The sequence below is a fragment of the Psittacula echo genome (genome assembly GCF_963264785.1).
Source record: "Psittacula echo genome assembly, chromosome: 16".
In the NCBI taxonomy this organism is placed as follows: Eukaryota; Metazoa; Chordata; class Aves; order Psittaciformes; family Psittacidae; genus Psittacula; species Psittacula echo.
The window spans coordinates 3,965,055-4,109,233 of record NC_137752.1 but is presented as its reverse complement, the minus strand read 5'-3'; the positions used below and the strand labels follow the sequence as shown (position 1 = coordinate 4,109,233).

The 144,179-nt window shown below is 45.7% G+C and overlaps 1 protein-coding gene across 2 annotated transcripts; it reads right to left on the bottom strand.

Moving 5' to 3' along the window:
* Positions 1-25,253: 25,253 nt before the first annotated feature.
* LMX1B (LIM homeobox transcription factor 1 beta) lies at positions 25,254-119,657 on the bottom strand (the record flags this gene model as incomplete). 2 transcript variants are annotated; one of them, XM_080630725.1, is made up of 8 exons in its annotated part: positions 25,254-25,411; positions 26,913-27,074; positions 27,865-27,931; positions 28,332-28,409; positions 29,173-29,351; positions 32,680-32,912; positions 118,996-119,182; positions 119,519-119,657. In XM_080630725.1, 8 exons carry the CDS (start codon positions 119,655-119,657, stop codon positions 25,254-25,256), a joined length of 1,203 nt encoding a protein of 400 aa, XP_080486851.1. The 2 variants fall into 2 exon arrangements, with proteins under 2 accessions (XP_080486851.1, XP_080486852.1); XM_080630726.1 differs by having other exon boundaries at positions 26,934-27,074.
* Positions 119,658-144,179: the final 24,522 nt, after the last annotated feature.

The window sequence follows — 144,179 nt, the reverse complement described above, 5'->3', positions numbered from 1 at the left end:
GTGGGTAGTAGGAGTTTTAAAGTGTTCAGAGTAGGGGCAGGCTGGTGACCAAGCAAGGTTTAAATCATATTAGGCTGTATTCCTCTACTCTCCAAGCTAATGAAAGTATTTCTTTGTGAAGAGAATTTCCCTGCACTCCCAAACAAGTGTTGCAAGAGAATATTTAAAATATTGCTGTTGCTGCCTTCTAGCACTAAACCTAATTAACTTTCTTTCATGTCTTGGAAGACTGCACATGCTTGTTTTCAGGAGGGTGGCAACACACTGGCACTGCCAGGAGATCTGTGTCAATGTGTGAGGTACCTCTGCAGTAAAAAGTAAATGACAGTCAGAAGTTGGTAGCTGGTGCTTATAATATAGACCCAAGAAGCTAAGATTGACGTTTGCTGGCAGCAGGTTTGTTGTGGTTAAATATCTTTTTTCTTTAGCCAAGGAAAAATACTCACACAAAAATTACTTGATCCACAGCAGAAGAATAGGATTAGCATCAGGAAGGGGTGTCTGGTGGCAGGCCTCCATGGCACAAGCCTCTGTCCCTGAATGGGATTCATTCTTCCCCAGCTGAGCCGGTGGGAAGGCCTTGCTCTTACAGGAAAGTGCACAGGCTGCTGCAGTGGTGTTGTTTTTGCTCTCATGTTATGCCCTTTTGCAGGGGTCAAGAGTTCTTCCATAAAACTCACTCCAGGCTATAGGTCCTAACATAAGTAGCCTATGTTGCCTGTCCTCCCAGAAGGGATTTTATAGACGGGGTGCTGGAGCCCTCATGAAATGCTTGTCAACCCAGCACTGTTTGCTTATTCCAGGTTCACTGGAAGGAGACCTCACTTCATTCTTCAGCCTGTCGTGGCACAGGTCTTTTTTCACACGTTTTCTCTATCCCTTTTTTTTTTTCCATAGCCATCTCCCAGTGAGATCTCTCCAGCATCCAGCACTGCCAACCAGCTCTTCCGAGCTGCGCAGTCTGGCACAGAAAGAGACAAAGCCAGACTGAGTCATTTACAGAAACAGGGTGCCGCCCATTATTTGAGCAGGCTGGAGTGGACTGCTGCTGGGAGATCTCGAGTGCCAAACAATAAATGAATCCTCTCCGGTTAATCGTCACCCTGCCAATGAGACGGAGGTTGGTTGCTCTTGCAATGAAGGACAAAAGTCTTTTCTTCTGCTCTTTGTTGCCTGTAACAAAGCTGGTTGGATGCAGCTGGGATCAGGCCCACAGCTGATCCTCCTCTCCCCCGCCCCTAGGCCATTCCTTTCAGCTCAGCTGGGGTAGCCCGGACAATAGGGAAGCTGTGTTTGCTGCATCTCAGGATGTTAGGTCTATAGTTTGGACAGCCCAAGAATATGTGTGTATTCTCCCCATTGATGTTCAGGGGCTTGATACCTCTTTGTTTAGTTTGCTTTATTGAAAGGTAAAACGGAAGAAGGGATAATGCCCCTGCTTAGAAATATAGATGCATGGTGACATAAAAGGGATGAGAAGGGAACATTTCAGAGATGAGACCTGCATCCACACTCCTTGGGAGTGGGGAGCAGTACAGGAGGGAAGCAGTTCTACCAGCTGTGCTGCCCTGCTGCAAGATTTCCTCAGGCAGGATCCTGGTCCATGTTCAGATAACAGGCTGCGCTAGTGGAAGATATCGAGATAATCTGCCAGTTCCTCCTGGCCCCTGGCAGGTAGCTCTCCATGCAAGAGTGAACAGGCCAGTCTGACTCAGCTGCAAACGCACAAGCCATCAGAAAATGATGATCAGAAAATAGTGCTCTCCATTTTCCGGTGTTGGAACCTTGCTTTCCCGATGTGTTTGATGTAGGTGCATTCAAAGTACAGGATAATTTTTTCCACTCTCTGTTTCTGTATTTTTGTGGTTATCTTTCTCCCAGCTTGGGAGCCAGCAGGCAGATCCTAGCACGTCCATTTTCTACCCACTAGTGCCTCAGCAAGAGATAGAGGTAGCTGGGCAAGCTATGCCTATCTCGTTAAGACCTAGCCTTGTTACCTGCTTCCCTACATTTCAACATGCTGGGCCTTACATGAAATCACCACACAGTAATTTATTTCCATAAAGCATACTACTACAAAAAGCATCCCATCATCTAGCTACCTTTCCCACAGTTTGTCATACATGGTGGCTAAACTTCATTTATTCTGCATACCAGTTGAAGAAACTGTCTGTGTTCACATGAACACTTAGGGAACAATGCCCAGTGCTGTGGGTTAAATAAAATATGCCCTTTTCCAGATCATACCCAGGTAGCTGAAGAAGGGTCAAACCTGCAGTGCTCTCCTTCCCCCTTCTCCCTGCTGCTGAATAACTGTTTTCATGCCTTCTGTGCAAAGCATAGCGGAGACTGATAAGCACCTCTAAAAAGATCGTTTAAGTTGTATTTACCTATGCACACAAATAAAACTTGAGACTACACTGGCAACATCACATTCTCTGGCATCTAATGTTAAACATATGAATGGCTCTTAGTCCATTTACTATTTTGGAAGAATGTATTTCCTGGTTTTCTGGGTGTCATTGGATTATTGATAGTGATTGTGTTCTATCTGCATATCAATGCTTGTACTCCCTCCTCAGAAGATGCTCACCTTGAAGCCTGCGGAAATCGAATACATATTCAGGACTCAAAACAATTCTTGCCTGATGTATTCAAACACAGCAGCAGAATTTCATCACCTACCTCACCACCAAATTCTTTTCAGATCTTATCTTTTCCAGTCATAAGCTAAAAAAGATGCATGATACAATATCCTACCAGTGCTGCAGGGGATGTGACTCCATAGGTAATTTGAGAGATAGATGTTGGGAGTGTCCCTAACTAAAATTGTTTGAGGATAAAATTACTGAGCACAGTGCTGAAACGGTGGATCACCCACTGGCCTGGTCTAGGGTTTCCAGAGGGCTTCTAGGGTCTATGTGCCAAACTACTACTGAATATCAATTAAAACCGTGTTCCTAATTCAGTTCTCTGAAACTCAACTAATCCTTCCCATAATATTTCTTCCAGCTTTTGGATGGTTGATTGCATTAAAAATCCTATAGACTTTGAATCATAACAGACAACTTTGCTTTAGCAACCGAAGTACAAAACACTGATAACTGGGCTGACCTGTTTGCCACCAGCAGTGGCAAACCTGCTGTGCAGAGGGTAACTAGATCCAGTGGAAAGTCTTGTGCCTCTGTGCCTAGTCAGCTCACACTATATGGATGCTCAGTAGAGAGCAGAAAAGGGAACATGTCAGGCCACAGGCAATTTTATTTCCCATATGGTGTTCTGTGGTTCTGCACTGAGGATTCTGAGTGGAAAGAGAGGAGGGGAGGTTTGGAGATAGAGCTTGTGGCTGTAATCTTAGTTTTCACTGGAGCACTGAACAGGCAGTTATTTTAAGAACCAATCTCTTCTTAGGGTGCGCTTTCTCACTGTCTGAATAATGCTAGTTCTCCCCTAGCTTTGCACTGAATTCACAGATAACTAGGACTGAAAACCTTTCAAAGTTTCCCCAGAATCCAGGGAAGAAAGAGTCCATGGAAGTATTACAAGAAAGGAAATATTTTCTGTATGGGAGGAAAAGGTTATGCTGGGCTTCACAGCAAGCTCGATTAAGTGCCACATTTGAAAGGTTCATTTATTTTGAGTTCAATGGAACATTATATTTTTTCAGATTCAAGGTGTTCCCGTGGCTCAGCTTCTTGCCTATATGTTGTCCCCTGTTTGTTTGCCAGCCATGTAGCAAAAGTGTTTTGAGCTCTTTATCCTCTTTAGTTTCCAAGTGAGATCACACACAAGAGCAGGATGTAGTTAGTACAATGGCAGCATGCTTTATTAGAATTCCGTACCTGCATAAAAAATTCACTGTGGTTGATTATAACATAGTGCTTTATAGTTCTTTATTGCAACTTAAAACTTTATTCAAAAGACAATTTTGAAAGGGAGAGAGATTATAGCTACTGTCTATGGCATCATCTAGTAACACTTTATTACTAGTGGATTATATACAATTCTTCATAGAAAGTTATTAAAGAATAAATTGCTCTTTAATAGGGAGTTATTAAACCACACAAACCAGAACCTTAATGGGATATTTTTGCAAATTCATATTTCAAATAAATATTTGAACTATATACTATATATATGCTACTGCACCTTTTTAAATGGAGGCAACATTTCTGAAGCTTAGACTCTTTTAAACCATTGAATTACTTGTTTACTATCTCAGTGCCATGTAAAATAACATGTTGCAGGATAGAGACTATTGCTCTGACTTCCTTAGGGATACTCCACTGTCCCTACGATTTCCCTTCAGCTTTGTGAGGTGTTGGAGGAGCCACATGGCTCAGCTTCATGGGCTTAGGTGCTGCTGGCAGCAGAGCCACTCCCGAGTGGAAGAGGGCACAGTCCAACTATGCCTTTAATAACCAGCTTCGTAAAGGGCATTGCAGTCCACACAGAGCCACAGGCACTGCTAGCACGTGTATCCAGGCAAACAACTAATAACAAATCAAGAGACAGAATACAAAAGTGTCATATTTGCAGATGTAAGTGATGGGGGAGAATACTGACATGGCAGTTTAGATGGTAGCCCAATACTTCCTGAAAAATCAGGTACTTCACATGTACTTAATTTTTAATGCAGATTGTTCATCTAAGAGCAGTCATCATAGATTAGATCACTAATGATATAATGTGAGTCTTTCTATTCCATCCTTAGAATGCCAAGAAACTCCTACACGCTATTACAGTGCACACCAAAAAAAAGTAGTGATGTCGCAGTACGACACTGCTGTAACACGGGACTTGAAGCCAGAGCTCCCAGATGGCAGCAGAGATATTATGTAGGGGTCTGGTATATCCCTGGCAAAGGCAATGGGTTAAAGTGAAATGTCACCTCAGTCACCTCCTTGAAACAACTTGTCCCTGTGTGTGACATGCCGCATCTCCTTCTGGCCTGGAGGATGCAACTCCTGAGTGCTTTTCAAAGCACGTGAGACTCCTGGGCATCCACACAGCATGGTGAGCCAGCTTGTGGGCATGGCTGCAGGCACCCCACAGGCATCATCCAAGAGCAAAAATGATGCCGTTAGCAGGTATAGCAGTTTGCTTGCTGCTACACATCCTGTAATCCTTTGGGAAGAAATGCAGTAAAAGTTATGATAGTGAGGGACTGGAGATTAACTTACCTGTTTACAAAAAAGGCTCCCTTCACTAATTGCAGCTGAGAGTATTCCTGACAGCCACACAAATACCCAGTCTCTTCTCAGATTTTGACGTGTTTTGGCCTTAACTGCATCACATTTTAATGATCCAAAGTTTGAAAGAAGAAAAAATATAATCTACTTTGATAATAGCATTATCTTCTTAGCACACGTGAAGAGGATGGGCAGGTAGTGTGTGTTTAGTCTCTATGCCAGTTTAGAATGAATAAATCTAAAATTTCTTGACAACAAACACTGCAGTGCAGCAGAAAATACAAATGTTTATGTGGGAACTTAGTGGAGAGAGTATGGACACTTAGACATGGACATTTCCCCGTTTTCCCCCATTTTACTCATGGAGACTGAGTATATGGAAACATAGAAATTTTATTCATGGCTCTGAGTGACACAAGGTGTTTGAAGCGAGTATGATGTGTTTGATATGGTTGAACAACAACTTTGTTTATGAGAACTGCATTTCTAGAGACATCACAGGCAGCAGCTGCTGAGGCAGGATGCATATTGGCCGACTGATGAGTGAATACAACAGATCCTGGAACAGCAGCAATCAATCAGCCGTGTTATGTGGTACTTGCACTTGCATTTCTGACTTCAGATCAAAAACTAATGCAATAGTGGATAAGCCGTGTGAAGAACATAGCTCAGATAGGGTCTGATCAGGGGTGGGATTTTGGAAGCCACCCTTTGTCAGAGGTACTCCATCCAGCAGAGAAGCCAAAGGCTGCTTTCTTACCAACAACATTGCAATACTAACATGACCAACTTCATGAGATGTTGCGAAGTATGTGGAGAGCTTAATGACCATACATACAGCAAGTCAGAACATCCATTTTGAGGCATGATTCTGATGCCCCCAAGATGAGTTATCCTGGAGACATGCTGTTTTTTAGTGTTTGAACAAGAGCCAGGCTTACCTGTGTTTGCTTTGATGTGTTAGAGCTTTGATACCCACATCAAGATGAACTCAAATTACAAGAAAAATCTGGAGATTCTTATCAGTTTATTATGGCAGCTATTCTTAAAATCTCTGATAGAAAGAAGTGCATATGTGATGTTTATAGACATTCATAGAAGCACAGGCGAGGGGATGACAAAGGTCTGATGCAAAATCGAGTTGTTGATGACAAAAAACCGAGCACTACCATACCTGCATATAGGAGTGATAGCAATTATGACACTTGTGAATCCCTGCTCCAGATCTGACTGCTGGTCTGGGAATTGCCATCTCTCTCTTGCCACCACAGATGACAATATGAGTCTTTTTAATAAAAAGGCAGGAAATGCCGCTTCGTTTCCTGACAGAGCATCGCCAACATTGATTGTGAGCTTGGGACCTATTCAGTTATGGTTGCTTAGAGGAGGACAAGATCTCTGGTACAGATTTACTTTCTGAGTGTAGGTATGCTGAGGGAACACCCAAGTCAAACCCTCTGGTTTCTTTGTGAACTGAGAAGAGGCAAGAGTTACTGTCTGAAATTACCTGCAGAAAGCATTTGCCTGAATTGGAGTTTTCCAGCATCAGTAAGGACAACAGAGCTGTTAGGCCAAGAACTGCTGAAGAGCAGATCAGTAATACCCCTTCTCCCAGAAGACACATGAAAGGAAAGCTAAAGAAGTGTGAAAGGAAAGGGAAAAGAGCCACTGAAGAAAGGCAAAGGATGTTCACAGAGTGATACCAGAAGTGACCATATGAAAGTGAGCTAATTGAGTCCAACAGTGGTGTCTCTACTACCAGCTTGGCTCTCCAAATATTGTTTTCCATGTAAAACAAAACCTTCCTTACAAATTCTCCCATTGTTGCTCCTCCTGTGCTTACTTCAGTGAGTGAGTCTGGACTGGAGAGACCATGCTTGCTAGAGAGGCAGCCTGCTTGCTGCCGTAAATATTCTTCTCATTGCTGCATCGGGAGGGAAAGGACTTGCCCTGAATTCTTCCAAGCTAATTATCTGGAGAATGAACTCACACAAAAGCCAAACTGTGCAAGAACAGGAATGTGCCAGTGATGCTTACTTTGCAGGGCTGAAGTGCTGGAGAGAAGACTGTGGAACACAGTCCTGCCCTCCATCAGCATCCACGGAATCGACCACAGGGTCTTTGAAGGCATTTTGCATAACTGGAGGGCAAGGTTTTCCTTCTGCTGGCCACAGTGTTTGTACAAGAAAGACCTGCATGTCTGATTGAGAAGAAGAGAATATTTGTACCTTGTATATTGGAGAGATTGTTCAAGAACAGTTAATCCTTGTGAAAATCTTGCTCTGAAATGCTGCCAAGAGCAGTGGCTGTGTTGTTATCTGCCATGTCAATGCCAGTCTGTGAGCAACAGCTTCCGGCCACATAGCATGTAACTTGGGCATCTGGCAAGAATAGCGGGAAGGTTTTATTCCAGAGGGACACAGCGGATTCTGCTGTTAGTGCTGCCTGTTCCCCGTTCATCTCCACCACAGGCATTCTCTGATATAGGCTGTGTAGCTGTGGACATGCTGGTTTCGTGGTGTCCTACAGGTGGAGCACATGTGGCACTGTTTTCAAGTCTGCCTTACCTGGAAAACCCTTTCACACTGGATCAGCATATGCATACCCTATGCATCTATTTTATCTCACTCATCATTTTGTTGATCGCAGTGTGCATCCTATATTCATAATCCACTGTATTCTACGTAGTTCCAAGCCAAGTCCTCCTCAGCCTGCTGCTATCAGATGGGATGCACTGGTAAACTCTGCACACCTCAGTGACTATGCTCATCACTTAACCTTTATGTTTCATTTGTCATGCTTTTAAAAGCCGTAACAGGTCTGAAAGGGTAAATGATGTGCAGGCTCAAGTATAGGTGGGAAGATGTTTGATTCTCCTGCAAAATTGGAATAGAAATGCCACAAACACCTTTTGATTTTCACATATATAAGGCATTGTTCACATCACAGCCATGCCAGGCTCAGAAAGATAAAACATGCTGTTTTCTTTCTAAACTGGTGCTTCCATTCGCCCCTCCACTAGCCACCCATACAGTCCGTACATATAAACTTCATTTCAACAAATGAATATTTTTAATTCATTAAACATTTCCCTGCCCTTTCTATCTGATTGGAATAATCATCTATGCTCTTTGGCAGCCTTTCTGAAAATAAATGCTGTTCCCTGAATCATGGTGCCTGTAAATGCCTCCTCTGATGGGAGCCCATCACACGTCCGGGCAGACAAGACTTCTCTGGCAGTTGCTGCAGGACTTAACTCCTTACAGAGGCTCAAAGGGAATATATTAAGGATTTTTTCTCTAGTTCTTTCTATACGTAACTTACAACAGAAGTCTAAATACTTTTGTATTTAGATTCAAGTTGTTGTACAGTGTATTAGATGGGTTGTTCATAGTTCCTATTTTTAGGGCCCATTTTAGGGTGCTATCCTCTTTGCCTGGGGCTTTGTGACTCAGCTCTGCTCTTCTCCTGGTCCTGAGCTGACTTCATCTTCTAGGAGGAAAAGCCTGGGCAGGGCACAGGGAGAGTGGCCTGGAACTACCCAGAACCATGTGCCTGGTACCAAGGGAAAGCTCGGGTACCACTGCCACAAGGGCATCATGTTAAAGACCATCACTGTGGCACCAGTGCGTCACTGAATAGCCAAATGAGTAAGGGAAAGCTGCCTCTTACTGTTTCCTGGGAAGCTCTATACTAGCTCCAGCCTCTGTGCTGCCCCAGATAATGATCTAGGTCAGACTTTGATTTGGCAGAATAAGAGATGGATATCTTTTCTTTTGGAGGAAATGAAGTATAAGAAATCCTCAGGTTGTCAGAGCGAAGCAAGGAGAGTGCTTTTTATATGGCTGCGAGGCAGGAAAGAGACAGGAAAATCAGGACAGGTATCTGGAACATACCACGGTTTGGCAAGAGCAGTTTTGGGGGAAAATAGGTCTTATTCACATATTCTTAATCTTATTTCAGAAATAATAAAATGATTACATAAAAATGTCATGTCAGGGAAAAATTAGATTTAATTTAAATTATATTAAAATATTAATGTTACCATTATATTTTTATTAGTAAAAGCTTTAATCACTCATATATGCATTGGGTTCAAAACTAACCATGTAAGACTTTTTTCCCAACCTTTGCAAAGTTAGCTTTGCATTCCAGTCTCTCAGGTTTTTCGCTAGAATAAGAAACCCGTTTTCCTCCAGTGTTATAAGATAAAGTTGGCAAATCAAAATAATGCTGATAGATAAAATATTATTCCATTGCTTTGAGTAAACCTGTTTGGTCTTTATCTACTTAGTCTGTGGAGGTTTGTTTTTCTTCCTGTGGTGTAACTGTTGCTTTTGGTAGAGAAACACAAATATTCCAGACTTGCACATACCAGCTCCAGCTTTCAGAAACTCCTGTCTGACAGCTAATTGAGGCATTGCCTTGTTAGTAGTACTAGCAGGAGTAGCACAGTCTTCCTCACCTCTGTGGAATGGTTCCTTTTGGAGCAGGTAAATAGATTAATGTAGGGAAAAGCAGTACTCAATGAAAACAAGGACTGAATCTAGATGGGTTTGTCACAGGGCATAGCAGTTCTGAACTGTTAAGTCCTGGCTGGCTGGAGGTGGGTTTGGATGTCCTGGCTCTTCAGTGGTGCCACTTCAAACATCTGAATGCTTCTGCATGTTTTGAGCAGATTATGAAAGGAAAATGTACAGCATTCTTTAATGGAAGCTGAAAATTGCTGAAAGCAGTAATAGGTTTGGTGTGCAAGATTGAATAATAGTTTGAGCATGTGAATTAAGGTCCAGAAATTTACTGTGATGCCCTCAGGGGCATGTCTTTGCAGTAGCTCTACGTAGAGATAAGCAAGGTACCATGAGAATGAATTCGTGCTTTTTGTAGGTATGGTAATTTGGGCTAATTAGGGCAGGCTCAGCACCACCCTGGTGCAGAACAGAAAGCTGTACAGAAATTCAAAGGAACTAAGCTGTCAACTTCAGTCAGTTCTTCATCCAAAAGACCTCACTCACAGTCAACCATGGAAAAAAGCTACTTGCACAGGCAGGCCATCCTGAAAGCATCCAGACCCAGGAGAAACTATTTCAGTTCTGAAGAAGGTGAGATGTTTAGAGCTTCCTGCCAGAACTCCCTGGTGATGCTTGCAGGGTATGCTGACTGCTGACAAGCCCCACAGTAGGAGAACTGCTGCCCAGTGGACACCCCAGAGCCTTGCAGTCCTCAGAATGGCTGTCTTGTCCCAATGGAGACAGAGAGAAATGGAGTTCACTTCTCATCTGTTCTGTCCAGCAGTGCTTGGCTGTGCTTCCAGCAGTACCTGAAAGATGAAAGGCGAAGATCTGCCCTTGGTTACGACACTTTTCTCCACCCCGGCCCAGCACAGACATCAGTAATGCCCCCTGGGGCTGCCTGAATCATCGCTGCAGCACCAGTATCTGACACTTTGCTTTGCAAAGCATTTGCTGTTTAATGCCTGTCTCTGCTCCAGTTCCCACTTTGTTGAAATGACGAAACCCTGCACAACATCAGCCTGACACGGCTCCTTTCTCCTGGAGAGGATTCATTTACTGTATTGACAAAGTTGCCAGGTATGTGGAAGGCGAAGGGCTAGGGCTGTGCTCACATGCTCCAAAAGCAGTTGGGAAACCTGAAAACACAGCACAATCTGATGTAAACAAACAAGTTCTGCATATTCTCCTTCCCCAAATATTCAGAAGTCTTAAAAGAATTGGGCGTGTAATTGAAAGTAGCCAAAGGCAGCTTTATCCTGTGCTACCAGCACTTACGCAGCCGATCACCCGAAGTTTCACTTGGCAGGTTGACAGGGTTATGCATTTTCACATGGGTGAACAGGTCTCTAACAAAGCATTGCAGCGCGAACGCCACAAAAAACCCACATTGTCTTGTTCCACTGATCCTTATTTCAACAGGCTGGGAGAGAGAATTTTGTTCTTTCTTTGCCTTGTCTTACCATCAAGCCCCTGATAAAACAGCCTTCCAGCACCAGAAACCTATTTTCATTTACCTCTTGCATCTCACATTTTCCTTGAGAGACAATAGGAATGGTCTTTCCTGTGTAAAGTCCCTTGTGCTATTTTCTATGTTCTTGATGTCATAGGATCCCAGTGCCAGGAAAGGATCCAGAACCGGCAGCATTTTGGAATTTGGAAGATAATTTATCCAAAACTTTGGCACTTGAAGGGGATGCAATGGTTCTGAGAAACGAGGAGCATTTCCTTGCAAACCAAAGCACTCTCAGAGCTACTGCTCCAGGGAATGGTGCTGGCACTGGTGCCAGAATACCAGGTCGGCTTCCCTGCATGCTAAGACCTGCACTATTTTCTCTTACGGGACAGAGAAGAAAATCGTTGCATGAAAGGAAAACTCAGTAGGCAACACATTACTGAACAAACCAATGAAGTAGAGGGTATGATGAACCTCTTCTAGCTCTGCATTAAGAGAGAAACTGGAACCCTTCTACCATGAAAATTCAAATTAGTGCATTTCCCATCCTTTGAGAAATATTCTCACTTCTGATTACTTTGTTCTATGCTAAAAGTAATTTTTTTTTAACTGATAGGCCACATCCTACACAATACTAAAATCTGACACATTTTTCCACCAGTGTCACCATTTTAATTCAGGTGTCTGCTATTTCCTTCCTATTCTGCATAACTTAGAAATACCTGAAAGTAAAAGGGTGGCTGAATGTCCTGAGAGCTACATCCTAGAGAAACCATGTGAGGTGCTGAGCTCAGGCAGGAAAAGTAATTCTCCTGATTAAATTCCTAATAAACCATCATTTTAAAAAAGAAAAAAAAAAAGAGTAAAAAAGAAAGAAAACAGAAATCACCTGTGGGAAAAGCCTTTTTATTTAGAGGGGAAAAAGGGGCTTTCTCTCAATCATTGCTCTTGTGAGAGACAGAGAAGTCCACCTACAATACAAATCATATCTCTTACCAACACCGGGAATGAGTGCATTTCTGGTTCCTTCTGCGGCAAGCTTTGACGTGGAGTGGCATTCCCAGCATGGAGACAAATTTATTTATTCATTAATTTAATATATTCAATAAACCAACCAGCACACAGACTTATTCTTTACAAGTAATTAGAATGTATTACAAGCATACAAATGTGCCTAAGATTGAGAACTTGGGTTATAATCTAATGAAAATATTGTCGCTGAATTAATTTCCTATGTGGTGCCAGAGCCATGGAATAAAAAGTATATTGAAAGTCTTCAGAGACCTACTGTCAACAGCCTAGCACTACCTCTATTTTAAGCTGGAGAAGATTAGATTTCAAAAGCCTGTTCTTTTTCATGCATGTTCAAGTTGTCTTACAGGAATCTTCCGTGCTTGAAAGGTTTCACCAGAGTTTCACAGATTAAGAAAGTGAAGAAACAGGCAATTTCTGCTACCAATGTCATTCAAATGCATTAGTCTCATAAAAATGCAGCTCAAATGCAGACTTACCAGGAACTTGAAGCAGTTAGTCCTCTGTTTGCCAAGCTGCAGTCTTGTGAGCTGCAGATTGCATCATTGCAGCAATGGAGAGCTGTACTACTTCCGACTGCAGCTCTGTGCTCCTTCTATCAGCTCTGCAGCAGCAGAGTGCACCAGCAGCATACAGGAGGTCACTGCTGCTTCAGTTCTGCTAAAGATAATCAGATTTCTTACTTTACTACCCTTTTCATTTCCAAAGCATTTTTCAAACTCAGTGAGAAAAGGAATATTTTAAAGAATGGAACATGTAATCATAATAACACATACCAAAACATTTGGAGAGAACTGGGGCACAGACACAGGCTACATTTGCCGGTGTTCTCAGGAGAATAGCTCCAAGCAGAAGGAAGAAGCATTCATGAAATACACCTGTTGAGACTCATTCTTTGACTTGCTGTTGGAAGTTAGACAGGCAGATGAACCATAACTAGGATATTGGTTCCATCATTCTGTTTCAGTCAGCTCATACAGAGGGTAAGAAACCAAGCAGAAATGCCCTGGCTGGTGCATGGTTTCAGACACAGGCATCATCACTGCATGTGCAGCCACATCTCTGGTGCCCCTGGAGCTGCCAGCCTATTAGCACCCTTCTTTCCCACATACTTCTTTCTTTCCACCTAGTGTACAGATCTTGGGACTTCTCTCTTTTTATAGTAATGCAAAAAAAGAGATTATGTTATCCAGGTCTTTTGGATTTTTATTTTTAGTCACGTATATTTTGCCTGCTTCACTAAGCAGCAGGTTTCCATTGCTTTATCCTGCATGAAAGACTACTGCCACCGGGAGTCTAATTACTTGGTTCCTCCTCTCAGTCCTAAAGCAAAAGGTTTTCACATAGCACTAAGGTGTAAAGAAAGATCAAGGGAATGCACTCAGCTCACTGGGAGCACTTCTAGAAACGCTTATCAGTAGCTCCTTATCGATGTTAATCTGACAACACAGGTGTGAGGGAATGCCCCAGCTGGGATAGATCACTGGTAATCTGATCAGGAGTAACCCATTGTGTTCTGCTGGACACCAGTTTACTTGTTACCAGTTGAACAAAGGAACAAATTAAGCAAGCCTGATTAAGTCGTGTTGGTAACGAGGGAGGTGTGGTGGAGAGAGCTGCATGTCTTGGCTGTCTGTGGGTGTGCAGCTAATAACCATTACACAACACCCACAGACACGCTCCCTCGGGGGGCGGGGGGGGAGGAGAGGGCATGGTAATTATAGAAAGGGTGTTCAGAAGGAAAAGGCATTTCATATTGCATGTTCCTCATTTTAATAATACAGATGGCTGCATTGGGAAACACCTTCCTTAGAAAACCATTAAATGCTGTGATCCACGTCCTCACTGCAGCAGCCAGCACAGCGCTGAGCCAGCACTGCAGTGAGCACCTTCACAACATCCCTTAGGGACAGTCCATCCTGCCTGGTGAGCAGGGCTCATCTCCAGGTCATGGCTACAAGCGTCATTATCTGGCTGGAGCCAGGGCAGCAAAGCAGAAGGGTGTTCTTCCTGAAACACCTTGTACAGAGGTGGACACTGATGCACCGTAGATATGCTTCTCTGCAGGCTCTGTCTCTGTCAGCCTCATCATCCTCATTTCAGCTCCTACGGGGGTCCTGCATGTGCTCCACAGGCCCCGCCACCTGAGGGAAAGGAGGATGTACACTGGGCATGTAAGAGATGCAAGCTCCATCCTCCTCCTGCTATGGTTCTGCCATCAGCAGGCAGCTGCCTGGGGTCTCCTTCACCCCTTGCTTTTTGTCAGAGCAGTTGCTGCCCAGCAGTCTGGGCTTCTGCTGGGCACCTGAAGGAATGCTGCTGCTCCACAGAGGCCTCGCTGGATGTAGGAAGGGGTGAACAGGCTACATGCACTGTCTCTTCAGTAATTACACAAAACTGAAGTGCATTTCTGACTGTGGGAAGGAGGGAACACAAAGCCCCTGAAGCCACTGTCAGTCCTGTCTCAGAGGACCAGAAGGCATCTTCACTGTGTGAAGAAAATAGCTTTAAAACTCCATCATCCTGATCACCGTCATCTTCCCTCTGACTCTGTGTCTTTTGGCCACTACCATTACCTAACTTCTCAGCTTCGTTTTGTCACCTCTGTCTCTTCACAGTTCCCAAAACAATGTTCTGAACACTGAACTAAAGCAGCAGAAGAGCTAAAAGTATTTTAGCGCAAGTATTTTTGGGTAGAGCTGTGTTGAGGTTGTCATAGTCCTGACGCTGCAAAAGGAAGTTAATTGTTTATGCAGGAAATAATATTTCAGGTAGAAAGCTGTAAGAAATCCTTCAGTGCCTTACCCTTTCCTACAGTAATTTGTATGGAAAAATGCCTCAGCTCTGACAAAAGCCCTTGAATTCTGAATAAGCCTTTTTAGAAGTAAAATATTGAAGAATATAGAAAGATTTTTTTGGGAAGGGGAGGGACAATGAGAAAAACCTGTGTGTCACTGACAAGACAACATGAGTGGTTTGAGCAATGGATCCAGGCTTCTGGGCTCTGCTCACAGCTCCAGCTTGTCATTCTTCGTGTCAACTATTAGATGCTTGTTGTAAAAGCACTGCTTTTATCTGCCTGCCTTTCAAAATCCTTTTTGCTTCGGACATCATCTATGCCAGGGCCTAAACAAACCTGCTGCTGCTAGGGAAGGATCACTACCAGCTGATCAGTGGGTAAGCTGGCACAAGTGGTGGGCAGGAAGGTTTCTGAGTGGGCATATGTTGTGTAAGTCCCCTGCATAGTTCCTTGTGGAAACACCAGCCCAAAGGCCCACAAAAATATCACTCTGTTTCCTGAAAAAGAATGCAGTGCCCTCTTACTAACTAAAGGTCAAAAGATTATGAGTTAATGTAAATCCAGGGGGTAGAGAAGAGCAAAAGGGTAAATCCGGAAGGTAGAGAAGAGCAAACACTCTACCAAGACTCAGTAAAATGTGCACAGCTCATTGTTCTAATTCATGTTGTGTTTTACATAATTCTCCACTCAGTATTATTTTCTTTCCTCTGTATTTTGGGGGGCAGCTTTGGTCATGTATAATATCATGTCTTGCTCAGAGTGTGATACTAAAGAGCCAGTGGTCTGCAGAAGCTACTCAGAGCCAAAGCTCTGAGCCCTGAGCAGTGAGTCCCACCCCAGCCACCATCCCACAGAGTGGGAACAGTCAGATGCAAGTGAGGAACTGTGGGCCAAGGAGATGAACATGTGCAGATCATTTCTGAATTTAAGGTCTTTCACATGTACGACTGACCCTGTGCTTTCACTTTGGAGTAATTCATATTTAGTTCTCAAAGTAAGAGAAAAACCAGCTTGAGAATGCAAATGGTGGCTGTTGCTTTGATAAATGCTACAAGCCAAATTCATTAGTGGGCTTTCAAAGAGAATTGTTTTGTTTTCCCATCATAAGTAAACAAAGAAATAGCATTCTCTATCACCGCTCTCATTTCAGAATGTACCTGCTGGTTCTAGTGCTAATTACCACGTTCCTTCTGTGATGGAAAATAGCCCCACAGCATCTTAACTGCAGAATTTGGTTTTCAGGAGAAGAACAGTTTTCTGAGCATGTAAAAATGTGTCTTAGAGAGTAATCAGTTTATATTTGAATATAAATGAGAGGCAAGTTTGCAATTTATTTATTTAATAGCATTTAATATACAATCGTTTATACAGTGGGGCCATACTTGTAGTGGTTTTTTATGTTATTAAAAATATTGATAAAACACTAGACATTCATTAGTTACACCATTTCCAAGTGCACAGAAGGATGAACAAATGTGTTTTCATTATAAGAGGTAATAATAATTAAGAGTGACAGCACCTTATCCTCGGGATCTGCCTCCCAGCAGCAGTTTGGCTGATAAAAAAACAGAAGTTAAGATAAGGCAGCAATTATTAAGACAAATCTTTTGAAGGGCTGTTTGAACTCCTGTGTCCAGCAGATAATCTGATTTTACAAGGTGCTCCAAGGGGGGGTAGACTGCATGGGAAGCAGTACCCAGGTGCAGGCCTTTAGCCCTTTGCACCGGCATTTTTACCTCTAGCCATTTCCCTGGTCGCTTCTTCTTTTGTTTGCTACAGCTGTGGCATATAAATCAGTCTTCATTCTGTCTCACTGACACCAAAGAGAAACACAGCACAAACAATGCAGAACACCAAGCCCCAAATGTATTAATCATCTTTTTTTCTTTTCTCTTTTTTTGCTGATCCCTTTCACCTATCTTTTTGGGGAGATTCAGAAATGGCTATGGGCAACTCAGTAATTCTTCCTTCATAAATATTAGATGCACACAGAGCATGAATATTTGAGTAGCTAACTCTGACTTAGGTGAAACCAATTGCTAATGGCAATTCATTTTTCCTCTGTGACACTCCACCAATAACAAGCATGAGGGGGGACAGGATGATGCAGTTCGGAGCTGGACAGCAGAAGGGAAAGAAGGTGCTAACTGGGAACAAAGATGTTTTATTGATCAGGCCTTCAAATGTATCCCCCCTTACCTTGGAGAGAGTTTTAGTAGAGAGGTCCCTGCTCAGCAGTTACGTGCTTTAGGAACTAAATGCTGGGAAAAAGTTTTAAACATAATTGATTTTGGTTATGTCACTTGACGTGCTGTGCTGGGTGTGATGTTGCACACATGATGTGCAAACTGCAGTGGGAAAAAGCAGCCATTTCTTTAAGATCCTCCACCCGGGGTGCCCCATGTTCCCACTGCTAAAACTGAGGCTTGCCATGGGAAAGGGCAGTTGAGATTCCTTCAGCCCAGGCTCAGCTCCCTGGTGCATGCCTTCTGTCGTTGACTCTTGCAGCCCTGTGCTTAGAGCACAAGTCAGATTAAGCAGCTCTTTCAGGGGAAAAATGCTCTCATTTTGGTCCTTAATGGAGTGTTTTTCAAGCCAGACGAACTCACCCTGCTGCACGAGGGCTGCAAAGGATGTGCTGAAATGGTGTGGCTGGAAGAAACAGGGCTTTCCCTTTTGGTGCTACCAGCTTAGCTGTAAAACTGCATGGTTTGATTTTTAATGAAAAATAGAAAATGTGAATTTATGCCTGAGGCACAGAAATGTAGTGTCTGGACCTCGGGGATGGCAATGAGTGAGTAATCAGATGTGACCAGATCAAACCTCAGCTGAAGTTCACGTTCATGTTTACATGGCCCAAGAGACACCAGCATGCATCTATCATTTTATATTGGTCTCAAATTTGCCATTACTAGATGAATACTTTATAATCTATTGGTAATACTTACACACATTTGTCTATTTTAGCACACAGTTCCCTTTGCATGTGTTTTTGCCTCAGGAAAGACCCTGTTAGGTCTCTGAAATCGCTTGAGCCTTTTTGCCAGGGCTTCTGCCACTTCAGGGCAGCACTGGTGATAGTTGGACAGAACAGATGCTCTGGGCTTGCAGCAAGGCCTGTGGCTGCCTGTGCTGCTCTGTGCTCCTGCTGTCCATCCTGGTGGACATGACCATCCATGCAGGGCAACCTGGGGACTCAGAGGGATGCGGTGCTTGGACAGGGCTGTAAGGCAGGACAGCTTGGTCCCTGTGTGCTGCCTGTACGTACCATAACAACTGCCAGCAGAGAGGACTTTCTGAGCCCAAGCACAGAGGATACTAGCACTCTGTTTTCCAGTATGAACCCTCTGTGGCAGGGACCAGCAGAGCAGCGCAGTTTCTCTGCCAAGGCAGGCTGTTTGGGTTGGCTCCCTGTCCCCAGGCACAGCTGCTGGAGGAGCCAGCCCAGCTCAGCAGCAGGACGGACCATTGGGCTTTCTCATTCCCCTGCAGCTCTGCGTGTCTCTTCTTGTGCTGCTGTTTCAAGTCAGCAATACCACTGGCTTTTCACTTAAGGATAAATAGCATTGGTTAAGGTAATAAAAGAATAGCCATGGCCACTTCTCTGTCACTTCAGCAGAGAAAAAAAGTGGTTAAACCCCTTGGCCCAGCTTATCTGGCTGCCTAGTCCTGGAGCTGATTCACTTTCCACACCTGCATTTGCTTTGCTTTGCTTTGCTTTGCTTTGCTTTGCTTCCCTTTAAAGAAAATCTTGCATAATGTGTTCTTTTCTCACTGTGTCTGTTGAAAACCTAGCAGGTTTTGGTTAGAAATTTTCCATTTGAGACATTTTACTTCTTTGAAAGAAATCAAAATTTTTGCTGGAAAACTAAGCATATGCTTTCTGTAGGTGAAAAGCAGCTTTTAGCTGGAAATCAGAATTCTCAGCTTAAAATAATTTAAATGGCAAATTTTCAAGGGAGCCTAATAACAGTGTCTAACTTGCCTTACCATGAAACTGGACCGATAGGACCAGTCCACGTCTCACACAGTGAGGAAAGGCTCAAGGCAGCCTTTCCTTGCCGGACCACTGAGTGCTGGCAAACAACAGGAATGTTGGAGGCTGCACCAGAGCACTGCTGTTAACAGCAGCAAACAGCCTTTAACTCTGCAAGCTCATCTGGCTCTTGGACATCACCGCTGCAGGTGGTGGCAATGAGCACTGTTGTCTTCCCCTAAAGCAGTTCATGCAGAAACACTGCTCATCCTCCAGACCTCTGCTACAGTGAGTTGTTGTGTTCATAGTATAAGCTGTTTTCTGTAATGAACAGGTATTTCCTTGGTTTCTTCTATAGCTGTGCCTATGCCCAGTGGCAGAGGAGTGGTGCACTCAGGCTTGTCATGGCCCCCGGTATGCCCAAAATGCCACTGGGCTTATTGCAGTTGACTAGTCACATCCACGTGCTTCCAGAATGAGCCTTCCTGGCACTGCCAGGAACAAGAAGTGCCTGCTCCACACGTATCTTGCCCCTGACAGAGCTCTGTCTGAGTGACTGGGCTGGTTGCACCACCTCTAATTCCTACAGACTTTTCCTGTCCTAAACTAGGCCATGCAAAAATGGCAGAGGATTGTGATAGCATGGTTTGGTTTGGAAGGGACCTTAAAGCTCATCCAGTTCCAACCCCTTGCCACAGGCAGGGGGTATAAGAGAACGCGCTTTCAGTCTGCAAAAGCAAAGAAAGAACTGCACACTGAAAGAAAATCCTGCTTTGTTTACAGGTTGCTTTTATTTACAAATATACTGAAGTGTCATCTCTCTCTTTTTTTTCTTTTTCTGGTTTTGTTTAGAGTGTGTGTGTGCGTGCACGCACGTGCACGTGGGAAGGAACATAATGTATGAGAAACTCATGTATCTTAGCTGCCAGGCAATGGTGGCAGGAAAAAAAAATGCAGTGAATTGAAATTTAAAAATGCTAATAAATAATTTAACAATGACAAGTAATTAAATTAAAAAAAAAAAAACATAATAAGAATCCGATCTACATACATTATGGTGGTTTGTTACCAGCACAGAGGGAAAGGAGCAGAGAGTCTATGGTGGAAGGCAGCTGGTTAAGTATGAGAGAGCATAGTCATATTTTTTTACAAGTTAAACAAATTGTAACAGACAGCTACAAAATACTACATTTCGATAACATAAATACAGAATATATAAATATACAAGTAATACAGCCATACACAGCTAAAAAATAGGGTGTTCACTTAAAAACAGAGTTCCCAATGCAAAGGAGCTGGCAGTCCCTTCACAGTCACTGCTGAGCAGAAACAGGGTGTGCAGAACCAAGGGGACCTGGCTGCATCCTTGTGGAGGGCAAATAGTTGTCAGTTTATTCAGATAGGCCTCAAATGAGCAAGACTGAGCTTAAATCCCATCAAAGCCAAAAGACTTCAGGTACCTGCCAAGAGGTAACAAGTCCCAGGTACCCCCCTAACCAAGAGAAGAGATGCCTGAAGCCCTCGCCATGCTGCTGTGGGTGCAGCACCCATTCTCCCATGCCACTGGGCTGGTGATGGACCCACACACAGGGAGCATTTGCTGTTCAGAAACACATGACGTGGTTTGGGCATGGGGCTGTGTAAAGCACTATCCTGAGCACTCAAGACTGTGTGTACTGTGGCTCCAGCTCCCATGGCTTTGATGTGCTTCAGTAGCCTCTCTGTCCTTTCATTGTTGTGACCAAGTTCCAGGCTTGTGAGAACCTTTCCCTTCCTCCTGGGTTCTGCTGTTAATTTCTAGTGGCTTTTAGGGACAACCAGAGTTATTATGACATGATTCAAAGAGGAGGTCTCACAAACCCCAGCTTGCAGCATCCCTAGCAGCATCACAGAGCCGGCTTCCCTGGGGCACCTGTGGTGGTGGCTTGGGATATACTTCTGATCCTTAAGGAAACTGGAAGGGAGTCCTGAGCACAGTAGGAAGAGGTAAGTGGGTTCACATCATCCCTGGAAGGTTTGCCAGCATGGAGGACCTTCCCCATGCAGTGACAGCACAGTGAGGTGACTGAGCTGCTGCTGACAATGACCTGTTCAAAAGACCTGGTAACACTCATCTGACTTGTGCAGGGTGGCTTTCAAAGATCCACTCAGCAGCCATCGTAAGGACTAACTGGAGTCACATCTCAAGCATGGTTAGCAGCAACTGAGCCAAGTGATTAGGATGTTATTCATGACAGAGTTTGAAGAAGAAAAGGAGATAAAAATGCCTAGAATAGTGTTTGAGTCATAGTGATTTCAACCACCATTCTTTAATTGCAGTAACCTAACTGTCTTCCATGTTGTGATTGTGAAACAGATTTACCACCAGCCCCTAACTGCTTATGATACAAGGTTTAATCTGCAGTGCTGTGGTAAACAGGGGCTGAGAACAGCAGTGCACGGTAGGAATTGTCCTCTCAACAGTCAGCTGTGCAATGGAAAGGTGCTGCTGGTCAGAGCCCAGTGGTGGTATCAAGGGCCACACTGCTCAGCAACCATTCCTGAATGCCAGCAGATCTCTCATGTGCCACTGTTACCACCTGGTAACCGCACACTAAGGACCTTTGAGGAAGCTGGTGCTTGGTAAATTCATTCTGATCTCACAACCATCTTTTTTAAACGTTACTGAGCAAATACTGAAACCTAATCAATCATCTTTTACTTAATTGCATCTTGTCATCACTTAAGCTTAACATGTATGCCTTGCTTAGCCGAAACAACATGATTGAAACACTGTCAAGAGCTCACTTGATGCATTTATATTAGAGAGGGGTTAATTTCCTAGGGAAAATGATCACTGTAAGGTGCATGTAATAAACTGCTGTCATGACCTCTAGCCTTCAAGCTCCCTTATGTGCAATCATTGTTTGTGGTTTCCGTGGAAGTGCCAGATGCTAAGAATTTTTGGCAAGAGTTTATCAATTTGACTCAGTGTAAGATATTACTGTGATATGGCCCATTAAACGTTTTACTTTCACCTGATCAGTGAAATTCCCTTGACAATAGAAGAGTAAAGCAGAAATCAAAAAGGTCAGAGGTTGCTCTATAATTTTTTACTGCAGGTCCCAGGTTAAAACCACAATGATCACACTCCAGTAGGGCAATTCATTCCACAAAAAAAAAAAGTGACATTTATTTTGCTTTAATGAACTTCGGCCTTTGCCAGATATAACGGGTCCATTGGAAATCATTGGCTATGCATTCCTTCCCTTGACCAGCAGCAACCCACAGTGGCATGGGAAATGTTACACATGCCAGAGAGCTCGACTGTGTCATGCATGTGGCACCAGAGATGGTAGAATATGGGGGAACAAACAGCTAAAGCATCATCATCCAACACAACAAGGGAAGCAGGGATGGTATGTGAAAGCAATGAAAAGAAAAAGAAAAAAAAGGTAGCAGTCATCCAAAATAATCAGCAAAAGAGTATGGTTACTTCAGATATAAAATGGAATATCTGATTCTTTCCTTGGAAATGGATTGTTATTTCAACATCCAGCCCACAAGCAGAGGTAGAGTTGGGACAAGGCAGTTCTCCAAACTGTAGGTCACATTATAGTTCTCATATAAGTCCCTGTAAACACTAAAAATGCCATTTTGATCCTGCCAGTAATGAGGGATGAAGTCAGGTTGTGCCTATGCATAGAGGCTATAAACCCAGTATGTTTGAGATGGTGAAGATGCTTTTCTATGATGCTAAAGTAGCACAGCAGAAGGGTGGGGAGGAAAACTTGATGAATCCATTGAGATTGGTAGTGACAAATGTTTAAAATGTGCTGTATGAAATCTGCTTGCCTTCTGCCCTGCAAGCAGTGAGGATCACCTGAGTTCTTTATAGACATCTGTGGTCATGCAGAGAGAAAGGAAGTTGTTATTTATTTTGATACACAGAGAAAGGGAGAAATAATTGAAGGGGACGGGTAAGAAAAGAAAATTCTTCCAATTTCAAAACATATCCAGAGGCTCACAACCTTCAACTGAAAATCCACATCCCTGTCAGAAAGCGAGCAATGGTCGCTAGCAAAAGCACAGGGGCGCAATGGCCCCTTTTCCCTGGGCATGGCAGCCTGCAGATAGGGCTGCTGCCACAGAGGGAGGAGATGGGAACCAACAGGGAGGGGAGTGTCACCCCAAATCCTCACTGAGACATTGGTTCCTTTGCTTGGGAAGAGCTGGGTGTGTGGCAGACAGCAGAGGGAGGGTTTGTCTGGGGTCTGCACTTGCCTGTCCTGCACTGCACACACAGTTTCCTCCCTGGTGCTTTCCTCACCTCCACACAGTGAAAACACATGCAGCTTTTGCTTTCGCAACCTCTAACATGCTTGGTCCATGTTTCCATGCTTGGGTAGGGAATGTGATCTTATTTACTCCCTTAGACTTATCATCTGATCCTTGCTATTCACCCCTCTGGGACACAAGGAGAACCTTCTTCCATAAATGAAGGGGTGGGCAACTCTCTGAGAGGCTCCCCAGCAGGACCCTGCCTCTGCCAAGGCCATAGGTTCTCTGTGCTCAGTGGATTTGCTTTCTTCTCAGTGGCACCCCCCACCCCAATGGGAGTCCCAGAGAATCCCTACAGAAGGCGCTGAGTCCCACGGGAGACGCTGCAGCGCTTTCCTGGTACCAGTCCTCAGTGTGGAGAAATCGGATTAGCCAATGCTTTGGACTTGTTTTCAGCTATTATGGTCAATATATTAAAGGTATTTATTTAAGAAAGTGCCTATCCTGCCAATCTTTCCCCATGAGCTCTATTTTGAACACACCCTATAATTACTGAGATTACCCTGGCAAATTTTCCCCATGAAGTTTTCTCCACTAAGAGCTATGACCGTACTTGTCTGCCTCTCCACATTATAATTATCACCAGGCAATATTTATAACTATACTATTATTATTTATGTTATTTTATGCCCTACGAAAACCTATATGACATACGTTCAAACTTCAGCATCTGAGACATTCAGACTTCAGCTGGGACATTGCCTTCAATTTGTGTACTTGTTCATCTTACGTTTGCACTAACAGGTTACTAGAGTATTTATTGTGAATACAGGAGTCCTGTCAGTGTGAAACCTGCAAGACTCAGCTTAGACTTCATCTCAACATACCTAAACCTCCCATTGGGATCTCTTTCATACTGTTTTTTCTCCAGTCAGAGCACGTTTCAGGACTTCTGATGGTTCAGGCTACAACTGTGTATCATAGATTCTTGCTGAGGCGAGATAATTAACTAAAGGAGTGCTTAATTATTCCAGATGGACAATGGAGCACATTTATGCCTCATGCAAAACATAAATAAACAGAACAGAATGAACAACACATGTTTGCCAGTCATGGTCTAGACTTGAATTTGGCACTGCAGTACTTCCAAACAAATGTAAATGGTTTATTCTCACACTTCAAAAAAAGAGAATTAAATAAAACTCTGTCTTGTAAGCACCTTTAGTTTTAATTATTTAAGATCAATACTAACCTAAATGCCTCTGTCCCTAACATGCATCTCCTCTCCAGGGTCATAGACCTTTCTTATTATGAAATCACTGGCTTTCTCCACAAATATTACTGTTAACCAGTTTCCTCAGTATCATATGCATAAGGGCTATAAACTAATGAGCAGATCTAGGTTATGTAGAAAAAGTGTAGAAAGGAAACAAATGTTGAACGTCACATTTACATTAACTTCTCACAGTTCAAATGGCAATTTATCCACAACATAGTATGAATCATGCAGTAAGAAAAGGGAGGAATCTCCAGTTTCCTTGATTTATTTGTCATATGGTCGACTGATGTCAGTATCAGTGGCTTTAAAAAAAAACCAAACAAAACAAACAAAGCTTAAACATCCAAAAGAAAGGAAGAGCGAAAGGAGGAAAAGGTCTAGCTTTCCGCAAAATCCATTTCCTGTACAACGATGAGCTCAAACCAAACCAAAGGCTTCTGACGAGCAGGGTCTTCTGTTCCTTCCGTGCTTGTCTCGTGGTCTGGTGCAAGCTGGGAATCAAGGGGATGGGACTGGTGGATGCGTTTTGTTTATATATATATATGTATGTATGTAGGTAGGTATTAATATATATATACATACATACACATATATGCACACAGATACAGTCTTCCTAAAAATGCTCTTTGCAGTCCAGAGGCAGCAGGAGTCACTGTGAAGGAAGAGCTGGGCAACATATGGCTGTAGAGTCTGCACTGGAAAAAGTCACTGGCTAAATATACGCCGGCTGTTTGTTTTCTTTTATTTTCATGAGGCGAAATAGGAGCTCTGCATAGAGTACAGCCTGTCAATGGGATTTCCTACCCTAGCCTGCATGGAGTTAACTTCAGAAGAGGCAAGAAAACAGTCGCTCAAGCTAGTTAAAGAGGTATCACTGTCGATATCATGAAAAATGGAGTCGTTTCCTGCAAATGAAACGTATATGTTAAGCTGGATTCTGTGCACAGAGGAGGACACAGTACACACGATGCTCACATGTTGCCCACTGCAGCAAAAGGGAACGCTCCTGGTTTTGTTTTTACACGTTACCCTGATTTCGCTCTAAGGGTCTGACCTACAAAGAGGAAGGCCAGCAACCAATTTGCAGAGTTCAGCTGGCAGCAGTGCCACTCGGAACTGCCAGGATTTAATTTATACTGCAGTCAGCAGCACAAAAGAGAGTCTTGGCTGATGACGGGAGCAAACAGTGCTGGGGAGGAGGAGCAAGTCCCCGGCTCCCTCTGAGTTGGGATCTGGCGTTTGCAGGGGCACCAAGGCCCCAAGGAAGGTGGGACCAGACATCGAATGCCCGTGATGGGAAAAGTGGTCTGAGAACCTTAACCAGTAATGATCTTCATTTACACACAAGGTAAAAGACAGAAATACAAATGCGATGGGACTCAGGAGGAGAGACCCAGCTTCCCTGGCCTCGAGTCAGCTACAGTTGTGAACATGCTTTCATTTAAGAAAATTCCACAATTCTGAGGCTGGTTTGGAACAGCGCCTTTTATTTCCCTTAGCAAATAAGATTTCAAATTACTTCAACTCTGAAGGTACCAAAAAGAGCTGTAGCTCAAGTCCTGTGAGCGCTAAGAAAGTGTTAGCCTGGCTCTTTTTCCTCATGCGCCCATTTGAAATGGCTTTGTGCTCTCCCCTCTATAGGGAAGTGAAGTGCTCCTGGTCAGCAGAAACAAGTCTGACACAACAGACCCTTGTGGGTTACAGCAAGGCCAATAACCACAGTCTGAGAAATCCTCTTAAATTTTATTTAAATGCCACACTGCAATTGTCCAGAATCAATTATTAGGCATTTAATGCTTGTAATGCTTTTAGGGTACCTATCCACTTGAAAGTGTGTGGTCAGGAAATCACGAAAGCAAACCATCATCTTGATTTTGGGCAGAGAATAAAACTACACAGGAAAAATGTGCTGTGGTGACACATCTCTTAGTAGCTTAAAGACCTGTTTTTAACAAATCCATACATCCAATCTGAGGGATCCTACAGAGGTGTTTATTCATTTTGGAATAGATTGTTTCTTTTTATTGAAGGCACTTTTCCCCCAAAGCTTCTATGAAAAAGGAAGAACTTGTGAGGGAGCTAGAATTTGGTACTGTTTATTTTTCAGTGTCTTGGATATTGGTTTAAAACAGTGGAGCTGGAGAGGTGATGTTGCTTGATTTATCATTTATCAGAATTACACTGTGAAATAGTTCTGAAGGGTGTCCAAAGCCTTGGATGAGCTCTCTTCTACCCCTTTATGTGTAAATGAAAATATACACATATACAAAACTGACTGGTACAAATTCCCTGGTACAAATCCAGAAAACAATATTATAAAAGCAAGTAATTCTACTGAACCTGTGGGGTGTAAACCAGCATACGAACCCTGCTATTTCTGATGCGGCAGAATGATGCATGCCTTACCATAAGGGTTCATGTGGTCGCCTGGCATTTGTGGAGGGGTAAGACCCTGCTGAAATGGGTCTGTGCCATAACTGCTTTGATCCATTGCTACAATCTGCTGCTGTGGTGGTGCAAGTGGCGTGTAAGATGTCATCATCCCTTCCATTCGGTTGGACATTACTTCTGCAAAGCAAACAGGAGGGCACAGTCACTACTTAGGAATAAAGAGGCAGCATCAGCAGCAATACAGAACCCGAGCACAGAGGGGATGCAGCTCAGTGTGTCCTGTCATTCAGAGGAGGCTTCCACATTTTGTCTAAGAGTACAACCCTGAGCAGTCAGTTAAAAGACTTGTAATTTCCAACTAAATAATTTCTGGAGTTATTATTTAATGCTAGTTGTGGAGTTAGATAATACTGCTGGACCGTATCTTCCCAAAGTCTGTTCTGTGTGTGACACAGCCCTATTATTCTCTAACTTCTGTTGGTACCAGTTTTTCTGGCTCTTTGTGGAGGAGGATTTGAGGCTGCAAGACCTTGGGAGCTGGAGATGCTCAAGAGCATCCATGGAGCAGCAGCGTAAGCCCTGGTGCCTCTGTGCAGCTCCCTCTGCCTTGGCTGTGGCAGCGATGTTGATGATACCCTTGCAAGCAGCCTGCAGGACTCCTTTCTCACTGTCTACCTGGAGTGAGCCTCCTGGAGGTTTCCTCCAATGAAAGCATCTCTGTACTGCAGATTTATTCTAGAAAGCAGGTAACAGCTTCTGTGTAAGCACCTCCAGGGTCTGGCCGCATGGAAGAACTCTGGGATAACCTGGGGTGGGCACTCGGATAGAGCGCTGATGGTGGCACACATTATCCACAGACTCATGCATGCTCTATGGGGTTGTACTTAAGGCATTATGTGGGAATGGCATTTCAAGAAATGTGGCAGATTCTTTATCCATTTCTTTGCCTTCATCACAGATGCCCTACCTTGCCCTAGTCGCTGCGAGTTTTGTTGCTCCTGCTGCTGCTGATGCCTTCGTGCTAGTTTTTTCATCTGATAAAAGAGAAAGAACAGAACAATCTCATGGCTCCAAATGCAACAATTTTGTTTCCTTACAAAACTCTCTACAAACATAAAATCTATTAAAGCAGACCATGTATATTCATGCTCACACCACTGGGTTCAGTTTAATTTCTAAGCTTAAACATTTTAGTTTCTATTTCATATTTGCATGCAAAATTTACCCCCAGCTTCATGTTGCTTTGAACACATGAACTTAATGTCTGTGTTTGAAAGTTGCCTTTCCTGTATGGATGCAGACAGCACTGCATGCAAAATATGTGCAGTTCAGTCCCTGGGATCCCTGTGGTATGTACTAAATCTAAGGGGAGGGGGAAACTTGTGTTGGAGGACAATTTGTGTTTTACTTTTGAGAACTTGACAAACAACCTACCTTTGCTCTTTGGTTTTGAAACCAGACCTGGACAACTCGCACGCTGAGTCCTGTTTCAGCTGCTAGTGTTTCTCTGACCTACAGGAGGAAAAGCTTAACAATGTCAATTTTAATATTTTTTAGAAAAACTAATCAGTTATGTATGGAGGATTATGCCTGTACTTACACTAAAAACTGCTTGTGCAGAATTACTTCTAAAAGTTCCTCATATTTTTGCATAGCTCATTCAAGTTCTGCCATTCATGTCACGACCAGTTTCATTAGTACTGAACAAATAGTCTGAGCTGTGTAAAATGACACAGTCAAACTTAGGAGGAAACAGTGAGCTGGGTTGCTTTTTGCCACCTTCATCAGTGAAGAAATACATTCTACCTTTCCCTAGCTGCTGTAAGCAAGATCAACAGAAGGGTTAAGTTTCATAGAAAAGCAAGACTGGAAGGACAATAGTTGATCCAAAGCTGAGCACTCTCTCACTAGATAGTGACTCCCTCTGTAGTGGGAAAAAGAAGGGCAAAACCCACTTGTTTACCTGGGCTCTGATAGTCAAGGCCTATTTCATGTTTTATAACAGACAAGTATTGTTGTTCAGCAGGACAGTCATAGAGCTGTTCTGCATGCTGTGAATACCAAGGGACAACAATGAGCTGGTTGGTCCTGAGCTGCTGGTTGCTCCAGGTGGAGATGGCATTTGGGTGAGTATTACCGTACGCTGGCATGGTCTCTGGAGTCACCTCAAGGTACCTGCTGCTGTCCCAAGAAAGGGCAGGGAGCTGTGGCCTGACCCTGTCACTCCTGTGGCCTGGTGTCAGAGCTGACTTTTGGTCCCTGATGAAGCACTTACCTTCCTACAGGGCTTGGAAGACACTTCAAAGGATGCTTTGAATGCTCGTCTCTGCTGCGTAGTAAGTATTGTCCTTGGTCGTTTAGGTCTTCTTGGGTCCTTCCCATCATCACTTCCTTTTCCTTGTGTTACTTGTCCTTTGGTGGGCTTAACATCTCCGTCTTCATCATCACTTTTAACTGGTGAAAAATAAACAGGATATGAAATCATACTTGTTCCACCAAGATAACAGGGTGTTTGAGAACTGCTCTTCAGCTGCCAAGCTAGTTAGCAGGTTCAACATTATCCCATGTTTCTCTGAATACCTAAAGCAACTGCAGGAAGGAAGAGACTGTCTTACATTTGTGTGCACTGCCTAAACCAAATGCCATAAAAACATAAAGATGTGTTTGATTTTTAATTCAGGGGTTCGAAATCCAGAATATGCCTCAATATTTCCAGGAATCAGGCACATGGAGACTTTGTGCCTTTCTGACATCGCTTGGTCCCCCATGTGCTCACCTGCTGCAACCACACCAACTAATGCACACCCTTTTCTTCACAGCAGAGCCACATCTTCTCCAGAAGCATTAGCTGCAGGTACCACTGCCTGCACCACTATGGCAGCAAAACAGTGTAAGTGCAAATATCACAAAAATATCTCAAGGTATATATAGTGTAGATTCCAGCTGTGGATTTGAACATTTTTAAGCTCTAGAGGTAATATTCAATATAATCTTTGCCATCTCATTCATGTTTCCCACAGAAAACATCAGAGTTCTTTCTCTATGTACTATAGTGTCTGTATGTGCATGCAGAAATCTCTCTTTCTTGGCAAATACATACAAGTAAGTATGTGCTTGTGTAGACCAAATGGATTATTTGTTAAACTCTGACTATTCATACAATCTGATGATACAATGTTTGTTAGTGTGTTGTAATAGAAAATACCAATTGCAGTGGCAAAGTGTGAAGAGTTAAGTACAAATTTCATTGTGAAAAACAACTTTTCAACTCAGCATATTTTATTTCACCAGATTACTGATTTTTCTTCCAGAAAATGTTAATATACTATTATAGGGACTTCAGCATGAAGAAACACTCTGCAGTTTTCATATACTCAAAGATCATGTTTGGGGAATTAACAAATTAGACTTTAATTCATTTTAGGGCCTGATTATTATGCACCTAGCAATCTAATCACCTTTTACTTTAATAAGCATCTTTGGCCTAATGATTAAAGAGAACTTCAGTCATTTTAATAACCATGACATTATTAACTTTCCAGCACGCCATTTCTAAGGAAAGGTTTGTGAGGATTAACATTGCTCATTGGAGAGTTACTTTTGTGTCCAGTGGATAAATATTTGATTGGAGAAGGACACATTCTCAGCCAGGGCTATGTGAAATCATTTGCTCTCACACAGGCATCTGGGAGATCTGCGTTTTCTATGTATTAGACAACGGGAGACAAAACATCCCTTTTAATTTGTCAACTTGTTTTTCAGGTTTGGTTTTGGCTAACAGAGAATAATGAGGGGGAAAAAAAAAGCATCTCCAGGAGTAAGAAACTACCCCTTGTGCCAAGGGGAAATGAAATTGAAACCAAGGTTGTTTTGTCCCACTGTGGTAACTTGCTGATCATCACAAAATAGAAAATGTGTCCTGAAGGAGAGCCCAAAGCACATCTCCAATGCAGGTACCAGTGCCAGCATGATGAGGGAGGAAGGCAAGGGAGGAGGATCCCCATCCCGTTGCTGCAGCATGGGGACAGCCCTGTACATGCAGCTTCTCAAAGGGGCTTTGTCTGGACACAGATAGGCTGACAGTGGGACTTTGAGGTTGGCGATGAGAATGACACGCTGAAGGACAAGTAGGAAACTCCCAGGCCTGGGGCAAATTCACAGACCTTGTGACGTGAGATTTACAGAGCAGAGCACTCAAGGCCCTGCAAATACAGTATGGCAATAAATAACATGCTCCTCCAAGAAAGACCGTGGTCCTGTGTGTCCTGCCGAGTTAGCGGTGACCTTTGTCCTGAAGCATTCCTGACATCAAAATACAAATTTTAGTAATGTGGAGAATATGGCCCTCAGATTAGAGATTAAGATAATTACTGCTTTTACCTAAATTAGAATAATGCATTTTCCCATCAACCAGAGGCAAACATTCATGTCATTTGTTCACTTAATGGAATGGTAATTGTTGATTTTCTTAGACATTTTCTTGGGAAACAAGTGCACAGTTACGATGGCTGGCAGCAATTTGTGTACATACTGTCTCTAGTTTGGGGATCAGCCAGGGCACACTGGCAGCAGTTTTCCAATCTCTTTGAGCATATATGGCCCGGCAAGGAGGCATCCCATGTCTCCTGGAACTGGTTGTGATCTGAAAGCCCGTCCTCACTGTAACCCCTGCTAAGTCCCTGGGATTTGGACTGGAGAACTTGAGTCCAGTGTGTGAACTATCTGTCCTGTGCTCTACTGTGTTCTTAACCCTGGATAGACAGCAAACGGATTTTGCTCACTCTCTTTTAAAACTTTCCCTAGGAAACAGGTGGAGGAAAGGAAGCATCTGTCCCTCCATCACTGCGAAGGACTTGGGGAAGACACCCATCATCTGCTATCAGGTATGAGGGCTCTGCTGTCTTTTTTAGGAGAAGGTAAAAGCTCTGGTCACAGTATGGTGAGGCTTGCCTTAGCCAGGTGTGCAGACTCTTGCCATCGCACCGTTCAAAGCCCATGTCCCTCTTAAGAGAATGATCACTCTACAGACTCGTAGTAGACCATTTTGCTAAGATATCAAGCCTGACATTCCTTACAGTTTGCATTCATCAGGAACAGTGCAGGACTTCCAGGAAGCTCTGGAGATCTGTAGCAGACAAGCTTTTTTTTATTACTGCTTTTATTTCTCTTCTAGGTAAGCCCACTTGTCTGCCTTAACAGGAGCACATTTGCAGGCAGCCTCACCAAGCAGGCAGCTGCCCCGGCTTCCTGCACTACACATACTATAGCTGCAGCACAAACCCACTCCTCAGTTTCTTTCAGATTCTCCTGGTACATCTGTGTTGTACTTATAGTGTCTCTTAAAGTTACTGTCTGTGATTAGCAGAAAGAATACACTTGAAAATTCTATTACTACTTTGCCCACTTTCCTAGCTCAGTGCTGAAAGTGTATGTGCAGAAGATCCCCTGAAAAATATGTTAAGTGGATAGAAGGATGCCTGTGGAAAACAGCACATTTGAATGAGGCCTGGGGTAGCTAAAGTCAGGCTGATTCACGTTTTGGGATCTTACAGAAAAATACATTGACAAAACCTAAATGCTTTTGTCCTTTACTAAGCAGCAAGTTCAGGGAGAGAATCAAGCTAGGAAGAGCAGACTGCAAGTAGGGATTTCTTTTAGCTGTGCTGCTAATTTGCATGTGTATATAAATAAAGTAGATGTGCAAATGGATATATGTTTCTATACGAAAGCTCTACAAACCCTTGTGGCTTTTCCAGTTGGAGCAGGTGTGGGAAAAGCTCACCTGAGTCTGAGTCGTCTGGGCTGACCGAGCTCAACAAGTCTTTCTCTTTTTCATAGTCACTTTTGCAGAGCAATTGCCCTTCCTTAAGAACAAACTCGTCGCCTTTCCTCAGCTGTCGTTCGCAGACGCAACAGCAGAAGCAGCTTAAGTGGTAAACACACTCCAGGGCTCTCATCACGAATTCTGTTGGGGCGATCTTTTCCATGCAGCCACTGCACTTAGCAGCAAACAGCCTGTAATAAAGAGAGGCAGCAAAGTCAAAGGGAACGTCAGAGCATACACTGCATGAATTCAAACACAGCAAATTCTCTAATTTAACTGCAGATCTGTTTGGCTCATGCTTTTTCACACTGCAAGACTTGCATCCTTAGACTTAGAAACATCACAGGCACACAATTTATTCAAATCCCAATCCCTCTGGTCTCAAGATTCCCAGATCATCTTTGCTGGAAAAAAAAACCTAAGATTTGTCCTTATCTCACTGTTTTGTTCCTCTTCAAAATGAGAAACAAAAAGCAGCTCTCAGAGTATAGATACCTTGTTCAAAACCAAATTTACTTTAATTCACCTGATAGAGGAAGGGCCAATTCACACTGTTCTTTACACAGGCTCTCTGGTTTCAGCACTTAAACCCTATTCTGAGCAGATTTCATGACTTTCCATTTTTGGTATTATCTGTCTCGGAGGAGGCTGATAAATGAACACAGAAACAAGCACAAAACCTCAGTGCAATCACTGAGAAGACAACGCGCACACATGTGCGATCACACACATGCAGTTGATAAAGTCAGGAGTGAAATAACATGGCTTTTCCTTGGATGTTGAGTTATTCCAGAACAACCTGTCTCTGAAGGGAGTACTGTGCATTTTAAATGGTGTGAAACATCCTTTGGCAGAGATAGGCAGTGATACAATCTGCTAAATTACCACGATAATCACAGGCTCTAGAATATACACTACTCAAAACTAGTTCTTATTAAACCTTTAAAAATCCCCTTTCCTCCATCATTAATTTTCTAAGATAAAGTTAGGATGATTCAGATTAATTTTATTTTGCTTTTCTAATGGCAACTGGGAATCTCCCTAAGTGAGCTTTTAGGAAGAGAGCTGCTTCAAATAAAGATGAACAGCCAAGTTGCATCCCTGTATCACGCAGTGGGCTTGGTGATTTGAAATTCAGTGTCTTTTATAGCAATTTATCAAAGTGCAAGGTGCATTAACATTTACATTTTGGCAATGAAATTAACACAACTGCACCCATGTGCTCACAGGGAAAAAAAAGGAGATCCTGCCTTTTGGGATGGGGTATGCTGATGGTTTTTTCATCCTCAAAATTATCACCTTTTATAAGAAAAGGCAATTATTTTCAATTTTAGAAGGCACACGCTGTGGTAGTTCCTGATTCCTCCAAAGCCTCCATTTTGTTTGAGCTCAGTAGTACAGCAAAATGGCAGTCACTAGCACCTCAGCAAGCGATGGAGTCACAGAACGGGCAGGAGGGAAAGGAAAATGTAAATCCATTTACACATAGCATCTAAAGGAAGGCTCAGAGCCCAGTAACTTGTGGCATTTCCCCATCTGTATCTTCTGATCTAATAAAAGAGATCTACACTATTAACCTTGCAGGCTCCGTGCGTACCTCTGCATGGCCACAGCCACGAGGTAACAGCTGAGCACTGTACGAGCCACGCAAGGTGGACTGAGCAGCTCTTATTTGGCTACATAATGAATTAAATCTATTAAAGGGACACTGATGCTACACAGGGCCCACGGGCACTGCTAGTAAATAGGCCATCTTATTTCATACGGGCTTGTCTGCAAGGTTTTCCTTACAATGCTTTAGCTAGCAAATTCCTAAGCAGGAAATATTTTTATCTATACACAGTAACATATCTGAAAGGATTAAAGGACAAAGGAGAAGGGGGAAAAAAGAGCAAACAGATTTTAAGCACTTTAAAAAGTTGTTTCTATTTAACTGCTTAAAGCGATTTGACTCAGTTTAATTAAGCTTGTATCTTTTGTCTGAAGCCTGTTGTTATGATGGAGCGCGCTTAAGCACTCCGCAGATTAGCAGATCTGATGCGAAGGCACCGGCTCACTCACACCTCTGCGCCGGGTGACACCCGCTCGCTGCCGGCACGGACGGGACGGACCCGACGTGCGGGTCCCGCTTCGGGGGCCGCGGCCGGCGCAAGCGGCGGCGCTTCAGATCGGTGCTGCTCGTCTGAGCCACCGGGAAAAGGAAACTGCGGATTCTGTCGCGACAGCGCTGCGATCGGGCCAAACCGCTGCGCGCCGGAGTCTGCCTCCAGAGGGGATACCGCGGCGCACAGGGCACCGGGGGCGCACCGGAGACCCGCTCCCCCAGGCTGGCAGAGGGCAGGTTCCCACCTCCCCACCGCAGAGAGGAGAGAACGGGGGGGCATTCCCAGGGGTGAGACTGGCGCCTGAGGGGCCGATGCGCGGCCCGAAGCGAGCGGGAGCGGCGCTGCGGTGATGGGCGCATCCCCTTGCGCAGGGCTGCGGCGGCCGCCGGGCTTCTTCCAAGCAAACCGCAAACTGTATGCAGTGAAAGTGAAAACACGAACGTCACACGGGTTACACTTAATTCCAAATAGGAAAGCATATCCACCCTTCACATTCCTCCTAACTGGGACACAAACCCAACCTCCTCTCTTCTCAGCCTTGTGCTGCGGAGCATGTTGCTCACCTGAGGAGCCCTCTCACTGTCACACTGCTTTACCGAGTGGGGGTTTTCCCCCCTTTTTTCTTCAAAATAAGATGTCTAAAGCATAAATAGAAATTTTTGGTGTTATTTATTTGCAGTTGACTATTGCCACGAAGATGGGGCTTTCAGCACCGTTTCCAAAGGCAGTCTTTTAGTTATAACGAATTACATTGTTGTCAATGTAGTATTTTTTTAACTCGTTCAAATTACCATTAAATTGGCCTGACAATACTGCGCGAACTTTCTATCTTTAACTTGTCTGTTGTCAGTGTAAGAAAATGCCTTGCTCTGTATTCAGATGATACTCCCTGCATTATAACACACAAATACACTGCACCGCATTGGGTTGGATTCTAAGATTATAAAATCTTCATTAAATTTATCTTATAAAGTGTTTATGGGCACTTTTTCAGCTCCCAGAGAGTAACCCAAGGTTATGCACTTTTTTTTTTGCACGAGGCAATCTCACAACAGGAAACTAATCTTGACAAATGACCAGACTTTGATATCTGTGATCTAAAACACTGCTCATTAGACTGTTCATTTTATAAACGAATGGTAATAAACCTGTTGAGAAGTGTAGGATAGCAGGAATACTTTACAGATCACCCTTTTACAGGTTTCAATCGCAGCCATAAATTTGAAGGAGAGCATGCAGATATTCTGTGCTGAGACAAAGGCTCTGTCTCACACCAACCACAGTTAAAGAAATAGTTCTTTTGCTTTCTATACATTTTACAAATAATTTGCATAACTCTGGCTTTTTACCCCCATGGCTGATTATCTCCAGCTCTCTTAAGTTAATGTCAAACCTCAAAATCCTTGGACTTGTTAAAGTATGTGGAGAGTGGAAATCAAATGCCTTTATTAGAAGCCCCAGGAAATCTCCAACTCCTAAGCACAACGAAAACATTCCAAAGAAAATTGTTCAAAGAGGACAAAGGAGAAAAGCAGAACAAGAAAACCTTGTTTTGAGTCAACGATTGCAAGAGTTTTATAAATAAATTCTGTTGCCTGGACAATTCTGAAAGACAACTCAATAGGTTTAGGAGTTTTTAAGTATGTTTGCCTCTATGCCTGGAACACTTGGGGATTCAGCTGAGCTAAAGCTTGGAACAATGGCCTGCCTGTCCATCTGAGTATTTGTAATAAATGCTGTAAAGCAACTTTACAGTACTAGAGAGTCAGAAACTCTTCACCAGCTAAAACTGGGTGAACTCAACAAATTAATTTTGCATAGATATCAGGGGCAATGAAAACACTAAGACATGTGGTCCCGTCTTTAAACAGTAGATGAAAATGTTCACCAGCGGAAGAGGCCATAAAGATTTTATTTGTTAGGATATCCCTGTGAAGTCAGGCTGAATCAGTAATCCTTAGAAACAACCACAGTTACATGATCCACCGTGCCTTCCTGCATGGGCACAACCATCTGGTCTTTAATACGTACTACTGATTTATTATCTCTCGCGTAGTTATCTTGCAGCAAGTTTGACCCTGCTCTGCTCCAGAGAATCACGGCTCTGCTGTTTACTCTTCTGATGTCCTGACAACCCACCCTTACCTTCCTATTGCTCACCCAGGTCCTTCATTTCCTCCTGTCTGTGGGCAAATAGATTTTAATTGTTTTATTATAACTAATTTAATCTGTGCTGAGAGATCTCCATGTGCAGTGCGAAATTTGCTGTTCATATTAAGTGTGGTTCAAGAGGTTTGTTATACAGGACTGAGGTATAAAAATAGACTAATTCAGTCAGGTTGTTTATTTACTGGACCTCTGCTGTGAAGCAGTAAATAGGAAGTTATTAAGCAGTGTTTGATATATGCACAAGGACAGATGCTGCTGTCTACCTATCAGAGACATTAAATCATTTTCCCTTCTGTGTTATCCTGACGTTACGTTTTGCAAGAAACTGCAGCAGATACCTGGCTCTTCTTTATTTAATAAATGTGCAAAGATGGTGGTCACAATCTTTTGTAAATACTGTAGGTATAGTCTGCAGCTCTGATGCTTTTCTTCCTGATAATGCCCTGCATATAACATCCCTATCATCCTTACATAGCCAGCTGGGAGTTCACTTTGTACTTGTAGAGTACAAAATATGTCAGAGCTGAAGTAAAACGTATTATGCTTTTCAAACTACTGAGTGTTATTAAAAGAAGAAATTAAATTATTAATGAATGACTCTTTCTTAGGGAGAATTTTCTATATTTCTCTCTCTTTAGCTGCCATAGAAGGGGAAAAACACTATGCACAGGGTTTAGTCAGCACAGGACTTGGACATTTTTGTAGTGTCATACAGCTCATGGGTGCTCATAAAAAAGAAAAACTGTTGCTTGGTTACACTGAATTCTGAACATTCAAAACATCTCGAGTGCACTAAAGCAAAACAGAAATATTATAATTTTATGATTTGAAAAAAAAAAAAAAAAAAAAAGAACCCTAAAAAAAGAAACAATCCATTTCAAATATTTTCCCTGCAGAAAAAATAATTACATAGTTTATTAAAGCTGATTTCACCGCTGAAACTTCAGCAAAAGAAAGCTAATTCCCTTTCACTGAGTGGTAATAAAACATGTGCAAAAATTAAAAGTTTCTAGAAAAAAAATCTAATATTTGGAGAGAAACTAAAACAAAGAAACCTTTTTCTTCTTCAGGGAGAACTGAAGAAAGTATTTATTAACCCTCTATCCACAGGTGCTGTGGTAAGAACACCAACTACTGGTGAAAGCTTGTGTTTAAAACTGTGCTTCACAATGTGGATCTGGATTTGCAGGTTAAAACATAGCTTATCTGGGTACTGAGATACTTTTTCTGCCTGTGAACATTTCACCTGTATTTTCACAAGTGCCATGCAAAGGCAACCTGATGGATAAAGTGATGATCGAGACCACGTTATCCCATGCTAAGTGAAGTCTTGCTCTGAGACTGGTAGGAATTTGACCATAGACATAGAGCCACAAGCTCACATAACTGCTCTGCACACCAAAGATGGACCCACCACACGTGAGGCCCAGGCAGTGTCACAGGATTGCCATACCCAGATGATGGCTTGAATCACAACCACATCCATAAAAATACTACCCTTCATTTGAATTTCTTCCCAACGGAGTAAGAGGGAAAAGTCCCATTTGCCTCAATAGGAGCAGGATTTAGTTCATTAATTTTAGACCCTGTAGCAGGGACAGCAGTGCTGTGTGTACCTCTGTGCCACCATCACCAGCCTCTACTGCAACAGCCAAATGACAACTGCCAAAAGCCTCCTGCCCTGTGTTCATCTTCTCTCTTTAACAAAGGAAAGAAGCAGTTTGTGGTCAGCGAGCTGATGTCCCCTCATTGAGCAGAGCTCAGGACCCTGCAAGGGCTGCTCCAGAAGGAACCTCGTGCAGACCAGCCATTCCCAGCTCCCTCCCAGCACAGCAGGACAGGTCTCAGATGCTGCCTGCTCTAATGGGGAATCTTCAGCAAGGGAATGGACTGGCACAGCTGCCCCTCACATGGTTATGACATGTCACCTTCTTGAGAGGTCCTCAGGCCATCAGGCACAGGACTCCCACTGCCCAGTCCCAGCTCCTGCAACTGAGGCATCCCAAAATCCCTTCCAAGGGTGGGCCAAGCATTCACTGGCCACACCAAAGCTCTGCACAATGGCGGTTCTGGGGTCAGGACAGTGATGCCGAGACAAATGGGAAAGACCCACAAATGGATTCACCAACATGCATTCAGACACACGGAGTTCAAAGCTGCCATCCTAACCTAACTTGCTCAAGTAGGGCCAGAATGACCTGAAAAGTTACATCTTCCTTAACTATAAAGTAAAACATAAAATGTAAAGTGCAGAAGAGTTTCTTGCTTCAAGCAAAATGTGACAGAACGGATTCTTCTCTTTGCTTAATTTTCATCCCCTAATTGACCCTTTTGTTCAACTGTCTTCCATCACTGCCATGCAATTCTATTTTATAGCATTTTTCCTTACAACACTTTGATGGAAAAATTTATGAAGAATCGAATTATTGCTGTTAGAAGGGAATTAAAACAATTTTTCATTTACAAAGTCACTGATATTGCTCTACTGTGCTCCACCTTTGGGAATCCAATTGCTCTTCTCAGCTACTCCCATTCCTCTTTATAGCACAGCAATTGCACTGTACAGATTATGGCTGCAATTTTCTCCTAATCTGTTCTGTAGAATAGAAACTGTTATAAAAGTTAAGGGCGCCAATTGAATTGATAAAGCCAGGGCTGCAATTAAGAAGCCTAATGGATTAACAAAATATGAAGATTTCATCAGAATTATATTTTTAGGCAGGGCAAACATTTGGGAAACAATGTTATTTTTGTCTACAAGTTTAAGCTGAAGAGGCTTCTGCTGTTGTGCTTTTTGTACTGCTTCAAATGATACTGAATGCTATAAAAGCACAGTACGTGTTGGGGAGTTTGTACTTCTGCTGCAGCTCTGCTGAGCGAGGTCATTACCAAAAACCAATGTTTTCTGCTTTTTTCTTCCTGGAGTTTTATTCAGTATTTTACACATATTCAACCAAATCCATCTTTATTTCCTACCTGTACAACCTAACTGACTTCCATTGGGTGAAATGGCTTGTGCCCTGTGTGGAGCTGGGCCTTACTTCATCACCCTGCTCTGTGCAAGGACCTCCTGTCTCCAGCGTGCTGGATATGCACTGGTCTGGTGAGATGTCTTATCCTTCTTGTTCACTAAGTGGCACAATGAATTTACAGTTGCCTTTGAATTTACATCACCAACAACACAGGGAAATTCTTCTAATATAATTTTTATATGAAAATTCACCCTGAAGGCCCTCTAAAGCAGGGAAATTGTACTGTCGGTGATTCACTGCCCCGGCCTTCACTTTTACAGGAAAAAATAATCGTGTGTCAAAGCCATTCAAATGTAATTTCTAAGTTATTTCTCGGCTGGCAAGAATGACTTAAGGAAAGAACTTACACAGGGCCTTTCCTCTCAACTAAGAACATTAAGAGGAAGAAACGTTATTTGCCAGTATAAAACAAAATAACTTCCTGTGCCTGCTGCACTGATGCTGTAGAAGAGCTTGTGCCCAAACCCATCAGCACAGCCAATTTAGCAACTGATTTGCAAGGGAAAGATACCTTAGTCCTGTGGTGTTAATGTCTTTACAGTGGGGGGTCTATTGCCAGCTTCTCCAAACTCATCAACACAATCTATTATTAATACCCAGAAAGGCTTTATAGTATCTTTATAGCACAAGGCAATGAAAGCTCTGTGGTGTAATCTGTTATCTATATTGCAAAAACATGTGAAATAAAACAAAACATAGACACTTCATAAACAAAATGTTTCATCTGTTACATCTCTCTGCCTCTCCTATATATAAAGCAGTAGGGTGCAGGAAAGGCATTCAGAAAGATTTGCTGTTAGATGTGGGACTGGGTTCTTTTTAGATTTTATTTGTAATGTGACAAATTTAAACAATGAAAATTTCTGCTTCTTTCAGAGATGAAAATGCTCAAGATCTTTGCAAAATCAGGCTGCGTTTGAACAGCAGAGAGAAGGGCTCTCTAAGCAAAATACAGCATCTAAACATCCTAAAGGTGCACAATGAGCTGGTCGACACAGCCCCTGCTCCCAGAGCACCCAGGCAAAGGCAGGTACTTACAGCAGGGGCATTGCCATGGTAAGAGCTCAAGAATTTGTCTCCAGTAAGCAGCAGCAAAACCAAGAGCCCACTGGCATCGTCCTGGAAGCAGTTATTTGTTTGGAAAACATTTAAGAACAGAATTTGAGCAGCTGCATTTTTTCTTCTGTTATTGATCTACATGTCAATATTTTGTATGAAAAGCCCAGAATTGCCCTAGACTTAGTCCCTAGGAACAGACACAATCAGAAATATCATTTAGCAGCGAGTAAGTACACACACAGTTTAAAACCCAATAAGATTTTGTTTGGAATAAACAGACTGTGGCAAACTTGGAAGTGAGAAGGGGGTATGGAGGAAGTTTTGTATACTTCGTGCATATATGTTTGCAATACAGTAAAGAACCAAAAAAGCCCTCAACACAGGCCTGCGTCTTATTTCCCAGATGCCCTTTTATGTTCTTTGCCTGCTGAAAATAAATTGTTCTTTTGTAGTGTTTCTCTTTTCAGTCCGACTGTCAGCTATTATTTTTCTATTTCCTCTTTTTGTCACTTCGCATTATTTTTGGTGCTGTAATTCCCATTTGTTCCCACTCCTATCTTCCTGTCTCCCATTGTTCCATTTTTTAATCCCCAGTTTTACTCTTCTTCGGCTCTTTTTTGGCCCATTCTCAGTAGGGTTTGAGAGAATACCCAGGCGTGACTCCCTGCTATAGCAACCACACCTCCCCAGGAAAGCCACAACAATCTCTTCGGGAGGAGGAAAGTCTTTCACAAGCTGGCAGCAAAAGTAAATCCTTCTTCAAGGAACAAGAAGGATTAGCAGAGAGCAGTGGGCTGCAGACTTAACCCTACCCCTCATTTCTTTAGAGCACCAGTCACTCAGAACCCTGCTGGGGTGTACAATTAAATAGAACCCAAAAAAATCCTGAATGACACAAGAGCCGGATTGTGTAAAGGTTTAATTCCACTTTAATACCTTTCCAAGTTCAGAACTCAAAGATAGCAATTTAACCCAAGAATCCCCATTTGAGCATGAAAAGTTGCTGCTTGTCTTACAAAAGTCCCACTATATTCTGCTCTAAATCATGCTCTATTAGCCTGACCTTTAATGGATGATTTTTTTCCCCCCTATCATCTCACATAGCTTCTCTTTACTGTCCTTCTTTCACAAACTTTGTTCTTCTGACAAGACACTGGGAGAAACTGTAAAAGGTACCACTGGAAAAGGAAAAGGTACACTACAGAAGGAAAAAAGTCCCAAAACTCAGGCAACTAAAGGTGTGTCCTGCAACCTCTGAGGGTAATTTATTCTTGTAATGTCAAGTCACTCTTATTAACATCATGTCAATTACTTATTATTATTAATACTATGATGGAAAATAAATAGCTGTCTTAATACAGGCTTTTTTTAAAACTCCAAACATCTGATTCATCTTTTACAGTAATGAACAGACCAGCCTGGTTATTCTAGTAGGGACAGTTACTGTAGTTGCTCTATGAACTGAATTTTTAGATTAACAGAAAACTACCAAAATTCCCTAGCTTCTCTAAGGCCAAATACGGTTGTTGGAGTGTTAAATACTTAGCTATCAGCATCTGTGTTTGTATTCAGGCTTTGGTAAACTAGACCCTCTAAACCCATACAAAAAGATTTAGCAACAGGCAAGGCCCTATAGCATGTCCAGACCCTCCTTTTCCTGAACGTTAGCACAGGTTTTAAGTTATTCCAGCAGTTAAGCATATATCATGCAGGACACTTCCACATGTGTGAAAATGAAATCCCATTAAACACCAACAACATTATTAGGCATGCAAAGAGGATTATTTCCTTCAGCTCACAGGACTGAAAGGTTTGTCTAAACATTTTATTAACTTTTTCAGGACTTTTTTCTTTTTAATTAAATGAAAACTTGTAAGTCAGTCAAAGCTGGAAAATACTTAACTTTTGTAGATGTATATTATGCACACACATGCATACAGCGAGGCAAAACCAGGGATGCCTGTTAGAAAGTGTACAAAATCCCCGCTATGTCGTATCAGCACAGCATTCTTTTCTTCTGGTGAGAAAATTTGTACGGCTTAGAACTGTTCTCTTAAAGCACAGAAATATCCCATGGTATTCCTGAGGGTTCCATAAATCGCTCCAAAAATTAGGTGCTTTGCTGAACACCAGGCTGGGAAAAAATCCTGCTCTGACTGTCCTGTCCTTTGTACAAAGTTGACAAAGCACGTTTCAACCAGAATATGTGCTGAAATGGACTGCTGTTTCCTCACCCCTAATGCTGAGGTTCTTAAGATCATCTGCTAAAGATAAACAGGAGGAGAAGCTGTGTCATTTTTTGCTTCAAGTCAGTGATATGAAGAACTTCAGTGACACCATCAGGTCCTCATTTACAGGCAAGAGACTTCAAAAACACTCAGCTCCATTGAGAGTTTGGTCCTAAATCTATCTTCCACTACGCCCTTACAGAACCCCCAGCTTTGGCATTAAAGTTGTTAGCAGTGTCTCAATTTGCTGTTGGAAGGAAAATGATTCCTTTTTCTGGATCTCACATCAGCATATCACACTTCACCAAACAGCTTGCGCTGGAAATCCTGGGAATGCCATAAGCGACACTGCAGCACAGGCTCCTATGTGCTACCTGCCAATTGCGAGGGACACGTCAGATGGCCACAACCAGCCTGCACATTCCTCTTATTCTCATTTCACTGACAATAGGCATTAAAATATTTAAGATTTGCTTCTAGCGCTGCACGAAGCAGGCAGGAAATGTAGAAGCTTGGGCGTACAAGTTAATGAAATATGGTTGGGTGAACATAAGCTCTTCATTTAGACAATAACAGTTACTGCTGCAGTTTCTTTGTACCCGCTTTATGAAAGTCATAAACTCTCCAAAGAAAAGCATGAGCTATTTTACCCTGATGGTCTTTGACTCCCTCTCACTACCTGCTGGCGCAGTTAGAAAGTATGAACTGCCTTTGAACAGATTAGGACCAAGTTAAAGTGTGACAACATCTTAAGCTTTCTCCACATGTTGCCAATGATTTCCAACTAAAGATGTTACCCTCATCACTTCTGCCACAATGATAAGAATCTATAGCCCACTCACTTGAGGAGATAAAAGCAGTTTAGCTGGAAGTATAAAGTACTCTGACTTGCTAAGCCAGTGGCTGGCTGTCCCAACCGAGCTGATTTTTTTCCTCTACAAAGCACAAAATCCTTATCATTAGGGACTTAAGCTGCTTTTTATTTTGAGACAAAAAGAATACTGTTTATTGGCATCCAACTCAAACCAGCTGTAAACAGTTGCTTTGATGAAGAAGCAGCTACAACTTCACTATGCCTGAAGGCACATAGCCACTGAGTGTCAATCATTAAAGGAAGAATGTAAGGTGTATGCAGGGTCAAAACAAGGCCAAGGGACATTTAAGACCTCAGGGATCCTGGATAGCCCAGCTTGCCTTTAGAACCAAAAGAGGATTTTAAGCTATTCTGCTGCATGACCTTTATCTCTAGAGGCAGCTCTGTGGCTGGGCTCAGCCCTGAGTTTACTCAAGGGAGAAGACTTGCAAAGTCAGGCTTCTCTTCCCAATGTACTGTGGAAGCAACAAGGTGAATTTTGATTTGACAGAGCCTAAATGGCTCCAGATTGCACATCATGACGAGCCCAGAAGACTTGGACAGCAGAATCCTGCTGGTGTCTATAGAGGTTTGGAGTCACAGATGTGCAAGGCACTCTAAGTAATTTCAGTTCTTATACTGACCCTTTTGTAACCTATTTCTTTCATCAAAAAATCACTTTACCGACTGCAACAATTATTTAAGTTAGAGATGCCCATCGACCATTTTGGTGTGAGAAGTATAAAGGTTTTTACAGAATTAAAGATGAAATGGAAGGAAGATGAGAAATTTGAGTTTGAGAACCAACAGCAATAGCTCTGTCACGAAATGTGGCTCTGCACTTATAAATACTCTTGTAATCAGATACACACCAGCAAAAACCTAAACCTCAGGACAAAAGTCTCAAAGAGTGCCCAAGCAATTCACAGATTCTGCTTGGAGAACAGTTGTTCTTGGATGTGGAATTGGAAAGAGTTCATAGTCATCAGAAGAAAGCAAAATAGTCCCATTGTTATCATACAGTTCACTCTGAAAGTGCCAGCTCTTCTCTGTGTCCTGCAGTGGATCAGCTCAGTTACTACTGTTGTCAGACTTAAGTTAGGTCTCAAGCAAATAAACGTACAAATGGTGTGGGTTTCTTACACTTGTTGTTCACGTTACACCTGAACACCTTTATTTGGATGGTAGTACCTACTAAACACTTTTTAAACAGGGAAAAATGCAAATCCTGGCCCCATAAATGTAAATTTCAGAGAGAGAAGATCATGGTTAGAGAGGTGAAATGGCTCAGTTGTTGCCAGGCCCCTGATTTCTCAGTTGCAAAGTGCAGCACTAGCAGGGGAATAAAGTCCCATTTCTTGCAGATCTCCTGTACTGAAGTTCATGCTGTCTCCATTCACACCATTCCCTGATACAGACAATTAAAAGAGGCTAATTGAGGGGGCAGATCCATTCCCTGGCATCCCTCAGGCTCAACCTCCTCAGCAAGGCACCACTCACGAGAAGCACATCCCATTCCAGCAGGGAATAAAGGACTGAAGAAATGTGCAGGTGATGCTGATGAAGGGCATACGGCAGCATCACTGAGTGGTGACTCTGCAGAGTCCTGGGGACTGGTCTCTTGAAGGACTCCAAATCAGGGGGATCTTGAGCACAGACAAACCCAGCACACCCAGTGCAGGGCTGCTGCTCAGCTCTGTGCTCTTGGCACCGTGGCAGGGCATAGGTGGGACAGAAGGCACTTCAGGCAGCGGGTGCCTCATTCCTGCATCCCTGCATCACCCAGGTCCCCTGATGTGGCTCCATTTGCAACACTGCTCATCTTGTGCTGCTGCCTGCAGCCTTCAGTGCTCATCAGCTCCTCCCTGCAGGAGCTACATACACATCTGCAGCCTGTACAGTTGCAAGAGACCCAGCCCATGGCCCACATCTGCACACACAAGGGGCACGGCCAAGACTTAGCTCCCATAGCTAAAAAATAGAGACCCCAAGGCCAGTTTTAAGCTCCACCATCGGTCTTCTGCCGGTGGAAAGAAAGCAAAGCGCCTGCCCTGTGGCGTGCTGAAGAGAACAGGCCCTGGAAACACCAGGGGCATGGATGTAGATGCTCCCTTGTCAGGGGAGCAAAGACATTCTGAGGAAGCTACAGCTTTGTGCTGCACCCAGACTGGTGGAGACCCTTGAGGGAGGCCCCTCTGGTCACCTTTCCTCCTCATCACACCTTCTGCCTGGTGGATGCTGATGTCTGAGAGTTGGCCCAGGCTTTCTCCACTCCCCATCCCCAGCACAGCAAAATGAGCAGCAATACAAAGGGCTTCAGCACTGAACTGCAGTGCTTGGTCATTGGGTTGCAGAGTTTATGCTCTCTTAAAAGGCCAGAGCGACAGTGTGAATTGACTTAGCTATGAGGTGGGCCAGGCTAACCAGATCTTATTCATGCCACATGAGCTGGAATAACTACGTATTTTATAGGAAAGCATTATTTCTATATAGAAGGTCCTGGTGCCACTAGAGATGTGGCTCCTCCAGGCACAGACTCAGCACCTCCTCCTCTCACAGCTGGGAAGACACACACCAGTTTCACCAGTTCTTGTGGCAGATACCGGGTGCATCTCTCTGCCCACATCCTCACAGACACCACACACAGATACCTTTGTTTTGGGGCTTCAGCTCAAAATCGCTTCCCCAGGCTCAGAGCCCTCTCCTGGGCTCTTGCCAACCTCACAGCCTCTCCCTGACCATACTGGTACCCACAGCAGCATCCTCCCACTGCCCACACCAAACTGGGAGCCAGGGTCCCACTGCTGCTCACCACCATCCCTTCACAGACCACATGCACAGAAACATCCCCAGCCCCTGCTGCGCTGATACCTGCCTTCCATTCAGCTTCTACTGTCATTCCACACAGCCATTCCCTCCCAGGTACACCTCACATGGCTGGAATTGCATCTACTATTTTGGGTTCGCATGACAGGCAAAAGACAGTAGGAAGTTTGTGGCCCTGTTAGATTGTACAGCATCACCTACACGGTATAAAGAAAAATCAGTCTTTGCAATTTATTCTGTTAAGAAATTTTCCTGCAGAAAACCTCATAAAATCTGTTTTAAAAGGGACAGTAGCTCATCTTTATTGTCACATTGATATCTTTATAAACTTACTCCAGTGATCTATAGGAAAAGCAAACCAGGCAGCTCGGTATTTATGAGCATATTTTAAAAGGCTCTTATATTTAACAACTGCATTTAGCTGCGTTAACTGCAAGTTGCAGTAATAAAGGCTCTGTGCACTCCAATGCTAAATTAAAAAAAGTTCTGCTCTTCAATAATACATAGATGCTGCTTTTTTCATTACTCTTTAATATAATTTCCATTTAGTTTATAAATAATTGTAGCTAGCTAATGAAACGAAATAAAACCTGCCTCCAACCCATTCCCTAGAGCAAAGTAAACTCCTCTTTTTAAAGCTTCTTAATCACCGCCCAGTTCTTACAAAATTAGCATAGTAATGGGCTTTAAATTGAGCCTCTTTGTTTTTTAATTAAGCTCCCAGCAGGTAAAAATAAAACAGATTATTGAAGAATATGCCAACTCTAATAGCCTGAAACTCTTTTGACAATTAAAAAGATCCCATGTTAACCCTTTTGAGGAATCCTGCATGCTAATTAGTCACTCTGAGGCCGAAATCCATCAATATTCCATCTAGATACCTTGTAAAGTTGAGACAGCGAAGCCTGTGTCAATACCAGATAACATTTCCAAAAGGAAGGTGAGGCCCAAGCTCCCTGTGGCAGCAGAACTGTGCAGTTATGGATCCACATGCCATTGCCACAGTGGCTGGTGCTGGACACATGCAGGGCAGCAGCCACAGGGGCTGGGACTGGAAATGATGCGTGTTTTGATGGCGTTCACTGGATGCCGATGGCTGGCTGGGCTTGCCGATGGGCAGTAGCAGAATAGAGCAAGGGGACACACACAGTGGCCACAGATGAGGGGAGGATGGCACAGGTACCGCTGGAGCTGCTCCTCTCAGGACCAGGCTCCAGGTCCACTCTGACTCCCAGCTCCATACCAGCAGCATGCCAGCCCCGGGGCCTCTGCTTCCAGCTCCTGGCTGCCTTACAGCTCACTCTGGTGCCCCAAGAGCCCCTCTCCACTCTTCACTCACTGTTTGGCGATGCCTCCTTGGAGCCTCTGCTGCATTTTGTACAAAAACATTAACTGGATGCCAGAGGTAGCAGCAGCCCTGGTCGGCATTTCAGCCCCGGAGGCTTATTTGAAGTGTCTGCCTAGCAGCGAGTGCCCCAAACATGCCGGAGACACAACCGCTCTTCCTTTGCTTAGCAACATCAGGCTGTCCCAGAGGCAAAGGTAAATCTTGAGCGGAACAACGGGGGGGTTAAGAAAGAGCAATGTTGAAGCCATGTCGTGGACAGCAGTGATTCTCTGGGAAAATTTAGTAGATATTGCTGGCAGCCAAGAGAAAGGAGCAGCACAAAGTTCCACTGGTAGCTCTCTGTCAAATATTTGGAAAGCTCTTTCTGAGTCCCACGCTTTATTTTCAGTGTCTGATTCAAGCGTCAGAGTGTGAAGTGCTGGCTGCACTCTGCTCGCATCCAGCCAGGACTATTAATCCCTCGCTTTCAGGAGTGCTTGTGTCCATCCCCAGAAATGAAATCAACCACATGAAAAGCCCATTCATTCCCAAGAACGCTGATCACTCTGCATCCTTCAGAGACTCGCAATAAATGGTACCGAATGCTCTTGTGTACTCAGTAAAACCCTGTCAGGTCTTAGGCAGCTGCAGTAACTACTGTCAGTCGCTGCTTTATATTATACCGTATACCGCAAGGGTCACCGTGATGGAATTAGGGGCCGACAGAGAATGTGATCAGATTTAAGGGCAGACTCCAGCCATGAATATACGCTGCCTTCTTTCACTGAAGCATTTGGGAGCTGCTGACACATGTCCTAACGTTTCATTTTCAAAGACAAATGACATTTCTTGTGTCTCTTAACTGATACCAGATAATTTGGAGAAAGAAGGATGCATTTGGCTTATAATGGAATATAAATTCATTAGGTTAAGACCTTCATTTACCTTCTGCGCAGGGACAAGCATTACAGACTTCACTGGACATCTCAGGACTATGCCCTGTCACAAATAAATATCACCAGCAGAATCATTTAAAACAACGTAAATCCATCACAACTGAATTAACTTCCCCTGAACTACCCTGGGGTAGATCACATAACTCATATAAGAGCCAGAGAGGCTGGACTGATGACTTAGAGTTTCTTAGATAGGATCCTCAGTCCTACAACCCCAGCTCCTCACTGCCTCTGCTGGACCTGATGAAGAGACAGCTTGAGTGTACAGAAATGCTAATTCCTCCTGGGAGCATTTCAATTACAGGGACCTTTCCAGGAGTATATTTTCTTTAAAGCAAAAAGCTGCAACGTTGAGAATAAGCTTGCAATGTTTTCAGCACATCTGGTTGAGAACAGCTGGAGAGGCAATATTCTGTACTAATGTCTATATCCTTGTGCTTGGGGTTTGTCAGCTATTGGTGGTGCTCCAGGGTGGATGGAAAAGAGAGCAGCAACTTGTAAGTGAGGTATACCTCATATTCCCACAGAACCCACTGCAGCAAACAACTCAACTCCAACCATTTCACACTGAAAACTTCCCAGCAAACTGAGGGTAACAATTCCCTGTGCCTACCAAGCTGGAAAGCGTGCATATGCACATTTTGCATTACATACCTTGTGCCATGTCACATTAAACAAGCTCTTGTATGAAACTGTGCTGGCATAACCATTTTGAAGACATGCATTCATCCCTACGCATTTCAAGAACATGGAAATACAAAAGGAGCTCAGCACAATGGTGCATTAAAAAACACTTCTGCCTTCTTTTGACAGTTTTACCAGGCCCAGAGACATTCCTGACTGTATGAATAATCCCTCTCCCACCACAGAATCAGCCAAAATGGAAGAAACTTTCTTTCCATGTCTAATCCCAATTGGTTTTCAGCTGCGGCTGCAGATGGAACTACCAAGAACCTACCAACTTCTGCTCTGTGTGCACAGGCTGTTATCTCCACCAGCGTCTGACCTTTTGCAAATGTGATCCAAGGTGACCTTTTACTATTATTGCAGCAGTAAATGCAGTTTTTCAGAGAATTCTCACTGGAGCATGTTTTACATTAGTAGTTGGTATGCATCAGAAAATCCAACTTCTCTGCTATGTCGGGTTTATTAACACAGCTATCTCTGTAGAGGAGTACAATTTTATATGAACCTTATATGAAACCAGCATTATTATCACCGCACCAGTATCAAGCAGCACCTTTCAATGGGCATTGCAGCTGTCCAAACAGTGCCTGTGGTACCTGGCAGCATATAGGTACTTGTTTACTCTCCTCCAGCAGAATACACAGAGGTAATTCTTCTGGATTTCATCACTGTCCCTTGTTTTATGCTTTATATTCAACCTCTCAGGAAATCAGAGAAAGGTATTATTTCCCAACAAATATATCTGTCATCTGATCGTGGCTGGCAGCTTCAGCCTCCCCCCAGCCCCCCAGATGAGTGCTTTTGTTTAATGTCTCCTTGGTGGGAGTGTGTTTTATACTGCAAAGTGTAATACAGTTTCTTTCGGATAAAGAATATCCAGCCATTGCTTGGTGAAAGCTCACACCATCCTTTGTCTCAGAATGAAGCTGGACTTACAGGCTGCTCAATAGGAAGAAAAAGAGGCTATGCAGGGTTTTTTTGGTTGAAATTAAGACTCTCAACAGATCTGAATGTCAGCCCAGAACCAATTCTGCTGATCAAGCAAAAGGCTCTCTCATAACTCAGAAGCATATTCAGAAGCCACCAAACCCAAATAACAACAATAAAATGTTCAGAACGGTGTTTGGTTCCTAATGGTCTAAGAGCTCAGGTATGGGGTAAAACATATCTGCAAGAGACCAGGCTCAGAAATGGACAGCAGCGCCACAGACTTCAACTGTTCTCTCACCCTCCTCTCTGCACCCATCTGGTTCACTAGAACAATCACACAGCCCCGTCCATGCTAATCAGAAATGGGCAGAGAGTTTATTCCTTCATGGCAACGTTTTGATCACTTCCAAACAGCGCCTGTGAAGCCTGTGGGACCCCAGAAGTCCTCGCACAGCTTTGCTCCACTCCTGCTCCACCAATGTACAGAGCTCCCAGGTCCTCAGCACCCTGCAAAACCTCTGATTCTGCAGTGGTGCCCGTGGGCTCACCTGGGCTCTGCAGATCTGTTGTTGGTGAGCAGGGATGACCCCAGTCCTGCGCCTCTGTCATTAACTGTTCACAGAGGACATTTAAGGATCATCTGGCACACCCGCAAAGGGGGGACTTCAATTACCTGCTGTTTAACTCTATTCAGAAGAAATCTTTAACTCCTTTATCACCGCATCACACTTTCTCATCCCACCATTGCATTCCCTCCACCTGTGCCCACCCCACAAGACACTGGGACTCTAATGCCATATTCACCTCCCATTTACTGCACGCTCTTTGCCTGGCTTTTCCATGTATTCTCTTAAGTTCTCCATGACAGCAGCCTTCCTGTGCTGTACGGTGCTGAGCACAGCCAGCAAGGATCACTTCTGTAATAACCGTGACTGACAGCTCTGATGTAACCCAGCAGTGAGTATGGGAAAGCCAGGGCTGGAGGAGCCTGTCGTGGGGCACAGGGCCAGCTCCTTCCTCCTGCTGATCCACATTGTGTCCCGATGGCAGAGGGTTATGGCTCCTGTATTCCTCTTGCTTATAATATAAGCTGACTTTGGTCATCAGCTGCCAAATGGCAGAAAAGGAATAGGATAAATGTACCTGGAGCTGAGCACCAACCCCACAAGTACCATTTAGCCCCATGGTTGCTTTTGCTCCCACGCACACTTTAGTATTTGACATTTCGCAGAATGTATCAGTCAAAGCTATCACCTAATTGCAGTAATGATCTCTTGGTTAAGAGCGAACTCTTGGCAAAGCTTCAAGCCCTAATCATTTCAACTGAACCCAACTGCAAGAAAACAACTACCTTTAAAGCTGTCACGTCTTATAGCACGACCGTTCCTGCCACCCCATGAAGCATACATGCCACATCCTCTAAGTCCATCCTCTAGCTGACCCACGTCAGCCCACAGAATTCCAGTGCGTTTGTGATTCCCATTAAAAAGACCAAACTCTGGACAGTTTCATGCATAAGGCAGACTTTTACCTGGCAGTAACTCAGCAAACAATTTTGTAAGTCTGAAAAAATAGAATTAAATAAAAAGCAGGAAAATCTCTCTCTGCACTCAGGGCATCATCTTCAAGTTTTCTCTCCTATTTTTGGAGCAATATTTTCCAATGTATTTTTGCCTATCTTAAATTACCTGAAAGCGAGATAAACAACCCATGAATATTTTATTAGACTTGACATTATGCGAATTAAAGAAGTTTGGATTTAACCATAAATTAGCTCTCAGCCCCCCCAAAGGACTCGTCGTGATTTCCCACCTACTAAACACTGACCCTCAGCATTCTTCTGCTCTGGAGGAGCTGAATGCAATTCCTGACTTGACCGTGCAGACACAGAGAGACTGAGATAGGTTGGGGCTTTAGAAGGCAGCCTGGCAAGCAGACCTCCTCTGGCTGTCGATGGAAGTGTAATTGTTTTTATAAACCTTTCAATGTGAGTGACATACAGAACAGAGGCATGAACCCTCCATGATTTCCACACCGAAACAGTGATTTTGATTGGGCTCATAGCACTGCAGTGGTTTCCTTCAGCAATTCTGCCCACTCATCTCACAAAATAACAGGGAAATACATAATTAAAGGCAGATTGCAATGCTGAACTCCAAGCCTTCTGACTTGGCTGTTCCTCCCATGCAATGTACGAGCAGGAATTAGAGCACCTAAGTGCAAATACAGCCCTGCAGGAACTATCTACATACGGCTCCTGATCCAAAAGGGAAAGAAACAGAGAGGTATTTCTTAGGGAACAATTTTTTAAATGACTGCTACTTACAGCACAGTTTATTTGCAACCTCCAAACTCTACAGGCTGGATGAATCTCCAAGCTCTTCTTTTTGTTACCCACCAGAATTAGAAGTATGATATATGCTTAATTTAAACCATGTTTCTCAGACCCCTAAGTGGTTTAGCAGAGCTGAAAAGCTTGTCACCCTGTAGAAACGATTTTATGCCATTTTCCTATCAAAAATTCACAAAAGCTGCTATCACACTGAAAATATAAATTACAAATGTGCTCTTCCCAACACATGTATTCTCCCTTTAACACACGTTTTCTTGAGCTCATGGCAGACTTTCTGTACAAGCACGTTACAGCATAGCAAGATGCATTTGCTACAGGTATGTAACTTAAAACTGTTTGTAAGAAACATCCTAAACATGTCCCTTGCTATAAATGTGACATCTTTACAGCATATGCTTAGTAAATGAAAGCCCTGGGAAAAGGAGGAAAGTCAGGATACCTCCCATATAACTGATTGTAAATTCTTGGGCACCAGGTTTATATTCTTAATAACCTACTAGTTAGACTTAGTGTGTCTGTTCCATCTAAGTCAATTTAAATGAGGTGTACCAGATACAGTACATAAAGTGTTTCATACTTGTGGAGATATGTTTAACTATTGTTTCTTTAGGAAAATCTAATAGCTAGCTCCATTTAATCACTGTCAGATGTTCTACATGTTGCAAGTGGTAACTTCCTTGACACAAACTGCTTTTAATCAGGAATCTCCAACATATCTTGCATACATCTCAGACTGACTTTTGTAATACATTAAAAAGTTTTTATAGTATGTATTTTTTGGTTTACTTTTTGCTTTACTGGGTACTTAGGAAAAACCCTACAAGGGAACTTCTTCTTTCTCTGGAAAAGGCCATGAATTCCGTGGGGTTTCGTAAAAATTAAACCACAAATGCAACACCCCCCAGCTCCCTCTCCCACAAGCTCTCATTGCACTTACATGGAGCCTGGGTTAATACAATCAGTTCTGTCAAACCCAGCCTGGGCCCAGTGCAGCATTACTGTTCTCCCTGATCTCAACCGCTGTTTGTAAACACATCTTGGGCTGAGAGCACGCGGATGGAGCACCGATAATAAGAGCCTTCAAACTATGTTCTTTAACTTCTCTGACTCCAAAAAGGCAATCAAAGCCACCCCCCAATCTGTGATTAAATATACGCAGGGGATAATCTCGCCTCCGAAAAGCTGGAGAAAAGGTGGTGTCGAGACGGGTTTGAAGTGGCCTCCTTAAGAGAAAAGGACGGTCCCTTTCTGTGTACATCATGATTTGCTTTGGGATTTCTGTTGTGCCCCGTAAGCCTACAGGATATTACAGCAGCTTTTGTGTCGCTGGTGACCCAGCTGTTCATTATTGAAAAATTCCACTGCTTGATGCTGAGGGCAGGAAGGCTGACCCCTCATCTTATGGACGTTACTATCTTTCAAAAGATACAGGATTAAAGGGCCGAGCAAAATCTGGAGGAAAGCTATGTCTGGTTTTCTGTGTTTTCATTGTCTTTCACTATATTGGCCCAGAGAGGGATGTTTGTACAGGATTTAATTAGTTGGAATCAGGCTGAGATTATTGTTGAGACTATTTACTCAGCAAATCTCCAGTCTGAGCCGGAGCTCGAAATGAGTCTGAATAAGAAAATGCAGGAGTGCTCAGTCTTACCGCTCATATTCTGTAACAGGCAGCAAGACACGGATGTGAACAGTCTGATCATGTGAGGTGCTGAGTGCCCTTCGTTCCCACTGGGATCAATATAGCATGAGGGGAGCTATCATTATACCACATGATTAAGCCTTAATCAGCTATAAATAGCAAGTGAGAAGATCACAAAAGCCCCTGAGGTTCAAGGAGAGCTTTTAGTGCATTCTCTCAGGGAGCATGGCTATAATACTAGCGTGTGATACAGCACAAGAAGCAATAAAAGGCATGTTATCACTCCTGCAGTGGAGGGGATCCAGTCATTCCATACAGTTCAACTTCCTATAATAAAAAATGTTAGTAATATATATTTAACATATTTTTTTCTAAATTAAAGTATCAAGATTTGGATATGAGACCCTGGACATGTCAGCTTCAATGGGAAAGAATACACAGCATCTTCTAGATACAAGGTAGGCAGCTGGAAGTAGAAGCTGGAGGGGAAATGAACATGGGAGAAAGCAAGGAATGTTGTTCTGCAGCAGGAGATGAACATCTCTGAGAACACAGCACATTCACTGTTGGGCCTCCCCTGGTTCAGGGAGGGAGGAGATTCTGGCAGGAGATTCCCTGGGAGTCACATATTAAACTCCTCAATAATTCAAGGCTCTGAGCTATCTGCATTTCAAGGGGAGGGTAGTCACTGTTAGGAAAGGTTTGTAAAGATCAGTGAGCTGCTGTTCATACCGGGTACAATAACATGGGTGATTCAGTCACCATGTGCAAACACAGAGATACTGGAGGGAGCAGAAGCAGTCCCTCCATCCACCCTTCCAACAGGGCTCCACAGTGCAAGCATTCAGGTGGAAAGCCACTGCAATACACAGTTATTGGACTACATTTCCTTGTAGGATGACCTCTACCAAAATGAATAGCTGTTTGTAGATGCAACTGGTCATTATCCAGTGTATTAGACAAGGTATTAAGATTGCCAGAGGTGAGAAAAACATGTGGACTCAGCTCCCTTTAGCCAGGCATAATCCTCATCAAGAAGTCACTCACTGTGATTTATTAGGCTTTGATGATGACCCAGGCCTAGCTGCCAGGACCTCATGTCTTGAGCACTAAGCAAGCCCAACAGTATTACTGCAGCAGCATCCCATCATGAGAGTGCACAGAAACCAAGGGACTGGTTTGACCACACAGACGGATGTTTAAGGTAAGGAGGCTGTTGCTTTGGTTGCACTGGTTACTATAGCATGAACCTGGTCGTGCCTGTGAGGGCACAGGGAGCTCTGCAGGCACATTGGTCTGCAGATGTTCCTGTTCATGGAGCTGCTCTCCACAGAGGGGACAAACCCTTCCTGGAGGCACAAGGCCCCTTGTTGCCTGGCTGCATCAGTTCAGTCCCAATAATATTGTTCTAAAGTCACGCTTGCCAGACTGAAGAGTAACAGACACCAAGAAAGCAAACACAGGAACTCCAGCAGATCCTCACCCAGTCAGACACCAGTGACCGCCTGCTTCAAAAGACAAAGGCAAGCTCTGACTCACGCCTCAAAGCAGAAGGCAGCAGGCACACTGAGCATCTCCTCAACTACTGGAACACTGAAATAAAGCAAGGAAGTAGAGGAAAACTCAGTGCTGCTCTCAGATTCCAGCTCTGACTTCTTACCAGTTTTGAGTAAATTCTTGGCGCTGGCTCAAAAGGCTTTTTGTGAGCAAGCATGTTGTCAGCATTTTTCCTTTAAAGACATATAACCTAAAGTAAAAGAATAAAGCCAGACTGAGATTTATGTTGCAGCTTTCTTTCACTACTCCCCTCTACCCCCTTTTGGTAAAGTACTGATGTTGATGTATTAGTGAGCTCTGCAAGCTGTGGGCATGTGACTTCAAAGGCAGAGGTTTAGCCTGCCAGGAAAGACGACAGGATGGACCTCTCCAGTGCTGGGGGTGTGGATCCTGCAGCTGAGCGAGGCAGAAAGGCATCTTATCTGTAGCTGCTGTGTAGCACCGGGAACTTCCCCAGACCTTTGCCAACTGTTCTCAACATGCCTGACGGATCACAGGGCCTAAGGAAATTATTGCCATGTTTATATTACATGGTTATATTATCTGCTTGCAGAAACCATAGCCCCCTTGTGCACTCCGACTCTTCTCCTTAAAGAAAGGGAGAGAATCTGAATAGAACAGAGTCTGAGCTGAAGTAAGATGCAACAGACAACAAACAGAAAAACCGCTTTCAAATACTCTTGCCAGTGATGCTGTATGAAATGGCAGGTATGCCTTCCTCCCTGAAATGCACTGTGAGCTTCCAGAAACAAAGATCTTTCTGAAAGTTAAGATTTTATATAGATCAGAGTACGGAGGAAGAGCTGCATGGCTCAGCTCAGCTCACAGACACAAACCCCAGGGCACCACGCAGAGCTCTGTGGTTGGAGCGGGTCATGCTGCTGCTCAGGCTTCAGGGGAGAGATGGCTTGGCTGAATGGCTTCCCATTCTCAGCCATTCCTGGACATGTTCTATGTCTTGTAAAACTGGGTAAACTGTTTATCTCCTCCCAGGAAAACGGCATCCATTTGCTGAATTATTAGTTAAGAAATTAAACATGAATGTTTCTTTTTATAAGTAGTCAGGAAAAAATGATAATTCTAAACAAAGTAAAGGACTGGCTCATTTAAAATAGCCGTGCCACAGAGGTTTACTGTGTCCAAGCTGCAGTGAGACTCAAAGCCTTCTGTTTTAAAACACTGAAGCACAAAGGAACACTGCAGTAACACAGCATGGAGCGTGAGCGTGTCAGTTCCACTGTGAATGAACTGAAAGCAGGTTTGGGACTGGAATATATGTGGGACATGGGGTTTTGGTGTGCTGTGGCAGATACAGATAGATGGTGGACACACAGCAGCACCCCAAGGGCAAACCATTTGAATCCTTTACTACTGATGTAAACAAAGACACCACTGAGTATCCATGATGTAGCTCATGTCCACGTCATCCACATCTCCAGCTACAGGCCAATGGGGCATCAGACCTTCACAGCCTTTCTGACAGGCAAATCACTGCACGGCACTGGCAGCATCAGGACCCTTGGTAGTTTCAGGACCTCCTGCCCTGAAAAGATGGGTTCCCTGTGCACACCAGCACCAAATAAAGGGGCATGGGCAGGAGGGACCCTACACAGTACCATCACCCACATTTGGCGCAGCATCCACCCAGGATGCTGCAGCAGTGTGGATGCAGTGGTGGAAAGCACAGGCTGCAAATTCAGCGCTGTGGCTGCATGGTTATTCATCAGATGACCAGGAAAACACTGCAGCAAACGCTCATTTGTCTGGCTGTGAAGCCACACTTGCTCCTTTGTTGAGCTGAGACACACAGGAACAGGGCATAAAATGACAGCGCTCAGGCTGCCAGTGCCACGCACCGTGTGCTGCGGTCACCAGGAGAAAACCCTTCCCCATCTTTTTTCCTCCCTCTCTCCCCTTTCTCCCCCTTTTCACAAAGAGCAAATGGATGTTTAAAAACCCCTGATCTGATCGCTCCATCCAAGCTGCGTTGCACCTTGAGAGAATCGACATCCAAGCTGTTGACAGCGTGATTTCCCTTATCGGCTCATCCTCCCATGGAGAGCGACCAGGGCCAACGCTCCTGGTGATTTATAAAGAAAACTGTTTTCACAGACAGCACATGAAAGACACAAGCTCTAGATTAGCCCCGAGATTAGCATGCAAAAATGTATTTGAATTTCTGATCAGCAGGAGGCTTCAAAGGGGACCAAGTGCAGATTAGCAGGTGTTACGTGAAAAAAGGAGAGAGGGCTTTTGTGCTACAAAGTTGCACGAGCAAAACAAATATGTCTTTCACTTTGAAGAGCTGGGGAGGAATTTGTTGGCCATTGCCATGGAAACTCAACAGGCCTTAACGCTGTAAAGCCAGATTTTGGAGACAGAACTGCTGTTATGGCTCTATGCTGCTGAATACAGCGTGTCTTTATCAGAAGACTGGTGGGGAAAGTTAAATGACGATGTGACACCATTATGACACCTTTGTTTGCATCAGCTGAGTTTCCATTATCTGAAAAGAGAAAGGGCACAGCAGGCACTTGCTTTCGATAACGGACACCCGGAAATTACACTGATTTGGAGAAAAATATAAAGGGCCTTGATTATCATAGAATCATAGAAAGCCTTGGGTTGGAAAGGACCTTAAGATAATCTAGCTCCAACCCCCCTGCCATAGGCAGGGATGCCTCCCCCTAAACCATGTCCCTTATCATTAACATCTAGTTAAGTTTTCTGGGCCAGTATGGTCCTACCCAAACATTGTGTAGGGTTGGTCTTTGGCTGCATGTTTTTTAATTCTTTTTCCACTTCTCTTCGCAGTCATCCCATCTCTGCATCATAACTGACCGACACGCATGTGAATCACTGAGTCCTGATTAGTTTGCAATGGTCTCCAACCAAACCAGTTGTCTGGAGAGCACCATGATGCTGTTTTCAATCAATGACCATGCTTGAGCTGTTGCAAGTCCACATCCTTAGGCCTTGCAAACAGTGCTTTGCTGTGGTGCGGTCTGCTGCAGCCTATTGAGGGTATCCCTATGCACCCACTGAGGGTGCAGCAACAGTAGGACAGCAGGCTCAAGCTGCAGAGCTTCTGCCTGCATGCCTCTGCCTTCGGCTGCCCAGCGTACCCAGCCCTGGTTACGGGTATTGTTTTATAAACAGAACACATCCACAAGTAACCAGTTAGTCCACCACCAACTCATCACCATCAGCACTCTTGAAACACACAATTAATTAACTGATGCCAAGATATTAAGCTTAAAGGTCACCGTATCTCACAGCTTCCTCTACACTGTTCAGTCTGTGCTTACCAAGCAGCCCAGCAGGACTGATCACAGGTTTTGTGACTGGGGAGCCTGCAAATCCTTGCTGCTGGGGGCAAGACCAGTTCTGAGGCCAGACCTCCACCAATATGATCCCTCCATGCAGAGCCACTGCAGACACCAGACACCACTATGCAAGGTCTCCTGCTTGCTCCCACCAAGGTCTGGCTGGGCACTGCTTCCCAGAGGGAGCAACACGGACACACTGGATGCAGGGCATTGGGGCACCTCCCCAGAGAGGCTGGGGGTCATGCAGGCAGCAGGAAGGAGGCATGGGCAAGGGACAATAGCTGGCATTAGGCTAGTGCCCATGAGAAAGGTGCTGTGCCTCCTGCCAGCCACCCCCAGCCCTGGCAAGGGGCACTGTGCCAAAGAGGCCAGTGCTCTGCTGTGGATCCTGTATATAAATAAGACCATTTTCCCGGTCAAAACATGCCCCTCAGTGTGGCTGAGGTCCATTGTGGATGGCAGCAGAGCCATCGGCACTGGGGCCATAGGGCCTCCTTCCCCAGAGGGCACTCAGCTGTAATCCCTGCAACCACAGAGCAGGTCACTTCATGCACATTGGAAAATAAGGCAGCAGTAAAGGCAGAAGCTGTTGATTTTCCACTGGTTTGGATCCCTCCCCGGGGAGGCTGCTGACGCTGCTGCCTGTAACCACCCTCACCAGTGAGGAACGAGTGCTCAGGGCATCCGGGAGCACCTCACATGGGGTACAAAGTACAAAGGAAACAAAACTCATGCAAGACTTGAAAAGGCAGGATTCAGAAAGCCCTCCAGGGCCAGGGGTCAGCAGGGGACCATGCAGCGCTCTGCAGTGCTTGTGTTTCCACAGGCAGGATCCTGCCTCCAGGCACCTCTCTGAAGTGTGTTCAAGATTCTGTGCAATCCTTCCGGAGGACATCGCACTTCACAGGTTCCCTGGGGAGCCTCTGGCTCTTGGGGGCTTGAGGAGAAGTGGGTTAAAAGCAATAATCAGTTTCGCTTCACTTACAACTGGCCTTGTAAGAAAACCATGGGAAGAGGGACCCGGCACCACGTCAGACACGAGGCCAGTTTGGAATGCCCTGGTAACAGAGGGAATCTGCTTTCCTAGTTCTCAGATAGGAGCATCAGAAGACACTTCTTAGGCACACTGGGGTTTGGTTAGTTTGTTCCTGTTTAAGATCTGAATTGTTATTTAAGACAACATGATCTACTGGTGCTTGAGTGAGACCGAGCCTCACAAAACACCTTAAGATGCCCTGTAATGTAATGCACTACATTAAGGGCCTATTCTGTATGAGGCAGAAGCAGCAGCACTGTCCAGACATTAGATATCAACTACCCGTGAAAAGAAATGAGCGCACCAATAGTCAGTGGGTGCGCTCAAAACCCAGTATACTTGCTCGAACATGTATCCCCTGCCTTAGATCTCATTTTTAACTTCCACAACTACTTGCATAAGAATACTGACTTCCTTTCCAGCTTGACTAACCTTAGCCTACTTCATTCATATTTGCAAGTATGCATTTTGCCCCCGAGAAATCTGGCAGAAAACGAAAGTGCTGTCCTCTTCTACTCGTTGGCTACTTATGAAAAGGCTTACAGTATTAAAAGCTAAAGAACTGGTTCCACGGAATTCCACAGAGATAAAGCACACAATTTGTTGCAGATACTGACTGAATTTCAGTAGCATTTACATTCAAGCTAAGAGGGAGCAGAAACCTTTGTTTTTAATCACTAACGAGTCACACGCCTGTTCACACGAAGTAAAGGGCAAATAACACTTGCATGTGAAAAAAAGAAGCATGCTTTAAAATAATAATCCTTGAAGCATATTTCATATGGGACAGGCACTTTTAAACTAATTATTTACATCCAGATATTTTTGGAAAGCTTGGAAGGGAATATTTAGATCTTACTCCATGCCATGGGTTTCTGAAAAACTACTCCTTCGAGTGTAAGCACACAAGAAATACGCAAACGCGTCATTTATCTAAGAAATAGAAAATGTAGTCCTTGCATTTATAGCTTGTTCACATTTCTAGTAAAAAAATATTCAAATTCATACGTAATTCTAAGATAGATGTGACACAATGATGGATTCAAACCAAACGAGCATCATTGCAAAGTACGGGTTGGAAATACCCAAAGATTATTCTGAACAAATGAAGCAAGAAAGAGATTTTATGATATGGATCTAAAAAGTTGCAAGAATAACTTACAGTCCAATGCCAAGGTTTTACACTGTCAGTTATGTAAAACAGCATAAGACAAGGCAGCTGAATTTGTACCTCACAAAGCCCTGACAAGTGTGGTCAACCTCCTGAAAGCAATAATTTATTATCAGAAATGTCACGCCTACACAATAGCCTTATTGTTGATTCATTAGGTAATTTCCCTTGAAGACCAGCTGTTTCTAGTGTGGTAGGATGAATAATGAGGAAGATATTCAATGTTCAGGGTACAAATGACAGACATAAGGAGGTTCTAACACCACCAGCGTCCCACCGCCTACGGCACCGGCTCTGTTCCAGGGGGTAAAGGTCCTACACCTCCCACTTGCACAGAAAACCTCCCAGGTGTCAGATTTGCTCAGAGGGCAGGTTGCTGTGCAATACCTTCAATAGAATCAGGAGACCCATGTGATATGGCCAAGCAGGCCTTGGGCTCATTGTCACCTTCTATTTCCATTGACGTGCCCTGAGGGTAGATACTTTCTCCTCCCAGCAGACTCAATTTATTCCCAGGTGCTCTAGTGAATGTCTCACCACCAGTATAGCTTGCAAAAGACAGTCCCGATGGCTGCGCTCCAGGCAAGCCTTTATCCTATTTTCCAGAAGTGCCTCTTTTTTAACCTTAAGCCAAATGCTATCTAGATAATAATTATTAAACTATAATTTACTACAGCTACTAGTACTACCCGCTACTTGTTCGTTTTGTGGTTGGTTGGTTCTGTGTATTTTTTTTCTCTTAATTTTACACAAATACATTATTCGCCCCTCAAATGATCCCTCTGAGGGCTACATCTCCATCACATTAAGTAACACTGCAATTAAAGTGAGTTAAATTCACCAATAAGCAGACAAGCACCATGTGCTGTATGGTTGGTGTTCATTATGCTCAGTACATTAATGCTAACAGTTTGTCAAGTCTTTTCATGCTACAGCCACCTAAACTACATTCACCAGAAAAGAAAAAAGGGAAAAAGAAAAACTTGTCTAAAGCCCCTTAAAGTGAACCTGGAATACAAAACTCAGGTGGACCCATTTCTTTGCCTTTCAGAATGTATTTATTTGGAAACACAAATGCATGCTGAGCAGCATGTGGAAACACAAATGCATGCTACAGGCAGAAGCACGAACACAAGCTGCACAGAGCAGGATCTGATTAGAATCGCCCCTGCTTTTGTTGTGCTCCTGAAGGCTGCAGCAGGATGGAAGTCTGGATGTTGACAGTCACCTCTACAGCAGATTCAATGAATATATCCAGTGTGTTGACAGAATGCACACAATTTTAGGTGAAACTTAAAAAGAAAAGGAAAATGAACCCTCTCTCTACCTTGCCTAGTGACAGCTTAAGCTTTGAGACGATGGAAGAATAATTCAATTTCTAAAGGCCTGTCATTTGCAAGTGTCCCCATTCCTGCTACATTTTCCTTTGAGTTGCAATTATATTAACGCTTTCAATTAGACATGGCTTTACTAAAGCCAAAAGGAACCCCAGACAGTAAGCGTTACTTAAGTATTTTTCTGGTTTGATTCGCACCTACATGGCGCTGTACTAATGGTACATAAAACACAATTGCTTCTCAGTGGAAGTGTTGTATAGGATAAATAACTTAGTAAATATCTTTGTCTGAAATCTTACTTGTGCTGCAGCCAAGATCAAAATCAAGCTATTGTCCTTACCTACCGGGCAAAGGGATGTAATAAAACCCTGGATTTACTGTTAGTCAGATCTGCTGACTTTGTGACTTCTGTGTGTGTTTTAGTACTGCACCATAGGTGCATAACTGCATCCTTAGTCACCAAAATAGACCCTTTCACCACAACTACACTGTAGTCATTTTGTTTGCTTTTAAAACTGTACCTTTTTATGTTTCAACTGAATACAAACAGAGTATTTTTAATATCAGAAGAAAATGTGTGAGAAAATATATGTGAAGACTTTGTCCCCCCCCTCAACAAGGGGGAACACTAGTCCCTGTTGCAAGCTCCCCACTCTCGAGCTCTCCATCCCATCCCATGGAAAGGCAGCCCATCACTTTGGGTGTTCTGGCCTCACTTGGCAAGCTTTAAGAAACCTCCCTACACATTTGAAGCCTCCAGATTTTAAGAGTTTCCAATGGTCAGTAAAACATTTGCCTAATTCATGGCCTGATCCTATTCTCCATAGCAGGATTTTCAATTTGAAGTGATTCCTGGTCTACATGTAAGTAGAGCTGAGAGAGTTGTTTGGAGTTTATATTTAAAACACAAATTTAAATCCTCATTTACTGAAGTCATAGGGAAAAATCACAGCTACTGGGGTGGCACCACAGCTCCCGTGTGCCCCTCAGGCTTGTACCCTCCATAACCTTACCCTGGGGAAGGTGGGAACATGGTCCTCCAGAAACATCCTGCAGCAAGAGCTGCAGACATCAGCTGAAGCTGCTGCCAAAGTAAAACCTCACTGCAATTAGGATTTAACCATATCCTCCTTTCTATCAGCACAAGCACAGCACTGACAATTGTGACTATCAAAAATCCAACCTTAGGAACTGTTTGCACTTCTCAAAAGCCTCCCACAGTAGGAGCATCTCTTCTATCTTGTTACAAGACTCCTTTCCATGAATTACAGAGTATATTGCATTAGTATTAGTAGACTTTAAGTACAACCAAGACCTGGAGAACTCCTCCCTGGTCACACAGCTCAGCAGTCTACTGGCACAGGAGCAGTGCCACTGACTCCTGTGAGACTTCACAGTGTTTCGGAAGGAGGGAATCTCTTTTCCTATTGTTTTTGCCTATTCAAGTCAAAACGTGGAGATGTGCTCAGGATGATTTCTCCATGCAGAATTTCAGACACTGTGCCCCACTACAGAGAGTTCTGTCAGCAGAAGTGGTTTTGCAATTAACAAAATCTTGTCCATAGCTCAGTTTTAGAATCTGATTATTGTTGTACATTTATCTTAAGCAAAGTGGCTGACAAATAACTGCAAAATAATGTGATAAAAACCATTTATAATGCCAGCTTATTCCAGGTCTTTCTCCCTAACTAGTTATGACAAGGTAATAATGCTGGTTATGCATTTGTCTGACTTTAAATTGGTTACTTATAGCCATGATGGATGAGGGGAAAGATCGCCTTATTCTGAGAAGCAGCTCTTGATTTCTGATCTCATTTCTGCAGGTAATGAATTATATCTAATTAGTAGGTTCCAAATCTAATCAAGACATTGAGATGTTGACCCAGAGACAGCAAAAGAGGGTGAGGAGGCCTCCTTTTATGTTTTTTTGCTTATCTTAAATAAAGAGTGCTCTATATATAGTTTTCAGGAGAGCACTGACTACACTGGCTAAAGATGGAATCGATTTTAAAAGTCACTGTTTCAGTTAACAGTTTAATGAAACTCACCTCCACAGATGTATTCTTTCCATTGGGGTAAACTCCTTATTCACCATTATGGTCTATTTATTTTATTATTTAGGAAATGAACGAGAAATTGTTGTTGTCGTTGTAAGCAAATCGGGCTCTGAAGGAAAGAAGTTACTTTTGATGAAAGAATTTTGTGAGTTAAGAAAAATTTCCATCAGAAATAAACAATTAAAAAAAATATCAAGGACCTGAAGTGGAAAAAATAGCACAAGCGATGGGTGGATGGATGGATGAATGGATGGATAGATAGATAGGAAAATGTTTACAGTTTTACATCATAGTAGCCATAAAACAAAAACCCAATTTCTAATAACATTTCGCTCTTATAAGTGCAATTTTCCCCACCAGAGCCAGCAAAGTGAACTGAATGTATCAGTACAAAACCTACCCCAAAAGACAGTCAATTGTCTACTCATGTTTGTTATTCTTTGGCTTTTACACTTGACTCAAACCCATTGTTTTACACCTGAAAAGACTCAAACGTATCTTTGCAATGTTCATACATGTGCACCAGTGAATCATCTCCCTCTAAGACTGTCCTGCACCTCCTACAATTAGACTGCTGGAGGTTTGACAACCACTGTATTAAGCCCTGAAACACCAGTGTACAGCATGTAGAACTTTCTTCACAGCTTCCCTCCTACTTTCCCTTCATGATTATTTCTAAATCTATGTTAAGATCTTTTAAGGAGAATGAGCTATTAAAATAAAAAGGGCATTTAAAAGACAAATATCTTATGAATTAATAATGAGGACCTACGCCACAAAGTTTATGTTCATAAAAAAAGACAATATATTATACAAGTTCTTCAGATACTGTTGCTAAAGCTCAAATAAATCCCTTTAACTGAAGTCCTACATAGACCTAAATTTCTCCTAAATATTCCTAAAATATTGATCATCTGTCTACCTAAAATTTACACAGTTCCTAAGTCCAGCAAAATAGCTTAGTTTGTAAAAGACAAAATCCTAATCCCTTATTTATAACTTGTGGATCTATCCCTGCCAGAAAGCTCTATATGAACATAGTTACAGAGCACCAAGCTCTGCAAACAAGAGTTCTGCCCCTCGCAGCCCATCGGGCACAGAGGCAAAGGCATTTGCCAATGAAGTCTGCAAGGGGGAAAGTGAACAAAGGAGGGGGGAAGTCAATTCCAGAAAGCGCAATGCCATCAGGAAAACTGGGAAGATCAGGAAAAACACCACTGAGTGTTCAGCTGAGCCTGATGCTTTAACACTATCTGTTCTGTAGGGAAGGTGCAATATCTGAGCTCAGGCTGGGCATCCCTTGCCTTGCTCTCAGGACATGTCGGTACCAGCATCCCAGAGAAAACCTGACTTCGGCTTGGTCAAGACTTTCTTGCTTCTCCAAGTGCCTTTTGCTGGATAAAACTCTTCCCCAGAGATGGATTTTGAGTGCAGCAGCTACAGTTCCCCAAGTCAGAGGCGAGGTGAGAGAGATAAAAAGGGCTAAACACAAATTGCAACTCAAACACACACAGGTTGTGCTGTACCTGCAGTGAATGCTTTGGGGTAATAAGCCATCAGCGTTCAGAGCTTGCAGGGATCAGAGGATGCGAGACTAGAAAGCTGAGGCAATATACTTCTGATTCATTACAGCTAAACTTTTCCACAGCAGAACACAGATGTACTTGGAGGCCTTAAAGTATACTGGGGCGATCTAAATTCCTGCTTTTGTGTGGTGACACTGTGGGCATGTGGAAGCTCAGAGGACACAGACTCCCTGCGTGATCTGTGCAGACTGCATGCACCAGCCTGAAAACTGCTGACCCATCTCTGCTTTCCCAGGAGCAAGCAGAATTTTATGTGATCTATTAAAAGTCAAATAATCATCAGTCTTCTGCTACTTTCTACCTGCCAAAGTCTCTACATAACCCTTATTTCTTCTTTTGATCATAATTTGAGAGTCTCTTCAGTGCTTGGCACACAGCTTCCAGACCACCTCCCTTTCCAAGATTGTTCTGACAAGCCACAATCCAGCTTCATGCAGTTAAACTCAACACGAGACAATCAAAACCCCTAATGACCGCAGAGGGAGTGCTGGACTGAATAAACTGGAGCCATCCAGTGTTCTGCTTATGCTTAACATTGCTAAGATGATGCTATCTCTTGATTAGTATATTACTGAAAGGAACAGAACTTCGGTTTTCATATTGGAGCACCCTGAAAACTCCTGGTACTTTGCTTGGATTTGCCAAGTGTAAAAAGAGAGAACATGCTGTTCTGAAATACATTGGTAAGACATCTGGATAAGGAGGTCCAGGGGCCACGTAATTACTGAAAGGGAGACATTATTCCATGTTGTACTCACTTGTACTCACTTCATTACATGCCTGTCCTGCTCTTAAGCTCTTCCTGATCCTGCTGTCAAGCACTTTAGATCCTACAGCAGAAAAATGTAATGAAGGAACACTGTTATAATTTATAAGCACATATTGTACAGCAATAGCAGCCAAGGTGTTGCTCAGTGTAATTCCTTAACTAAAGGAATGGCTTAACAGACCATTACATTGTTACAGATAAAGCAACAGCAGCTCTCCTGTTATGAACCTTAATTTTACATGATTTATAACTGGGCTGCAAAGCTATTATTGATTTAAATCCACCTATGCAAAGTCTCAGCATGGAAACTTTATCAGACATCTGAGGAATATGGCAAGATAGCCATAACAAGCTCTGTTAGGTTAAACTGGACATTTAAAATGAGGATTCAGTCATCCTTTCAGTTCTGTTTCTGACACCAGGTTTATTCTGTTTCGAAAGAAAAACCTTTTTCTAGGAAAGTCTGCTTCCTTCTCCTGCCTTAACGTGTTAAACTGTGCTTAAGAGCCCTGTGCAAGAGTGGCAGTTTTGGTCTCAAAGCTTCTGCAGGTAGGCAGATTTCATCTCTATGTGCTCCAGGCAGCTTGCTACCCCAGTGCCCAGAGGTGTCCTGCACAGGCTGTGATGTGCACACTCATCTGCCCGACAAAAGTCTCCTAATCCTTAGCTTTTGTAGCCTGAAGTCAGTTCTAAGAGAAGTATTTGATCTACTGAAACAAGCGAATAAGAGAAGGATAATCTTAGGGGATGCACTGCTGCTTCCTGACTCACTGCCTGGAGCCTACGGGGCTGCTTTGGTATGAGCCAAGGCACAGCTCTTCCCTGGACCCCCTGACCAGCAATGCTCCTGGCCATCAATCCAAATACTGCTGCTTCAAAGAAACCTGCTCGTCTCTGAGCACGTCCACTTAGAGTGAAACTCTGTACTACCTCCTGCTGTTTTGTGATGGCCAAAGACAGGCTTGTAAACTGTGTGGGTAATAGCAGTGGAGTCTTTAGGCAACAAGCAGGAAGATTCTGAGCTCCCTGACTTTACATGGGTAAATGAATGTGTGTAAAAGGCATTCAGCACTGTCTCTGCAAAGGATTTTAAAAGAATCAAAATGAAGAAGCATCGAGACAAAGGAATTCCCACTATACTGTAGGGAACACTCAGGATTTTTATTTTAAAGGAAAAGAGTTATGCTTTAAAAATCTGTCAAACTATTCATGCTTATTTTCCAGAAATACTCATCAAAGTTCCCAATATTTAACTCCTGGAACCCAACCACCATGAAAGGGCTGGCCCTGTGCTCCTAGGTATTAAGTTTGCACAGCTCACCTTGTTACAGGGCACTGCAAACCTGCACTGTGCAATACCTGTTTAGGAAGAGTAGCATTTGCTTGCCAGGCAGACTAGTAAAATGATGGATTTATAGAACTATGTCTTTCATCTAAAGAGGCTAAGTGACCAGTTCCAACTACGCCTGTTTCTCAGGCAATACCAGTTTTAAGAGCTCATTTTTAAAGCCAGACAACTCTATTTTGTGTATTTATCTACTTATTTATGCATTTCCAAAGATCACCACAATATTTACTCTGTTATTAAACTCCATGTGTCAGGCACTAATGGCCTGTAATTATCTCTGAAACTGGATTTGATGTTGCAAAGTTACATAGTGTAGACAAGTGTCTTAATGATGAATGTCAGTGTCAGGGCTGCTGTTAGGGTTTCATCATGAAAAACACTGTTCTGCTTCTGCAATTTACTTAGAAAACACACCTGCCATGCAGAGAGTATGAAAACAGATCAACAAGAAGCCTTGCTTAAAAACTAAAACCGAATCTCAAACACCCTAAACCTGTATGTCAATCAATTTCAGAATAGCATAGAAAAGAAAACCTACAGTTACCAATGCTCGTAGCCTGCAGCTCATACTCAACTGCACAGACTAACATAATACTAATTTTCTTATTCAACGGAATAGTTCACAACATAATTCCACAAAATTAGCATAAAATCAAATGTTTGTGAGCAGTATTTCCTTTGTTCCCCCTCGAGTTTGGCCAAACCAGCATGTTCTGTGTCATTCTTTTTGTGAACAAATGGCTGAGAGCTATCCCTGCCAATTCCCCATTATGTCCCTTTGCCCTCACTCATTCTGTCTTCATAGAGAACAGAAACCCCCCAGCAGCAGGAACACGCTGCCATTAATTCAGTTACCCAGGGAATTTCACACCTTTGCCAGGCCCTTTACGGTTCTCATTTTAGTGCAACCTAATCTCAAATGGATGCAGAAAGCTGTGAAGAAGGGCAGCTCAAGCTGAAGGCAGCAATTAAATGATAATTAGGGCTTTACTTCATCTTGTGATTGATAGAGGCTTACTGGGCCCAAACTGCATCTTGTCATCTACTAATAGGCTAGGCAAGATACTCCACTAGAGTCTGAAGGATTTTGTCTTATCTCAAGAGAGATAATCTACTCAACAAGTAATCTCCTGCCTGTGGTAAAGTGCCACTGTATATTTACCAGGCCAGTATTCTTCACGGTTCAGCTCTAAACAAGCCTTAGGACTTCCTTAGGAGCAAGAAAGCTGGGGCTTTTCTTCCCCATATTCAGGCTTTTGCGTGTCTCCCAGCTCAACTGGGAAATGGGAACTGGCTGCTCCACCTCCCCTCCAGCCCAGACCCTTGCAAGAGCCACCACCCTGGAATCTCAGCAATGGAAAGCTTTCAAACTGGTTTTAATCTTCACTATTCCTGAAAAAGTGAACTGCATTGCAAAGATCAGCCCCAGCACCAGCTCCAAGCCAAACACAAGCTGGGCAGTTGGGAAGCAGGAGCCAAAGCACACGATCTGGGGCATCTGAAGTTCCTGTGCCTCTGCGCTTGTGTACTCATCTGTGTCATTTGGGCCTTAGTAGACCCAATTACTTATTATAAACAATTCAGTTTATCTTTATCAGAATCATTATCTAAATTGGCTACATGACACATACTGTTTTCCTAACTGCACTCCTGGGAAAATCTGCTATAAAATCTGTGATTTTGTACTTTGTAATTATCCCTCTATGGGCTATAAAACATTACACTTGTGTTTAAAATAGGTATAAGCTAGCATTTTCCACTGCTCAAAATGGAACATTCATTCTACCTCAGAAAATAAAATGCAGCAACATACTTGGTGCAATGAACACACACACACACACAGAGTTTCTGCAGCAGCCATGTTGTGGCTGCCGATCTGATTCCAAAGGCACAGGAGTTTCTCGTGATGCACTCCATTTTTATTATAGAGTTTCGATCTACCGCTTGATGTTTCTTTTTCTTTGGGCAAGGTAAAGATGACCTAAGTTAGTGTCAAGTGAAACGTGGCCTTAGCTGGCATTTTAGACTGGAAATGATGAGGTGTCAACAATAACAGCTAACAGGATCATACTCCCAGTGTCATTAATTTTTCTCTTTTCAGTATCCTCCACATTTCCTGTTGTAAAAACGCTGGCCAATTCTTCCCTGTTGCTGACTTTTGTTTTCCTTACTGTTTTGAGAAATTCCTCCTTCCTCAGGGTTTAGAAATCCATTTCACACAGTGCCAAGCCAGCAGCTCTCCCCATGATTAAAACAAAACACTTCAGTTCTAAAGAGCAAAGACCTAACCTCCCATCTCGCACAACATGAGGTGTCCCCAGCCTCCCTTTTTAGCTGATTCTGCTTGCTTGACGTACTTTCAGAAGTTCAGTAACTGGCAGTGGAGGGGTCATGTTTGCCCTCAAGTTGCTGCTTTTCATGCTTGACATGTTTTTCTACTGTCCGGTCCCTTAGCTGCAGCAGGGTCAGGAGGATGGAGAAAAGGGTGGGGGTTACAGAAAGAGTATTGTATTACACAAACCCCAAAAGGTTTCGGTTACAAAATGTATATTGTCCATGCCTATTGGGTTTGTGGAGAAGTATCAAGTTCACCACATTCTCATTTGAGGACTTTGATCCTTTCGGTTAAAAAGAAGCTGCTTAGAATTACTCTGCAGAGCAAAGAAATGAATCAGTTGTACTCACTCACCCAGCACTGAGGAATGCCAATATTTCTGTTAGCCAGCCCAATCCTAGGGAGATTTACCCAGCTGCAGAGAGGCTGGAAGGGGCTTAAGTCTATCAGCACAACCACAGGCTCCCCCCTCCTTTCAGAAAGGCCCAAGCACCTTTTATGTTGCCTGACTTTCAATGATGTGGAGCCTTTTTACACTTCTAGAGGAGTGTGTGTAGTGTCACACTGGGTTTGAGCATTTTCATGTTCCTTTCAAACTGGAGTATTGTTATGCTCCTTCTGTAGCCAAAGCACCAATGTGAACTACAGCCATGCATCTTACCTCCTCTCCTCTTTCTCTAGGTTATCCATGATCTACCATGTATTCCTGCTTAGGTAGTGTATCAGATAAAAATACATACGGTTAATGTGATAGTGCAGTCAGCTCCCAATCTAAAGGACACTGATTTTGCTAACCCAACATAAACCTACATCATCTACCATGAAGTGTATTTCTGCTTCAGCTACGGATTCTTCTCTTACTGCTGTAGCTCAGGTGATTCCCTTAGCACCAACTAAATGGCCAAATAACACCTGCATGGAGGACATGCTGATGACCCGCTCTCAGCCCCCATGCATTCCTCCTTCAGTAGCAGCAGGCAAGGGGAACAAAAGCAATACCAAAGATCTCTCAGTTCTCTGGCTTCCCCCTGACCACGACACTAGACTGAGCTTTGCTGGAGAGTTGCAATCCCCAATGTGATGCTTTGTTGAGTGACTGGAAGAGGAAAAAAGCACATAACACCAGGGAGGGAGCAGCAGCAGCAGACACCCAAGCAGCTCCTCTGATCTGCAACTGTTCTGAGGGAAGCAATGCTTTTGTGAACGGGGTCAAGAGGGACCCAGAAAAGCATAATGAAGCGTTAGCTGATTTTTCAAGGGGCTCTGTTTTGTTGCATTAGCAATTTTCTACAGCATTAAGCAGTTTCATGGTACATTGTACTGTGTTGCCTGAAATGGCACACAGACTATTTTCAGCCCAGAAGCTGGAGAATATGAGGCTTGAATGTGGTACTAACATCACAAGGAGACTAAGAACAGCAGCAACACACCAAAGCTTTCTACTGCAACAAAACCGATCCTCTTTCCAGCAGTCCCATCAGGAGTCCTGCTCCAGCCTTCCAACGAACCACAGCAGTGCCTGAAGGACATGCATCTTTATTAATCACTACCTATGTGTAACCTGTACTCTCTCTTTGCTCCAATCCTCCATCCTTTCCCTCTTTCTTCCTTTCTCACCTTTTCTCCTTAAACAGTCTTCCTTCTTATTTTTCTCAAGGAAATTGTCCAGAGATACAAGTAAAAGAACAGCTTCACTATGGGGCCAAGAACTCTTTATATAACAAATGCAGTATATAACCTTCAATCACTATTTTCAGTTAAATTCGGATCTATACTTGTCCATTCTAGTTACACAAGGAAAACAGCAAGTTATTGGCATGTCCACGGGGAGACGAGCTGCCACACAAGTGTCTTGGGATGATCACACTGATATTCATAAAGAAGTCTGGACTCAGAGCAAAAAGCAAGGTTTCAGAAGGGCTAGAAGATATATCACCTATAGGCCGTAAGCAGCACTTTTGACTGAGAAACAACCTGGACCACATCAGTTGTGGCATTTCAAAACCAGCACACTCAAGAACAGAAAGTGGTATCAAGTGACACGATACAATATGCACAACATGTCTGTACTCCCCTAAATGGTCTCTCACAAAGGGTCACGTCAGCGCACAGGAGCTGCACTGCTCCTGGCTGAGTCTCTTCGTATAGGACATGGAGAAGAATTTGGGAGTATCTGCAGCATGAAGGGAGATGAGGAATCCATGTGGCTATTGGGGTCTTTAAGATCTTGCCTTTTAGACTCACACAACACTTCTAGTAACAGTAATATTTTTTATTGCTGCTTAATTTGCAGTATTTGAATCAGGTTGGAATCAATGTCTTTGGCAAGGAAGAATTCCATACATGTTTCTCCAATCTCTCCTTTTTATTTACAACTATAATCCTAAAATCACAGTCACCTCACATTGAAAAAGTAAAGGAGCAAAATGCTCTAAACACAGCCTGGTAAAAGGAGAGCTCTCATCTATTACAGGGAGTTCTTAAAATTCCATGAACATTATTAGAAATTATGATGTTATATTTGTCACTAGAATATTTCTCAACTATTAAACTTCATAGATCAAACTACATGTAGTTTTTCAAAACAAACCCCAAAAATAGAGCCTCACCAAGGTGCTCAGCACCCTTTGCACATGCTGCTGAGGGATCTGCCCCGTGCCCTCCCTGTCAGCCAAAATCAGACCGGCTTCAGCTCAGGGAGACCTACCTGGTAACCACAGGATACATCCCTTTGGATTACAGTAAGAGAGAGAGGGATCTCTTTGTGGAGCACTCAATGGTCACAGCCAGAATGGCTGCTGTATGGGCAAGTCACTTCATGAGCCTCAAAACATACAGACACCACCATAGGGTCTCCAGGACCCCATCCTGCCTGACATCCTTGCTGAGATGCTCCTTCACACAGAAGTATCTCTTTAACCTTACGGATAACATGCGTTCTGATGCTACCCTGCCACAAATTTGGAACCATGAAACAGAAATGACCTGGAGGTCTGGATTGATTTCCAAGGTTTCTCACTAACCTTGTGCCTCCCCCCAGAGCCGGGACTCCTGGTTCCCAGTGCTGGTGGAGCAATGCTTGTGGAGAGAAGGTCACTGCATGGGTCCAACTGCACAGATCACAGATGGAAGGGAGGCTGGGAGGAGAGCAGAGCAGGACCCGGGTGACTCCTGCCTCTCCTCCTCAGACATGCACTCAAGAAATACATTAACCATTTGAAGAATGAGACTGTGCATGCCAGAGAACCAGAGTAACATCTGTGCTCCAGTGCAGTGGAGGAGAGGGAGGAACCATGTCACAGTGTCAGTGAACTGCTGATCCATGTAAAATGCCAGGCATGGTATCAAGAACTGTGCAGAAAGTACCGCTTGTGAAAGCTGTGCCTACATGATGGGATGGCGAGCTTCCCTGGGCCTCTGTGGAACTGTGCCTCGACTGTCTCCTAGCTGTTTACTGGGATGAGACCTGGAAATAACACATCCTTCTCTGCACCTTGATCCCCTTTGGAAAAGAGCCCAGACACAGAGGAGTGGCAGCCTCGTTGCTCCAGATAGGGCATCACCAATCCCAGCCACACAGTGAGGGTGCAGCAGCTCTCTGCATACAAGAGGTTTTCCATCAAGTCTGCATGGGAGTAACCAAGCACAGAAGCTGGCCTGGCACCATCAAGTCATTAAGGGTATGTTCTGGTCATGACTGAGCTGTACAAACATTTCTACTTCAGAGTGTGTTTTCTGCTGAAGCCTTGAGTTAATCCTCTAGGCGCACTTTCTCCAGCCTCAACATCCATCCTGCAAACCTCCATTATAATGCTGAGGAAGTCAAGGTGCTTACACAGCTGATTGCCTTCTCACAGCAAACTGCTGTGCATTCAATTGCATCTGCTAATATCCTCTGTAATCTAAACTATGTGGGTGAAAGCAATCACCAAGGCTCAGATTAAACAGCAACAAAGCTTGGTGTTGTTGCTGGGCTGTCCTGTCCTAAGTATTTACCCCAAACTGCACTTCACTTAACATTCATACTGCTTTTCTCCCAAGAGGTAGAATCTTTCTGCACTTAAGACAGCAAATTCTGGTTTTTGTCACCTTCTAGACAACAACTTGACTAAATGGAACTAACCAAAACCAAACTCTCATTGCAGACAACTGGAAGGCTGCTTTTTTTGTTAATCTACATCAATTCTTAGTGAAGGGACATTTTTAACAGACAACCTACGCTTCTCAGCAATAAAGATTGTCTAAAAGAACACATTGAAAGGAATATGAAAGTGTGTATGAAGAGCTGCTCACTGGAAACAGCCACAGATAAAAATCCCTGGAAATGTCATCTTGCACTGTTTGTAGATACAGCTGTACCCATATCTCTAAATTACAAATGATAATGAGGTGTAAAGATTTTATCAGATACCTAGCCTGCTTGAAAGGCCTTTGTGTGTTGGCTGGTGTAGTCTCATATTAGGTGGTAGGAATTTTGTTTTCTTTTCTAAGTGGAACATCAGATTACACAGGTCTTATTTCACTGCTGATTGCAGTCGTCCACTTAACATCTTGACAGATATTCAAGAACGGAGCAAGGCTGGTGGCGCTGCCGAGTGAGGTGCACATTCATCCATCATCTGCTAACAGATCACTTGGAGGGCCAGGCCTTATGTCATTAGCCTGCTGCACTCCACAACTCGGTGGCTTTTTTTCCTTTTTAATTCCTGCTAACTAGGTTTCTGAACAATTCTGTGACAGCCTGTTAGCTTTCGTTCCCACAAACAAAACACCAACTGAAAACATCTTAGGCCAGAGCTTGAATAATACAGTATGGGGTTTGATAGATTTGCTGCAGATAACAGAGTTGTGTGATGCTTTGGCCTATTTCCAGTGAGGATTGCCACCGCACAGCCTCTGTATGGTCGGGTATTCTTCACACAGTTTGTTTTTCTCAGCAGCAGGACTGTGATTGCCTGCTGTGCCATCTCCTGCACTCCCATCCCAGCCCCTTCTAAGGAGAAGATTGGTTCCCAGTTGAGCCTGTGATTCTGCAATCTAAGGGTCAGCAAGTAAGAAGGGTCACTTTGCTGTCCAGACAGATGATGGACACTGGCTCAAATATAGGAATAACTAACCAGGATCCAAATGCATCACCAAGCCCCAGGCACTGCACCATGGGGGGCTGGCAGCAGAGCAAGTCCTGGGCAGGACAGCATGCTCAGCAGTGCCAACACCCTGCCAAATCCCTGTGCTGCTCTTGCCTGTGCTTCAGCTCAGCCAAAGGTGAAGATGCCCCAAGAACAATCTCTGCCCATGATCCCTGACTGGTCTTCCTGAAAAGCAGTTTTCCAGAGGGTCTGGTAGAGGATTTCCCTGATTCCAGATGATCCCTATACTACCTCTGCTGTCACAACCACACCAAGCGCCTAACTTCTCGGGACCCATCAGCACTGTGCACCAGTATGGGAATCTGTTGGTTGGTATGAACCTCATCCTGAAAGCAAACCGGTCCATCAGTCCAACATGAAATGTTTTGTGAAACACAAAGCTGATTGCTCTAAACCCATTTATTAGCGCTTTTGGCACCTCATTCAGCCTCCTTTGTGACTTCTTATTTTTGTCGGCTTTTCTACCTGGTTACATTAAAAGAGGAACTCTCTTGAACCTCTTTAATGTTCTTAAGCTCATAAACCACAAAGCATGTACTATTTGTGGCAGCCTGTAAGATTTATTACACAGACTGGCCTTGTGTTCACACCTCCGTTGAAAGACAGAAACAAACTCTTCAGCATTCAACAAAGAGAATTGTTGCTTGTCAACATGCCGCTGCACAGTTTGACTTCACTGGACATACGAGGAGAGTAAGGTTTCTCTCTAACACTGTTGTCCGTGAAATAGCCCTGAACAAGAAGCAACGAATACAGAAAGTTGAAGCTACCTGTGTATGTGACATAGTTATCATCCTGCTTCCTTTTGTGTAGCACTCAGTGGAAAAATACATTTGCTTCTATTTGGGAAACAGTAAAATCATTAAAAGCCATGGATGAAACCCTATAAAATAGATTTGTGTTTCCTTGTCCCAGTACACTTGACATAACAAAGGGCGTATACTCCTTAATGTAAATAGATCACACTTGCACAACACTATTCTAAATAAATCTGGGGCTAATGTAGTTTATGAGATACACTGAGGAGGTTAAATTGTTTCTGACTAGGTGGTTAATTAAAGGATTTATTTTGCAATTGCAGAGGACCCATAACTCATGAGTTACTGCACAATAAAAGTGTTGTAGATGTGTAAAATAACACCACGATTAACTCCCCCAAGCCACCTAGCCCCATGCAGCTTTGTGTGCCCCTTTGTCGTGCCAACGGCCCCAAACCAAAACTCAAGACCTTCTACCAAACTGTGGCTTGGGGTTGGGTTTTTGTTGTTGTTGTTGGGTTTGGGGGTTGGGTTTGGTTTCTTTCTAGTGAAATAGATGCATCTGATGTAGTGGTGCTCCAGGCTTCTGCCAGCTACATCAGAGGAAGAACAAACACATACAAAGGATTAATTATCAAGCAGAAGTGATCTGGAACAGAAGAGAGGAACAGCCCAGTAAGACTTTTTAATAGATGGTTCTCATTCTGTTTCTCTCGCAAAAGACTCCTGAGGATCTTTGAGCTGTAACACTGAAGCCACCATCAGAAGACATACTGCATTTGTATTTCGTTTGGCAAGCTCTAGCATTTGTTCTACCATTTCCTCAAAGTAATCTTAATGTTTAATGAAATGTGACAAAGAGGAAGTGTGAAAAAAATAGAGCATGGTTCTCCTTTTAGTTAAAACTCTGATTGTTTTGGTCCATATTAAAAAAATGACTTTCTTATATATTTAAGCCCTCTAAAATCCATGCCATTCGGCTACCAGCATTAATGACGTTAGGGTGAATTATAAAGAGAAATCAAATTTTCCATAGCATTTGAACGCCATTAAAATGCCAAACAATAAACTACCAGACTGCAAATTAGATCAGTGGAAATATCAAACACATTGCGGTATAAAATCCATAATTGCATTTAGCGCTTCGGCTCCCAGGGGACAGGCTGCTAAAGATCATCACCGTGCCACATATGAGAAGCTATTGACAGAACGATAAAAATCGACAGGCTAACCAAATAAACACTGCAGGCTTCATTAAATATTCAGCAACTGAAATTTGACTATCATGTGCCTTTTTTCTCCCTCCACTAGATGTGTCCTGCTGCAGCGCTCAGGGTTTTCCCTGTGACAGCAATATGGGCTGCTGTGCCCTGCAGGCCTGCACAGCGTCGAGCGGCGGCAGGGCATGGGCAGCACCGTCAGGTACCGGCGCCATCAATAAACATGCTGCAGCTCAGACAGGGTTATTATTCTTCTGAATACATTATTAGCCTTGGCCCCAGGAATATCTGGCTCCAAAGGCTTTAATTAGAGGAAGCGTAATATTTAACAAAGTTTAACACTTCTCCTGTGAGGATAGGGACATCACGTCCCTAACAAGGTGCTCTTTTAAGGAGCTGAGCACTAAATTACCTCCTTTCTCTCCCTCCTTCTGCATGGTGGGGTGACGCTGTGACTGGATGGTCCTGCACATCCTAAGAAGAGAGGATCAGGATATTCCAGGCTAGCCAATGCCAAACGGCCACCTGCATTTAAAGGGCTTGTGGTTGCCTCAAACAGCTCTACACCAAGCCCAGAGAATGCCTGCTGGCTCGGGTGCTGGGATGCTCATCACTGTATGGCTCTGATCTAGGGAAGGGTAGTTTGCTTTTCATAGCAGTAAAAGGGACACAAGGGGAATGAGCATCCCTGGCAGAAGATGGGATGGTGCTAATTTTGAATTTTATTAGCCACTTATTTCTTGTTTCTCTCTACCTTCTGCCAGGAAAAGCCATGCCTGTGGCTTACACAGCCATTCTTCCTGCTCACAGAGAGATAAATGGAGCTACAGAAGAGCCTGGTACAGGCAGAGGGCACAGAGCATTGCTACATGCTTGTGGAAGAAAAAGGAGCCTAAGAAAAGCCAGTTCTGCAAGCAGAACAACACTTGCTGCTTATGGACCTGGCCCAATCAAAAGGCTGAGAAACTGGGACCTGGGACAGAGTTTGAGTACCAATGTGCATAAAATGCTTAAAATATACTGGCATTTTACTTAAAATTACACTGAACATTTCAAGCCCCACTCTCCTGTCAAGATCCATTTTAGCCTGCTTGCACGATCATGTGTGTAGACGGACACACTCACTGCTGCAATAGAAAAACCACAAAAAGCCTGCATGTTTCCTCTCTGTTCCTACAGGCCTTGGAGTCTGAAATTAGAACAAATAAAATGTATAATGCATGCTCTGGAAGCACCCAATAGGGTTATAAGCAGCCATTCCCTCTTCATGGAGAAAAAGTTTATGTAAATGACTGATGACAGTGTTATTGTGTGAGGAATATCAATGGAGTAATTACAGTTACATAGCTTGCTGCTGCACTGCTGCTCTAAGCCTGTGTTAATTTTTCACACCACTCCCTTGGGAAAGATCGCAGTGTGCTCCTAAGAGCAGAGCTAATAATCGGAGCTCTGAGCCACTGCCGCTGAAACTAGCCCCAAGGTCTTTCTGAGCAGACTGCTAAACACTGACTGTCTCCCCAGAGAGAAGAGAACAGAGATAAAATGATTAAAAACTGCCAAATTGGACTGGCAATCACTTGGCTGTACTGTCAGCCCAAGACAAGACAAATCTCAGTTATTTTTTCTTTTGTGAGCTGGAGAACTAGGAGAGCACAAAGCAGCGCGGCCGCAAGCAGAGCAGCGGACTTGCCACATTTCGGGTCTTCACAAGTACTGTGTCAACATCTGCAGACACAAATGATGTGTCAGTGATTGTATTTAACACCAACACAAATCAAGAATCTGAGAAAACCAATTTCTATTTAGGCCTACTGGGACCCTTATTATTATGAGTCAATTCCACTTGTTTGATCCCAGGAATAATTTCAGGACTGAGCAGATCACAGACTCAATAACTACATCTTACTCTATATGAGCAGTTCCCTGAGGTTAGACACTGCTGATACTATTTGTCCTAAGATTTTAAACAAATGGCATACCCTGGTCAGCTCTGCACAATGAAAAGCAGTGCAAGGATTAAGTGACAGAACACATCTTAAACTTGTACCTCTGCAGCTCAGCAGTGCGAGCACTGTGAGAGGCTCACAAGCCACATCTGATGACCAGTAAAACAAGGTTGGAAGAAATAATCTGTATCAAGAGAGGCAAGTCTACCACAATTAGCCTAGCAGCTAGAAAACAACAGCCCACAGCAAAACAAGCACGCAGTACTGCCATAAACCACTTCAGAAAGGGATGTCAGCCTTTCCTGGTGATGGGATGCAGAAGAACATCCTGAAACAGCTGTGGGTAATCCCACTGACCTAACATATTGGTGGTCAGCAACCCATGTGAGCTGCATCTCCTGTGTGTATTATACCAAAATCAGTTGACGTAACCCCATCACTGTAAAGGGGAAAAAGTGTGACAGCTGTGGACCTCTCCTACCTTCCAATCACGACTTTTGTAGCTTGAACTAACTGCATGAACTCATAAGTGCAGGTGTCAGCATTCATGTAACCACCTATCCAGGCCCTTTACTGGAGTCAAATTGTCAAGTGGCTCATGTATAATAAGGGAAAAGTTATTCCAGTCTGGAACTGGGGCCCACTGACTCCCTCCTTTCTACACACAGAAAAAGAGATGATACAGGGATTTTCCTCCCCTGTCCTGCAAATTTCTCAAGCATTTGTTTGTGATTAAAAGTACTTCTAGGCTGTTCCCTGCTGAAGCAAGGAGAAGAAATCTGGCAACACTGAACACTGGCAGCTGGCTGGGATAACATTGGGCTACAGGAGGCAACTTCCTTTGATAAGCTCTCAAACATTTCCAGTTTACACCAAAACATCCATTGTCACGTCTGTTCCTCAAATACCTCATTTTCAGGACAACTACTGGAAGCTTCTGATAGACTTTCACAGGGATTATGATGATGCCTCAGCTCTGGGTTCGTTCTTTCGAGGGCTGTGCCAACACTGATGCCCTTTACAGGGCTGCCTGGGGACTGCAGTCCCCTGCTGCCTACGTAGGACTCACATCTGCTGCAGTAATGGAGGGTATCCTGCATGTGGATCTCCACCAGCCCCTAAAACCTTGCCCAGAACCCTGCCTGACATCAGCTTCTTGTATGAGCAGTGGGCGAGAGAACAGGTTTGGTCCTTCTGATCCTAATAGAGATCTGCTTTTTGGAAACAGGGTACATTTGAAAGCCTGCACATGAAGAAGGGAAGGAAGCAAAGCAATCCTAACACAGAAATTATTTTGTTTCTATCTCAGAACAGCCCTGTTTAATGTTTTTACTCCAGCTCAGCATCACATGGAATGGGTAGGAGTGGGATTTGCAACAAGCCAAGGGATTTGCAAGGTTTGCAGCAAGTCCTCCTCTCTTCCTCCCAGAGAGGGAAGTACAAAAACATGAGGTGAGAGTAGGGCCCTGACAACTGCCCCGAGGTGAGGGGCACACGGGGATGCTTTGGGGCCTGGGGCTGAAACACATCCCCATGGGACATCAGCAGGCACTGCTGAACTCCCAAGAGCAGCCTTTTCCACAGGAAAGCTATGTGCCGCGGCTGGACTTGGGATTGCTGAACTAAAACCACATCTAAGGCTGAGTATACTGCAGTTATTTAATAAGTTTTTGTTTATTTCATTGATAGCTCATTTTTAGCTGATTCTTTTTGATCTGCCTCAGTGCCTTGTCAGGCACGTCCTGCAGGTCCACCCCGACTCACTCTGGCTGTGTTGAAAAGAACTATCCCCTCCCTTTAAACCCTATGGCTTCTCCTTTACATCACAGTAAGACAAGCAGAATCCTTTCCACCTATTCTAAAACTGGTCTTGCACAGAGAAACAGCAGAACTATGACACAGAGCTCTGCAAAGCTCCTTTTATCACCTCCGTGTTATCAAACAGTTAAAGCCAATGTTTCCTGCCTGTAAAAGCAGCTGTTAGGGTGAGCCTCTAAAATAAATTCAGGAATTATATGGCCACATCTACAACCCCTTCCCACTCAGCTTCACACACTGATGGATTCACACACAGGCTACTCAATTAAAAGAGTCCAAATGGGCATATACCTGCAGCCTGGGAAAGTTTAAGCTACTGGAGCCCTCTCTGTAGGGCATCTGTGGAGTGGAAATGCTTTAGGCTGCTGCAGATTCAGTCTGGTCTGTGTGGATGTGACACAGGCCTGCTGGACAGCCCTCCCCTCCTGTCTTCAACATAACACAGTCATCTCGCCAGCTGACAGACCTTCTGCAGTGGAAACAACATGGGTTTCCTTACAGTGCTTGTTTTCTCATTCCCAGTCTTTAAAAAAGAAACCACTAAAAATCTTAACCTTCATACACAAAAATATACCTTTTCACAAACTAAATATATAGGCTACAACACACAAGATGCACACCATGCACTTAAAGAACGTTATTATGAGCAGGTCATATTGTAAACAGAAAAACAACTTTCTACTTCAGCTGCTATAGATCCAGATGCTTTCTCTGCTCTGCAACACTCCAGACACATATGATTAAAAAGAACATACCAGGTATTACAACTATTAAACTGTTAGATACAATTTACAATGGCAATAACCCCCTTGTCGTTGGTCTTTGCTAAAGTTAACCAGAAGTTTGTCAGATATTTAACAGCCCATGGAGTGAATCGAGTTTGTGACTCATTTCACAGAAGTTTGTTCAGTTGTATCTTACAACCACCAGCTTTTGTTTTAACTCTGCTTGCTCAAGTTAAGAAAAATGTGAGGCTAACTGGTGCAGGGGTTTTTATTTTGGGTCCATTTATACAAAGTGATCCATTTCATTTGCATCCAGAGAAGCTGAGACCCGATTTCCTTCTGTGTACTTGCTAAGAGCTGGGCACTAACAGTGCAGGCTGGCAAACCACACTGGCACAGCATGAGCCAGGCAAACACCTCGAGGACTTGGCTCTGGACAAAATGACCACTGACCCTTAAGGGCAGAGGAGGCTAACACACATCTGGGCACCAGCCTGGCCCCTCTGGACCATGCAGCTCCATGTGCCAGCACAGCTGGGGAAGGTCAGCTTGGTGGCCCTCCTGGGAATGCTTGATAGCATCCCAAGGGATCAGTTCTGAGGCAGAGGGATGGCAGGGGAAGACACCAGGCTGGCCTGTCTGATGCACCTCCCTGTCCCTCCAACAGCACTGGCAGATGCAGTGCACCAGTGCTGGCACAGACTTACGTGGACAAGGGTGGTAGGACTGGCCAGAAGACAAGAGGGGATTGAGCACCCAGCAGAGTCCTCACTTTATGGGAAATTTTACTACCTTTGGTAGGGATGCATGAACCAGGAAAGCTGCCAGCGCTCGTTCACTGAGAGTAATGAGGTTTGACAAGATTTTTCTCCAGGCTTACGGGATACAGGCTCCCCTACTCCTCAGAAGCAAGATGTTGCCTGGGTGACATCCATCTTTCCCGCAAAATCTGAACGATTTAAACATGTGAGAGCACGTACAAATCACAACAAACTTACTCCATGTCCCCACTGGGATGAGCACTGCAAACTCAAACCAGCCTCAGAGTGCCCACCAGCAAGATGCAGCATTGGAAAGGATCAGTAAGAGCTGATGATGAGACAATGCCCAAATGAACATTATCTCACTCCAAGTCTTCCAGCTTACTGCCTGCCACCTCTGGCTAAATCCAAACAGAATTTAGCCCCAAATTTCCCTGGATTTTTTGCTTAACAAAGCATCCCTTGGCTTAGCAGTTCTACCAGAGGATAAGACCTCCAGTTTACAGAAATGTCTTAACTTTCCATATTTATTTCTGGAGAGCTGGTAATTTAGGGCCTGACACCACGTGCAAGTCTTGCCTGAGCAGGAACCCTGCATGGTGTAATCGTTTCCTGCTGCGAGGGCACGGTGTCTGGATCAAGGCTCGCAGCCGACATGCTGCTGCCTGACATCAGGCTGGATCAGCTGCTTCTCCATGCCATCAGCACCATCCTGCAACCATTCCTCACCCGCCAACTTTCTCTTTCAGTGGCACAAGTGTTGTCAGCGTATGAGCTGCCTTCCCCCCTCCTCCTTTTGCTTCAGTTCTCAGAGGAATGAACTGGGAGGTGCAGATTTTATTATGCTAACGAAATAAGAACACAACAGCCCTCTGAAGCGTGCAAGCCAGAGTCTAGGGGCAGCACTCAAAACTTCTCCCACAGGAAAAACAGATACAAGGCTGGCTTTGAAAAGTGGGCGTCTTCTACACTAACCACCGCATTGTCAGCAAACCACAGCTGTCCACCACATGAGCAAGCTCCAAGTGTAATTGCGCCGGGGCGTGCTGACAGTAGAGTGCCCACAGTGCAGTGCACCCCCAGGGTGCTCCCCCACAAGCAGGGGCAGCTCCTCCAGCTTCATCGCTCCATGCTGATGGCCTCACAGACCAGCACGTGGAAAAAGTAACAGGGCACAGCAGGCACCAAGTCAAACTGTGCCAGAGCAAGCTTCCCTGGTTGTCTTACCAAAGGTGAGGTGCAGAAGAGGATCCCCTGGGTGTTTCTAACATAGGAATTCCTCACACACACACCTTTTTGACTCTTGTGTATGACACAATGCTTATTGATGTGTATCTTGCAATGCAACATCAACATCAGCAGAAATCTTCAGCTAAGAACCTGCACGGTTCCTGCTGGATGTCTGATCTGATGGGATGCTGTGCATTACACCCCTCTGCTCCAGCTGTTTGCCCTGTCGTGCTTTTACAGGACACACAGAACAGCTCAGATCTTCCCAAAGAAAGGGAAAAAAAACCCCAACAGGCCATTATTAAAATGAGTTTAGTAAACAATAATCATAGGAATAGTTAATAAGCACAGCCTTTCTGTGTTAAGCAGGAAATTAGATCCACTGCCCCATTACTATTTTGAGTGAGAAAGCAATGATGCCTTTAATTATGCATAGTCTGCTTTATTTGAACTGTGTTGGCTGTTGTGAGGGAAATAATCAATGTAAACGCCTCCTGAGGTCGCTCCTGAGGCAGACGTGAAATGAACTAAGTGAGCAGAGCAGTGTGTATAATCATATCAAGCAAATCCCCAGGTACTAGCCTGAGAATCACACATACATATGATTTATACACTCTCAACAACTCAACACTGACACCCCGAGCCATTTTAACAGCAGAGCTTGCATATTGCTTTGAATTCTCATCTACACATGACAAGTTGAATTCCTGAAGTTGGAATTAAGTCTGTGCCTTTTAAAATGAATACAGCCTACACCGAGTTCAGTGCAAAGCCTGCTTGGTTACAGGTCAGGGAACTCAGCTCCATTTTAAAGCAGTATTTATGCTTTTTAAAGTTTGCATTCTAGGGTGTTTTTTTTAAGCAGGGCCACCCAAAGAACTTCTTCTGAGTAAAGGTAATCTTCAGTAGTAGTTCAACATGAAAACAGTTTTGAACCAAACTCTGCTTTAGTGAGAGATGCAAGAATCAATCTGGAAGCAATGTCTTTTAATTTCTATATTGCTATAGTATTTACCCAATAACAATCTTTGATCTGACTTTGTTTCAAAGCCACTCAGGGTTTTTTGTTATTTTTCAAGTTTTTGAGTTCAAGCAAGCAGTTTAAATAGGAATATCTGTTCTTAGTGGGGATTGGCAGCATATGTGTAAAAACCGTGAAGGAGAAAATACAACACCAACAGAAGACTTTATTTTAACAAGACAAGGGTCAGATTCTGTTACCAGTCATCTCTTAATAACCCAGATATCATGGCAGTGCCACAGCTCACACTTTTGCAGGCTCAATTTACCGCTGCAGGAAGCCTTCACCTAGAAGCCAAGTTAAAAACACAGGAATTGTGCTGTGATTCAAAGAATCTATCTGGCTGCTACAGCTTGTAGGAAAAACTGCACTGGACAAAATCTAGTCCTGGAACAACCACTAAAGCTTCTTCCAGCTCTGCTGGGAAGGAATTCGCTCCAGAATTCCTCAGAGCCTGACATTCCCTCTCCAGCAGCACAATCACTGTCACCACTCCTGGCTGCGGGGCTTCCCTCTCACATACCCACTGCACTGCTGAAGAACAGCACTGATGGCTCAGGGAAGGACGAATCCTGACTGATTTACACCCATGTGAACCTAATGGCTTCAGTTTGCACCCTGTAAATCACACCTGACAGTGAAATGATCCTGCCACTCCCTCGCACACCTCCCAAGCCTGTGATGGATTTGGCAACAGGACTCAGGTATCACAAGTCCCAGGTCAACACATCCATCATTTATTGGGATGTCACAGAAGTCCTACACTAAAACCATTTTTCACAGCTGCTTGCTGTAAAAACTCTTCTTGGTTCACCCTGATGAGCTTGTTTTCTCCAACCCATCTGCTGCAGCTAAGAAAACATGATGCTGCACCTGTGACATCACCTCCATTGCCATGGCAACAGGCACGTCCTCAGCATCATCCCAGGCCCGCCTTGCAATGCAGATTTCTGTAGAGCAGGAGCACACACCACTCCTCTGCACACAGCTGATGGGGACAGAACCAGGTCCTGTGGCCCCAGACACATTATCCTTACCACGAAAAGGCCTTTCAGAGAGCTGGGCCAGTCCAACCTACCATGGGATTAGGCAGCAGAAGCAGCAGGCAGCTCGGAGAGGGTGATGCTCATCTGACTGGCAGGTCTGCAGAGCAGGAAGCTTTCTGCCTTGTTAGATGTTTTCCTTCTGTGGCAACTGCATCCTCACACAGCTCAGAAACTGTGCTGAGCTGTGAAATTTATGTCATTTTTCCCCCAAGAATAAAGTTTCTAAGCTGTCTCATGCAAAATCTTCTACTCTGAAAAGCACATCCGAAAGATCTCTTCTCACAGCTGAACTACCATAGCATTTACTCAATCCAGTTTTCTACCATGTCCTCACTGCCAGTGAAGGACCCATATCACAGTTATAAAGAAAGGTCTTGGCACACATTTGGATGTTTGTGTATGGACATCTGCTCTCCACTCTGAATGCAAGGTTTCTGCAGGTCCCTTATCCATGTGTTAACGGGAGTTTGATCTTCCACAGAGACATGCACTGGCGTGAACTTCACCCTAAGGAGTTAAATCAGCTTTTGCTATGGAAACTCATGATAAAAATAGATCCTCCTGCTCTAAAGGATTTGTACTGTGCATGATTTAAGGGGGCTTATTGAACTACCCTGTGCAGTTGGTTTTGTGGCACAGAATCATCTTTGTCAAAAATTTCTTTCTTTCACCAAGATTGTTTGAATAGGTTCCACTGTACTGACCATACTGTGGGAAAATACTGGCATGTCCTTTTCAAATGGAAAAGGCAAGCTTATGTTTCCTAGTATTTTGGCTAGAAATAGAAGTTTTACAGAGTAAAAGCATGTGGTGGTCCATTATTATTATTATACATAATCCTCCAACCTATCCCTTAGCATGTTACCATAAATCTTTAACAGTAAGTCTGAATAGATGCATCCAGGATCATGAAGAAGTAGTATTTCGTGTGACTGAAAACTTTTCAAGTCTTCAAGCAAAACAGCTATTTCCAAAACATACTAAAAAATATCCAGCAAGAGACTACAGGCTGTTATTTGTGTTCTTTGCTGCATTTGACTGTCTAATGCTCTAAAATTGAAACACTACAATGGTGATTCTAGAAAATTACATTCAGACCAGTTTTTCGTGAGAGTTGGACAGACACAGAGCTGGGTATCAGGAGGTTAAGATTATTTGAATGCAGAAATTATTGCTTGATTTTAGTTTCATGTTTTAAGACTGCTGTTCTGGGCACCCAGAAATAAACCACAAGGGCAAAGGCACATCCAGTCACCAGGCAGGCCTGGGACAAAGTGACTGGCATGAGTTCCGAGTGAGGCGCAAGGCAACGGCCCAAAGAACTATCACCTGCCTAGGTAGTGCAAAGCACTGAGGATATGATCATTAGAGTAAGCGGTATAGTATTGCTAATCCCAGCTTCTCACTTTACCCCTATATAGCCTGTACAAGACACGAAAGTATTTTCTCAACAGTTTAGGGACTGCGAGCACCAGTGAGACGATGCATGTCGGCACTGCAATGCTTTAGCACAGCTGCCAGAAGAACTGTAACAATGGGCTTTGTCAGTGCACGCAACCACAGAACGTGGAGATGCTCCAGGAGCGTTGAATAGGCTCCTCTGCCACACACACAGCTGGAATGACCTGAAATTCCTGTCCCCTTTCTTGAAATACTATGGGCAGAAGCAAGCAAGGTTTCCAGGATGGAGAGGCCAGCCTGTCTGTGGGACGGTGTCACAGGCAGCAGGAGCCCTCCTCCACCTGCGAGTCTGCACTGCCCAATGCTGAGCAGCCATTCCCAAGGGGTTATCCTTCAGGCAGAGCTTGGGGGATCACACAGCCGTACACACATGTGCACACAAACACATCTGCACACACTCACATTTTCCAGCCCCTTAAAGAAAATAAATTGCATGAACGTCATGCATATTTTAAGCTGATACCCTGGGGGATTTTCAGACCAAAAATGCCTTAACCAGAAAACTTTGTATTTTCCCTGCTCTGAAAAACTCAGAAGAATTCATATACAAACGATGACAAATACTTCATTCAAAGAGACAGTTACTCCCAGAGCAGAGGGAATAGGGCCAGCTCAAGTAGTTAGAATGGCTGCATGCAGCTAGCCCCTTCGCTTCAAGACCACAGGAATTGTTTATCACTGAGACTCTCCCAGGCTAATTGAAACCAGCCCTGACTTTTGAACCTGCCAGCACTAAAGAAACTTTAAGTGTTTTCTCCTACTGAGATTTGGCCTATGGGGACTGCTCATTGCTCACCCCTCAGTCATTTTCTGTTCACTTTATTTCCACCTTGAATGAATCCTTACTCTAAAAGATGCTTAAGTAATTCTGTGGAAAAAAACTTCACTTACAGGACAACAAAGTTTTGAGACTGTGTTGCTCATGTTGCATCCTTCTAAGACCACTAAGTAAGCTTGAGCCTGTACATTAAGGACCCCCATTATAAGACAGTTTCAATAGTACCTTTGCGGTTTACATTTTACAACTGTAACTTACATCTGCACTGTGCATCAGCTCTCACTTAGGATTTCCACAAGCTCTTTGTAGCAGGAATTTGTGCAGGGAATTGGAAAGAGAGTCCACTCAACCTGAACCTAGTTTAACATTTGCTAAAACCAACCTGAAAGGCATGGCCAGCTAAAGGCAAACTTCCCCAGTGGTACCTGCTACACTAGTCAGGTATGCTGCCTGCCCTACACACCAATGGGGAATGAAGTTTTTTCCAGTCCATATCTTCATTTGGATGCAGTGATAACAGAACACGAATGTAAAATGCCTTCCTACACAAAAAACACATTGGAAAGCTTTGCCACCATGATGCTCTACTGCTAACATGCAATCCACAGCCTTATCATTGATGGAGAAACCGATACAGGTCACAGCACCAGGTCCTGGCAGCTTGACATCCCAAGCTCTCTTCCAGCTCTCCTAATCCCCCCAGGACACTGCTCAGTGCATCACAGATTAAGTCAGGACAAGCAGGCAGGCAGCAGCACATTTATCTTCTCTGCAAACATCAGTTCCAAGAGAGATTCCACAGATAAGACAAGTTCATTCAAATTCATTCATCTGAGAATAGAAACCTGAGCCAAAACTAACATGCGTTTTATGCTTATTTACAGACCACCAGAGACTAAAGGATTCACCAAGAAATTCACAGGTACCTTCTCTGCAACAGCAGTGAAATGCCACAGACTTGTCCTCCTGGGAGGTTTCGCTGCACTCCAGCCTGAGGTTCAGCTCCTTCCCAGGGCTCTTCTTCGATCCTGCTCCCATCCTCAGTCATGCTGTGGAATTGACCTTTGCCCATTCAGCAGCAAGGAGGACACTCTATGCCTGTTGCTACCTGGACAGACAATCCATCTCATTACCACAGGCCCCCAGAAACCCTTGCAACTAGATCACAGAAATAACTTCTCTGCACTCCTAGTTAAGCACATGCATCTGTTCAGAACCTTGGGACACCCTGAAGAGCAGCCCTACTCTTGTGCCTGCAGCCACTCTAGTCGTACAGCCCAGCACATCTATCAGGAAACAGACCTGTGGTCAAGCCAGCATCTTCAAGCTTCTGGAGAGCTTGGCAGCATGTGAAGCTAATGAAGAGGAGCTACAGGCCCCACCTGTGCCTCTTGGGAGAAAAGGAGCAGAGTCTCAGGGAAGAGTAATAAAATGGTTTAGATCTTTGTCTCCAGCATGATTCCAATATGCAGTGACCACACTCTGCTAGATCCCTTGTTTAAAGTCCCTGCAAAGATCAGCTCTTTCTCTGACATCTTCTCTATATGGTGCATGCAGCTATTAGTTGCCTCTGTACATGGAATACAATTAATGGCTTGGAAAGAAAGAGGCCAGTTAAGCTGAAACGTTCATGCACGTTGTGTCCAGAGGAACCCATGTTATCAGTTCATAAACAGTTAGTAGCCAGGTCATGTCATACATGAATAAGATAGCAGTGATGTCAATGATCAAGAGAGAGGGAAGAAAACTTTCTCAGTGAACCTATGTCACGATCTCCTGCAGAATAAAGAACAAACCCAATCTTCTTTTTCTCATTATACACCTTTTACCAGCTTCACCTCATGAGTGTGTAGCCAGCAGTCTGAGAACCTCATCAAAAGAGGGCACAGAACAGCCATACGTCTCCTTGTGGGAATGACATGGGAGAGCAAACAGCATGTGACAGAGGTTAGTCATAGTGCTTACACACAGCTAGATGATGTTTGGGTCTGGAGACTCTAGCTGCTGAAACATTTCACTATGAAAATCAGGAGGGTGAGAGGACTATGTGCCTTGGAGCTCTATGTGCCCTGAGCCTCAGCCACTGCAGCAGTGAGTACTAGAGCAGGGGCTGAGGAAATAAAACTGTTCAGGGATGTAATGGGACTCCAGTAGAAAAGGGCACACAGATCCAGCTGAACTGTGCCCACATCCAGGGTCCTGCGCACTGCCCTCACTGACACCAGTAACCATGAGGCTGATGGATGTCCTCTGGTCACCTCACTAAGAGGTTGCTGGCAATGCTGATGTGCATCATGAGGAGTAACAACTTCCAGGAACTCTGCAGGCCACAGCACCAGTATTTTCCACACATGCCAATACTTTTGAACTGTGGGTACTCCCCCTTGACAGGAATGCTTGGGGGCTTTGGATTAGCTCCTGGATCTGGAACAGCCATGTCAGCACGGCACTGTGCCCAGGCTGAGAAAACTGGGGGCGTAAGAGTGAAGTTCACCTGGAAGTGGGACAGGGGGTAAAACAGCTTGGGAAATGCTGACAGAGGCTGGTTGACACTCAGCCTGTCCCGAGGAAGCCTCAGGAATGCCTTCGTGCTCGGTATCGTGCAGGGATCAGCCTGGCAGGCTTACACGTGCACACCGCTTGTTTCCCCTGGGACTGGAGCAGCAGCAGCAACATCCCGTCACCCCATGCGTGGGAGCAATCCCAGTGCAAGTGTTGAGGCAAGTGGAGAGTCACCCCCTGCTTGATCACCTCTTCATGTCCTCAGCCCTCACGAAGGGAAGAGCTTTGTACCATGCTGCTGTTCCTTCTCCACAGCGGGTATTTGTGCCCAAGCCTGCGGACATGTGCTTATGCCATCTCACAACATGCAGCAAATCAACACCTGCTCTACCAAAATGATGTTGCCTTTGATGACAGTGCAAATGGACTCTGCTCATGCTCTCTGTGTGCTCCCAGTTGCCATATACAGCCCAGATGCCCAGAACAAACCATGCAGAGCAACTTTGCTGGTGGAGCACAAAGATCTCCCTGCAGGTGCTGAGGCTTCCTTTGTGAGACACATTAACGTGTTAGTCTACAACAGTACAAAAACTAACTAGGACTGAACTGCATGGTACTATGGAGAAGCCTTCCCCTTTAGGCTGCAAAAATGAGATTGTGGGCTGCAAGTTTGTGTGTTAAGGAAGTGGGAGATGTCAGTTCAATCCTCCCCACCCCTTGAGGGGGTTCACACCTTTCACCACCCTGGAGAACACCCTCACCTGCAAGCTACAAGGTGCCTGGGGCAGGTCCCATCTCCACCCTCCTGCAGATCGCTCCATCATGCACAGAAGAGTGAGCATCCTGGGTGCAATCTGTGCACACGAGTGGCGAAGGCACTCACCCAGGGGTGCCGATCCCCACCTACGGCTGCCCAACCGCTCTTTCCAGGGCGCAGGCTCCCGTGAGCGCTCCAGGCTGCTGCAGGAAGGGGGGGAAGCGGGAGGAGAAGCACCACCGGCTCCTCCTCTGGCAGCGCTTTCAGAGGAGGTTTTGGCTGCCGCTGCGTTCCGTACGAAACCTGATCTTGTCAGCGTGCGGTGCGCTCTCGGCATGCCTCCCACAGCGAGCCCCGCAGGGCCGGGCGCTGGGTGCAGGCAGCTGGGTGCGAGCCAAAGCCTCTGGAGGGAACGGGGCACCCCAGCACCAGCGCTCAGCACCCGCGCCACGACAACCGCAGGCAGCGGGTATGGGATCGAGGACAGGCAGCCGCTTACCTCACATGTGTCCACCCCACAGCCTCTGAGACCTTCGCATTGGTGGTGAACTGGGACAAACTTGAAACCCCCACCAGAGCCTGGGCTGCAGTGGCTCTGCTGGGTTCTTCCCTCCACAAGCAGCACACGGGATGACAAGGTTTATTTACCCATCTCCCCACCACCACCAGCATAAACTGCGTTTGAGGTGTCTGCAGGAGTAGGACCAGGGACATTGCGCTGCCCCAGTAAGCGCAGTGACTTGCAGCACAGCTCACACTGCCCCAATAGCATCACCACTGCCAAAACCACCCCAGCCCCACAGTCCTGTGCTAGAGCAACAGAGTAACACCCACGGACGTTATTTATATCAACAATAGACATATCCTGACCATTGCCTGCATGTACATCTTTCACGAGAATGAGATGAAAAAAGAGATTTGACCCCAACCTTTAGAATAAATGTTTAAATATTAAAACTGTACAGTCCAAAGCTTCTAAAGAGTCAATCCCCCACCTTGGGAGTCTCCAAGCCACAAATCTCCTAAGGCTGAGAGAGATTGGGGGGCAGCATCCTCCCCAACCATCCTGTCACTGACCCCCACAGCCACTCACACTTCTTATGTTCTTCAAGTAAATTCCCTGCCTTCAAAATGGAAACACAAAACCAGTTTCTATTCATTTAAAACAACCACACACGTTAATTACAGCTATTAGGAGCTACTCTGTATTTATACTTAATAACAGCATCTTTATTGGGGGCTTCAGAGTTCACACTCATCTGACAGCCCTTTTCTGGAAGGGCTGAGCTAGATAAAGTTGCATAAACTTCACACTCGCTTTGCTCTGCTTCGGTGAAAGGGTTGTAGATTTACACTGCTATGAGACAAAAATCTGGCTCTAAACCCATGACATTACAAATCCAGCCTCTACAGCACAACACAAACTGAATTCAAAGGCAGGCACAAAATATTTTCTTTTAAAAATTCTTGTGTTTTTAAGCAGGAATTCGTTCCAGCCCATGTGACTGTAGCTGGCAGCCAGCTTAGCACTGCTCCCTACTGTCAGTACTAAAACAAACAGAAATTTACTGCCTCTGCTCCATTCAACACTGTCACAGAGCAAGTTCCTAAAAGCAAGCAGTGTATCTGTTGATTACACCCCTTCTGCAGGTCAGAGGGTTCTCTATTCATTAAAAATGGGTAAGCAGAGTAAACATCCCTCTTTGTAATCTCTCTTCCTTATCAGAATTACTCTTTATATCTTTTCTTGCCCATTTTCTGTATTCTAACCCCAGCATTTGTACTCTGTTTATTATCCACCATAAGTCACAGCACGCCACATCCACACATTGCCTTGAACAGAAGCTGTTCCCAACCATCATGGCCTTACTAAACGCACATTGTGAGATTCATTTTGAAGATTAAGCAAGACTCTATTTGTTTTGTTTTTCACAAACACGTGTACAAATAAAGCTTAATTGCCAGAGCAATGGGTTTCAGAAAGGGTATGGAAAAGCATATTGAAAACAACAGCTTTAAAATAAAAAGTTAAAGGATGTGTGGGATGGGTCTTCGAGCAACCTGAGCTAGTGGAAGGTGTCCATGCCTGAGGGCTGGAACTGGATGAGCTTTAACGTCCCTTCCAACCCAAACCATTCTGTGATTCTATGATTCCATATTTCTCACCCTTCTCTGCTCACACGGCACAGCAAGTGCTGCCTTAACATCAATCGGGGGGAACCAGGGTAACGTCCCTGCCTCTGGTCACTTGCTTTCTTAAGCTGCAAGCTTATGACTTGTCCGGAAGAATGGAGGCTGAGGAAAAAGAGAGAAAACTGCAGCAAAGGGGATGCAGAATGGCCAGAAAAGTATGCTCACATCTGCCTGCCAAGCCTCAGTAATAGAGAAGATGCACAGAGATTAGCTCCAAGAGGAAGATTCAACTGTTTCCCACTTCTTCATACAACTGGATAAATGTGGCACTGCCCTGTACACACTTCTGCATATCAGCTAACAGAAATGATGCACCTTTAGGTGGGAAATGTAGGATCAAGATTTTTTTTTCTTCTCCTTTTCCTCCACAGCACCCCAATTCGGGTGTTTTAACAGCACCTCAGGCCCATTCCCCCGTCCAGTGTAGCAGGAGTGCATATCTACAACACAAGACAGCACTGATGCTGAGCTTGACCGACCCCTGCTTGATAGCCCCATTTTTTTTCATGGGGTATTAGTTCATAAAAGATTCTGCAGATCCACCTAAAGCTCCTTCCTCTCCGAATTTCCTCATGATGCAATCCATTGAAGTTTCAGGATGGATGGCCTTTATTACAGCATATGTTGAGGCTTCAAATGTAAAGCAACATTTTGAAAAGGCAGCATCTGTCTCTGCAGGCAGGAAAACCCTTTTGTTACCATACTGAGCTGCTACACATAGCAAGAGATGCAGTTCAAGCAGTAAACTCTTGATCTTCACTCGAAAGTCTCTACTTTCACTTATCAGCCTGACATCTCACAGTGGGGCCACCTGACCAGACTGTGGGGTTGGCTCCAGGGCTTGCAGACTGGAACCAGACCTCCGAGGGAACCGGGGCGGACGGAGGTGGCCAGCTCCCTGGGACCCTCCAACACAGTTCAAAGTGACATGTTTCAAACAGTCCTTCCCTCCGTACCCCATCGCCTTCAAAGCACAAACAGCTTTATAGCCTGGAGCATGTAAAGGATTCACTCGGGGATGCACGGCAGTTGCTTTTAGGAGGAAGGAGTGTGGCTCTGCAGAGACATCCTCGTCCTGTGCGCTCCCAGGACTTTTTCTAAAGGAGTTTAAAGCTGAATCCATTCTTTTGATTTCTGCCATCCCGTTCCTGCCAAATGCTTGCAGTTCTCTGTCAGAGCTCACACACAAAGAATTCGAAGCAGAAAGACACCAACCTCCAAAAAAAGAAATCATTTTTAGAAAAAGAAATAAAAGCTCCCCAGCAATTGGGCTCCGAAGTTCAAGACAAAACTTCTCTGAAGTCGAAAATGAGTTAACACATAATTAGGGGTTTTCCCAAAGAGACTGAATAATTTATGGAAAGTTACTGACATGTTCCTGACATGTTTAGTCCAGTAACGCCTTTGTACAATATTGGGCTGTGACATCACAGCGCCAAAAGACAATGTTTTCAAAAGAAAAATCAGTTCTTGTGAAGCCAAGAGAGCAGAAGCTCCAGAAAGTGCTAAACTTAGAGCATTCTCCTAAATTACTATTTTATAAAAGGAAAAGGAAAACATTCCTGGCTGCATGCAATGTGTGTGCTGAAGTCACAGGATCCCACTTGTAACAACTTTCCTTCCCCTTGTCACAGCTTAAATTAACTGCGCTCAGGAGGCAAATGAACAGAACCAGAGCGCTCTGCTCAAGTCGTTCAGCAATTTGTTACCAGAATCATTCCTGGAGCAAAGACCTACCCACCACTGGTCAGAGTCACTCTCAATCTGAATGGGCAACTCTTCTGCTTTGATTAATGGACTAATGGAGCACATATTTTGCAGAGAGCTGCAGGAGAGCAACTGTCCTTAAACAAAGAGAGGGTGCTTCTTTCTGTGTGAAGATACAGACACTGTTTATCTAATGGTTGGAAAGTTTACAAGAAAACAGCAAACTTCGTGCTGTGGTTGTTGAACTGAAGTAGTACTTTACTAGAACCAGGTTTTTTCGGTAATTTTGCGGTTGTAACAACTATTTTCTTTACATACTGCTATAGAAAAGGGACTCTTTTTAACTTAATTGAAGACACTATCAAGAGTAAATATACTGGGGCTTTTAATAAAAACAGTATGAGGAGAACATTCAAAGCTAAATAATCAGAAGCAATTTGTGTTCATGAGCAGAATGATGTGTCATTTTTTTCCCTTGCAACGCTCTGTACTGGATCAGTTTTGAGACTGTGGCAAACTTTAAACCTATCTTAAAATAATGAACAGCAGTGAGGGTTGAAGATAGTTTGAAAAATACGCTGGAAAGAGAAAACATATGCCACAGAGTGTGGTGCAAAAGTCATATTTCATGCATGACTTTAGAGAATGTTAATAAGGATTAGAACCATACTTCAGCAGAATAACAATCAGTCAAAGAAGTGTAATTAATTTTTCTTTAGATCTCTGTTAGACAAAAATACAGGAGAGATAGCATTGTTGCCTATAGATTTTGCTCCAGCTAAGAAATATAGCCCTTAAATACATGTTGTAATTGTACACTATAACTGGAGTGTAGTACATGACTCATTTGCTTTATAGTTGCTGGTTTTATAATATTATGAATCCAAAAATATTTTAAACTTCAATTTTTTTGCTTTGGCCAATAAATATGATTAAGATAATACATCCAAAAACATATGTAAGCTGTGTATGTGGGACATATGGAAAGCAGATGTGTTCTTAATTTACATATGACCTAAAAAAATCAGCTGATTACCAGAGATGGTACTTTGTGAAGCTGTTTTGGACTCAGAAGCATTGTTGCTAGCTCAGCACCGTTTAGGCAGTTTGCTTCTCTTGTGCCTGAAACCCTAAACGCAGTGCTGCAGAAAAGACTCCATCCCTGGAACAGCGATCACTTGGCTCCACGCAGAACAGCCCAGAAATGGAAAACCAAGATCATTTGTTTCTAAACACAATTGTTATTGAAAACCTCTCTTTAATATTTTAAGTGTATGTTCCAGCATATGCTTACAAAACTTCAGTTGTGCCCTTAATAAATGCTCTTTCAACCATAATGATAATAAAGGCTGTGCTCGGTTTCCATTATAAGCCTGACTCTGAATGCCGAAAGGCAAAGCCGTGTCCATCTCGCTGGTGAGAAATCACAGCAAGTCACCTTCATCCACATCACAAACTCACTTTGTTCAAAATCACAGCAGATCAGGGAAGCAGTTTCTTAATTATAACCCCTCGTGATAGAGGTTCTCTGGGGACCATGCCCTGGTTTTCATTTCTTAGCCATACCCAAGAAGAAAACAGTAACTTACCACCAGACACAAAAGGCAGGGAAAAACTTCACTTATGAGGCTCTCTCGGTAGCACATACAGCCAGGAAGGAACATCCCCATGGCAGTTCACATTGGAAGGAGTCAAAGCTGCAAACTGGGGCACCAGAAATACAGGGTTCCTAAACCTTTGTAAAGCAAAACATTTTTGAGCCTTTTTCTGAGAAGAGGTGGTTCAAATCGCGGGGGACGAGACAGCTTTTCCAAAACACAGCCTAATTGAACGCACCACTGGTAAATAAAGACACATTTTCTCAAGCAGGCATTTGTCACAGTTAGGAAATTCTCGCTCTTCTGCCAGGCTCCAGCTTGGCAGCATCCACGGGAATGGCTCCAGCCAGAGTCCCCCTTGCAGAGGTGCCAAGATGCAAACCCGTCTCTCCCTGATGCTCCGCAGCCGTGCCCAGAGCCGCAGTGAGGGGCTGGGCAGGACGAGGGGCTCAAGCCTCGCACCGAGGGCGATAGCTCCATCCCCTTCCTCACCCTGTCTTGCAGCAGCATAGGGAGGTAGCCTCCTCCCAGCGAGGCAGACGCCGGGAAGGCCTCGCATGGCCTCTGCACTCCCTCAAGCCAACAGACAATATTATTCTCTCTTTTTTTTAAGCAAACAATATTTCAAAATCTGTCTCCTCTTTCCTCCCTGCCGACGTGCAATCCGGGATGTGCCAGCGCAGCAGTGGCTGCAGCAGACCCGGGGAAGCAAGGCCATGCCCAGCTGCATTGCTACAAATGCAGCACGGAACAGGGGGTTTCTCCATGGCTTTGGGGAGCCCACCCCCCTAGGAAACAGTGCCCACTGCTGCTTCCACAGTGGGGACTGCCCAGTGAGGGCAAGAGGTGTTTGCAGCATGCACCAGCCTTGGTGCCGCAACACAGTCCACAGGGCATCTTCCCGCTGCACTTCCCACCTGGAGCAGAGGCCACGGCCCCGTGCCAGGAGACGTCCTGATGCCCCACATGGCCCCAAGGACCAGAGCCCAGCACTGGGGCATTGCTATGGACAGGGCTTTGTCTAGCAGAGACCCCATCATGAACCCACCCACGGCAGGACTGCTGTCTGCTGCTGCTCATGCATTAAGCTTTAAACCAGATACAACTGGGGGTTGTTTCTCCAGCTTGGGCTCAGCCTGCACTGTTCTCCTGTTGTTCAAGTATATGTTATGTATATGACACCAATATACTCTCTCACACCAGAGCAGAGGTCTAAAATTCATATGACACTCTAGCCCAGCAGCCGTGATGCTGAGAGATGCTTTGCCCTGGCTGCAGAACGAGTTCACATCCACATGCCAAGGGCTGGGTCTCAGAGCCTCCACCCTCAAGGTTCATTGCTGTCCCACAGCTTCACTCCTCCAAGTGCAGGGACACTGAGATCGACAAGCAGGGACCAGGCAGTGTGAGCTGGTGTGAGCAGTCAGTGTCACAGGCACCCGACAGACCTACTGCTGAATTAGGATCCTGAATGATTTCTCCTTCTTCTCCCCTCTGCCAGTATTTTTCTTCCCTTGTCCCAGAATCTCTCCTCCTTCCAGGAAATCTCTGTTTATATCAGACAAGGCAATGGGACATGCAGTTATTGTTGGACTCTTGTCCAAAAACTATTGCTCCTCTGGCTCTGCTTCTCTGCAGACAACCCCACTCCACAGGCTGCTGCCAGGGCTGGCAGCACGCACAGCCCAGCCTCATCACCACCACTCTCAGTGCCCTTGGCACCTATGGGGCAGCACTGGAAACAGACTCTCCCAAAAGAAATTAAAACCCCATCCTGCTTGTCAGGGGTACCTAATACAATAAGCGCAGAGATTCCCCCATGATAAACCCTAAAAACTTAATCCTGAGAGATGCAGTACAGCAAGGAAAAGGAAAAAAGGGCTGTAGAGAAGAACTCAGGCTGCTGGGGGCATTTTTAAATCATCATCAGAGACCTCCTGATCTGAAACATCTGCACTGTCTTACACTGGTCATCAAGACCCACTGTCCCTCTGAACTCCAAATGTTTCCCTTCTTCGCTGTTCGATGCCTCCCTGGGTCACGGGCCCTCGCACACAAATCATTTCAGCCCTCAGAGGGGGCTGAGAGGAAGGCGGGGAGGCTCTGAAATTCAATCCCCAAAGGTTTTTTTCTTTCTTTTTTTTTTTCTTTTTGGTCCAAACAAAAGTTATTTTTCTTTCAATGAGAACGCTTTAGTATCAAGTGCTGCTAACACAGAACCACCGCCCTGGACTTGTGGTGGGTGGATGGTTATTTCTCCCGTCTACTGATGGTCTTGCCCAGAGAAAGGCAGGACATGTTCAGAGGAGCTGCTGTGTAAAGCTTCAGGGCACAGAGTGCAGAGTGATGGTTTGGTTCCCTCAGAACATTGTTAGCTCCTGCAGGATACCCTATGCAGGCAACACGCTGACGGAGTTGCTGCCTTATACCACCAGCCATATCAGTGAAGATCCCCAAAGTTTAAACCCATGAGATTAATGGGATTCCGGGGATTGCTTTCTGAAGTCACCTCTTCCGAAACACACACAGCCTCATTCCACACCGCTTTGGTTTGCATTCAACATTTCCAACGTGTTAGAATACTCCCGTCCTTGCATTTCAGTGAGACTTTCTCTGGATGTTTTGACGCTCGTTTAGTTTTACTGAGCCTTGTCCCCGAGCACACCCTGACATTACGCTGTCTGCTGCAATTCACCTCTTAGTTAACTGACCTTAAAAGTTTACAGACGTTTTATGGACTCCTTTGCCAGCCTCACTGATTAGCTGGGTATTTAACATGGTTTTCAGCACACCACCTCCAGCCCTGTCCTTGCTGCAGAGACTGCTGCCAAAGTGATAACCTGGTAACTGATGCTGAGATTTGAGTGGAGCTGTGCGTTTGAAGCAAACATGTTCCGCTAAAGGAAAAGCCTCTACCTGGTACAATCCTGTTTTGTTTTAAAATAAGGCAGTGGGTCTGTTCCCTTATTTGTAGGGTATGGCTGCAGCCAGTAACTGCTTAAGGTGGAAAAACAAATCCAAGACGAAGCAGCAGCACAGACATGAGAACTTTCCCATCCCGACTGCCAGTGCAGCCCAGTCCTCAGGAGACATGGGAAGAAACAGTGTGTCCCAGGGATGAGCGCGCCCAGGACAGGCCCCAGCCTGCAGGAACCCTGGGCAGGTCGCTTTGCAAAGGACTTTGATATCTGCTGGAGGAAAGCGCCACGAGAGATGCAAGCATCTCTGGAGAGATGTGTGCTCAAACTGGGGAGCATGAGGTCGCCAGGAGACGGGGCGGGGGGGGACAGGGGGAGAAAGGGGAATTCCTGAAAGATAATTTCTGGAAAGGTTTAATTAACACTGACTTTTAACATCTAAAATTACTTTAGAAATGTGCATAGAGATGAAAAATACAGAGGAGCTGGACACGCCTTCTAAAACAAGGGCTGGTGAGTAGTGCCGACGGAACCAGCTCCGAGTAGATTAGCTGAAGGAAGTTTCAGGCAGTATCTCCCTACTAGTGGTGCCAGGCTGGATGAAAGCAAATAAAACCTTAAGACTTTCCCATTCACTTGCTTTTGATTACAGCTTGAAAAAACACTTAACACAAGGAAAAAAACCCAATTAACCTATCCCCCAGAATGCAGCATTCTGTTAAAATTTCCCAGACTTCTGCTTCAAAAATTACAGCAACCAGTACAAACCTCACAAATCCACTGAGGAGGCAACTCTTCAAATACCTGTGGTTTCCCACATTTTCCAAGGAAAACAAAAAGATTTATAGTTTCTCATGTTAAATCTGAGAGGCTAAACTTTGGGAGACATACTTGCCCACCTGCTGCATGTGTATTAGTTCTAGCTGAAGAGAAGTCAATAAAAATAGAGAAGGAAGAATTTGCAGAGCTGGTTAAAGTAATCAGATTTGTTTCAGAGCATCTGATCTTTAGACTAACAGACTTCCAAACAGTTGGACAAGTAAATAAAGCACCACAGGGAACCGCTAGTTGAAATGGGTTACCGCAGGGATACGCACAAAGGAATTCCTACAACTAAGAAAGGGCCGGAGCTATGAAACTTATAATACCAGTGATTGGGATGAATTGCTGACTTCTACGACACTTAAGAGTGAATTCTGAAGGGACACAGGGTTTGAGGAGGACATGAAACTTTGTTCTGAGCTTTGGGAAATAGTACACTCAATAACAATTACCACGAAGCAACAACAGTATTTTGCACTTCGTGTTGCTTCTGAAACGGCAAGGTTTTAGTTCCACTTACTCTTTTTTCTGGATGAAAGGTTTAAAGAAGCTTAGTGAGACATTTCACTACATGGTCTTACACACACGTCGCAAAAGGAAATATTTCCTTTCAAGGCCTAACTTTCCTTAGAGACATAAAAAGAAAATCCAAACAAAAGAAGTTACCCTGCGAATCCTCCTACCATCTCCCTGGGATTTTTCTGCAGCACATACACAGCTTCCCCTGGACAGAAGCAGGACAGCAGACACAGGGCAGAACAAGACAGGACACGTGAAAGCCATGCAGCATCCCCAGCTCCCAGGAACTGGGGCTGTGCAGTACAGCAGGCAGCAGCCCTGCTCTGACAGCGAACAAAGCAGGAGATGTCCCGTGTCCGTCCAGCGACGAGGGGGTGGAGGTGACACTGTTGTAAGGTGCCATCTGATCAGGACTTCTTTTCTGTGCTTGACATGAATAAGGGGATTAGGATGGCAAGTTTCCGTGAGCTCACTCTATCGGACAAAAGGCCCTGAGGTTTAGTGTCACACTGCCTGATAAAAGTACAGGAGGCTGTCAATCAAGGGCTCCTAGGTACTTGTGTCGGTGACATAATCTTGTTAGAAGATAAACCAGTGAAATCCTTTTCATGATGAAAAGTTACATTTAATTGCTCCATTGCTTTTCTCCTCTTTCCCTTGTTCATTTAACTTTGGTAATGTTAGCTATTACAAGAACATAACGGCACAAAGATGCAAGCCATCTACACTACAGCCATGCTCATGAAAAATGAACAGCTAAGGATCCTGAAGGATGGCAGTGTCTGTGCAGAAACAGCGTCACTTGTGATCTTTTAAACAGAAGGTCAAAAGAGCTACTGAATTAATTAGCAGGAGTGCTCGTGCACAAGGATAAAGTTAAATGTTATGTCAGTTGAGTTAATACCAAAGTAAGCTGACAAAAAGACTCAAAAATGGTAAAGCTCAGCCTCCGTGCAATAAACAAAAGGAGACTTTTAATATCCTCTCATGGGAGCAAATCCATGTTAGCCTTAGTAATGTGAGTGTTTCCCTTTCGGCCAATTTCAGGTTCTTTTGGTTTCACAAACAGGCAGCTGATGCTGATAGCATGAATCACCGCACGCTGCTGGGAATGAATCAGGAGAAACTTCACCAGAGCCCGGAGGGGTAAGTCGGGAGCGTCAGCGTCTGCATCCCCTGTGTGCCTGCCAGGAGCTCACCTGGGATCAGGTCAGGATCCAGCCTGTGTCACAGGCCAGGGTGACCAGAGGAGCCTTGGCAGTACGGAAGCTCTACTGTGCCCAAGAGGAAGGCTGGAGAGGGCACACATGAGGTGTGCGTGGTTCTCTTTTCTGGATATAAGGGAAGGGCAGGATGCTCTGCCTGATCAGAAGACCCTGAACCCTGCTGCAGAAGAGATGGATTTGATACCCTGACCATTGTGCTCACAGCTGGGAGACGGTCTACGTGCAAGTCTGCAGTCTGGCACTCTGGCAAGGAAAGGAAAGAGGATGAGCTGCCCTTGCTGCCATCACTGCTGAGCAGTCCCTGTTCTCTGCCCACAGCCAGGGACTTGGGGCCATCAGCCGCTGCTGTGCAGCAGTGGAACTATTTGGTCTGACCTGAACTGCCCAGCAGTGCCAGAAGCAGCAGAGTAGCAGGAAGCCATGCAGAGTTTTAAAGCTACATTCCAAATATTTTCAGTTTGGGAAAGACAGCTTGGATGTGATCTTGGTTTAACAGGACTAATCCAGCAAAGGCTAAACTGGAAGGTCAAGAAGTCTGTCCCGTAAAAATCAAAACGGACACAAAGATCAGCCAAGCCTTTGCTGGTGCAGAAGAGGAGAGAGTTGCTCAGGTTACTGTGGCCCAGATTGCCCCAGAAAATGCCTCTGGGAAGTCAGTAAGCATTCGCCATGCAGTTTAGTCACCTTACGGTCCCTGGTTCTTCAACTTGTTTGCACTGAACTTTACCTTGTAAATAGCTACTGAAGAGACTGAGTAAAATTAAACTCCTTATTAATGCAGGAATACAGCTCAAGCTAGAAGCTGTGCTTCTCAAAATATATATATTTTTAAAGCATCATATAATCGTCACAATTAATAAAGTACGAATATATTCTTATAGTGTCAAGAGCCATTTAGTGCCACGGAGTCCCGCTAAAGTGAATTTTACACAAAGCACCTGAGTGTGCATATTATCCCAATAATGTAGCTCCACAAATGTGAAATGTTTGAAGAAAAAATGAATTCCATTCATTTCACACATACTGTTCCTTATTTTATTCATGTGCCTGTCTAACTGAGAACAAACTAGCACTTCCAGCTGAAATGCTTTGAGAAGTTAAATGCGTAATTCTCTCCCATAACTCAGTTGATCTTAAAAAAAACAAGTCCTCCAGAGTTCTTCAAGAAAACCACAGTTTCATTGAAGGACTAACAAAAAACTCTGACAAATGTCTTAATACTTTGCTTTCTTAGTAAAAGTACACATGAAACATCATAAGAGAGAAGGATCAGAGTGGTTGATGGCAGAACAAAAGCAGCTGAAAAATGTGATTTAACTTTGGTTAAATCAGTGGTAGTTGGTGATTTAGTGAAAAGACAATTGTTATATTACTAGGCTGCTGATCACATCTCACTGGCATTCCACAAACGCTTTGCCAGTGGAAATCTAACTCCAGCTTTTGGGAAGGCAATTTCAAAACAGCACAACGTCTTATAGATTAATTACCCGAGTTACAAGTTTCTCTCAAACCAACACTTTCTACATTATGCATATTGACAAAATCCTTTATTGCGCTTTCAAATATTTAATCCCACGTATTTCCTACCTACCAGTTCTGTGTTAGACTCTAGAGACTCCAATTACTAAACTGATAAAGCCTATCAAAACCAATTGCATACAAGTTAATTGCTATGCACCCAGATTCCTCTCACGTTTTGTTCTGAAATCAACCCAAGATGTGGAAGGAGACCAGCCCCTGCTCGGGTCCAGCAGGTAGTTATCCCCATTTGAAATGGTGCAGGGCATGGGCTAATCAATGAAACCAAACTCCTACAAATGGACGTCTAAATGCTTCCAGAGCAGCAAAGAGGAAAGAACAATGGGTGAGCTAAGAGAAGAAATTTATTTTTACTGATAAAACTTAAGCAAACCCAAGGAACCATTAGGAAGTGCTGTCAACTAAAGCTTGAAATCTAAGAAAGTAGCCATTCAAAGCACAGTAGGCCCTTATAAACAGTTAATCCACGCAGCTGCAGTAGTTAAAGCAAACACACCACCCTTCACTGCGCCATCAATTACACCTTCCCAGAAAAAATTACACAAACTTTGTAGGATTTTTCAGAGAGAAGATGGATTCTTTTGGAGACTTGAGGTCAAGACTGGGCTGTTTAAAGTATATTATTAACAAATAAACATTTATTGCAAAAAAACCCTATAGGCCTTTGGGGAGGAAAATTGTGTTATTTTTGGCATCAAATGACACAAGCCATTTATGACATGAATGGCTATCACCAACAGACTGATGAAATGGCAAATGTCTCCCACTTAACTTCCCCTGGCTTCCTGAATAAACTTTTTCAAACACTTTTTTCCTTCTGAAATGGCAATAAACTCCATGTAATTTTGGTTTTCTCTCTGTTCTAGCTATTTCAAGATCCGTAGCTGGAAAGGGTTGAAGGTACTTCCAGATGGAAGCTGAAGACTCCCCAAAGACTGGTAAGGCGATGAAAATCACATTGTTAGGATCCAGGGCTATGTACTGCCCTTGTTTATATGTATTCTTGCTTGAGTGACAACTTGCAATTGGCTTTCAGATGTCTGGGTGAAAAAGCTGAGGTTTAATTGTGGCATCCAACAAATTGAATGTTATAGCTCTTGTCATTGAATGTATCCGCTACGCGCTCAGACAAACCCCTGCCAAAATATGAACTGAATTTTTAAGTAAGAAAAAAAAGCCACAAATGGAACAGGCTTCAATTATGCTAGACAACCAATATTCATAGGACATGTATGAAATGAAGACAGCTTGCTTGCCTTGGGCTTGTTTTCCGACCTTTCTGTAAGACATGGATCACCACAGTGAGCTCTACTACTGCCTGGCGCTCAGTCCCACCACCCTGGGCCCACTATGGACCATGGACCACCCTGCTCCGGCCTCTGGCATGAGGGATGATGCAGGGCATGGGCACGGCTGGAGTGCTGGTGCTGCCTCATGGAGCCCTTCCGTCTCCTCCACGGAAGCAGCGGCTGGACGGGGAGGACGCCACGCTGGGCAAAGCTGCTTTCCCTGTAATTGCCCTGGAATCTCTGGGGATTCTCCCACATAAAATTAATGCAGGCGCCATCAAGGCTAATTTATTCCACACCCACAAAACCATGCTGGGGAACTGGCCCAGGCATGGGTAGCGAGGCCAAGGCAGCACAACTTTGAGGACCATGCTAGCAGGAGCTATGTATCCCAGAGACACGGGGTACCCTGGAGCTCAGGGGCCCCACGAAGGCCACATGTATTCCCGCAGCCCCCAGTACAGGACAGGATGGAAAGCTGCTGCTGAAGCACAAACTGTCTCCTCCATGCAGCGTTCTCCCTTAGCAGCTCCTGCCAGGGCATCGACAGCCCTGAGCAGCCCCAGCACAGTGGCTGCAGTGGGGGATCCCCCCAGCAGTGGGATTCTGCTGGTTCCTCCATTAACAAAGTAGCTGTCGGCTGTAACGCATTCTGCTCCCATCAGCTGAATCACTCGTTTGTTGCAGCTCCAACCACCAAGCCTGGCAGGTTCAAACCAACGATACCAAGCAGAGATAGTATCACTGCAGCATTTCACATGCCATTTACTCCCTCGAATAGCTTTACTCCAGTTGTACTTCTGCAACGTTTCGCAAACTGCTCTTAACAATAACCCGTCTTTTGTACTACAGGTACTCCCATCACTGTGTCTCATCTGTAAAAAACCCCAGTGTTGGCTTTACACAGCACACACACAAACCAAAAGGTGCAGGACACTGTAGTATCAGCTGTGAGCATCAGCACTCATACAAACACCACAATGAACACCAACAGCACATGGCTACAACACTGTTACTGTCACCTGTTCACGACTTTCCCTGGAATATGTGTGGACAGCTTCCTTGCAGCTTGGGAAAGAGTTGGTAAGTGAAATAATGAAGTAAATAATTTCTCATATGTGTGTGTAAATAAATAAAAGTGAGAAAGTACCCAGATATTGCAAAGCTTCAGCACGTTTGGCTGACAAGAAAGGGAATCCTTACAAGAGCAGCATTGCCCCTGGCACAAAGCGATGCCCGGAACACGGGAATTCTTCCTCCCTAGACCTCAGAGACAAACAGGTTATGAAAATCCAGGTGGCTGAGGCTGCAGTACTGCCTGCCCCAGCCCCGGGCGGGCAGAGACACTGGCACAGCAGCAAGGCTTCCCAGCCAGCTCCCAGCACCGGTGGGTGACGGCACCAGAGCCAGTGCGTGTCGGCTGTGTGCCTCCGACCACAGGGCAGACCCTCGCCAAGCCGGAGCCTGTGGATGCAGGGCAGGATCCGCCCGACGCCAGGCAGCACAATGTGAGCCTCCAGCTCCTTTCCTCCTTTTGGCAAAGAGAGGGCTGGAAAAGGGCACAATGGCAGTGGCAGGGCTCAGAGCAGCCTCGTGTCACCCAGACAGGCTGCACAGGACGTCAAACCAGAGCTCCACAGGTCACTCCAGTCCTCTCATGGCAGCCTGTGCTGGGGACATCTACCCATGGCCACTACCAAGTTCCAGCAGTGCAGGAGGGTACCAGGTTCCCTGCCGCCTGCCATAGCAGGGTCTGCACCTTGAGCCACAGCACTTCTCTCTGCCCAAGTGCAAATGCAAAGTCTGTTGGCAGGATAACTTGGGGGGCTTCCTCTGTACAGCTTTAGTCACCTCCATTTCAGTGAGCCTCAGTTGCCTCTGTCACTGTTACCAAGTCGAGATGCTGAGTATGTGTCTGCATGTAATAAAAACCAGACTGACATATAAGAATATTAGCATCAATAGAATCACTTCGGAAAAACATTTTCTCATAAGATTTCAAGAGAGAGGCACACAATATGCAGAATTTGTTTGTTGGGACCTAGGGCACACCGGCTTTGTGTTGACCTCTGCAGAGAGGTAGGCTTCTTTCTTTTCCCTCTTCCTTCCTCACTCTGGACTCCAGTTATTAATGACCAGAGGTGACCACGAAGCACTTGAAATACAGTATTTGCACTTCCCCAGTGCAGTCACAAGCAGAGGACCACAAAGCCACTGGAGCAGCAAGGACCACATGCTCGTCTTTGTCAGAACGCTTAAAGAAGGAAAAGGATTTTGAAAGCCTCACTGCTGGTACTAACATTCGTATGGGGCTCCACCACACTTTCTTCATCAACTCTGGTGTGAGTGAGAGCTGACCCATAAGGTCATGCTCCACCTGTGAAACTTCTTGTCATCAGATGAAGCCCATGCCAAGATCCAACTGCGAAGACAACTCACAGCGTTACACCACAACTTCTATTTAGGGTGGCCTTTGCCTATGAAGAGCTCCATCTCCAAAACCCTCAGCGAGCGGCTCCACCGAGCTCCCTCTAGACACTTGCTGTCAGGTAAGCAAATTGACCTTGCATGACACTGCAAGCTGCTGCATGCCAGGGCAATTGGCTTCAATGGCATTACTCATGGGAGCCCTGCGAGTGGGGATTTGCTGGCTCAGGCCCCCGCTGGGGCCCGTGAACTGGCAGCGTCAGCCCCTCCGCACAGGGAGTGTTCCCAGCGCTGGTGACTGCTGCAGGAGGAATGTGCTGCCAACCTTCACGAGCACCCCCAGCCCGCTGCACGCACCGGTAAGCTGAAGAAAGCTCTCTAAAAGTATAACAGATAGGTACTGACTCAAGCCCGCATGCACATACAAACCTTCGTGGTGTGGGTATTCAGTCTGAAAACCACCATTATTAATAGCACGGGGTGGGGAGGGAGGATCAGCTCCTTCTCTCCTGAAAAGCCAGAAATGCCAGCCTCCCCATGCCCAGGAATTCCCTGAATGGGAGATGCTTGACCCCATCCCACACACACAGGGAACCCCACAGCCAGGAAGGGTCAACCCATGGCTTTTGATCCATGTGAACTCATGTGCAGCGCCAGGATAGCTCCAATATCCTGAACATGTCATTTGACTGGTAAGGAGGACAGACCAGATAACCTGGATCCCCAGCTACTGGAAGAGGTAACCGAGGTGGAAACGGGGCTGTGTGCCTCACTCCCCTCTGCTCACCACCTTCCCAGAGCTCCCTGCAGCACCTCGTACCTTTCCTGTGGCTCCTCACCACCTGGAAAGCTCATGACGAAGCTCACGAGCCAGCCAAGATCTGCCACACAACCGAAGGCACAGCGCCACTAAAGTAAATAGCGGAGGCACTGCTGCTCTAGAGGTGGTTTAGCACAGATCATCAACTACAACGAAACGCCTGCAGAAGATCCCAACTGTTCATGAATAGTGCTGGGGCTGGCAGACTCTCATGTACAGCTGGACTCTATCACACCAAAGCTTTCCCCTAACTGAAGGTAGCTCACCAATTCTGTGGTCATTTCAGTGTTTTGTTTTGCGTTCTTTATCTTAGTTTCACGATTTTCTACTTTATTGTGATTTGCTAATAAACCTCTTTGTACCATACAGAATTAAATGCTTATCTCATTTCACACACATTTCCAAAAGAAACCTTGGCAAGCACACCCATATCCCCTCCCCACGAAACTGGATTAAAGCTGTGACATGAGAGAAAAAATCAGAAACCAGAGAAGCTGTTTCCATTGGGAAGCTGCAGGAATAGCTCTATCAGGTGATATAAAAACGCTAGCTGTAGGCAAGCTGATTATATAAAGGATAGGATCCCACAGGTTGAAAACAACTGTTCTGTGGAATGGATGTTAATGAGAACTGTAACCTTTCTCACTAATGAGTTTTGGCAGGTACCGTGCTGCAGTCCAAGGAGCTGGTCCCATGGAGCTCCTGGTAACCCCAACTCCAGCTGTCACAGGCAATAGTGCCCATCCCTGTGCCCACCTCTGGAGGGCAAATACTGTCCCTGCTCATACTGTCCACATCCACACACTGCTTGCTCACTAAGACACAAGGAATGCACCAGTGCTCGACTGGTCTGAGAGAACAAGGAGTAAGCACCGGCTGTAATTAGAAATGCTTTAAAACAACATTCAGGATTTCATCTGCAAATTCAAATTTGCTTGCTTCCTATCATAATAACAACCTATGGTAAAAGTAATAAGTGCTAAAGAAAATATTATTGATGCAGACTATTATTGTTTTTTCTGGTTTTGTTTTGTAATCAGTGAATGGTGATTCAGGTTACAAACACATGAAAGTAAACTTCCTAACAGCTACCGGGAGGATTTGGTCCTCAGCATGTACACATAAATTCCATTAGCTCTTACTGGGAGGGTGCACGTGCACTCTTGTACATTATAAATAATACACTGATTGCAGTAAAATCAAGAGCCAAATTCTATCCTTTGATGAGCAAGGATGGCTCTCATTGAAGTCAATAGGGATTGCATGTTCACAAGTTCATGTCAACATTTGCAAAGGAAAATTCCGTGCATATTAAAAAACCATATTATGTTTTGGAAGCAAAGCAAATGACCTCCATGACAAGTGTTCTCTGTAAATGTATTGCCTTGTTACAGGAGCATCAGGTTATAAACCCTTAAAAAATTCCCAAGAAATATGTTATTCCTTGTTTATGTTGGTATTGAGGGCACTTATCAATTTGTGCCCTTGCACTTCTGCTGTATCTATAAAGATCACTATAAAACTAGAAAACCAGCAAAATAGCACACAGGTATTAATCACATTAATGATTCCTTTACTGTATTACAATCTCACAAATGTTCAGTTGCCCATGGGCAAACAGTTTTTGAAAGGCAAGTAAAATACCCCAGTTCTGTGTGAGCATCGCGATGCAAAGCACACAGGTAGGTTTGGCTGGGCTGAGATTTCCACCTCGGACACAATAGTTGGTGTAACAGACCCCGGGTTCCTCTGGTAATACTGATCTGAATGTTTTACCTTCTGAATCCACAATGTTGCATACAAGACACTTAATTTTAAGGGTTTTGTTTCTACATAATCTCCATTAAAATTGCATAATATGCCACCCATAGTGCTTTCTACTTACAAGGTATATTTAGCATCCAATAAAGGGCAATGGCAACACATATATTCTGTGTATGTGCAGGTCATATAAAAGGAGAAAATAATTGTTATCAGTAATCTGTTTTGCAAAATGGCTGGTTTGAATGAGAACTGCCTGTTCAGGAACAGGGGATAGAAGTCCCCAGCCTCTCCTCAAGCCCCCCTCAGCAATAACCTGCCCTCACCATCCACAGAGCCCGTGGACATCAAGGGCTGGCTCTGGTCTCGGAGACTGCATTAGACACAGCATGTGGATGAGTTTGCGAAGGTCTGTTCAAAGCAATTGCAGACATACCAAGAAGTAAAACAAGAGTAAGACAGTGTATCACTTGAGGAATATTGGTCTGGACAAAGCAGGTCCAGGAACGTAAAGCAAACGTAAGGTTAGCATTTAAAAAAATAAATAAAGACAAAAAAAGTCAAATATCTGCCTCAATTTTATGTTGAATTTAAAGAGGCATCTAGAAACAGTGAATAATTTGCCTGAACAAAGCATGTAAGATTTAGATCTATGTTAGAATGCATGGTATAAACACCGAAGAGCATTATATTTAAAAGCAAAAGTCAGCTCATTTTACCTCACAGGTATCGTCATCTCATTCTCTCTTATGGCTTCTCTCTTATGGCCTCTACTCTCAAACTCAGAAGCCCAGCTTTACTTTCATCATTCATTTTAAATTAGATATGAAGTTGTACACATTTTTTTTTACTTGTTACTAATGGAGAAAATCGGTGTCTGGTTCCCTACACATCACCAGTGCTGTTCAAGCTCCCACTGCTGCAAAATACCCTTCTCTCCCTGTTTCATTTTTAAAACTATCTTGACACAGAAAACACCTCTGCTTTCTAAAACAAAAATTCTAATACTTCTTTCATCCAACAAAAATCAGTCTAAATTCGTAGCTTTACATATAGCATACCATAACTGCAAGGTGTGTATTCGATAGACATTCCCTGCCCACTTCACATATCCATTCCAATTCACTTAAAGGAAGGAAATTTCTGTTCTTAATTGCACCCATCTGAATCCAAAGCAACTCCTCTAATGTCATTATTTGGCTGCTGGAGGCTCGGCTGTTGAGGTTCACGGCACATTGTTACGAATAACCTTATTCTTTGTTTCAGAACAAATCTGGAGGTTTTATATTTTGCAACGAACAAGAAACTGTCATTTCATTATGAGTCAATCTCTGCCTCCTGAGGAATGCAATCATCCCCAAATCATGCCAAAAAAACCTTTCTACCACACTAACTCGTCCAAGAGCAATACCCAGCTTGTTTACCTTTACTGGAGATTACTGTACCATTCACTTCACAGTTTTATTTATTTGCTTGCTTGCTTTCTCACCTCACTTGAGCAATAACATGACATATCATGCGGACAAAAAAAGACGTAGGCAAAGAGAAGCATTTATCCCTGTTTTTTCTGCAAGTACGTTGCTTGACCTAGTGCACCCTTTACAGAGGACACTGTAATGGTCATTCTCCATCTTGCTGGGTTTGAAAATTCACAGCCTTTCGGGGAATCTGCATTTTATGCAACTCATGACGTGGTTTAAGCCAGCGCAAGCAGTAGAAAACCCCTTTCTAATATTCTCATGAAATATTGCTGTTATATTTACACACCATTTTCTGCCACAAGAACTGAGCAACGCAAGGAGTACTGTGCAAACCAAACAGAAAATATACTTGCCTACTACTAGTCTAGCAATGGTAAGAAGAATGAAGTATTTTACTAACTCTTTGCCCCCCAGATCGCCCCATGAGCACACCAGCAGACGTCCGTGGGCCTCTCTGGGTCCATGTGTTGGTAGGAGGTGCACACGCATGTGCCCCAATACAGAGCAGCCAGCACAGTGGCTCCCGGCGCCTGTTTCCTTACACCCAAGGAGGCCCCCATCCGCTTTCTGGTGCACTGAAACCTCCTGCTGACCTGCACACTGAGCACACAGGGAGCTCAAGCAATCCTCTAGCAATTTACTATATCCTACTCCATTCCAGGAGAAGGAGGCACTAAATAGAATGAAATCAATTCCTGTTACAACAAGAAGTAGCAGATTTAGTGCAAATTCGAATTTTGACTAGAATGAAAAATAAAAATCACAGCTCCATTATGAAAAGCATGCTCCTGGATATTCCTTCCCAACTGACTGAATCAACCAGCCTCTACTCGTTACTAAATATGCAACCACCTCCTAAGTTCACCAGAGCTCACTACAACGTACCATGCTTTATAGGTTGCTTCACAACGGAGGCAAGCAAAAGGGGTATATATTTACAACTGAAATACACTAATGACATAATTAGTCTAAGGAGAGAGACATTATAATCCAGCTATTTAATCATGATATATTATTGATGGTTGAAAATGTATGATGTATGCCTTTGGACTAGTTCAAAAGTTTAGGCCAAAAAATAACAGACATGTTTCCCAAACAGAATACAAAATGTTCCTGTTTCTTATATACAGCAGTGAAGACATTTTTGCAGTGAGTTTTGTATTTGATGGCTATTTTTTTCCCAGGTTGGTAGTTAAGCATTATAAATTAACCTCTTATTAATCTAATTGCATACTGCTTGTATTACAAAAAGATCCCCCTATCATTTTCTAGCATGGATTAGTGCAAATTACCTACCACCATTGCAATTATTTTGTCCAATAAGGTTTCCATGATTGCAGCAGAAAACCAAAATGTCTCCCCAGATTCTTAAAACACGCTTCATTCCAGATCCCCTGTTTTAAGTATTTCCTAAGACTAACCTGGAACCACCTCTGGGCTCCAGTGCCAGTACCTGCCCTATGTGCTACGGGATAAATTCCTGCCGGCACAGGGGGGACCTGGGGGGGCTCAGCTCAACTACAGCGACTCTGCTGACGTCAGAAATAACAGCTACGTTTCCTCAGCATTCCCACTTTTGGGATTGTGTCGAGGTGCTTACGGAAACCTGACGGTACTGGGGGTTTTGAACCAGGCTGATGTGGCTGAGAGCGCAGGGCTGGTTGGATTGTCAGCAAAAATGCCAGAGTGTTTCAGCGACTTTTAAAAGCATTTTTAGTGCATGACATAACTTTAATCATTACTCCATGTCCTGGGCACGTGCTTAGGTTACTCCTTACCTCTAAGTTTCACTCTGTTTTTATGCCATTTCCTAACAACACAAGGACAAGCACCAGCCTGACACGGGAGGCAAATGACACAGGGGGGGCCACCAGTGCCCTGCACAATTCTGCTGAGTTCCCATGAGGAGCAATTGCACCAATGAGTGTAACAACACGTCTGGTGCTCCTTGGCTTAAAAATTGAAAAGCAAGTACAACCGATGACAAATAAAACCTTCCTGTTAGCAAATGGTTATTGTCCATTCTGCATGTAGCAGAATCTGGGAGCTCAAGTCACCTCCTGCACCACGGATCCTGCCTACATTCCTCAGCCCGCGCTCCCCACAGACATGAACACGCTCTCTCTGGATGAAAAATAACAGTACAAAAATAAGAGACATTTACTAATAGGAAGCTTTTGTCTTACTGCAATGTAAAACACAACTGAACTGGGAAACATCAGCCTTGGTATTATACTCATATGAAAGAATTTCCAAAGTGTGGAGAGGGGGAGCATTTCCCTACAGCAACAGGGCTTTACAGCGTTTTCTTTCCTTCCTGCGAGGTACATGCTGCTCCGTGCTGACTGCACGTAAAAAATAAGCCCAGTCACTGACAAGAAAGGACTTACAGATGAAGAACAGTATAAAGATGTACCAGAAATACACAGCAAGGCTTTTGTAACAACACCCAATAATGATGCTAAAATGATGCCTGAAATATCTGGAAGAATCTAACAAAAACCTGACTATTTCTCTAAGCAAACTTAGAATGCATTAACGTAACATTCTGAAATAGCAACTGATTGATTGCTCTCCTACCTCTTGAATAACTGACCTCTTCTACAGCCTTTCTTTCCAAAGCTAGAATAGGAATATGGATCTTTCTAGAAATTATATGCATTTCTCACATATGAAATATGTAACCTGAAACGGTTATTTTCCATAGCATATCTTTTTGTTTAATGTCAGCAATAACTAGGGTATATCGTTACATAGTGCTGGATAGTGAGATAAAAACAAACCAGAAAAGCACAATCACAAAACAAATGAAAATATACAAATGGGAAAGAAATGCAATATTTATAATTACTAATGTTTTATAGCAGGAAGCACTGTTACGAGCGGTACAATCAATAAATTCATTTAAGCAAAGAAGCAGAATGTAACTACCGCAAACCCTTGTTTTTGGTAAATATTCCTTCTGAAGGATTCAGTTTGTCAGAAAGAAAACTTCTTTTAAAGGAAAAAAGTGTAAGGGTAAGGTTCCAAGTGTGCAACACTCCCCCTGCCATTTGGCAAAGCTCTCATTAAAATCACAGAGATTCTGTTTGACTCGGGTTTGCAAGAGCCAGCCTCCCTGGTGCAACTGGACTGCTCTGGGTTTTTTCCCCTTACAAAAAACTTGCAATCAAACATACCTGTGACTCGCAAAATCTTACATTTTAGCAAAATAAGTGCTCTGATTGAATTAAATGAAAAGATCAGGATGTGCTCATGCAAAAAATTGTTGAATCTCTTGTATAAACCCAGTGTAAAATGCATGCACATCTTGTCCCACCGACGCCACTGATGTACCGATGATATTTTTGTGATAAATTACACCTATCAGGCAACCCTGACTACCTCAAACTGTGCCTGGGCCACTAATCCATCTCCCCCGGGATTTGTTCTAACATTCCAAGCATAGGGGCAGCTTCAAACAGGCAACATTTCTATTTAAAAAAAAAATAAAAAAAAAGAAAAAAAAGAAAAATGTTTTCACCCTTCCCCCTAATGTGAAATGCCCTCATCCGAGGATGGGCAGGAATCATTCCTGATCCAGTGAAAGGTTTAAGGTCTGATATCTGACCCATCAGAAGCTTGCTTTCATTAGAAAAACGAGACACCAGTTTTCCAAAGATATACACACAGCACTTGATTATAGTCCTGGGAGTTCTGGAGAAATCTGACCTTTAAATTACATTACTATTTACAGAAAAACCTATTTAAAGCAAATTTCAGTAACTAAGATATTTAAATAATCTTTATTCTCCTTTTTTTCTTTTTTCGCCCTTTCTCTCCCTCCTAGAGATCAGTAAATAGGACTCAGGATAACAAAAATCATCTGATTTTGCTGATACCAGTCTTCCTCTGCACTGATACCGTTTCATCTCACTACTCCAAAGCACGCTTTCTTAGTGCAGAGGCATTTTCCACCCCGGAACACTACAGCCCAGGACGATGGCTGTTCCCACACATTGGAGACGACTTGCACAACTTGCTCATGGCTTCACTCCTCCCTCCACACTCTTACTGATCAAACCGATTGCTTGCACCGCACAGCCCAGAACCGCTTGCCATGTACGAGCAGCTATTTTTATCCTTCAGCTATCAGAAAAGGGTATTTCTCCAGGTCTAAAAGGCAGCAGGCAGGGGAAGCACACAAACAGCATCAGCGCAGTTTCGTGTGTTTGCTTTTTTGGACTAATGAAATCTCATGGAAAACAAATTTGGATTTACGGTGGCTGCCCTCCCCTTTCCACGAGCCGCTGCTGCTGTCAGTCCGGAGGGGCACACACAGCAGGTGACCATGTCATGTCACGCGAGGTGCTGGGATTCAACAAAGGCCAACATGTTGATATCTTTTTATTGCTCGTTAGCCTGGTTACCCCATTTCCCCCCTATACAATTGGACACCTTTGATAACAGGGAAAGTTCTGAAGAGGTGACATTTCTATTTTCAATCAGGAAAGTGTTTTTGCATTTACAAAGGAGCAGCCTATGATCTTGCTCTTTAAAGTCGCGAAGCACAATCCTCTATTCCACAGAAACTAAACATGAGACTCAGAGGGTACATGGGTGTGTAATTAATGTGAATATCTACATGGCCAAATGATGCTTTTTTAGGTAGCCTAAAGACTATTCTAAACCCTTGATGAATTAACCAAAATACCTAAGTAGTACTACCTGCAGAGGCAGAGATTTCATTGATTTACAACTACAGCTCTCACGGGGTGGTTTATTTTGTATAGAAGTAAAAGATAAATTCTGTGGATCTGCTCCCTGCACAGGGGTATGAGAAAACCCAGCGAGCGCCAAGCCCTGGCCCAGTGAGGGTGGCTGCAGCAGCGAGGTCTGAGCTTTTCTCATGTGAAGAACCCGGGCCCATGGAGGAGTCTCTGGTAGCGCTGCTGAGGGCTGCAGCATGAAATAACACATTTTGTTGTAATTCCTAAACAGGGGGACATTTATCTGGGCCGTTTATACAAGAGTTATAACCCTAACAATATTTATACCCAGCATGTCATGTTAGCATTTACTACCAGTTTCCATGGAGATGGATTTTCATGCTGTAGCTATGAAATGCACATTGTTGCCACTAAGCCACTTCAGGCCTTTCTGGAAGCCTGCTGAATGCCTGACAAAAGTTGATGCAAACCAATAGTTGTTGTTCTTTGTTTGTTGCCAGACTTCTAGCAGAGCCATATTATGTCCCAGTGATTGAAGTGCCCATGTTCGCCCCCCTCCCAGCACAAAAAGGATCCTCAATTTCGGTGACAAGCATGAAGTGGGCTTCTGCAGGGGAGGACAAGCGCGGCGCGGGCAGGGCTCTGTCTCCGCGCAGGGACGCAGCGCGGCGGGGGGCGGCCGCCCGACAAAGCCTGACATTTGGGGATAAAGCCTAAATCACAGAAAGCGCCCTGGCCGGGCGGGCCGGGGCCAGCGCCGGGTTCCTCCTGCCGCGCCCGGCCGCGGAGCCTCGACCGGCGCCAGTCCCCGCGGCCGGGCCCCGCGGCCGCCTGCGCACACTCCGCGGCTCTCTCGGCGGGGCGGCTCTGCCGGGATAGCCCGCGGCAGCGCACAGACGGCCCCGCCGCCGGGCAGCCGGCACCGACCGCTCCGCTCCGCGGATGTCCCGGAGCTGCGGGCGGCGGTGGAACTGGGTTCGCCCAGGGAAGAAGGGCCCTGCGGGGCTATCCCGATAGCGGCGCTGCCTGAGCTGTCCGGGCGGAGCTGAGCCGGGCCGACACGGGCCGCTCCGCTGCCGGACCGCTCCGACGGCGCTGCAGGGTCCCGGACCGCGGCGGAGCCGGGGGACAGGCGGCAGCTCCCTGCTTAGGAAGGGCGTAGTGGCTCAAAGTCTCTCTGGTCCCGCCCGCTGCCAGGGTCCCCGCTTGCCGGGGCCGCCACCCGCAGCCGCGGGCCCGGGCCGGTGATTCCCCGCTCCGCAAGGCTCGGGACGGCGGCCCGCTCTGAAACACGCTCCGAGCCCGCGCCGCGCCGCCGTGCCGTGCCGTGCCGGGCTGCCGGTGCTCCCCGCCGGCTGCGGCACCGCGCCGGGCCCCGCCGAGCCCCGCCGCGCTCTTACTGTTGGTAGTCCTGCTTGCAGTAGAGCTTTCGGTCCCGGAAGTAGCAGCTGGTGGTGAGGGCTTGCTGACACGCCGCGCACTGCAGGCACTCCTCGTGCCAGGAGGACTCGTTCACCCGCATCAGAAACCGGTCCGAGATGGGCCGCTGGCAGCCCTCGCAGACGGCCTGGTGCTGGCAGTCCGACCCTGCGAACGGCAGACAGCGGCGTGAAGCGCCTGTCCCGGTCCCCATTCCCTGTCCCGACCCTGGCCCCATTCTCCCGGTCCCGCTTCCCGGCCCCGGGACAGCCAGCGGGCAGCGGAAGCCCGGCCCCGGGAGCTCAGCGACACTGAGCCTGACGGCCGCTGCCGAACCCGCACCTCGCAAACGTCGGTGAGACAATTCCGCACCCGGCTGCAGCCCGAGGCGAGGCGGCCGCAGCAGTCCCCAGCAGCCTGGCCGGGCCCCGCCGCAGCCGGCCCCGAGCAGCGCGAAGCTCCGGGGCCGCTTTAGGCGCAGCCGAGAAGCGAACGGCAACTCACCCAGCAGCACTCCTAACGTGGCCGGACCCGAGCGCAGAGGGTGGTCTTCCATTTTAATACCGTCCAGCATCTTTGAGCAGTCCGACTGGCCCCGCGTAAAGCACCTTTCCAAGGACTCGGGACCTGTTGCGATATCCATGGGGCGGGCGGCGGCGGGGAGAGGCGCTCCGGGCGGCGGGGCCGGCTCAGCCCCGCGTCTGGCCGATCGCGGGGGCACTCTGCGGCCGGGAGGAGGGAGTCGCTTTTATTTTTATCTGGGAGACATGAGGAGCGTTTCCTGCCTGCACTTCCAGAGACGGGGGGCAGAGGAAGGAGCCGGCGCCGCTGCCCATGGGGGCAGCCCGCGCTAAGCGGGCGCGCACATGCCGCGCACACGGCGCAGGGCAGCCCGAGGTGTCACCTGCTCGCCGGCAGCGCCGAAGCCCCACGCCCTCCGCGGAGGGCCCTCCCGGGGCCGGGCCGGGCGGAGCGGCGGGGCCGGGCGGGGCGGCGGGGCTTCCCCGGCGCTCCGCAGCCCATGTGCCATGCGGCGTCCCGAGGAGCCGCGCCGTTTAGAGCAGGGGCCGCGGCGGAGGAACACACCCCCCGGTGCCTCACCCCTCCTCAAACTTGCTGACATTTGAACTCCATTGGTGCGCGCCGTATCGCTGCGCCACAGTGATTCGTCTCCTCGACGTCAAATAGTGCCCTGGCCCCGCCGGGCCCCCGCGGCCCCCGAAGCGCGGCGGCGCCCGGGGCGCGGGGCGGGCGAGCTCCGCTCACCCCGGCGCAGCGAGCGGCAAATGGGGCTGGGACCGGGACCGGAGCGGGCCGGGGCCGAGAGGCAGAGCGAGCGCGGCCGCCGAGGATCGCGGCGGAGCTGGGACCTGGCCGCTCCGCTTCCCGTTCCGCTACCGGCCCGACGGCGGCTCCTGCCTCCTGCCCTGTCGGGGTAGGTAGCAGCGCGCGTTACCCGCCGGGCCGTGGGCAGGTGACGGCGGGACCGTCCATCAGGGCGGCCGGGCCCGGCGGGGACGTGGGTCTGTCCCTCGGGCGGTGGCTGCGCTACCGGTCCCGGAGGGAACGCGGGACGGATTGCAGGGATGGGGGAATTGTTGCCGGGCAGCCTCGCGCGGTCGTGGCGGAGCTGCCCACGAGTGGCCCCAGAGAGCTGCGGGACCCTCCCGCGGAGACGGCGGCCCGGGAAAGATCGTGGCGTTCCCGGATCGGCGTTTACCGGGAGCCGGTATCGCTAAGCTCTGTGCGTGCGGCATCGCTTGTTAGTGCGTGTGGTGCGGGAGTCCGCCGACTACGTGCAGAAGGAACCGCACCTTAACGCACTGCGCTCTGCTCCCCGTCCTGGACCGCAACGGCCGGGAAAGGCGATCCCCACCGGCCGCTGAGCACGGGGGGAGCGCGGCTGCCCGGCCCCGGCTTCCCGTTCCTTTCGGTTTTGTTGTTGGGGGTTTTCTCCTGCCGATACCTTTAAAAATCTAAATCCGAGGAAATGAAAATCCGGACGGGATTCCGCGCGGGGTTTCTTAATGTGACCCGCGATATGCCGTGACCCCGTCGAGGGAAGGGAGTTTGTTTTGTAACGCTCCCAAAATATTGATACTTAATAAGCGGGACAAGTGTTAACTTGAATTACTTAATGCTTTTTTTTTCTGGGTCTTAAGATAAAGCCTTTTCGTACAGAAACATCTCTCAAAGAAATTCCTGTTTAAGTTTTAGTTAAATATTTTGGAAAGGGGTTTCGGTAATGGAGCATATTTGGGGTTTTGTTCTGGACAGTACAAATTTGAAAACCTTTGTAGCTAATGCTGAAAAAATAATATATGATTATTTAATTCTGAGATCAAGATAAAAGCTGCTTAGATTTCAGAGTTCAATCAGTGGAGAGAAAAGCTTCTCGTTCACATTAATTTTTTATGTTCCCTTCCTATTTTCCGGGACGGATTCCGTGTTCTCCATCACACGGGGCTTCCCTCAAATTATCTTCTACAAATGCGAGAAAAATTAGAGCTCCTTTTTCCGCAGCAGTTTTCGTAACTTCTTAATTTAAAAAAGAAGAAGAAGAAGAAGAAAAAAAAAGCCAACCAAAAGCGAAGGGCAGAGCTGTGCGGCGGGGCCGTGGAGAGCAGAGCGGGAACCCTCCCAGATCGCACCCGCAGCAATAATTCCATCTTTGTTCGTAGGCTTTTACTCGCAAATATCACACCAAAGATTTGTTGTTTCTTGCCGTGTGTGTGTACGAACGCTGCACCGGATAATTATTATCCCTGCCTCTTCCCCGAGAACAATTCGATGAGGTGTTATATTCGGTTTATATAGTGCTTTTAACGAAAAACAAAATACAATTAAAACACCCACGCTCAAAACTCTCACAGAAATAAAACCAAACCAAGACTAACGCAACCCCACCTCCCCGTGGCTTCGTTCTAATTCTCCCTTGATTTGCAAGGCAAATCTTCTTGTTTTGAGGTGTTTTGGTTTAATTTTGAGACTCGAGTGAGGAACGCAGCCAGCCACAACTCCGCATCTCCTAAACGAGGCAGGGGAGAATGAAGCACCGGGATTAAGTACTGGAGAGCTGAGTCTCCGGGAGCCGGCGGCCGGTGCCACTGTCTGAGTGCTGCTGCCCAAGCTCAGCCGCCGTCGGTGCCGCTCTGGCGGGACACGGCGTCCCTTCCACTCATCCCGCCCGTTGCATCCATGCGTGTGCCAGAGCCCGGAGAGAGCTGCGGGCGCTCAGCTAAGGGTTAGCGGGGAAAGCCCCCCTACTTTATGGGTTTGCAGATGTGTGCGTGACAGAACCGCCTCTCTGTGCTCGGGACAGAGCGGGGCCGCGGGAGGCTCGAGAGCAGGAACAGAGGAAGTCCCTGTGTCTCTGCGTAAGCACGCCGGCCCCGGTGCAGAGACCCCGGCTGCCGCCACGCAAGTGTAACCCCGGCTCCGTGGGCATTCCCGGCTCCCTGCTTGCGGGCAGCCCCGCCGGACACAGCTCGGGCTCCCCGTGGTACCGATCTCAGTGTCAGCTGCCCCTGTGGGACCGGGGCTGCTGCGCTGGGCGCTGAGTCTCCGTCCGGCGAGGAGCACCGGAGGCTGCGCTGTTTGCCGCGCCGGCGAGGGCCGGGTCAGGCGTGCAGCCCGTGGGTGAGCTGCCTAATCCGCGGGTGCACCCGGTCGGGGAGGGCAGCGGACGGCCCGGCTGGGCCCGGCTGACCCTGGCCCGGCTGCCCGGTGCGGTAGGGCCTCGGGCGCAGCCTGCCCCCTGCCGGCGTGCGGCGGCACGGCCGGGGCTCCCACGGGCGCGGCGGGGCTGGGCCGGGAGCAAGGCCGGGGTCAGCCGGGGCGAGCAGAGCCCGCGGGGCCGTGCATCCCGGTAGCTGCACCGGCCACAAGCCGGCAGCGCTGCCCGCCACGCGACGAGGTGGACCGGCCTCTCGCTGTTGCGCGCCCGCCGGTCTCCGGCTCTGTCAGCAGCACCCCGACGGCGGGGCCTGAGGTGAGAACCGCAAGGCAGCCACGGGGGGGGGTGTCCCTGCTCACTTTGTCCTATTTTCTTCACTTACAGCTGGACCCTGCACCTTCCGCGCCCGCCAACGGCCTACTGCGAAACATCGCTACTCGGGAGCCTGCCGTAGCGGGCAGGGCTCAGGGAACGCGGGGACACCGGGCCGATCGCACGGTGAACAGAGCCTGAGCTCGTCGCCGGTGCAGCGACCAGGATGGAGACCTCCTAGTTTCCTCCATACCGGATGCTGCCAAGAACGGCTTTGCAGCCCGCGGCTCCGACTGAGCCCCCGGGGGCTCCCCGCCGACGGCCCCGGGCCCCGGAGCCGCTACCGCCGGGAAGAGCGGCCAGCGGCTGTGCTCAGCGGTGACTGATTCAGCCGCTCTCCCTGCTTCGGAAGGACAAATGTAAGCTAGCTGCAAAGTGTAGTTACTAATAACAATAACAATAAATTATCGGGCTGTTGCTCAGTAGCGCAAACAAACGCTCGCTGTGAACCACGCAGAGTCCCCTCGGGAATCGGCCTGTCCGCCAGACCGGCTGTGCCTTGGGCCAGCGAGGGTGCCGCTCGCCCTGCAGCCTTACGGAGCCGGTGACCAGCACCGGGCCGCCGAAGTGCCCATCGAAAAGCGGCAAGTGGATGGCGAGGGTGGGTTGAGGGCAGTGGGGGCCACACTCGGTGCCGGTGCAGCCCTTCAGAAGCCTCGACTCCCGCCAGGAACCCCCGCACAATTCCGGGGGGAGCGGAGCCGGCACTGAGCGGTCGGAGGCCGCGCCGCGTAGAAGGCAGTGAACACGGAGCCGGTATTTTAATTAAGCAGGATCTCTTTGATATAGACAGGCTGATGCTATCTCTGCGCGCTCTTCCCTTCACGGCAGCTTTTGGGTAGGAAAATTGCTGAGAGAGCGGGATCTCACGGGGCGCCGGGGCCGCGCCAGACGCCCCGGGGTGGCGGAGGGTGCGGGTGAGCGGCGCGCTGGGAGTTCCAGCTCTGCTGTGGTGCGGTGCATTTTTGGGGGGCCTGGAGGAACTAGAGTCAATTTACCATGATTAAAGGCACAAGCAAGGAGGCGCCACACATTTGCATGCGCCTTCATCTTCCTGAAGCGGATTTTTGAGGGCAGCTCGGCAGACAGACTTTGGGCTTCGCGTCCCGCTCCGCCGCGGGAGCGCCTCACCGTGTGGCTGCGGGAACGGGAGGTCTCGGATGCCTCGCCCGAGGGAGCCGCGGATCTGGCCTCGACACCGGGGCCTCATAGGGTCCGTTCCGCCGCCCGGTGCGTTCTGCAGCGACAGGCGCGGCTCTGCGCTGTCCTCCCTCTCGCCGTGGGCCATGGCTCGCCCGGCGCCGGGCTCGACGCGCAGGAGCCGCGCCCGCGGAGAAGGGCTGCGCTGGCGGCGTTCACCGGGCGCCCTGTCGCCCTCTCACATCTCGCTCGGCGCAGCCCTTGCCCCCGGCCTCGCTTTCCGGCGCGTCCCTGGTGGCCGGCGCAATCCCGTCCCTCGCCCGGTAGCGCTGCGGAGCTGCCGTCGCGCTCGGCCCGTGCAGAAGACGGAGGCCAGGAAAAGCAGCGTGGACATCGGAACCGGGTCCGGCTCGGGCCTAAACGCAGCGCTATCGATGCCGACGTGCCCCCTCCCTCTCCGAGGGCTCCGTGAGCGACAGGCGCGGGCCGGGCCCAGACGGGGAGGCCGGGGCAGGCCGGGCCCGGCTGGCAGTGGCGTGGTGCGCACATGTGCCCCCGCGGCGGCCGGTGCCAGGTGCAGGGCTGGGGGCAGGGTTTACCGCCAGGCCCTGACGGCTCCGCGGGTTCCCCAGCCCGGGGGCTGGGGGGGGTCTTTTCCCAGTTCAGGGCAAATACCTTCGTTTCACTGGGAAATTTAACCTCTCCTTGGAGCTGGATCCATTATACGGGTTTAATATCCGCTCTTTTACAGCTCAGTGTTGTAAAGGCAGCAGCCAGGTCTGTGAACTCTGACATGTGCACCCGCTGGGGGGGGGGAATGACGGGGGACGGGACCTGCCGGCGCGGGACGCGCCTCCGAGCGCTGCCTTTCATCTTGCGGGGACGCCGCACCGGCCCCGCCGGCCGACCGCGGGAGGGGGGGCGGCGCTCCCCACCCGTGCCCCCCGCTCGGCCCTTCGGGACCCCGCCAAAGCCCCAAGGTTCCGCGGCCCCTAGCCGCTCCCGGTGTCCCGGCAGGTGCCCCGGCGGGGACAGGGAGCCCCGTCCGGCCGGTCCCCGCGCTGTCGCTGCCGGCGGACGTGCTCCCGCAAAGACCCGCTCCGGAGAGCCGCCTCTCCCGCACGGGCGTGAACGGGGCGGTGCATCGCAGGGACGGGAAGGGACGCGGAGACCCCGTTCTTCTCCCGCGTTTTCTCCCGCGAACTGGCAGGTGCGTGGGGCGGCCCGGGCGGGGGCACCGGGCCTGCGCTGACCGCGGGCCTCGGTAACCGGCAGGAGGGACCGGCGGCAGCGGCCCAGCTCAGAGGCGCACGGCGAGAGCTCCGCCCGGCACTGCCCCCGGGCGCCGTGCTGTGGAGCGGGGGCGAGAACCCCGGCGGGAGCCTGCTCTGCCCGTGCGGACGGATGCGCCAGGCTGCCCGGTTCTCCTACAGCGGGGGGGAGCGGGTCGCGTTAGAGAGGCCTGCAGGGGAGCTCCTCTGCTTAACAAACGCGCCGCGGGATCAGTTCTACCCATTTAATCAAGAAATCGAAAAACGACTCGATTTTCAGGAAAATAAAAATCCCCAAATTCCAACAACGAGAACTCATTTCCTCCTGGGGCTGGGCAGCCCCTCGGTTACGACTAACGTTACCCTTGCCGTGCCGACGACAGCGTGGCCGGTCTGAGCCTCTCTTCTCCCTCCCCAAGGTGCCAGGGCCCATCGAAACCAGCTTCATTGGCCGCCGCGGAGCCGTGCATCCGCGCTCCCTCCGCGCCCAGCGGCCGCTTCTTCCCTCCTCTATCACCTGGAGTCCCGGTACGGGCGCGTGGCCCAGGCAGGGCCGCGTTCCGGGCCATGCAAAGCAGCCGGCCCTACCCGGAGGCCTCGCAGATGACCGGCCCTGATCGGTTCGCCGGCGCGCCCCTTCCGCGCCCGCACAGGACTACCCGCGGCCAGACTGCGGCCAGGACCCTCCACCGGAGCAGCGTCCTCCAGATCGGCGCTGGTCCAGCTCCCCTGTTCTGCCCCGCTGTCCCGGAGAGACCGGTCCGGTCCCCTCACCCCCACTGGAGCATCCCCTCCGGTCCTGTCCCGAGGGCGGCCCCGGTAGCCGGGATGGACCGGTTCCCGCTCCCCCCGGCGCGGCTGCTCCGCCCGGTGCTTCTGAAAGTAGAAACGGAAACCAGAGAATTCGGAGGGGAAGAGGAGAGGGCTTTGCCTGCAAGACGGTGCAGCTTTCTACGTAAAGATATTAATAGCTGGCAGAAAACGCCGTCGGTGGGTAATGGTGTTACATTATCCGATTGGGCTTTTCTGCGGCGTTCTCCTGAACCGCCTTTGTAAATAGACAACGATCGCGTCAAGTGGGAACACATCAGAAGCTGCGAATGAGCCGCGCTGTAACCGCTCCTGCCTGGGTTGTGTCAGTGGTTATCGCACTGGCTTTGGGGACTGCGGGAATATAGAAGTGTCCACGTCGGGACTCTGAGCACATGCAGTGAGCAAGAAGGAAGCAAAATGCTGAAGCGCAATAAGGTTCGACGAACGCTGACAATACCCAAGGGCAGAAGAGCCGGGGGGGGGGGGGGCGCCGGGGAGAGCCCCCGCCACGGAGCCGCTCAAGCCTCTCCCCACTTCAGCCCCATCTTGCTTACAGGCTCCTGTCCCCAGCTCCTCGCACACATGCCCGGCAGCTTGTCCTGCAGGGTGGCTGCGTGATGTAATTCCCCGGCGTGACATGTTCTCACCTGATGCCAGCTGATCACCCTGAAGATGCACACCCGGCTGCGGGCTCTTCTGGCAGCATTTCCTTGTCCCCTTTCCCTCTCGCGTGTCTGCGTTCTCATCTGACACGCCGGGTGCTGGCAAGAAGAGACCGGAGTTGCCCTTGCAGGTCCTGGGGACGCGGCGGCTGCACTCGCCCGGCCCCAGCGGCCTTCGCCGCTTTCCCCTCGGCTGCCCCCGGCCATGCCCCGTTCTTGGACACCGGCGGGAAAGGAAGAGAGCGATGATTATTTCTCCCATGATCAATAGGCACAAAGCTTGCTATTTCTAGTTATCTCGGGACGTGAGTTTACATAAACTGAGCTGTGGCATCGGGTTGAGGAGAAATCCCTTCTAGAGGTGTTTTCCTAAAAGAAATCCTCTGATCCCGGGCTCAAAGGTTATCACGAACAATAAACACTTTCGCCCTCAGCCTCATTTAGACAATGACAGATGAGCCAATTTGGCACCTCTCTCCGCACTACAGATTTGCTTCTCCAATTATTTTAGCGTTTCCATTTTGGATCAGAATGAGCGATCCGTGGCATTTTCGCCGGGTTTACCTAGGTTGCATGTTTGGGTGCACGGGGAGAACGGGGTAGAACAGCCGGAGGGCGATGGAGCTGATCCCTCTCTCCCAGCCCCAGCCCCTGTTCTGCTCTTCCCGTAGAGACTCCCCGAGTATTCCCGAGGTTCAGCGTTTGCACAATACACGGGGAAAGGTGTTTCCCCGAAAGCAACCGGTTATCGGTAAGCGTGTGCTGGAGCAGTGACACGCAGCACAGATTCGGGGCACCCCTCAGCCTAGGTGAGGAGCGGCTGTGGAGCCGGTAACGGGAACGACGGGTGCACAACCCCAAACCCTGATTTTCGATGCGATCTTGTGAACGGAAACGCGTTCAGACGCAGTCCCGTTCCCCGAAAGCTCAGGGGGTAACGTGTCACCCCCGGCCGGAGGTGCCGGGCTTTTGAAGCCGAGAGCTTCAAAGCATAAATTCTGATTTATTTGCTCAGTCCCTTCTCCACACAGAGCGAGTTTAAAGTCTTGTTTAATCAGTGGCATTGTTTAAGCCCGATTTAAAACAAAACAAAACCTAAAACACACACACACACACAAATACCCACACAACGCCAAGCAAGCCGTCATATCAACTAATCGATAAATGCTTTTGCGTTTCTGATTTTGCTGCAGCAGTGGGATCAGAGCGGCAGAACTGTGACACCGGAGCCGGGGTTCAGCTTTGCACCTCCCTAACCCCGCTCGGTACCCCCGAACCGCCGGGCTCGGAATGGCGAGAAGAGGAAGAGGAGGAGAGTCAAGAAAGCGCCGGCTGCCCCCGTTCGCTGCAGGCTTTGCCGTTTCCCAGCGGAGGAGGCAGCCCCGGGCCGGTTGTGCTGGACCACGGCCTCAGCACCTCGACGGCTGCGGAGCTGGGCCCTACCGGGACAGGCACCCAGGCTGGGCACAGATTCTTAAACACCGACAGCATACAAGCGCCCGGGTCTTAATTTTTACTGGTGTCAAGGAATAAACCCATTGCTCATAAAACCGAGGGAAGACTGAGTACGTTGATGTTTTTTATATGACAGGTTATAAGATTACTCGGGAGGCCAATACAGCACGTTAAAGGGGCTCCCACGTCCCGTTTTCCTCAGCTGTGAAAGTTGGTGAGGTGATAGGATTAGGGGTCACACACATTTAGGTTCCCTTTATCACATGGAGAAATTTCACAGCAGAACACAGGCAAAGCAGGAAACCCCAATTCGTTGATCTCAAGCTATCACCAGACAGCATGCAGTATATTTTACATTTTGTTTTGGATACCCTTTATGCTTGAGATTCTTTTCCCTGCCTTTGTGTGGGAAGAAGGAGTTTGCGATCAAAGATGCTAAGAAACTGTGATTAATTAGGAAAACGTGATACTAAATATTAGTAAGATATAGTAAACTATTGATATTAAAATGCTGCTCTTCAAATGGGAAGATACAATTGTGCAGCCCGCAAGACTAAATTTTTAACCTCAATTAGCCGAAGAAGGAGAAATGCTGCACAGCGCTAATGTTTCGTAGGGATTTCTCTCTGCTGCCAGAGCAGCCTCTGCTCACTGAAGAAACCGATCACCCAGCTCTATCCTCCGAGGACAAGCAGGAGAGCTTCGGGGGACCCTGCCCATCACTGCCCACTATCCCTGGTGTAGCTCCGTCAAAAAGGCGGCTTCCTGAGAAGAGGCAGAGGAACGCAGGAGAAAGCTGGGCTGAAAAGGCTGGAAAGGGCAAACAGCGGGGTCCATGAAGGGCAAAACGTGGTAAAGACGAATAGAGATTTTGAGGGAACATTTTGTTTCTGTTCGGCAGGTGAATGACACACAACACAGTTGTTACTGGTGGCTAAAGAGAGTTCTGAGCGCTCCGAGATATAGAGCTGAGCACATCCTATGTCCACCAGCAAGAATGTATGCTTCTAAAATATAATTACCTCGGAAAAAAAAATCATCACATTTTAATTTGAATTACAATTGTTCTATGAGAGACAGATGTGAGCTGCTAAAATGTTTATAACGTGGCTTAACAGTAAAAAACCCCAAATATTAATGAAATGTGTTTCACTGATGGGATTTGATTGGCATGCTGTATTAATTACAGGCCTTTCACCCCTGAAACTGCAGTTCCAATCCTGTCAGTGCCCAGGGAAAACAATATAAAGCTTGTTTATATATTCTAAAATGATATAGAATCATGTCGGCATTTAAGGAAAAAAAGAAAAGAGAATGAATTTCAGCCTTGGTTTCACTGCAGTGAAATACTTGAAAACGAACATCTGCGAATGTATACATTCTGGTCACCATCCTATGAGCTCGAAGCACCTAGAATATTTACAGACACTACTATGTGCAAATATCTATCGGTTTCATAATTTGGAATGAAAATTAAAACGTTACGTGAATGTTCTCCAGCATGACACAGCCGAGACCTGTGGGTCTCCAGCAGGTGGAGACAAGAAAACTGATTTCCTTTATTTAAATGATAATAAAATAATCAATGGAGGGCAGCTGATTTCAGTATTGCTAAACCAAGCTGCTTTCAAAATCCAACATTTAGCATTAAGAAGAGCTTAACCCTCTTCTGGCTAAAGCAGAGGGTACTTTCTGGTCACATTTGTAAGTTTTGATTTGCAGCCAGAAGAAAGAACTTCCTTAACCCCAGGGGTAAAGCATTGCTTGGGATGTGCAAAACTTCTCTCCACTGAGCACCCCATGTGGATTCAGTACAGACCGAGAGGAGATCACGGAGCCAGAACTGAGGTTAACATAGGGCAGCTTCTCCCTGTGCCAGCCAGAGACCTTCTGGAGTGCTTAGGGCCATTGCCTCCTTCCAGCCTTGAGCACGTGCACCCACAACAGGGAGGCAACCAGGGCCCTGTCCTTTCTGTGCCAGTAAGAGTATCTGCTGCTCTGGCAGGATCTGCATGGCAGAGGGGAAAGCAGCTGGAGAAGTCTCTACCAAAGGGAGAGTGTTTTAACCCTTTCCATAAGTAGAAAAGTAACAAGAGAGAGTAAGCCATTTATTTAGGGCTCAGAGACATTAAGTGCAAAGAAGCTCTTTGGCCCTTAAGCTTCCACCAAGTTAATGTTAGGGTACCCCATGCACAAGAAACAGCAGAATTTTTGAAGCAGCACTACCAATGCACAGAGATAGAAGGCAGCACAAGCAGCCTAAATCCTGCAGTAACCCACTCCAAGACCACATCCCTCTCCCTGCTCGTGCTGAGGGTTGCATCCCATGTAACTCAGACCCTCACAGGTGACACAGAGAGCAGACGGACCATCCACTGCTTGCTGAGAAAACCCATGTGGGACCCAAAGTGAGCAGCATAGCCCATGTACTGGTTTAGGTGAACAAAGATACTTAGATCGCAAAGGCAAGAATGTGTTTTTCTCTGTAGGAAAACCACTAACATTTAAAGCACCATAATACAGTAAGCAACTATATTGTGTGTCAAATGGAAATAGGAAGAAAAAAAAACCCAAAATAGGATAATATTTTGAGAGGGAAACCCCATTTTAGTTTACTCTACATGCTCTACGGCAGGGCATTTTATGTGATTTGGACACAACTCCACTAGTGCATTAAAGTTTATTGGCCTTGAAAAACAAGGATGCATCACTGATGATAGAAGACTTGGTGTTATGCTGTCAATGCATATTTTACTTTATCTGTGTCTTAAATACAACTCAGACCTTTGGACTCCATACGGAGTTGGACTTAAGCCTTTTCCTGTAATTATTTGGTGTCTTGTTAACATTTTATGAGCATGTCTGTTTAAATAAACTTATTTGATGCACATTTGTTTTGGCTGTAGCCTGCTGTATAGGATGGATGTGCTTTCCTCTTTGTCTTTCAAAAGAAATCAAAATAAAGATGAGCAATGGCACTGCCAGGGGAATAAATTTAAATATAGTGTTTGCTTCATTTAAAAACAATACCATCAAAATCAAATAGATCTGACAACATTATTTATGAGGATTTAATATTTATAAGCTAAGTGGAGAGCATTTGGGTAATTACAACTGTAAAGCATTGGTTTGTTTGCCAGTTGCATTGACTGACTTGCATTTGAGCACTACAGGCACTATTTGTTTGAGTAATGGACTGCAAAAAAGGCTGGAGTTTTGGAGAGCTTTTTAAAACCACCATTCTATCCTCTTTTTATTCACCTTCTGAATACTTGCAGAGTAAAAGAATACCTGCAGATTTTTTACGTTTTTTGCATGAAAAGATACAACTCATTCATTTCTGTCTCTGTGATGCTGGCATGCAGGGAAGAGGCACGGAATGATGCTGGCTTTGTTCCACCCAACACAGTCTCAGGAGGAGAGGAAGACAGGTAATAGCAGAGGAAGCTTGGAATAACATTAAACTATTTTTCTCTATAGCTTTACATGCAATGTATTCCCTATGCTGAAAATAAAACAAAAAGAACTGTACTAAATTACCTCTTGCCTTTCTTTATCGCCTGTCACCACCTGACATTCCAGAGAACTTGCAGACTCAGAGAGATGTTTGCTGACCACTAGAATGCAGCAACTTCCAAAATAAACAGCATCTGCATAGAGCAACATTCAGCAAGAGCTGACTACAAGTAAAGACCTTAAACAAAGAAATATTCTCAGTTTCTTTGAATTGCAGAGAGGGTTCAATACTATCTCCTTTGTCCTTTGCTATTTCCAGTCCAGCAGCAGCCACTTAAACTGATGTGGGCTGCTTGGGGGTGAGGAGGTACGATGGTTGATGGTCATCTCCTCCAGCCTCACCCTGCTCACCTTCCTTTTGCTTTGGGGTCCCCATAGCTTGTGTATGCCCAGGACAGAGGATGAACTTCACCTCCCGTGCGCCTCCTGCTATCACTGCCAAGCAGACAGCTTCTCTGGGAAGCTCTGTGACAGCGGGTGACAGCACTGATGCTGCACCTACTCTCTGAATCTGCTTCCCAAGCAGCAACAACATTAAGAGTTCATCCTTGGAGATGCTGAGGATAACTAACACCCAGCTGAGAAACTTTCCAGGGCTCATTGAAGAGAAATGAATATTTCAGTCCTTAAAACCCTATTGCCACCCTCACAGATTATTCTCCTTATCTCTCATTTCCCAGAAAAATAACACAACTATCCTCTTTCCCTTCCCCTGTATACTTCGTCCCTCAGGCTAAACTGCCTCCAAGTCTTTACTTCTCCAAAAGTCACTGTTTTCCACTGGGTATCGTGCTGGCACAGCTACACATAACTATTCCCTATATTACTTTCAAAGCATCAGGAACTAAATGAGAGATTTTTTTCCTAATGGGGTCAAATCAAGAGCTAAACCTGCACCGTGGGAGAAACACTCAAATCTTTCTTTTCTCCCTTAGCTCCATCTACTGATATTACAGTAGATTGCACATAGTTGCAGAGCTGTGCTACACATACCAGACATGCTCTGTCTTCCATCAATAACAATTTTAAGGTTAATTCTTCAAGAGATTAGGAAAAAAACTGCTATCAAGCCAAAGACAAGTGCTTGTGTATGTTTACCCCGCGGGGTTCTTACATCAGAAGTGTGAAGTGAATTACAGGGTACGATAACCCAGTGGAAAGTTAGCTGCTTCTTGGTGAAAAGCATTTTGGAGCCAGTTTAATAACCCACCATGAGACCACACATCAGAATTGTATTTATTTAGGGAGCTAATTGAAATGGAGCCTGTAAGGAGGAGCCGACATCAGAAGCAAGATGCAGTTAAGATCTGAGGAAAGGCGGTGTTTGTGGGCAGAGTGTATGTGAGGCCAAACCTGGTAGCCCTCATCCAGGCAGAGTTCCCACTGGATGGGATGGGCTGAAGTCACGAGGTGGTTTGCCAGCCAAAGGCTTGTTAGCTCAAGCCTCTGGGTGATTTTTCCGGGCTGTGGTGCAGGTCTGCTCTCACAAGTGCTGGCACTCTCCCTGCCTCTTGGCTCTTCCGAATCCCATCTCCATTTTGCCAAGAATTCAACCACGGAGCCAAACCGTGTCCCCCTCCCAGTGCGAACCAATCAGATGAGTGATTCCATTTCACATCTGGTTTAGTGGTATTGTTTGGTTGTTGTTATTTTGCTAACTTCTGCTGCAGGATGTTCTAAGCTTGTTTTTAGCAAAGGAAAAAACCCAGGAATGTCAGATTGGAAAAGCTTGTCACCACTGAAACTCCAACAAGCATTTTGGGGTGAAATGCTGAACTCCTTATTCAGAAAACAGCTTGAAAATCAGGCTCCTAAAATCCACCCAGGTGACTTAAAGCCATTAAGATCAATAAATAATGACTGAGTTTGCTTCCTGCCCTCAGAGTACCATGAGTCACACTGTCAGCTCTTAGCAGAGGACTGAAATCTCACATTTTAAAGTAAGCACAAGGAGTCCCATACAGACCAGGATGCCTTCATCCTGGAGCTGGGGCTTTAAAGGCAATACTGAATCCCTTGACACCTATGATAAAACCCCAATATTGTATATAGGAGGGTCATAGTCCCTCATTTAAGAAAAGGCTGAATAAAAGCGTGGTGGGATCACAAACAGCTGCATTTTGCCTTTTATTTTCACTTTGGAACAGCACTTTGAGGGCTCATTTTGCAGAATTTAGCTAGAAAAACCATAGTTGGTTTTGGGGCAAACAGCTTCCAGGAGAAGCAGATATTGCCAACCACTTCCCTCCACTGTGGTCCCCTCCTCCTAGCAATGGCATATACTCCAAGGTAAAACTTGCTCTACTTACGTTAAACTGATAGTGTAAGTAGTGAAGTGTTTTCCCTTTTGGTTTAAATGAATCCTTGCCACTTAAGTTCATGTTTATTTTTATAATATGGACTCTCTGTCGTTTATTGCTCCCAAAGGGACTCCAAATACCATGATGGTTATGAGCGAACCTGGGAATATACTTCTGAATTGCTTGTGATTTATCCTGTTTCTGATGCACATAATAACAGAGCTCTTCCAAAGCCCGTTCAAGGCTTTTAATTATTAATTTCTGTACTTTGTGTGGCACCACGTGACAGTTATTGCTACTGTGGGTGGGAATGACTGTGCCTGTGCTTTCTAGTAGCAGCACTATCATTGGGAATTTCATATTTTAGGCTAACTGCTGAATAGCTTCGGAACAGCTTGAACCTATCCCTGGAACAAATGTCAGTTAAAACCCAGCCCTTTGCAGCATCAGGACACTGAGGAGAGGGAAAAGATGAGACCAGCAGGAACTATGAAGATACATGGTGGGAGCAGAAGGGTGCCTTGCTCTGTACACACGCAGCACACCTTCAGAGCTGACCCAGGATTCACTATACCTCTTGCTGAAGATAATCAGGAATAGGATTACTTTACATATAAGCAAATGTTTACTTCTCAGTGCCAGTTGCCAACAGCTCTACTAACCCTACATAACTTTGAAAACCCAACAGATCCTATACCCATCTGCTTTGCTGAGGCAGACCTCACACACTGTGGATAACCAGCACACTCAGGTAAGCGCTCTTCCTCCTGAGCAGCACAGGATACGTTCTATTGCAGAGTCTGCATTGCCCTGTGTGGTAAAATGGGTCCATGGCTTTTTCCAGCTCCAGGCTCCCTGCTCTGCCTTCTGCACTTAGCTTTTCTTAGAAAAGATGGAGATAATACCACCTCAGACATGCACCAGGCACTGCATGCGGGGCTGGACACTTACACCAAGGAGGCTGCCGAACAGAGTCCATGCAGAGGACCTTCAGCAGCGACCAGAGGAGAAGCCCTCCCTCCCCCCTTCCTCTTCAGTTACTAAATCTGTTTAAACTATGGGAGAGGGGTGAGGAAGTGAGACCTTTTGGAGAAGCCACATAGCTGTTTGTTTTCCTTGGGGGTTTATATCAACACCGGTCTTGACATTTTGCCTCTTATTATGTGTGGCTCTTTAAAGGGTGAAATAATATTTTCTTTTGCTTGAGAAAAGGACAAAGTTCAGACAAAGCGTTCAACCCAAAATCATTTTCTTCTTTCCCAACAGTTTACACATAGTCTACACTATGGCTCTGTGTAAAGCACCACTCTGCAAACAAAGGAGACTGGCAGGGAGACGCTGCTGCCCAGGCCCACCCAGTGCCATATGGACCCACACTGCTCATGTCGCTGCCTGCTCCATAGGAGGAGAGCACACCACAAACCCACTCTGGTACACTTCCAAGAGACCAGCTTTAATAGGTTTCATAATTGGCAAAGTGTGCTTTGAAGTTTTTCTCTCTTCCAGTCTAATCTCCCTTCATCTGGCAAAAGCCCATTCCCAGCACAAGCTGCTCATCTGTGCACCCACAGTGCTAAGGAAGTCCCCAGTCAAAGCATTTAGTAGCAACCTGGTGGCATCTCTTCCAGGACGCCCAGAAAGAGCATCCTCTGCCTTATACAGCTACAGCCTCAAGCCACACAGCTTTGGAGGGGAAACAGAGCAGGGACAGGGAAGGGTCAGGCATGAAGTTACTGAATCTAAGCAGAAGTTACAGGATCAGTAGGCATCTTAGCCCATAGAGATGCTTAATTAGAGACAATCTAACCCCTGTGACTCTTCACCTTAATGCCAAAGGCAGCCAGAGAAGGCTGACAAGTCAGTGCAGAAAGGGGGCCACTCCTTCTGCAACATGCAAGCATGAGGGAAGGAATTGAGGATCAAAATTAATTTAATGAAGGAATTCATAAGACAAAGATGCAAAGGACCTAAGCCAGAAGAAAGCAAGTTTGGGAAGAAGGATGCTGCTGAGCGTCAGACTTTGGGTATCACCATGGGTCAGTGGGATGGGGCAGAGTGGAGGTGCAAGCAAGAGGGGTGTGAGGAGAAGACTGGGCCAGGGTGAAATGGTCCGTGACCGATGATGCAGGCGGGAAGCCAGAGACAAAAGAAAGCTCATCTTTGCCACAGCATCCTCTGAACACAGATCACACCACAGCACATGTATCTGTCAGGGCACACTGCCTGTCACATGCTCAAAACCTAATTAATGCCCTTTTGGGCATTATAATAACTCCTATTGCCTTTTGTAGACAGATTCTACTTTGTGAAAGATGCTGGAGTTCTCCTGTTTGATTACATTCATTATAAAGCTAAATATAATGCTTCAACTGTAACATACTAATTGCTATAGACACAGAGCATCATGTTATAAACACGATACATCACTCATTTGCAGAATAATTTTACCCCACCATTTAATTGTAACCTAATAAAATCTGCATAGTGTGAAATCAAGTGAAAACAGACCCAAATAATACTCTGCAAACCTCTGGTAGTAAAATAGGATTTTTCTGTAACTCATGCATTTTTATTTCAGACATATTTTTTTTATTCAGTGTTCTCTTTAGGAATGTATTACACAGACAGTCTGAGCAATACAAGCCCATAAAACATATATCTACAGAAAGTTAGCCAATGTTTTATAGAGTCACATAACTAGTTGTGATAAGAAATAAACACAAGGGCTACACTGTGCTCTCTCGGTGGGATGGAAGGGGTTGCCCTACTAAGTTTCCTCACGACGATGTAACCCACCCAAGCAACTCTATTACCTCAAAACAGCTGTTCAAATGCTGTAGGACATGCAGCGGACCTCTGACCCACAGGTGAAGAGGGAATGAATGCAAATCATAATTCCCCAATTATTTGGGGGCAAAATGTGACACTGGAGTTAGTGCTCACCAATCAGGTTAACAAGTTAGCTGAAACTTTATCTTTCTGTACTTAAATTACTGGGAAATCATCTCACTGCCCTGATTGAAGAGATATCGATCATCCCTTGTTTACAGAAGGGCTGCAGGGGTCGGATGCTGTCCCTATAGCATCCCTGGCCCCACAGTGCTGCTGGGCTATGGCTGTCCTGGGCATGGCCCTGGCTGCCCTCACCCCCCCAGCTTAGCCACTGCATCCCACGCTCCTTAACCAGGAAGCATCATGCCTTGCACATGTGGGAGCTGGAGCAAGCATAGCAACACATCTCTGGTATTGAAGCCAGTGAGCCAAGTGATCAAGTTCATCAGGCATTTATCTACAGACAACATGAGTAGCTTGCTGCAAATGAGAAGCTAGTGAGAAACTCAGCACTCTATGTCTCCAACACATCCATGCCTTCAGTGCAGGGTCTCCAGCCTTATTTGGGAATGGGCAGGCAAGATTGGGAACAGCTCCTAAGCACTCAGATGTAGCCACAGCTCTGCTGGGGAACCAAAGGCTCCCATACAACAGTGCTGGGATGGAGCAGCATCACACACACAAGGACCACGGGCACACCCCAGCACCCACAGAGCAAACCTCTCCTCCCCCAACAACTGCACAGTAATTTAAGGGTCCCGTTACAGCAGTAATGGCATTCTGGGTGAAGGCTGATGCTTGAGTTTAACAGCTTATGGTAAATATGGTGTATGTTGTCAGAGTAAGATTTATCCTTTCCTTTCATTCTACCAGCTGTCAAATGTGTTTGATTTTTCTCAAGCTTTGAGTGTAGCAGGAATTTAGCCAATAAATACAACTGATGATGATTTTCACTTCGGTTTCAAGCATCTGCCATTCATAACAAAGCCTGATTAAAAATGTAAGAAGATTATTTTTAGTTTTAGAATGTGGCAGAGCCTTGCTGCAAAACATGGTGTGAGGCATGAATAATTAACTTGGAAAAAATCAAGGTATACCCAGCCCCATAAAGCAAATGAGTGTATCCTCCCCGGAGCGCTGCCTGTGTCCTGTGTGCAGCGCAGGGTAGCAGACGTGCCTCCTGCACAACAGCCTGCTTCTCAGCTCTCATTGAAATCTGTGCTTCTTCTGTGCCTGACTGGCAGCAAGTTGCAAGTCAGTGACTCCTTGCCCCGTGAACAGCTTCAGTTTGGGTTTAGAGCCTATGAAACCTTTGGCAAGAGGGGGGGGAAATGCAAGAGCCGCTCTCCAGGTGGTGGCAGAAGCAGATAGGGCTGCTGGAATTCAGTTTTTCTCTCCGTAGGGCTTGGTGGCTCTGTATAGACAGAGGCTCCCCTCTCTGTCTTTCCCTATTTTCACAGAATGGATGTTAAAAAGAGCTTTTCCTAGAAGCTGTGGCACAGAGCGAGGGCAATCCCATGGCAGGATGCAGAAGATGCTGGGAGAAGACACAGGATGGTGACACTGTCTGACTCTGGTGGTGGCTGCTTTCATGCCTGTCTTACTGTTTACTCCCAAATGTTAAGTATATGAAGAGGTAGATAATGAGGGTTGGTTGTTTTAGGGATTCACTTACTTTTACTCATGTTACAAAACCACCTCTCGTCCTTGGAAGGAATTGACATTGACAGGACTGAATTGTCTGATAATAAATTTATCAAGATGTTAATGATCATCAGCTTCTCTGTGTACTACTTGGCAAAATCACTACAGGTCTTCCTATTAGCTGGAGCTGCTACCCATTTAGGGCTTGCTTTGAAATTTTATCTTTCCATCTTGTTTTCTGTTTCCTCTTTTTTTTTTCTTTTTTCAGAGACCTCATCTGTTTGCCAGCATTCTCTGATCAACATCTCTCATGTGTTTCCTATTAAGGCTATGATGTGTCTAGCCATTTTACTTCTCCTGCCCTTTTAAGTGGTGTCAGTCTTTTTGCTTTGCTACTAGTTGCCTTTTATCTCTGCAGTCTCCAATTCTCAGCGCACATCATTACCTAACTCTTGAACTATCTTTCTTTTACTCACTATAACAAATCTCAGAGGCCTGTGGCAAACCCTTGCCAGGATGTAGCTAACAATGCTTGACCAGCCATCAGGAGATGGCAGCTCTGCCAATGCATGGGTGCTCAATCCTGTCCTCAGTTCCCAAATACCAGGGTGTCAGAGTCTGCTCTATAGCACTGCAGGGCAGCACACTCAGCTAACTTGGGAACTCCAGATGCACCTGAAGGCTGGAGTCCCCAAAGACCTTGCTTATAAAGGGAAAACTCCATCAAACATCATCCAGGGTTGATCGGGGGGTTCCTTATGGCTCTGTGAGCTCTCAGAGTGTGAGAACTGAGGCGTCTATTTTGGCTAGTCTCTATGCTTTTGTGATTATTGTTCTTCCAGCCTTTTTCTCACTGCTTTCCTGCATGGTGCACAGTGCGCAATCACCTTAACGTCTGGCTTATTTATTTATATTTCACACTGCATTTAATTCAAAAGTGGTTGTCACTAATGATCCACAGACACCACCACAGAGCACCACATAACCTCAATCTGTAGCTAACTATGGATAGTGTTATCCTACACCGTTACTAAGAATAGCCTCTAACTATATAACCAAACCCCAGACTCCAGGGCCTCCCTCATCTCCCATGGCTGATAATCTTTCCATCCCAGCTGTCACAGCCCTTCTAGTGGCATGAGGCTCTGACACTCTGCCAGGGACTGTCCCTGAGCTTGTGGGTGTTATCTGGTGTCCGCATGGATAGGATTATTACAGGGCTCATCTGCAGGCAGGGGACATACGTTACCAGCCGCTGTCTCTGCAAGTCCGTGGGACCATGCCAGAGAAATCAGACACTGGCATTCCCTGACTCCCAAAGCAATGCAAGGCTGGGAACTCAGCTGGTAGCACACAGCAATAGAACAGGCAAGAGGCCACATGTGTGGCCCCTCATGAGGCTGCTGGTGAAGGACCCAAGGTCACCTTTCACAGGCTGGTAGAAGTGAGCAGAAGGCTCAAAATCATGGAGTTAATACAGCAGCTTTTCCCATGCCCTTCGAAAAGCAGGGTGCTCTCCTGAGTAGGACGGTGTTCTATAGCCAAGGTGCTGGAGAGCACTTAGAATCAGCTAAAATACAGGCAAATTGTCGGGGTTTTTTTTTTTTTTCAATTTTGAATTGAGAAGAAATTATGAAGAAAACCTTCATTAAGGTAATTTCAGCATAACCCCACTTGTTTTTCTCACCCTAAATTATAAACTTAAAAGGTATCTGAAATCCAAATGCAACAACAACTTTAGAGCTTTATTTCTGAAGGAAATCCTAAAAATCCAATCAGAACTGACATTTTCCACAGTGAAATCAGTTTAAAAAATCGTTTGCAAAACCCCACTTCTGACATTATTTCTAACAGCTCTGTTACAAATGTGATACCCAATTCAGAAAATGAAGAGAAAGCATTCTGTGAACAAGTCCCTTTCATTCTTGCACTGGTACTTCCCTCCCATTGACATGAGCCAGCACTTTCTAAGCAGCCCTGTGCGAATGACAACTGACGGATCTCCTGCTGCAGTGTCCCACTAGGGATGCTGCTGGTTCATGTGCTCAGAGCTGGTTGCTGCTATGGGAAGCTGCAGGAGAACCTCAAAGGTAGCTGCCTGACAGCAGCAAAAAGCTTGTGTTGCTCTGGGGTGGTAACAGCTTATTTGCACGCTTCATTCTGAAAGCAAAGACCTTTCCCTCTGTCCATAGCTGTATTGGAATCCTGCCCCTGTAACTCGGTCACCGGTGAGGCTGTCAGCACTTGTCCCACAGCAGCTTGGGGCCCTGCTACACCCATGGGAACCATTGCTGCAGTGTTAGCGCACATAACTCTCAGCAATCCCCTTCTGCTGCTGGACAGGGCTTCTGTCCCCTGCACAGCAACGCTGCAAGAGGACGGGCCTGCAAAGCCCCATCACCCACGGCCAGGGCTGCCCCCACACCAGCATCCCTGCTTGCCATGGGGACCAGATCTGAGCCAGGCCTGCTCAATGCACCCCTGCCTGTGCTCCCCACATAGCCCCATGGAGAGGGCTCCTGGATGGGTCTGCAATTACACTTTCCACACAGTTTGTGCTGGCGCTGTCATTCCCAGCTTCAGGAGCCCTGGAAACCTCCTTTGATAATACCTAGCACACCACAACAACGTGCCATTTCACCTGGCACCCTGCACTGCCTGCTCCCTTCTTATGAACTTGCCAAGCTTGTACTTTAAGGATTCACAGATACTAAAGTGGTAATTGAAGTAAAAGCACAGACCTGCTTTTGCTCTAGTTGGAATAAAATCCACTCATTACTCCTTGGAAAAAACCCCAAAGCTTTCTATTTTTATAGGAATAGGAGTAAGTGAAGCAGAAGGCAGCAGATAGCCTCTTCGCACGGCTCTGTCTTTAGTGGGCAAGTGCCCTTAGTTTCACTATGCACCTGGGTGTGCAAAGCCTCTGGCGTTTCTCACAATGCCACAGGAAGGGCTGCACAGTGACACCGAGGATGCCGAGAAATCACAAGACAGTCCTCATTTCTCAAGTGCAAAGTGAGTGATAACTGTTTCAGAATTCAGCTCCATACACTGAACCAGAAAGGTGTTCCAGCTCAGTTTTCCAGGGGGTATGAAAAGGATTTCCTGCAGTGTGGTTCATTCCACTCACTTTTCATAAGCTAGTTTTCAACAACATCATCCAAAAGCCATTAGTTTCATTGTATGTATCATGCAGGGTTATTTAGTAGGTCAGAAGGAAAATTTAAATGGACAGGTGCTTTAAATTACAAGATGGTGGAGGCGGTTAATAAAAAATACTAGAAAACATTGGTAACCTTATTTAGGGCTTGAAGTGGGTTCTGTAACTGATGGGCAAATGGCTTGGAGGAACACCGAGATCTGTCACAAGTGGTGGGTTCAAAATGCATTCAGGAAATCAAGCTGCTCCCCAGAGATCAGAGCGCAGTGTGTGCTTCCCAGGCTTCATGCACCTTTAAAACTATTTATTTCCTCTTGGATATTTGCACCGTGGGGACAATTAATTACATGACGCAAATGTCCTTTATGTGTGACACAGGGAGAAACCTCAAAACACTTGTATTTCTTGTCACGACCTGAAAGGTGTGAGAACAGTGGTGGGCTGCCTCCAGGTAACACTGCAGCTGAGATGGGGAGGGACCAAACCCATCTCTGCACAGACATGAGGAAGGAAAAGGAGACTGTCCCAGGCTCAGGGTGCTGCAGCCCATAACCCACCTCCATCCTGCTCAGAGTATCCAGCTTGTACCAAGACTGTGGAACAGGTTCTACCATCTAACAAGAATGAAGCAAAGGGTTTCTTGCAGCTGAGCATCCCTGGTGTGCACTGGTCACCAGCATTATCCAAAACCCAGCAAATGACCTCAGCAACAGCATACGGATATGGCACATGCGCAAAGGCAGAGTAGAGCCACGATACAGGGACACAGCCACACACGTGGAGGAAAAGGAGGAAAACACAGGGAGGATTTAACAGGGAGATGATTTAATTATTCTATACATTGGAGGATACTTATGGAGATGTCTACTGAAAGATCGGTGCTTGCATATACAGCATGAAAGAAGGGAGAGTCTGGTTTGTATAAGCATTCCCCAACATCACCACATCTTATCTGATTCCTTTGGCTCAGAGATCAGGCTGGAAACCTAATGGGAGTCAATTGCTTTCCAAGATGCTTGATATTTCCTAATTATTCCAGGTTGGAAGCATGTCAACAGTTAGAGCAGAGATGCTTTAGTATCCATTAATTCCTGGCCAAATTCAGGCTGTTCCTCTGTTTTGAAACTCAGGGCACAGGAGAAAGGATGAAAGCAATTAAGTTGTAGGAAAAACAGTGCAGCAGGCAGTAACAGAAATGGGCAAATCATTGAAGCCATGACTGGCAGCCAGGATGGCAAAAGGTTTGGGCTGCCCCTCTGTTGCTTTCCACCCTGACCAGGACAGCTCAGGACCAGGGACTCCCTCCAACACGGTTAAAGGCTCACAAAACCAGCCCCCTGCCACACATGTGCTCTGCAGGATGCTCTCCAGTTTCAAATGCTATTCCCTTCATCTTTGTCTACAGTTTGTCTTGTGGGACTGCAGAGGTTAGCATTTTTAACTAGTTCTGTTGCTGTTGCTCCAACCTAACTGCCCTTCAGCCAGCCTAAACCTTGTTAGGATCTAACCTTGAGGTTGTGTAGAGAGGAAGCCATGAACAACAGGATATAAAAGGAGCAAGCCCCAGTATTTTTCTGCCTTGGACACCCTGGTGATGTAGCCTCAGATGAGGCTACCCATGGCAGGGGGGTTGGAATTAGATGATCTTAAAGTCCTTTCCAACCCTAACTATTCTATTCTATGATGATGTGCGGCCAGTGTTTAGGTTAAAGGAGAGGATTACTGTCTGAGCCCCGGAAAGCGAGGCTGCATGCTCTGTGCTTCATTAGACCACTCATCCTGTGAGACACGCTCCGGACTGCATGACTCGCAGTCACTGGAAATTCCAGCTTTCTTCTTTTTCCTCTGCATCTTCCCCCCGTGTGCATAGTTTGCATGCCAGGGGATGAGCTCTCTGCCTGCATGCTTTCCTGATTGTTTGGTTTGCGGACATGAAAAGATTGAACAACTTGTGCCAAGGCACCATGAAAACTTCTGAACCAATGCTGCAGGAGAACATGATGTTTTGGGCTTTGGTCTGGAAAAGACATATGCATGCATATTACGATATGGTACAGCATGCTTAATGTCATCTCCTTTCTAGCAAGAAAGGATGGAAGAATCTATAGGATGCCTTTGTTCCATGCAGTGCAGTATATATGTCATTGTGCAGACAACACATACTTTAGAAATGGATACTACATGCTGCCAAAACAACAAACACATTCTGTATCCGAGAAAGCAGCAGTTTAGTCTGTCGTGGTGGGCCAAATCCCTCTGCTGCCTGGTTATTTGGGTTGTGATGGCATTGGTGAATTGATTTGAAGTTTGAACATACAGTCTAG